The sequence below is a fragment of the Myxine glutinosa genome, chromosome 1, assembly GCF_964187855.1.
Source record: "Myxine glutinosa chromosome 1, kmMyxGlut1.1, whole genome shotgun sequence".
NCBI classification, from domain to species: Eukaryota; Metazoa; Chordata; class Myxini; order Myxiniformes; family Myxinidae; genus Myxine; species Myxine glutinosa.
In genome coordinates this window covers 432,558,725-432,687,731 of record NC_136261.1, presented here as the reverse complement: position 1 = coordinate 432,687,731, position 129,007 = coordinate 432,558,725, and the positions used below count along the sequence as shown (strand labels likewise).

Here is a 129,007-nt window from a genome sequence, read left to right as displayed (position 1 = left end):
CCCCCAATCACCTTCTTATCACAAAACAACAGTCCATAACTAACCACTTTTCTTTATTTCCCGTCTTTTCCATCAACTTTTATAATCTTTTCCCCTCCCTTTCTTAGCAAACCTTGCAAAGTCACTTGTCATTGACAAATGATCCATCTAATTTGACTTCCCTTTAACATCTTCGCACTTTCCATGACCTTCTTCACACTTACTTTAAACCTTTTCTTCAGACACAACCCACATGAGTTATGAATACAATTTCCCCTTCCAGGCACGTGTCTAGTCACTCACAAAGTGTCCATAAGACAACGTCATCATATTCCACAGAACTCCACCACTCTATTAAATCCTAAACATACCCAATGGGCAATCCACGAAAAAATCAAAGCATTTTCAGTCCCCTTTTTCCCATAAACTAGTCAATGTAAGTCAGCCAAACATAAACAAAGAGGTTCCAGCGAGTTGTGACCTCCATAACTCTAAACAACTCCGCTGGCACCTTTTAAAACAAACTTTCCCAGTCACTTACTAAAATAAAGTGCATCTCTTGTCCGTAGATATACGTTAACCAAGGTTACATGAGACTTGACAACAATAGAATTTGGCTACCTACAGAAAAAGTACCTGCACAACACATTTACAAACCAATTCGTCCCCTCGTATTAGGGAACGTCACAAATGTTCCACCACAATTTACAGCAGGTGACCACCCACCTGCCTTCTGTCGAAGTCCAGTTCAATTTCCATTCACAGACAGACAGACAGACGAACCCCCAACGTACTAACAGGATGGTCTCACAGAGGCCATTCCATTCAAATCTGTAGGCTGCCACGATTCTTCCCGCCAGGACACACTATCATAGTCCCCATAGTCACACGACACGTCAGCAGACACAGTGAATGACATTCAACATCATAGCAAACGCCGCAGAAACTGCTCCTCCTTGATCCATATCTGCAGACGCAGTCAGACACACCCAGTTGGACAGACAGACTGGCTCCACATTACAACTGCAAACATCCGAAATGACAACAGCTAACACCAAATATTTATTGTCCCCCTTTCAGGGAAGTCAAATCAACCACCATTAAAGCACAAAACCGAAAACGACCATATACTCAGAGTATATGCCATATACTCAGAGTGAGACCCGAAAATCAAGCAGACAGACCGACAATCGAACCTGTCTTTCGACACTGCCGAACGACAAGTTCGCAGACACTGAGGGAGTGACATTCGACCCCCAGTAGATACCGCGGACACCGCTTTGGTCCGCACCAGCAACTCCCTCAAAATCAGTGTTCAGAGACATGACTCCATAGACAGCCAGAAAGCCAGACAAATACGGACACACACACACAGAGATTAATATATTTTTACAGATTAATATACAGAGATTAATAGATTAATATAAACAATTAATATATTGTCCACATTCATCTTGGTCAACCCAACCCATTCTGGCTCTCCCCAAGAGCTCTGTGTCCGGACAGACAGACAGATAAACGGACCGGTGAAACCATAACCATCCATCCTTCCGATTGGACTCACGTCCGCATCACATGTCATTCTTGCCTTCATTCAACGCATTCTGTCATCCCACGTCGGCCAAATACAAGCCCCGGCCATGCCGTTGAATAAACACCCTGTCGGTTGACAGCCTATTATTTTTGACTTTCACTCCCATTCTCCCTTGCTACATCTGGAGAGCCGTTAATGTGGGGATGTAATTGAACACTTGTTTTAAAGCCCTGTCTACACATGCTCTCCATAACATACTCATTATTCCCTGTCAATTTTACTCATCCGGATTGCCCAACGCCCGTAGGCAATTTGGGGAATCCCTTGTCAGTCAATGACACACATCAATGACACACACACAATAAACACAAATACACGCTGCAATGACAGATCATTCATTCCCTTATACACAAATACCATGTGACTGACCTTTCATTCTCCATACAATACAGTATAAATTCATGCACCCTCATGCACACTTCAATCCTACTTACCTGTGAACTCTAACACATCCAGTGCGTAGCTTAACTTAAAATACTCATTATTCTACCTTTCTTGGGCTAGTCCCTCCTGGTAGTCCTAAGATCGGGTCGCCCCCCGATTCCTAACCTTAAACGCAGTTCTCACGCCGGAGTAACTTAATACCTATTATCTATCACCCACATATGGGTCTACCTGCTTCCCGAACAGGAAGCTTACCTGAGGGATACCCCTCCTTATCCCGGGCGCCCTGTATAATCGATTCATTACCCACTGCTGCTCTGGTTTAAACTAAATTTGGTTCGGAATGCAAGCCAGGTTGTACAGCCGACAGAGGTCCACACGTGTCCAAAGCAAGGCGGGAGGCTTCAATTTTGAGGTGCAAAAATGCGTACCCACCAAATTAGATGCCGGCATGCCTCCTTCCCGACCTGGAACGTGAGGATCCACCTCGTCTGCACACTTGGATGCATCCCACTTCTGACACCAAAATTGTCGAGATCGAAGACCTCAAGGGAAGGAAGAAGAAGAAGAATCAGAGGAAGAAGAACAACAATGTTTAATAAAATCGATTATATACACACGTGTGGAGCGAGGCTCAAGAATGCGCCGCCTACACGCAGCGGACAATTCCTCAAGACACTCGCTGAAAAATAAGTGGAAAGGCATTTCATTTATAGCAAAATATTAGACAAGAATCTGCGCTAAAGACATAGCACTACTGGGCAATAAGGACAACACCTCCCATTGTCCCGTCCTATAGAAGGTCAAATTTAGACAACAAGATGTAAGCATAATGATAGGCTACGCTTTTTTTGGCTATCTATCTAAACATATCAGACCCGAGCGCAGGCCGAAGTAAATATTCTTATACACTAGGCTAAATGGTAGATGAAGATTGGATACGTCCTTGGTTTAGGAGACATACTAAACACTACGAAGATATATAATTAATTATTCCCTTTGTGAAGGAGGCGTTTGGATGACATCTTTTTTCCTGTACGTGGGTCGAGAGCATTTTATCTACTGTTTGGCACATTCATTCAAGGACTAATTTACTAGGCTAAGGATCCACCCTGCACGTTGAGCCTCGAAACCACTTTTTGTCCACTCGCCTCTGCCTGCAGCTGAGTTCAAATCAGTTTCCAGAAGCACGATATATAATCTCAGATGTTATGATCAATTGAGTCATGGGGCTAAAACCCTAATGGCTGACATGTCCACCCTCAGGAGAGCCAGGAAACAATATCTCTCCGTTCTCAAGACCGAACTCTCTTATCTGTCTCCCTCTTCCAAATCCTGGTGGTGTCTGGTCAAATCTGTTTCTGGTGTTTGTTCCCCCTCCATCCCCTCCCTTACCTCAAACGGCTACACAGCTGACCCCGCACGTGAAAAAGCTGAATGCCTCAACTCTGTGTTTGCCTCTAAATCTTGTGTCCCAAACCCATCCCTCTCTGTACCCACCATTCCCAGTCGTACCCCGCTGCTCCTGGACTCCGTGTCCTTTCCTCCTGACAAGGTGGAAAAGTTTCTGTCAACCCTCGACTCTGATTCTGCAACTGGACCCGACGGCATCAGCCCACGGGTCCTAAAATCCTGCTCTGCTGCTCTATCTCACCCTCTCTCTGTTCTCTTCACCCTCTCTTTTGCTCAAGGTCAACTGCCATCTGCTTGGAAATCAGCCAACATCACCGCTTTGCACAAAAAAGGTGCAAAAACAGATCCTAGCAACTACAGACCAATCAGCCTTCTCCCAATTATCAGCAAAGTCATGGAATCCATCATTGCTTCGGATATGAAATCTTTCCTCTTCTCCAATGGCTTGATCTCTGATCATCAATTTGGTTTCAGACCAGGTCACTCTACTCTGGACATGCTGCTTCTGCTGTCTCAACAATGGATGGAGGTCCTCAATGCCAAACAGGAAATTAGAGCTGTCTCCCTCGACATATCACGTGCCTTCGACACGGTCTGGCACCCCGCTCTGCTCACCAAACTCTCCTCCTTTGGTATCCATGGAAATCTCCACGCATGGCTGGCGGACTTCCTCTCTAGTCATCGTCAACGTGTGGCCCTGAATGGGTTTCTCTCATCTCCTCTTCCTGTTCAGGCTGGAGTTCCCCAAGGCAGTGTTCTGGGCCCCGTGCTTTTTCTGGTCTTCATCAATGATCTCTCTGACTCTCTCGAAAATCCTCTCTATCTCTTTGCTGATGACTCCACTCTCTGCCGCTCCATTCCTCTTCCCTCAGATCGGCAGTCTGCTGCCTCCTCACTCTCTGAAGACCTGGACAAAATCACAGACTGGTCAAACAAGTGGAACATGTCTTTCAATCCTGACAAATCTCACACTCTTACTATGTCTCTCCGAAAAGGTCGACTGGACAACCCTCCCATCTACTTTCTCAACAATCCTCTCCAAGAAGTTCTGTCGCTCAAGATTTTGGGTCTCACTATCTGCCATGATCTTTCTTGGGAAAACCACATTTCCAAGCTGGCCTCCAAAGCCAGTCGCCGACTGGGCATCCTCCGTCGTGCGAAGTCCTTCCTCGGCACACCTGAGCTCCTCACCACATACAAGGCTTTCATCCGCAGCTCAATGGAATACTGTTCTCCCCTATGGGCCGGTGCTCCTGCCTCACACCTAGCTCGGCTTCACGCTGTTGAAACCAAAGCTTTCAGAATTATTGGAATCTCCCGCGATGAAGCTATCTCTGAGGGCCTTTCACTCACTCACCGCAGGCAGGTAGGTGGTCTTTCTGTCTTCTACCGACTCCTCTCCGGCCTTGCACCCCCAGCTCTCTCTGTGCTCTGTCCCCCAAATATTCCTACAGGTCGCACAAGATCTGCCAGCAACCCTCTGATGGTTAAACTGCCGAAATCTCGGCTCTCTGCTCACCTTCACTCTTTCATTCCTCTTTTCTCCCGCCTCTGGAACAAACTACCTCACTCCCTTCAATCCCAATCCTCCCTCCAGGTCTTTAAAACAGCTGTTCACCACCATCTCTTATCTTCCCCCATCCAAAACCTTGATCTTTTCTACCCCCGCTAATTCACCCCAGATCCACCTTGTTTGAAATTCCAACTTCTTTCCTGGAAGTCCTGGCAGTGTCCATATGTTTTATACCTCTCCCACCGCCCCCTTCCCATGCCCCCCCCCCCCCAAAGCCCTCGCCCTCTCTCAGATCTCTCGATGTCTCCATGTCTCTCGGTCCCTGCTCTCAAATGTTGTGTTTGTGTCCTTCCCCCTCTCTCCCCATCTTGTCTACCGCTCCCGATGTTATATGTTTTATGTGTCGGTTTGTCTTTCTGTGTGATTAATGTTCGCTCTTTCACGAGCCTCGATCTTGTATACAAAAAAAAAAACAAAAAAAAAAATTGTATAATTCCTAATGTTAATACATATCGATATTGTTTATCAAATCCACACTATAATATATTACACGATCACAAAACACCCCTCATTAGTAAATGGACCAACCCGTGATCATGGCGGAACGTTGCGGTTTTTAAAATCGGAACACCTGTCCCAAGGTGAAACAAAACTACTCCAGCGATGTTGAAAAGCGGAACAGCTCAACTTAGTCAGGCATATTAGCAGCATATTAATCGAAAATGGGGAACGGCTTGACAAAAGCGCCATTTTTATTTTGGTGGTCCATTCGACCATATGCAATAGATTTATGACCGGAGGCAAGAAATATACAGTGTTCGTCACCTTTTTATTGGGACAAAAACCAAGGACAAAAACCAATTATGTATATATTTTCAAGAAGGAGGCTAACTTTTATTTCATTACGTGCAGTGTTATTTGTAAAACTTATGCATGCCTGCATAATAAATCTTACGCTTCCATGTAATAATAATTAGCAATATAATACCGAGTGTTTATACAAATGTGTTATACTTGTGACTCGCGCACCTCTCATATATCTAACATGTACGCAACTACAAGGATGTTATGACAATATAGCTTTAGAACAGACAACATGTTGTTCAAGGTAATTTGTCCAGCAATTTATGTATTTACGATTTTAGTCTAACTCCAATAGCTGATGATTTATTTGCATAAATGTATTGCTCGATATTATGCTGTGCGAGTCGTATTTGCGCAAAAGTCAAACACTGTATATGTCTTGCCTCCGGTCCTAATTCTATTGCATATGGTCCAATGAACCACTAAAATAAAAATGGTACTTTTGTAAAGACGTTCCCCCAAAAATTGCTAAGTTGCCTAACTAATTAGAACGGCATTCGGAGGAGAGCATACCTGCACCAGGTGAACACCTTATGTTTTGTTGGGTCGGACACTGAAAGGTTGGATCTGGAATCGACTTGAACCAAAATCGAATCGCTTGTTGTTGTCGCTTAGCAACTCATATACCAAATTTCGTCTGAATTAGTCCACAACTTTTTGAGATATTCTGTTCAAAAACAAAGACAGACAATCAGGGGTGAAAAACATAACCTGCATCCACTTTCGGTTGCGGAGGTAACAAAAGGTGAAAATGGTTAAACATCAACTGAAATTAACTTTGTTCATTACACAAACGGCAGAATCACAAAAGGGTCTTCGGTCTGTCGAGCTTGTGTGTTCAGTTACCAAGCAGCTTGCTATCGCTTGCCAAGCCAGCCGTTCCTTACCAACGGTTTTGATGAAGTTCTTGCTTGTCTGCTTAAACCACTTGGCGAGCACTCCACAATAAACCTTTTGTTCTTCCATGAGCCTCGTCTATGGAAACAAAAATAAATAAAACAAGAACCAGTCTAACAGTGGTGTAACCGGCCGTGTTTGATGATTTAGTTGAAGAAGGTAGTATGACCTGGGTGGAGATACCAGTTCGTAAATAATGTAAAGTTTTCAATTATTTTGAAGTACTCTAAGTCTCTAAGTTGACTGTTGCCATGGAAACGAAGAGATTGCATTGAGACCCTGGTTTATTCTCTATGTTGATGAGTTAGCCAACACCATCAAAGTGACCTCCGCACCATCCCGACACATACCACTGTGTGTATTACGCAATGAGGTATTTTACAGCAGCCGGAGTGCAAATCCTGCCACCAACCTCCTTGAGAGAGGACCCAGTGAGTTGGTACTCATTTTGCCGACCTCGGAAGGATAACAGGTGAATCAACCCACCTGGTGTTAATTCAACAGCTGATCGGGATTCAAACTCAGGACCCAATGATCCCAAGATCTCCACCATAACCGTTAAACCAACACCAGGTTTAGGGTGGATGGAGACAGTCATAAGAAATGCTTCATTGTTTGAAGAGCCCTCAATCAAAGTTTCAATTAAACTGACGTGGCGCGGGCGTCTCGCCACACGTGGGTTCAGAGGGATCGGTGTAAATGATAACATCGCATAATTATATTTGCTGTTACTGGTTGTTAAATATAACTTCATTATATGATAGATTTTAATTTTTTGGGTACTGCAACTGGTAATGTTAAATTTAATCAACCGGTATCTTGATTTATTTCTGACGCACTTCCGGTCATACAGCGCAGTGTTCTTGGCGAGGACCGCATCACAACTCACAAGAATGTGTACATACGTAATCAGGAAATAGTGCTGCATATTACACCTGATTTGTATTGATATAATTTAGTTTGAACACTTTGTCAGCACTAGATGTGTTTGTCAAGCCCAGAGTTATGCATTGGAATACCTTGTGATGTACGTGTGTGATAATTTAGACCATGTTCGAAAGTATGTCTAACGTCTTTTATTCATCCGCCAAACGTCTTTGAACGGAACGGAAGAGAAGTCGTTTCATCTCAGCACGGCAACTCGTCTTTAGAGCCCAGGATAAAGAGGTAACAATGTATTCCTTCATTATAATTCAGTGTATAAATATGTCGGACATCTATGGAACAAAGTATTTTGTGGTTTCAAGGTTTTTTGTTTTTTTTGAGCTTGAGAAATATTTAGTTTCTGTTCCTTCCTCAGCCTCGTGTTTCTGGGCCCAAACCACGTGGTTTTGAGTTCATGTATCATGCTCTTTGTCTCTGTCAATTGGAAAGTTTAACGATCGAGGTGTTTATCAGGTAATGTGACATTGTTCTAACTATTGGTATTTTGTTTGCATTGTCATAGTTTATAATTATATGGTGACAGTAAGAGTTCGCAATTTCCTTTCAGGTGTGCGATCGTTTTATTGTGAGCAAAATAAAGTTGCACACAAGACACAAGTGTTGAGATCTTTGCTTGTGATTGTGCTGAGACATCGACAGGATCTTTGAGGGTCGACAACTCCACCATCCGCCAAGTGTCACTTAATTTCATCAATTTCCATGGACGGATCCACACCATGGATTACTCAACGGATCTCCCTCATCGACATAGGAATTTGATACGAAACCCGAGCCTCGTTAAAGTGCTACTCTCTCAACTCCTCGTCCCCATCCTCTCAACACCTCATCCCCACCCTCTCAACACCTCGTCTCTACCCTCTCAACACCATGTCCCCACCCTCTCAATACCATGTCCCCACCCTCTCAACACCATTTCCCCACCCTCTAAACACCATGTCCCCACCCTCTCAACACCATTTCCCCACCCTCTCAACACCATTTCCCCACTCTCTCAACACCATTTCCCCACCCTCTCAACACCATTTCCCCACCCTCCCAACACCATTTCCCCACCCTCCCAACACCATTTCCCCACCCTCTCAACACCATGTCCCCACCCTCTCAACACCATGTCCCCACCCTCTCAACACCATGTCCCCACCCTCTCAACACCATGTCCCCACCCTCTCAACACCATGTCCCCACCCTCTCAACACCATGTCCCCACCCTCTCAACACCATGTCCCCACCCTCTCAACACCATGTCCCCACCCTCTCAACACCATGTCCCCACCCTCTCAACACCATGTCCCCACCCTCTCAACACCATGTCCCCACCCTCTCAACACCATGTCCCCACCCTCTCAACACCATGTCCCCACCCTCTCAACACCATGTGCCCACCCTCTCAACACCATGGCTCGACCTTCTCAACACATCGTCCCCACCCTCTCAACACCATGTCCCCACCTTCTCAACACCATGTCCCGACCCTCTCAACACCTCGTCCTCCTGAGCGCCGATTTATATTCAATTCATAAATCGCCAGATCTCAAACTTTTTAGTGCTCGAAACGTAGCCGAATTATTTTTTGATACGTTCCGCCAACTTAATAGGATTATTCGTACCCAACGTTTTGGACCCATCGGAGGACGATACTATCAACAATAATTTCACTTGGGAATCTTCAGGGGAAGGGGGAGCCCTTGTCTCCTGAGGGGGGATCGAGGAATACATACATGTACTAGGAATAGGACGAGTTGATTAGTAATGAACACATCCCAGAAATTTAATTGGTGTGTGCATTGGCAATTTCTTAGTTCTTGCCAAATCGAAGAATTTTCAACTATTTTGGTTGATCTTGTGCGTTGTTGTGAAAGAAATGAAGAAATGATTTGATTTTGGTAAAGATCTGGATCCGGATCTGGATCTGAGCATTTCAAAGAGATTCTTCACCATTGAGAGATCGGACAAAAACCGATATATAGCACGAGATGTGAAAAACCTGTGGACGGATTTTTACAAAACTTGGTTCATGAGTTTGGGAAGAGACAAGAACAAGCGATTCGGTTTTGGTTCAAGTGGAATCCAGATCCGAGATATTCGTGTCCGATCTCACAAAACAGAAACTGTTCACCTGGTGCAGGTGTGCTCTCTACTGAGTGCTCTTCTCGTTGAGCTATGTTTCGCTTTTCATCACTACTTGGGTAGTTTTGTATCATCATCATCCTCGGGTAGTTTGGTTGCATCATCATCCTTGGGTAGTTTAGTATCATCATCATCCTCGGGTAGTTTGGTTGCATCATCATCCTCAGGTAGTTTAGTATTATCATCATCCTCGGGTAGTTTGGTTGCATCATCATCCTCAGGTAATTTGGTTGCATCATCATCCTCGGGACAGAAGTTCTGATTTTTAAAAAACCGCAACGTTGCGCCAAACTCACGGGTTATTCCATTTACAAATGAACCTTCTTTTGTCATTGTACAATATATTATTGTGTGCATTTGATAAACAATATCGATATGTATTAACAATAGCATTTATAGAATATTAATGTGATTATTGTTGCATTTGTTTACACTCAATGAGTTATTCATTGTAACACTAAACCTGCGTTTTTACCAAAACTAACTTCACCCCTTAATTTTATAATAGTCCCGTCTAGTTAAACATCAGGGAAAAACGTTTTTAAAAAATCGATTAAGCACGTGACAATGTTTTTTCTTTATTGGAGATTGAGCATTCCCTTTACGCTGTGTCTGTCACCACTCACAAGGTGATGTGTTTTGTGGGTAAAGTGAGACCCACCCTCGGTCTCTTCTCCAAACATTGTGGACCACGATCGGTCTCGCGATATCTCTCATCTCTCGATATCTCGGGTTGCATTGATTGCATGACGTCATTGCATTTTGGGGGCCCCGGGTACATGACCATTAAGTACGTGCGTTAATCCGCTATTGCGGTCAGAGCAGCACTCGCTCACACACGTGGTGCATTCTTAACCCGGAAGCCATCCCTGCTTCTTCTTTATCTTCAATTTTATTTTTGCACTGTAATGTGGCGGTAATGTACAAATTGCTGACATCACAAACAATCTTCTTACAAAGAATAAGAAGAACTATGTATGCAACAGGAAGTATTTAATAACGATGAATAACTTCCGGGTTACCTTCTTGTAAACCTCGTGCTGCAACTAACTCTGACGAAGGTTCACGTGATCGGATCTGATCTCATTTGAAGAGGTTTGTTCATAGTTTCTCATGTTATTATTCATACTGAAGATATGTAAAACGTTTATTTAAAGATAAAATAATGTTTCTGTTCGTTGATGACGGGAATGAAGAAAAGTTAAACGAGTTTTTATTCAATGTGTGTTGAGGTATTTGATTTTGATTGTTCATTTAATGAGGTGTTTTTCACTCGTTTTATTTCATTCACTGCATTGTTTTATATGACGTCATCACTAAAATTCATGCAACGATGGTCAAACCTCATTCTTCCTTTTAACTACAAACCAGGCAGAAAGTTTTTATAATTAACTTGTATGTCCAATGTGACCTCCAAATGAGGAGGTTTTATAAAGGTTGTAGATGATGAATAGATGAAGGATCAATGTAGCGTTGGTACGAAAAAAAAAACGTCGGTCCCATCTGCTTCATCCAAAACTAAAGTTGGACTATGTTCTCTAAAATGTCGTTTGGACTCGAGATTCTCAACCGGTGGGTCGCGGCCATCAGTGGGCCGGAAGGCGCAACCTCGTGATCCACGGGCATCGTACTCACTTGAGAAGGCAGGTGATGGGTTTACCTCACGAGTATTCGAAAAAATTAGCTAAAAAAAAAAAAGTTATGTTAATGCTCTTGTATTAATTTATGATTGGAATGATGCTGTTTAAAATGAAAATGTGGAGAGATTGAGTTGAAAGGTGAATTAGGAAATGACGTGAGTGTTTCCATCCGTAACATTCGCAGATTCGGTGTTTGCAGTTTCGCCATTAATATTTGGTTATTTTTGGTTGATCGAAGGTGTTTCCGGTATGGAGAACGTCTCGGGCATTTCGTATTCGCACGAAAAGGCAAGCTGCTGTATTTTACTTTTACTGTATTTTATTTTGACAAACATGGACCGTTAACTGAAAAGAAAAACCGCTGATGGTGGCGAAACTTCAGGATTTGCAAAAAGGTGGTGAAACGCATGGTCAGAAAATACGACCCCGAATATATTAAGTTTGCATTTACAGTGGCAGGGGATTCAGTCAGAGCGGGCAATCAAGTGTCTGTTACCTTTCACCACCACATACCTGTGTGATTCAGGGTTTTCACTTGTGATTGGCACAAAATCAAAGAGCAGGAATAAACTGAAAGCAACTTTGAATGATACTCTGCGAGTCGGCCTCTCACCCATCCCACCTCGGCTTGATGATTGGTTCTCAGAAGCAAACCAAGTATCCCACTAATGTAAGCAGCACTCTATATTGAAGGCTTGCATATCTTGACAAAGAAACCAAGCAAATGTACCTATTTCAATTCTTATTATATTTTATTGAATCCATTGCTGCAGACAGCTACATATAACTAAGTTTATGAGATGTCAGGATTATGTGTGTTGAACCTGAAAAGTTTAACTTCCAGCAAAGTGGAGACTCCTTGGTGCAGGTGTGAGACAATTGCAGTGAGGAAAATAAAAACACGTTTTATATGTTTGTGTGTATTAAACAAGAGGATCAACTCTGACCCTGAACAAGACATGATGCTGATGTCGTATGCATAAATTATACCAACACATCACCTTCAAACTAGGATAGCATCCACGTGCTATTCAGGTCTTTGAAGATGGAGATTTTTGGTCACAAATACATGGAATTAAAGTGGCCGATCCAGCTTACGCCCTTATTGTGAGCTCATCAGGATAACGTACTCATAAATAATTTATTTGTGACCATGCTTCATAGCTCAAAGGTGAGTGTGGCTGTCTCTTACGTATACTGTCAGTGTAAATGTGGTGATCAAGCTGGATACGTTTACCGTTTACCAAGATACGTGATCAAATTGGATAAGATAATAACTAGCAAAACATTCCAAACTGAGTAAAGAAAATAACATGTATAACTTTTCTGTGATTACCATAAGCATTGTATCCTTGGCACGTCATCGGTGAAATGGAAATCTTCTTGGAATGTCTCAAGTTCCAAGGCCTGAGAGCAGAAACAGCCCAAGCAGTGATGGTTAAGCTTGGAATTGAGAATCAGAAGGCTATTCGAGCTTGTACTGAGTCGGATCCATTGCGGACCGAGCTCCTCACTCTCTCTCCAAAGATAAATTACAATTTGCAATGCATGCTGACTTCTGTAAATTTATGAATTCTTTTTCGAAACCGCAATATGTCCAGATTGCAGGATCTTCTGTTTTGGGAAGTAATTTCGTCAACTTGGAGAATGTTATTCGGGAACTTTCCAGTTTCTGTGAAAAGATTTTCGGATCCAAAAATGTGCACCAGGACAATGTTTCTGGTTTCAATGGAATCGGGCTACGTAATTTCTGCAATCTCCAATTTCAGGATGATGGATTAACATCCAAGTGTGGTACGTGACGTATTTTTTAAATTCAACGTGGCATGTCAAGAAGTATCCTTTTTGTTCTGTGATATTTGTGGTTTTTTGCCACCAAAGTTTGATGAAGGTTATGTTTACACCCCTGCCTGTTTGCCTTTGAGCAGGATATCTCAAAACATAATGGATGTATTCTGTTGAAACTTGGTGGATAGGTTGTGTGTGTGACGAGGACGGATTGGTTAGATTTCGGTGACTATCCGGATGCGGATCCTATAATTAGCCCTTCCACCGTGCAACTGGTGTGTGTGTGCGTGTGTGTGTTTTGTCAGTTTTTGTCTCCATATACGGGTTTCAGAAGGTGGAATGGAGTCCTTCCAGTCTTGAAGTATTCACCTCTATTTCAGTAATAATGTGAAAAGCAACTTCAAGCAAGTGGCTTATATTGTGATTTTTTAAATGCATCTGTGTACAATTATACCTTCATTTTATTTATTTGACTAGAATGGACCATTGGGGACTAGGAATGCCCGGTTGTCATTATCTGAATGTTTACACAATCGAGTTGTGATCATATTCATATGGCTTGTCATAAATATGTTTACATACAGGCACTAATATTTACTGAAGATATACACCGATGATACCAAATTGTGGAATAATCATGCCCCCAATGCATATAAATCCCATATATTATGATAATCCAGTTTTTCACAGAGCTAGTTGTGAAGTTTTGTTGTTCTCAAAGTTTTGTTTTGAGGCCTCTTTTGAGGATCGTCACTGAGCCCCGAACAGTTTCCAACTGCAGTTTGTTTGTTGTCATATTCCCAGGGATCGTTTTATAGATCTCTGTATGTTTTTTTTTTTGTCATTTCCATTGCTCCAATAATCACTGGTACAATTTCAGCGCTCTTCGTCTTTTCACTTCATTTTTGCGATCTTGGTATTTCATCATTTTCTTGAGTCCTGTGCTGTTGAGGCCAATTTGGCTGGGTCCTGACATATAAATTAGCAGTGCTTTATTTTCTTTTTTTGTACCCAAGTATGATATCCGGTCACAATGCTTTGTTTTCTATGCTTAATGCGATAATTAGGTTGTACCTGAGCCAGGGATTACTTCATTGTTTTCAGTGATTGCTTTTGGATAACTTTTCCATGAGTTTTCTGGAACTGGAATATTTAGACTTTTGCAAATGTGTTGGTGGATGAATCCACATTCCTTGTTGTTTATGTGGGTGTCTCCCAAACAGCGGTTTTGTCCGTTGGTTGTTTTCTCGTATAGTTGTGGTCTTTCCCAAAATGGTGCAATCTCATCTCCACTATTTTCTTTGCCAACTCCTATTCCAGTCTTTGCCCTTCTTCATCATCCTTGTACTCCTTCTCTCTTTCACCTCCCTGTTCCCTTCTGTACTACCATGTGTGTTATTATCCGCCATTCTCCATCCATCTCAATCTACATCCATCTACATGTTTGTGTGTATTGACTGATGACTCCATCTACATCTCGCTGTCTGATAATATGGACCAACTTCTATCTACTCATCCCAACTCTCTTTTCCTCATATGTGGTGATTTCAATTGTCACCATGCCAGTTGGCTGGGTGTGGGTACCTCTCTCACCAGCTATGGCTCCTCAGCAAAGGACTTCTGCGACTCATTGGGACTGACACAATCTGTCAATTTCCCGACCCGGATCTCAGTCAATGGAGCATCTTCTCTTCTGGACTTGGTTATGACTAACTTCCCTGAAAATGTCTGCTGCTCTTCTTCTGCTCCAATCGGCTCATCTGATCATGTGCTTGTTAAAGTGGACATCTCTCTGACCATTCTCAGAGAGCCTCCTCAGCGTCGACGAGTCTGGCATTTCACTCAGGCCAACTGGCACGGTCTTCAAGCAGCCATCAATCATCTGGACTGGTCTCCTATCTCTACCACCTCTGACATCAACTCATCCTGGGAATTCTTCCAAAGTAAATTGCTCTCTCTCATGCACAGATTTATCCCATCTCGTCTTCAGTTGTCATACCCTTCCTCCCGTCCATGGTACATGGAATCTTGTGGTGAGGCTGTTGCCCAGAAACAACTTGCCTTCGTCTCCTGGAAAGCAAATCCAACGGAAGGAAATCTCATTTCCTTTCACAAAGCCCGAAACAATTGTGTGTCCACCCTCAAGAGAGCCAGGAAACAATATCTCTCCATTCTCAAGACCAAACTCTCTTATCTGTCTCCCTCTTCCAAATCCTGGTGGTGTCTGTTCAAATCTGTTTCTGGTGTTTGTTCCCCCTCCATCCCCTCCCTTACTTCAAACGGCTACACAGCTGACTCCGCACGTGAAAAAGCTGAATGTATCAACTCTGTGTTTGCCTCAAAATCTTGTGTCCCAAACCCATCCCTCTCTATACCCACCGTACCCTGTCGTACCCAGCTGCTCCTGGACTTAGTGTCTTTTCCTCCTGACAAGGTGGAAAAGTTTCCGTCAACCCTCGACTCTGGTTCTGCAACTGGACCTGACGGCATCAGCCCACGGGTCCTAAAATCCTGTTCTTCCGCTCTTTCCCTCCCTCTCTCTGTACTCTTCACCCTCTCTTTTGCTCAAGGTCAACTGCCATCTGCTTGGAAATCAGCCAACATCACCGCTTTGCACAAAAAGGTGCAAAAACAGATCCTCGCAACTACAGACCAATCAGCCTTCTCCCAATTATCAGCAAAGTCATGGAATCCATCATTGCTTCGAATATGAAATCTTTCCTCTGCTCCAATGACTTGATCTCTGATCATAAATTTGGTTTCAGACCAGGTCACTCTACTCTGGACATGCTGCTTCTGCTGTCTCAACAATGGATGGAGGTCCTCAATGCCAAACAGGAAATTAGAGCTGTCTCCCTCGACACATCACGTTCCTTCGATATGGTCTGGCACCCCGCTCTGCTCACCAAACTCTCCTACGATGGTATCCATGGAAATCTCCATGCATGGCTGGCGGAATTCCTCTCTCGTCGAAGTCAACGTGTGGCCCTGAATGGGTTTCTCTCATCTCCTCTTCCTGTTCAGGCTGGAGTTCCCCAAGGCAGTGTTCTGGGCCCTGTGCTTTTTCTGGCCTTCATCAATGATCTCTCTGACTCTCTTGAAAATCCTCTCTATCTCTTTGCTGATGACTCCACTCTCTGCCGCTCCATTTCTCATCCCTCAGATCGGCAGTCTGCAGCCTCCTCACTCTCTGCAGACCTGGACAAAATCACAGACTGGGCAAACAAGTGGAACATGTCTTTCAATCCTGACAAATCTCTCACTCTTACGATGTCTCTCCGAAAAGACCGACTGGACAACCCTCCCATCCACTTTCTGAATAATCCTCTCCAAGAAGTTCTGTCACTCAAGCTTTTGGGTCTCACTATCTGCCATGATCTTTCCTGAGAAAACCACATTTCCAAGCTAGCCTCCAAAGCCAGTCGCCGACTGGGCATCCTCCATCGTGCGAAGTCCTTCCTTGGCACACCTGACCTCCTCACCACATACAAGGCTTTCATCCACAGCTCAATGGAGTACTGCTCTCCCCTCTGGGCTGGTGCTCCTGCCTCACACCTAGCTCGTCTTCACGCTGTTGAAACCAAAGCGTTCAGAATCATTGGAATCTCCAGCGATGACGCTATCTCCGAGGGCCTTTCACTTACTCACCGCAGGCAGGTTGGTGGTCTTTCCGTCTTCTCCCGACTCCTCTCCGGCTTTGCTCCCCCAGCTCTCTCTGGGCTCTGTCCCTCAAATATTCCTACAGGTCGCACAAGATCTGCCTGCAACCCTCTTATGGTTAAACTGCCAAAATCAAGACTCTCTGCTCACCTTCACTCCTTCATTCCTCTTTTCTCCCACCTCTGGAACAAACTCCCTCACCCTCTTCAATCCCACTCCTCCCTCCAGGTCTTTAAAACGGCTGTTCACCACCATCTCTTATCTTCCCCAATCCAAAACCTTGATCTTTTCTACCCCTGCTAATTTCACCCCAAATCCACGTTTTTGAGGTGACTTTTGACTTCTTTCCTGGAAGTCCTTGGTGTCCTTGCGTTTTATACCTATCCTGTCTCCCCCCAGGCACTCTCCCTCCCACACATCTCCCGATGTCCCTGCTCTCAAATGTTGTGTTTGTGTGCTTCCTGCCCTTCTCTCCCCATCTTGTCGACCGCTCCCCTTTTTATATACTTTGTTTGCTTGATTGTTTGATTTGTTTGTTTCATAAATGTTAGCTCTTTCACGAGCCTCGACTCTGTGTGTGTGTGTGTGTGTGTGTGTGTGTGTGTGTGTGTGTGTGTGTGTGTGTGTGTGTGTGTGTGTGTGTGTGTGCGTGTGTGTGTGTGTGTGTGTGTGTGTGTGTGTGTGTGTGTGTGTGTGTGTGTGTGTGTGTGTGTATATATATATATATATATATATATATATATATATATATATATATATATATATATATATATATAAGAAAACACAACAACATCATTTTCATCCCATTCAATTTCGTTGGTATTTTCACTCGGTCCACGATTGTAAGGCGGGTCTGTTTTCCCTCTGCAGGCACCACCGGCCCTTGCCCCTGTTACTGTGCAGGAGGTGCGAAGGGCCCTACCCGCCCAGGCACCTGTCCCTGTCCCTGCTCGTGCACGGGAGGTGCAGAGGGCCCACCCGGCCCTGGTACTTGTCCTTGCCACTGCAGGGGCACCACAGGGTACCCTGCTGTGGCCTTAGTCCATGGGGCCGGCATGCCGCCACCAACCTCTGGCCACCCTGGGCGGAAACCCTGGAGTATCCGTCCCCTCGTCTGACCCCTCATCCTGTCCCTGCCAATATGTGGGGCCCCACCCTTCTCCGCCACACCAGCCAATCACTCCTGAACTAACATCTGCAACATCTCTTCCTTAACCTCAACTTTCCGTTCCATTCGGGCTTGGCATTGGTCAGCGGCCACGCATAATTCCCGCACCACCCTCGTCCGCCAGTCAAGCATAACATATTTCAACTGCTTCCTGATAGGGGGCAGGAGCCCATCCACAATCCCCCCAAAAAATTCAATTATATAATTTTCAATTATTTTGAGAAATATATAATTTGTGAATTATTGGTTCACGTGTTATCAAACGGGGTGACCACTATACTCATCATGGGTGTGTGTCTGTGTGTCTGTCTGTCTGCAGCATAACTACCCGATGATATCATCTGATCTTGATGAAACTTGGGTGGGAGGTTGATATCATGATCTAGTTGTGTCCTGCCTAGAGTGGGCATATTGCGCCCATTGTGGGTGGAGCCACACCCGAAAAAGATGTCTTTTTCGGGGGTAATCAATTTAAAGCTACATCTTCTCCGAGGGGTATGGTGGAATCTGATGGGTTTTGATATTTGGTTAGGCCAATGTCATGTGTCTAGCCCCACAGAGCTCGATTTTTCATTTTCGCGTCAAGGTCACAAGGTCACAAGGTCACAAAATTTAGAAAATTCGATTTTTGATGGTTTTATTACATTTTTCGCTTCCTGATAGGGTGAAATGTCGTACATGATCTTATATTATCACATGCATCATGAAATACAAGTTTTCCAACAAATTTCAGAATCTTTTACCTTTGACCTTTGAAGGTCACAAAGGTCAAAGTTTAAAAGTTGTCAGAATCGAACCGAATTTTCGGTATTGTGTACCTTACTAACCTCATAACTGATTATACATTATTTTATATCTCATTTCAAGGTCAGTAACCTTCGTTTTGACATTTCCGGGCCTGGCCTGTCCAGGCCTGTTTCGGTTATAGTCAGTCCTTTGTCATTGAATACCGCTCACTCGTGAACCATCGTCGTCTCCTGACTTGCATATTTTAGTTTTTTATTTTATTGCTAAATTGTTTTTATTTAATTACATTATTTTTTATTTTTTATTAAGCTCAAATTCTGTAAGCTCTATATAGCTGCCTGGCATGCCTCTCCTCTTTCTCCCTGTTTACTTTTTTCTCCCGCATATTCTCGGGCACCTCAAGGTCCTTGTCTACCTTTAATACCCATCCTAACCAGGTCATCTTTATCACCTCTTACAGCCAAAACCCTTTGAATTATTTTTCCTCCTTCTCCTGTTTCACCTTTAACTCCTTGTATTCCTTGTATTCCTTGGTCACCTTGGTCGCCGTGGTCGCCTTGATCACCTTTATCACCTTTAACTCCCGGTACTCCTTGGTCGCCTTTAACTCCCAGTACTTCTTGGTCGCCTTTAACTCCCAGTACTCCTTGGTCTCCTTTAACTCCCGGTACTCCTTGGTCGCCTTTAACTCCCGGTACTCCTTGGTCGTCTTTAACTCCCGGTACTCCTTGGTCGCCTTTAACTCCCGGTACCATGAGTCTTTTCAACCATTCCTCATTCTCCTTTTTCTCCCTTTCCTCCCCCTCCTCCCTCCCACTCCCTTCTTCAACTCCATCCTCGACCCTTGCTGCCCTTAAAGCATCTCACCATAGAATATTATACATATATTCATCTGGATTTTGAGATATTCTTGTATGTATAATTTTTCTCATATTAGGATACCAATAGGATTTGTTGACTATTTCTAAAAGAGTTTTATATTTCATAACTTTGACAAGTTGATTTTTATTCACTCAACTGAACTATGTCCTGCTGAGTTTTTGCTGACACCCAGTGTCCGTCGTCTGTCATCTGGCTGTCTGTCTGTCTGTCTATCTGTCGTCTGTAAACAAGTCGACTTCTATGCTCTAAAAGTCACAAATATTGATTATATTTGATGAAACTTGTTATGCAGCATCTTTAAGACATAAGCTAGTTTCGGATTGCATTTGGGTGTTGCACGCCCAAAAATGGGCGTGGCAGGGCGGTGTTACATATTTATGTGAATGTATGTGAATTACTATTCAGGTCTTTGCTTATCAATGTGTAGTCGATTAAAGGTTGTTGTGATTAAAGGGTCAGGAGCCCTTCTGGAAAAAAGGAGACCGGAAACGGAAGAAGAAAAGACACAGAGTACTACAGGAGTACGGAAGAAGAACTACAGGAGTACGGAGACATTGAGAGAGACATTGACCATGGAGGGAGTCTGGAGTGGGGCTCCCGTGAGGAATGTATAAGATGGCCATCTTAGAGTTACTGTAGATGAGTTTACATCTTTGTAAGATGGATTGCTGATTGTTGATGGTTGTTGATTGCTCAGGGAATATATCCTTGATTGTTCCGGATCCTTGGTGTGGGGTTTCTTATTGATTGGAATTCGTATTGATTGCGTTACGAACGCGCATAAATAATAGATCTTTCTGGCGGAGTTCCTTTCACGGTCCGGGGGTCACCGAGCCCAGGTAGTCACCGGGAGGACCACGTAACATAATTGGGGGCTCGTCCAAATTACGATTTGCGGATTCGCAATTGGGTCTACGTCCGGGATTTAAAATTGTATAACATAATAAAATAATAGTTTTTATTAATTAAAATTTATTAATTAATTATTATTAATTATTAATTGGTCCTGGAGAAGCGACGATTCTTCTTCTTCCTCGCCGAGCTCGGACGCGAGCGGTATCGCTATTGAGCAACGTAAGAGAATCGGCGTTTAAAAGCCCGTCTGGCGAGAGGAGTTACCGGGACGTGTAACTACCCTTTGACACATCAAGTCACTGTGGGTTCGTGCACGGAACCAAGCGTCTGGCACAGTTCACCTCACCGTCTACAAGGCCGCATACGGGTCACACCTTGGGGCCTCGCGTGCTGGGCAAGCCGCGTGTTGCTTTGCCCGCATTGCTTTACCCGCTTTGCTTGGCCAGGAGGTGTGCGCTGCAGCCGTTGTTCCCGGTACGGGACGTGCCCGGTGGAAGCACGTCAGGAAGGGTCCGTTCAACCGCCCACGTGCGGAGATCGAACTACAGGAGTACGGAGACATTGAGAGAGACATTGACCATGGAGGGAGTCGGGAGTGGGGCTCACGTGAGGAATGTATAAGATGGCCATCTTAGAGTTACTGTAGATGAGTTTACATCTTTGTAAGATGGATTGCTGATTGTTGATGGTTGTTGATTGCTCGGGGAATATATCCTTGATTATTCCGGATCCTTGGTGTGGGGTTTCTTATTGATTGGAATTCATATTGATTGCGTTACGAACGCGCATAAATAATAATAGATCTTTCTGGCGGAGTTCCTCTCACGGTCCGGGGGTCACCGAGACCAGGTAGTCACTGGGAGGACCACGTAACAGAATTGGGGGCTCGTCCAAATTACGATTTGCGGATTCGCAATTGGGTCTACGTCCGGGATTTAAAATTGTATAACATAATAAAATAATAGTTTTTATTAATTAAAATTTATTAATTAATTATTAATTGGTAAATTTTTGAGAAATTGTGGTAAAGTCTTGGCTGAAGGTTAACAGGTGTTAACGATAGTCACCATGGCGTTTGTTGCACAGAACTTTGCGGTAACACCTAGTGGGGCACAGTTCCGAGTGTTACTAAAAGCGGACCTCTTGAAATTGGCCAAACATTTTAACTTGGAGGTCCGAACTAATTTGAGGAAGGCAGAGTTGCAGACCACGGTGATACAGTCTATGGTGGGATTAGGAACATGGGACGAGTTAGCCTGGCAGTGGCTACCCGAAGAACCAGAAGACGTTGAGCTCCGGAAACTGGAGTTGCAATTACGGAGCCAGGAACGGATTAAAGAAGAAGAAAGGAAAGCAGAAGAGAGGAGAGAAGAGAAACAAGCAGAGGAAAGGAGAGTGGAACGAGAACTCCAGGAAAGGTTAAAAGAAGAAGAAAGGAAAGCAGAAAAGGAAAGAGCAGAAGAAGAAAGGAAAGCAGAAAAGGAAAGAGCAGAAGAAGAAAGGAAAGCAGAAAAGGAAAGAGCAGAAGAAGAAAGGAAAGCAGAAGAGAGGAGAGAAGAGAAACGAGCAGAGGAAAGGAGAGTGGAACGAGAACTCCAGGAAAGGTTAGCAGAAGAAGAAAGGAAAGCAGAAAAGGAAAGAGCAGAAGAAGAAAGGAAAGCAGAAGAGAGGAGAGAAGAGAAACAAGCAGACGAAAGGAGAGTGGAACAAGAACTCCAGGAAAGGTTAGAAGGGAGAAAAGCAGAGGAAAGCAGAGCTGCAAGGGACCTCGAAGCAGAGGAGAGAAAAGCGGAAAGGGAATTAAAGGAACGTGACATGGAGCTTCAGCAAGAAATTAAATTCAAGGAGCTGGAGTTAATGAGAGAACGGGGAGAGGTACCACCCTTGCTGACGGGGTCGACACCTAGCCAGAACACCTGGGATGTGGGCAGACAGGTGAGGCTGGTTCCACCCTTAGTGGGGTTCCCACCATGAACAAATTGTCATTTTCACTTCAAGTTTTTGAAAAAGTTTAGTTTTTGGTACCAGGTCGAAGCTTAGGGTCTAAGTAACAATTTTGGTCCGAGTGGACAAAGATCACATGGAGTCTTCATACATTCCCGCCATTTTCCAAGATGGCCGCCATCAAAATCTAATACTGACAATATCTCGGAAACTAATCAACCTAGAAACATGCTACTGCTGAAAGAGCACATGCCAACGCTGATATAGTCTGTCCTAGCAACCTTCGTCAGCAGATTTTTACGGTTGCAGCCCTTGACAATCTAGATCACAATCCTACGTCCAGAACAGCCACATCCTCATTTCATGGAACAGGTATCTCCATGTTTCAGTTTCCTTCAGTAGAAAACCCAGGGCTGGACCAAGAACCTATAGAAATCGACTTCCATCGACGAGCATCAAGCACCAAGGGACCAATGCTGCCTCCTCTGTACACGTTTGTTCCACCTATGAGCCGGAATCTTGTCACCCAACCTCCTGTGAAAGACGTGCAGCCACAGTCCATGGCGTCATTTGACAAGGAGGAACACCATGAAAAGGCCTGGATGAAAATGGTGCAGGAAAATATGCAATTGGAATTTGAAAGTGAAACTGTTCCTCCAATTATGTGGTCGGCATATCATGCTTCTCGATCGGATGCTGTGGGATCAACAGAGAAATGTATTGAAGCCATGCTACCACTATTCCGTGATAAAGCAGCTACACCAAAAATGATTCGACATGGAATGGACCTGGTCAAGAAAACAACCGAGTTCCTCAACCCACAGCAAATCCCAATCATGGCAGTGGACCAGCCACTCTTTGATATTGCCAAGAAAATGCAATGGACCTTTCCTGAACTCTTTGGAGAAGATATGTTTCTGGTGATGTTGGGAGGGCTCCACATCGAAATGGCTTTGTGGGCGACTATGGGAGATTTCCTACGAGGGTCTGGATGGCCTGAAGCCTTTGCAGAGGCTGGCATTGCCTTGACAGTAGCTGCAGCGACATCTTACTTGAGAGCAAATGATCCAATGAGAACACGGTATGCTCACCAGATTACTGTTGTGGTGCTCGATAGTCTACTGAAACGAGCCTATGAGGACGGCGGAAGTCAAATGACCTTCGACGACTGGGTCTCTGTAGCTTGCAAAGAGAAACAACAGTGCAGTTCTGGTCACTCATTCACAAGTACGAACAGCTCATCTTCATGTTTATTAGATCACACAGAGAGCGAAAGTTCAAACTTATGGTGGCTACTCTGCAAAACCTTGTGCTTCTGTTCTTTGCACTTGATCACCAGAATTATGCAAGGTGGGTTCCCGTATTCATCAGAGACCTTGAAAGTCTTCCATCTAGCATCCAAGAGGAGTTTGAAGCAGGTCACTGGGCAATAAGTCGAAGCAATCATCGTTACTCTTCCATTCCGATTGATCAAGCACACGAGCAGGCCAACAAACGGGTGAAAGGGGTTGGGGGAGTGATCGGGATCACAGAGAACCCTGAGATGCTAGAACGCTGGATTGCAACTGGTCCAGAAATTAGCCGTGTTCTAGAGCAATTCACTGATGTAGATGACGACGAAGATCAAGAGCTCCCTCATCACGAGGAAGGAAGTACATCCCAGCACCGATTTAGGCATCATGTCACAAATCTCATGGATGTGCTGCAAAGCAGAGGGAATCCCTTTGAAGAGAGTAGTGCAGAACTAGTTACATTAGACAATAAAGTGTGTGTTGACAAGTCTGCCGCCACATCGGTCCGTGTCTTAGATTCTAGAGGACAAGAGCAGTATGACCACTTTCGGAAGAATGTGCTGGACTCAAATGATGTACCTCTGGCAGCTCCGATCAAGAAAAACAACTTGCTGCTGTTCCATGAGGAGAAAACTCGAAAAAAGACAGCACTTCAGAAGAAGGTGCAGCACTTCAAACAACATACAGAGCTGTATGGACAAGCATTCATTATGGTTGATAGCCGGGGTGGAAATTTGGAGGAATTTTTCCGTCACAAATCCTCCTCATCACCAGATGCACTGGCTTCTGATGGGTCCATCAACTCTTGCACCAAGTCAGATTTATTGGCGTGCATTATGGAAGCAAGTGCAAGTACCGGACTATCCGCGGATGAGGAGCTCGTCGCACCAGATGATTATGGGGTCATCGTTATTGATGGTGGTGCACTGATCCACTCTCTTCCTGGCACAACTGTCCAAGGCAAAACATTTGATGAATATTTCACCAAAGTATTCTGCCCAAGAATCCAGCATGAGTTGAAAAGAGCAGCGAGAGTGGATATTGTATGGGATCAGTATCGCACAATGTCAATCAAAGCGACCACAAGAGAAAAGCGAGGAACAGGCACACGACAGCGAGTATCTGGTTCTGCCAAAGTGCCTGGAAACTGGCAAAACTTTTTGGCTAATGCCGAAAATAAAAAAGAGCTCTTCTCATTCCTGTCAACAAGCATTGTGCAAACACCATTCCAAGATGGCAAACAGGTTTATATCACTTCTGGTGACCAAGTCCTCAATGCAGGGAATGGACCGCCCATGGGACGATGTAATCATGAGGAGGCAGAACTTTTTCAAAAACTTGAAGTGACTGATGCCCCAGGCCCCCCCATATCAGTGAAAAGGAAGTCGCTAAATTTTTTCCACACTTTGAGAAAGTGGCTCGACAGTTAAACTGGCCGGAGGAGGCCTGGACCATACTAGTGCAAAGTGTGCTGGTGGGAAAAGCTCGAGAGATTTATTCGTCGCTACCAATGGACCAATGTGCAGATTATGAGGTATTGAAGAAGCACATCCTCAAAGCCTATGAGTTGGTTCCGGAAGCTTACCAGCAAAAATTCAGGAATGCCAGGAAGAGGGAGAGTGAAACCCATGTGGAGTTTGCCAAAGTGAAAGAAAACATGTTTGATCGGTGGTGTGAGTCAAAAGGAGTCGGGAAAGACTTCCAAACATTGCGTGACTTGATCCTGGTGGAGGAATTTCAACAGTGTGTCCACGAGGACATCAAAGTGTACCTGCAGGAAAAGAAAGTACCAAAGTTGTGGGACGCAGCCACCATGGCAGATGATTATGCCTTAACACACCGGATAGGGGTCCACGAACCTAACTCCTCGCCTAGATCTCCGCAGGGGAGGTGGGGAACAGCAGGTGCGGAGAACGACAATACATGGCGGCGGCCTCGAGATGAAAATGGGGACAACGCTGATACCCGAACTGTTCGAAATCAGGGGGCTACGGGCCCAAGACAAACTTATTTCCCGGGGGGCCCGAGGCAGACCACGAATTTTTCCTCCGGGCCTACTTGTGCCTTTTGCAAAAAACCTGGACACTTGATGTCCAGTTGTTACCTCATGAAAAGGGACAACCCAGAGCGGAGTCCGACTAGTACAACTCCGAATGCGATGGCAAACGTAAGAAATCGCCCACAGAAGAGTTACCAACCATTTATTTATGAGGGGTTGGTCTCACTCAAGGGAGACTTGACTAACCCAAGACCGGTTAGGGTTTTGAGGGACACAGGAGCCCATCAATCCTTAATGCTAGAAGGCATTTTGCCATTGTCAAAGAGTACCGCAACTGGTGATAGTGTTCGGTTACAAGGGATCGGTGGCTGTGTTAGTGCCCCACTTCATGTCATCCATTTGGAATCCGATTTGGTGTCAGGACCGGTCACCGTCAGTTTACAAGCCACGCTTCCGGTAGAGGGAGTATCTGTGATTATCGGGAATGATTTGGCCGGGGGGCAAATTTATGGTAACCCGAGGGTTGGTAAAGAGCACAGCAGGGAAAATAACACCACACCAGCTCGGGATGGCGACAAAAGTTCCAAGTTATTTGTAGGGGGACTGAACTTCAACACAGAGGAAGAAGTTCTGACCTCTGTCTTCAACAGATATGGGCCGCTGGTGGAAGTGCGGGTGGTAAAAGACAGGGAAACGCAACGGTCAAGAGGTTCGGCTTTGTCATGTTTGCAAGCACAAGAGAGGCCAGGGAGGCAGAGAAGAATTGGAATGGTAAGGATTTGGAAGGGCGGACCATAACAGTAGGAAAGGCATTTCGTAGGTGTCGAGAGGTCTACAGAAGAGGACAACTTGGCAGTAGTTTTAGGGTTGGCAGCAGCCGATATTACTATGGAGGCTCCCAGAGTTACGGCACCTCCCGAAAGAATGAATGTCAGAGCACTGGCCAAGAAGGAGACCGCCAGTCACGTAACGGCTGGGACAAGGGGTCCCACCGTAACTGGTAGGAGTCTGGCGAAGTTGAAGCACTATATACGGGGGAGCCGTCGAGCCGGGGCTCCTACACGGACTAACCGTGAACGCCACGTTCTTAAAGGCGTCCAGGTAGTGAACTTTCCTGCACGGACTAACCGTGAACTCCACATTCCTTAAGGCGTCCATGTAGGGTATACTCTGCTGGGCCTCCCGAAAAAGTGCTATAGAGAGGTTTAAATTTGGGGGCTTTGGTCACCACCTCTTAACCGTCATTCAAGAGAAACTAGAGGTGGTTGACGCTTGGTCCAGAGGGAATTAATCTAGGGGATTGTGTGAAATTTTGTTGCTTTATTTTTAAGTATGACTGTGCCCGGGGGGAACTGATGAGTTGGGGGGGGGGGGGAGGGGGGTGAGTTATCTGGTTTGTTTATCCAAGTTGGCCGGCAAAGAAAGTTTTCGCTGGGTTCAAACTTTCTTTCTTGAAGGGGGGGAGTGTTACATATTTATGTGAATGTATGTGAATTACTATTCAGGTCTTTGCTTATCAATGTGTAGTCGATTAAAGGTTGTTGTGATGAAACGGTCAGGAGCCCTTCTGGAAAAAAGGAGACCGGAGACGGAAGAAGAAAAGACACGAGGTCCTGGAGAAGCGACGATTCTTCTTCTTCCCCGCCGAGCTCAGACGCGAGCGGTATCGCTATTGAGCAACGTAAGAGAATCGGCGTTTAAAAGCCCGTCTGACGAGAGGAGTTACCGGGACGTGTAACTACCCTTTGACACGTCAAGTCACTGTGGGTTCGTGCACGGAACCAAGCGTCCGGCACAGTTCGCCTCACCATCTACAAGGCCGCGTACGGGTCGCACCTTGGGGCCTCGCGCGCTGGGCAAGCCGCGTGTTGCTTTGCCCGCATTGCTTTACCCGCTTTGCTTGGCCAGGAGGTGTGCGCTGCAGCCGTTGTTCCCGGTACGGACGTGCCCGGTGGAAGCACGTCAGGAAGGGTCCGTTCAACCGCCCACGTGCGGAGATCGAACTACAGGAGTACGTAGACATTGAGAGAGACATTGACCATGGAGGGAGTCGGGAGTGGGGCTCACGTGACGAATGTATAAGATGGCCATCTAAGAGTTACTGTAGATGAGTTTACATCTTTGTAAGATGGATTGCTGATTGTTGATGGTTGTTGATTGCTCGGGGAATATATCCTTGATTATTCCGGATCCTTGGTGTGGGGTTTCTTATTGATTGGAATTCATATTGATTGCGTTACGAACGCGCATAAATAATAGATCTTTCTGGCGGAGTTCCTCTCACGGTCTGGGGGTCACCGAGACCAGGTAGTCACCGGGAGGACCACGTAACAGCGGCCATATTGAAAAATCAATTTTTCAACCTTCAACGTTACTGTACCTCTTTAGCACATATAAACTATCTAGTTTGTGGTTATATTATGCATATTCTAACCATATTGATATAGACCAGTTGAGTTCAGTTTCCCTGTAACCTCTAGATTAATATTTTAATCAAGTCTCTATTTGTGGGTTTAGCAATATCTGTATATCGGAGAGAATTTGGTGTTCAACCATATCAGTTTGAGCCGGAATACACTGATGTAGATCCACAGGCCAATATGGAGGTCGAAGTGGAAAATGACGAAGATGATGCTGAATGGCTCACAGATTTAGATTACTGGTATGTGTTGGGCTAGCCTACTTCAAAGTTCATTAATTATTGTTCATTAATTTGGCCTAGGGTTGGTGTGACCCTGAGTAGGCCCACGCCCAGTCCAAGCCACCGGGCCCCAGAGTGCACAACGGTGACACCCGCAGACGCCACACCAGACCAAACGAGCGCAGCAGCCACCACACCCACACCCGCTGACTCCTGATACGAGCAATCGAGTCTCAAGGTCCACCTCTCATGGAGACGGTCACCCCTTCCACCCCATGTCCCAGACCCAGGCTACTGGCGGCATGTGATCACCACCATTAGTCCCTTCTTCCAGGGCTCTCCAAGCTCGTCCCAGCAACTGTGGTTAACCTCGCTGCCTGCGTCATTGATGTCCAGGGGTACAGGGGAAGAGTGGGAGGGCAAGGTGACTGACGGAGAGGGGGAAGGGAGGAAGAATTTTTAGCTGCTCGTCTGGGCCAACAGCCTAGCCACAAGTCCCTTCGATGACTCTCCCATACGGCCGTGTCCCGGCGGGTGTCTGAAGTCCGCCCCATATGGATTTTTGTTTTAGAGTCGGCTGAGGCTGCCCAGTCCCACCTTTACGCATCTGCAGCATGGCCCCTAGTGGCCTGAAGGATCTTCCTACCCTGAGCCCCATGGTCCCTCGCTGTTGGCATCATCTATCTTACCGGGGAAGAATGGCAGGGGAGGACGATGTTGAACAACCTAAACGAAAACGAGAAGAAACAAAGATAAACGAAGACATGCCATGCCACTCCAGTCCGGTCGGCCTGTAGACGGTTCTACAGGTTCAAAATGTTCACTGCAAAGCCGCGTCGACTTGGTAGGACCTTTCCATCGTGCTCGAGTTCGTCGGACAAACCTCTTCCAAGTGTTATTACTGGCAACATCCTTCGGGAATTCATCCAGTGTTCACACAAAAGGCTCCGAGACTTTGCTGCACCCATACAAAACACAACTATAAACCATTTAGAATCCGATATGCAGGACAATATAACTATAATAGAAACACTCCACACTATTATATTGTATTGTAAACCATTTGTAAAATATTTCCGGCTTCCCCGATCACCTCGTGTGACGTCATGCTGTGCATGGGCACGTGGTCTAAGATTTGCAGAAGCTTTTTCGTCGATGGTCTATTATTGGCGCATTTAAGATCGGATTACAAGGAAACGACTTTAGGGGTTGATTTTTTTTTTAAAGGGGGGCGGGGGGGTTGGAGGGGGTGGTGTTAATCCCCCTTCTATTTGCACTGGCCGTCTCCGATCCTGAAGCTACCCGGCTCCACAAGGCAGGGGGGTAACTCCGCTCGAACCCCGGACAAGATGTTATTTGCCGAGCGGTTTTTAGCAGCCCGCGGTTCGAGCCATTTAACAAGGACTAAACCCGATTCATATGCGTTGGCCAAAATCGCACCACAGGGACTCAATGTGGAAATCTCTAAAGCGACCGAATGTGAAGAAGCGAAAGGGGTAAAGAAAGGACACAGGTATTTATTAATTATTTACACGCAACCAAAGCAAGAGAAGAAAAGAAATGTAATTTACAGGGACAATGGAAAAGCAGATATACAGTGCAGTGGTTAACTTAAACAAGCTTACTTATACCCAGGACAATACAGACAGAACAAACTCACTCACATGAATAGGGAATTGCAGATTGGATTGGCTGGAGGGAGAAGAAGGTGGGACCACAGGGCTGGAAGGTTTGGCAGGGCGGCACAGCAAGCAGGTCCGCTACGGGCTGGAAGCGAGCAAGGCGGCGGCAGGCACACGTATCTCGTTCCACATGGCAGGCACACCTATTTCGTTGCACGCAGGGCTGGTTTTTGCTTCGACACATCTGGCTCCCTCGATCATCTGCCCGGTGGGGGCTTCCCTCGACGGGTTATATAGCCACGCCCTACCAAGCCATAGCCACACCTTACCAAGCCGTGCCCACCGAGTCCTGGTTGGGCGCAAGGGCTTCCTGGCTCCACCTCCTGATGACGATGGGCGGGCCACACCCCTCTTCCTCGAGTTGACTGCGTGCGTAATGGAGTTTGGGGTGAAGAAAACAGCCCAATGCAATGGTGGCGAACGCCACCAAAAACAGCCCAATGCAACGGCGACGAATGCCAACTTAAACAGCCCAACTGTTACAGGCACTTTGAAGAGATGATTGGGGAACTGAAAGGGACCTATCTTATTTCATTTGGTGCAATGCAATGTCAACTAGTGGAAAACGGAGCCTTAACTGATACACATAATAAAGAAATAACGATAGAGAGGTTCCATGATTGGCTACGTGCTTGTACATGGACTAGCTAAGGGGATGACCTTTGACCTTCACACAAATGGAGGTATTTACAAAGAATTACTATTATTTACAGAGGGTGATATTTACAACAATTACACCAAGTGCATGGTTTCCCAAATCCGTTACAATATATATATATATATATATATATATATATATATATATATATATATATATATATATATATATATATATATATATATATATATATATATATATATATATATATATATATATATATATATATATATATATATATATATATATATATATATATGTATATATGTATATATATATATATATATATATATATATATATATATATATATATATATATATAGTTCTAGCCGAAAGCACCCGGTGTTGCCCGGGTTCTTTTTGAATGAATTTACTACCATAATTCAGCTTTTACTCGCGGCCGAAGAAGATTGACTACTATAATTCAGCTCAGCATTTAATTGTGAAATGGGCCCAGCCTGGCTAAAGGGCCCTCGACCGGCCTCGCCACATAGCCTATAACCTTCCCGGGGCCCGTCCTGACATTTTTGGTTCTTTTTTTTTAATGATTTCACTCCCATAATTCAGCTTTTACTCGCGGCTGTAGAAGATTGACTTCTATAGTTCAGCTCAGCTTTTAATTGTGAAATGGGCCCGGTCCTGCCGAAGTGGGCCTCAACCGGCCTCGCCGCCTAGCCTAAAACCTTGCCGGTGCCCGTCCCGATATTTTTTGTATTAGAGGTTTCATCCTATCTTTCACCGTTCATTAGATTAGCTTGCGCAGACAAACAAACAAACAAAAACTTTCTTTTATATATATATAGATAGATAGACATAGAAAAATATATCGAAGAATATATAGAAGAAGATGATGTTTGAGAAAAAAAAAATGAGCCCTATCTTCCAATGGTAAAAAAGATCCTTCAAAAAATTCATGGATCCGGAATAATATCCTGAGCTTCACCAAAAACTAATCAATTCTTCCTTATCCCAAGGGCAATCATCCCACCAACATTCATCCAAATCCGTTCAGAACTTTTCCAGATATCTTGTTCACGAACACACACACGGACGGACACGATCAAATGCATTACTCCCTGGCGGGAGTAATTAATATTATGACAGGTAATGCTGCCCCATCTTCCAACTGCCAAATCGGTTTGTATTCCTAGGCTTTGTGTATTTATCTGATTTTCTTCCTTCTTTGTCACATAAACTATCGCTTTGCTATCATTTTTTATTATTATTCTTGAAATCGTGTATTTGTTGTTTGCAAATTGTGCTTCCACATATCTCATTATACCCACCATGTGGGTAATAGTCTTCTTTATGAGACCAATTAAAATCATATGGGTATTCTAAGTTTATTGAAAAGAACCAATTATACCTGAAATCAAACATATCATACCCCCATTTATCTATTCGCATATTAACTATATGTCCTTCTTTATAAAATTCTATTTTAAGCAGATAGTTAAATTTAATAAGAAAAGGGTGTATGGTTTGTAGAACCAGGTGTTGTGGCTGTAAATTCTACTTGTTTAACAAAACGTGCTGTGGAGTATTTTGCTAAATCACTGAATCTAACCAAGTCATTGTTATCTGTGGGGCTTGGATAATTGATTAATTTATAACGATTCTTCATATTAATTGTTTTTGTTATATTATATTTTTGTCGCTCAGCCTGTACCTTTGTATAATAATTTGAAAAATCAATATCCAACTCTCTAGATAATCCAAAGATAGAACCATCTTTTCCAACATAAGTCATTTTTAAAATAAGATTTAAAATAATATCATAAAAATTGACATGATTGTTGAGTTGATATAATGTGGATAAACATAATTGACCACAACATTTGAAATTAATGTCTTGGACTTGATATGTTTGATAAACACCATTCTGTAAGAAAGTAATTACTTCAAGAGGTGGTGGAAGGCCATACTATTGTCGCACGGATGGCCAACCGGGGTTTAATGGATGCGATGATCAATTGTGGATTTGACTAACATGCACGGGAGCAAGAAGGAAGAAGAAGAAGCAGTGAAAGCTCTTACCTGTAGTGATCTCACCGGCAGCTCCAATCCTGCAGGGAATGAACTCACACAGGAATCCGGGTTAAAATGTACAAAAATAACCGATTTATTATGCGGAACCCGATAAAAGGAAACGCGACGGTTAAAAACCAATTCTAATTTGGGATCCCGCACACCTCACTTCAACAACAGCACTGGGGAATGAATTAAATAAAGAAACCGTTGTGTGCATGTTTGTGGGTGCGAGCTTATCCGACTGGCACTGTAGCGTCATCAGGAATCGTCCAGGCTCCGGTGCTGCGAAGAAAGGCCTCGATGTGCCCCCGCTCACCCGCTGCCACGCCCCGAGCCACCCGCTCACCCCGGTCTCGTCTGCTCAGCGGCATGCCTCGCTCGCCCGCTCGTCCGTTGCACGCAAGGTCCCATCTGCTCGTAGCACCAACAGCACCAAGACAAGACCAAGCCCAAGCACCAAAGGCCCTCTCGAAGAACCCGGGGAAGAGAGTGCGAAGAACCCCAGGGAAGAGAGAGAGCCAAGAGACAAAATGCCGGCGATCGAGCCGTTTTGTCACCCACGGTGTGACGTCAGCCCTTTCTCTCCCAATCAGTCCCTTGTTTCTTGGTGGTCTTTTCGCGCCTTCCAATGCCACCGGCACTTGTCCTCCAACCAGCGCCCTGCTTTTAAGTAGTGTTGTTGCGCCTTCTGCACTGATTAGCCAAATGTTCGCGCCTTACGCAACGATTGGCCGAGGTGTCAACAGTCGGTGGCCAATCAGTGTGCTGCTTCCTTCCACCTTCCTTTCACCAATCAGTGGCCAGCTTCTTGCCCCAACCAATCACACGTTCTCCTGGGCGTGGCTATTGCCAGCCTGGCATGTTTGTCGCCCCTGGTTTCGTACTGCGCAGCTGCTGCCTGCTCGTCTTTCCGGTTTGTTTTATTGTAAGGGAGGGGATTTAATTAACGTGGTGCACTAAGGGCCTATGTAAGTGTCTATGGGAGTGCGTTGCCAAAAAGGGACACTGGGTTCCTCACAGAGGGAACAATAAACAAGGGAATTTTACCCATAATTCCTGTACTAATTAGCATGCCCCGCCATCTAGTGGCAGGGACACATACACACTTATTCAGAGAAACGGCTTAACATAGAACTTATTACATATAGATTCCCTATCATGACAGTCGAGCACCTCGCGATGCAGATCTACCTGGATCGAGATATTCCTCTACCCCAATTTCATAACACTATCGAGATAAAAAATTTCCTGACTATTACGAATACAAATCCAATGAGACCCATTCCCATTAATATCTTCGAAATTCAGAACAATATTCTTTGTATTTTCAGACAGCTTTGTTAATTCATCTCTCATACAAATAATTACATGATCAATTTTTAGTTTTTTACAATATTTTGAAAGTTCTATATTTGATGTTGTATTCTTTCCAAATTGTTTAAACCATTTATCCATTTATTTATAAGAAAGATATAATCCATTACTCCTTTTAGTTAGTTTTACACCTACCTGTGCGATAGAAGAAAGCATATCTCCATCTAACAATTCTGCTTTATCAGGTAGGCATTCAAGCTTTTCAGCGAAATCAACAAGTACACCACTTCCACTCATTTGTTTCTCCAACTCCTTATTATGTCTTTCCAATTCTTTTTGAGCTTTTAGTTGTGCCTTCCTTTTGTTAGCAATTTTTACTGCTGCTGAAATACGACCCGTCAAAGCTCCCGCCACACTTAAACCAGCAAATAAAGGAATTAGAAATGGAAGAAATCCTCCTTGTCTCCTTTATTGAATATTTCTTCAACATAGGTTTTGATATTTTAAATGAAAGTGAACCAACATCATTCAAGGATTTCACCTGCTCTCTTGTGAGCAAAACATCAATATCTCCTTTTCTCTGAATTGTTTTAATGTTAATCATACAAGGATTTGATTTTGAATACAAGATGTTAATTTATCACTTGATTTGATTAACCTATACATCAGTTGATACTTTACTCATTTATTTATTATGAGAAAAAAAATTATATGCGTTTAAATAAACTTAAATAAATTAAAAGTTTAAATAAACCAATTATATCTTCTTTTTGAAGGCTCGCATTAAAACCTTGTGATAGTAGTTCATACTCTGGCTGAAAACTTGACTTTGTGCAAATTATTAAATTTTCATAATCTAAAAAGTTGAGAATAAGGAGCATCTTTAAAAGCAAACAGGTTTTCCCGCATCCACTTGAATGAACTATTAGGCATCTTAATGAATTTGGGAGATTTTTATGGGTGTTAAATTTTATCTTATTTTCCCAAACAGGTAAAAAATCATTCATTTTATATATTTAAAAAAGAATTCTATCAAAGCATTGCTTAAAATAATAATGTGAGCCAAAAAAAAAAAGATTTTCATATAAAGAATCATTTATATGATGTAAATAGAAATGAATACAACTTATTTCGATGTTTGTGAATATAAATATTACAAAAAACACCTCCAAACCAACAAACTCACATTCAAGCTTTTTCAGCTGATGTCCCCACTTGAACGAGAAACAAAACATTGTGATGTTTGTTCTAAGGTTGTCTTGAAGAAGAGCTTTCCTTGACATCTTCAATCAGAAAAATATAAGAAGCTACTTGGATACTCTATTAAAAACTCTGATGGAGCATTTAATGGGAATATTAAGATAAGGATTGTTGAGTTTGGAACTCCGGGACCAAAATCAATAGCTGAGGCGATTGAGAAGTTTAAACCTGCTATTGAAATATTTGTAAAAGATACGTTGAATGAGAAGAATCCTTTAAAGTTTTATGTGGGAGTAAAAATGGGTATGGTAAAAGAGGGTATTGAAATAACTCCCTATATGAGAACACCCCTCACTTTATCGCATCATTTCAAGATTTCTTATCATCAGGTGTTTATGGTGAGCTTGTAAAACAGGAGCAGGATGGAGATAATAGACTTGTAGGTGGTGGATATATTATTACTAAAATAATTTTCCTAGATATACACGTTCTAAAATCAGACCCTCTTAAAGCTTCTTCTTACATTGATTTACCAAGGGATATAAAAGGCGGTTGTTAATATTCAAAACAAAGATTATAAATGTTTCCTATGGTCTGCTCTTGCCCACCTTTGTCCTCAATAAGAATCAAGAAAGAGTATCTCGTTATAAGAAATATGAGAATACGCTAAATGTTAGATTGAAAATTCCCAGTATCATTAAAAGATATTCCTAAATTTGAAAAGATGCATTATCTATCTGTTCATGTATTTGGATTAACAGATAGAAACAAAATTCAGATTTTGAAACATTCTAATAATTATAAAAATGATGAAATTCAAATTGACCTTCTATATTATAATTTTGAAGAAAATTCACATTATGCTTTCATCCAAAATTTATCAAGATTAACCACATCACAAGTGTGTAATATAACTAATAAAACACACCCCTGTAAGTGTTGTCTTAACTTCTTTCATACTAAAGAAAGATTAAACCAGCATTCAAAATACTGTAGCGAACATAAATTCACCGTAATTAATATGCCTAATGTAGGTTCAAACGTATCATTCAAAGATTTCAACAAAACTTTGAAACATCCATTCATGATATATGCTGACTTTGAAAGTATCCTTGAATAGATAGATACTACTTCTCCAGATCCCCAAAAAATCATACACTAGTAATTATCAAAAACATACTCCTTGTGGTTTCTGTTATTATATCAAATCAACCGCAGGTGATAAATACAAGTTAGAACTTTAGAGAGGAGAAGATGCTTCAGAGGAGTTTGGGAGGCGAGTGGAAAGGGATTGTGTTCGATTAACCAAGATAATGGAAAAAACCAATATACCAATGTGCTCAAAAAAAGAAGAGAAAATTATGTTTGGAGATAATAATATATGCCATATTTGTGATGAGAAAATTGATGAAGATGAAGAAGAAAAGGTTCGAGATCATTGTCATATTTCAGGTAAATATGGAGGTTCAGCTCATCAAAGTTGTAATCTTAATTTTAAACTCCCCTGGGCACACCTGAGCTCCTCACCACATACAAGGCTTTCATCCGCAGCTCAATGGAATACTGTTCCCCCCTCTGGGCTGGTGCTCCTGCCTCACACCAAGCTCGGCTTCACGCTGTTGAGGCCAAAGCTTTCAGAATCATTGGAATCTCCTGCGATGAAGTTAACTCCAAGGGCCTTTCACTTACTCACTGCAGGCAGGTTGGTGGTCTTTCTGTCTTCTCCCGACTCCTCTCCAGCCTTGCTCCCCCAGCTCTCTCTGTGCTCTGTCCCCCCCAATATTCCTTCAGGTCGCACAACATCTGCCTGCAACCCTCTTATGGTTAAACTGCCAAAATCTAGGCTCTCTGCTCACCTTCACTCTTTCATTCCCCTTTTCTCCCGCCTCTGGAACAAACTCCCCCCCCCCCTTCAATCCCACTCCTCCCTCCAGGTCTTTAAAACAGCTGTTCACCACCATCTCTTATCTTCCCCCATCCAAGACCTTGATCTTTTCTACCCCTGCTAATTTCACCCCAAATCCACTTTTTTGAGGTGACTTTTGTCTTCTTTCCTGGAAGTCCTTGGTGTCCTTGCGTTTTATACCTATCCTGCCTCCCCCCAGGCCCTCTGCCTCCCACACATCTCCCGATGTCCCTGCCCTCAAAGGTTGTGTTTGTGTGCTTCCTCCCCTTCTCTCCCCATCTTGTCGACCTCTCTCATTTTTATATACTTTGTTTACTTGTTTGTTTGATTTGTTTGTTTGATAAATGTTAGCTCTTTCACGAGCCTAGACTCTGTATACAAAAAAAAGACCCAAATGGCCCTGAAGACCCAAAACACCATGAATCCCAAAAGACACCGAAATGGTCAAAGATGCCTACCCCTCTGAAACGAGGTGTGGTGAGGCACGCGGAGCTCGCCAAGTCACGCTAGTAATTAAAATAAATGTATTTCTCCATTTGTATTTGATGTGCTTGTGATATCCCTGGTCGTGCCACATCGTCTTATCCACATTCCTCCCCTCATTCCCCCAATTAAATTGCATCGTTTTGGCAGATAACATTTGTCTGTTGTTGATGTGGCGCAGCATAATGGGCCGATTTGTCTCCTATAGTTTACTCTGGGTTTATTTTTGTCTCTGTGTATAAAAACTCATTCATTCGATGCTGATTGAGAAGAAAACTTACAAAATCGGGACAGCGGTGAACAAACTGGATGTAAAAGCCCACATTTTTGGATAATTTATAATTGATTGGATTGACAACGGAAATAACTCAAAAAATTCCAAACAGAATGAAGAAAATAACATGTATAATTTTTCTGTGATTAACATAAGCATTGTATCCCTGGCAGATCATCGATGAAATGGAGAACTTCTTGGAATGGCTCAAATTCCAAGGCCTGAGAGCAGAAACAGCCCAAGCAGTGATCGATAAGCTCGGAATTGAGAATCAGAAGGTTTTTCGGGCTTGTACCGAGTCAGATTGATTGTGGACCGAGCTCCTCTCTCTCTCTCCAAAGAGAAATTACAATTTGCGTTGTATGCTGACTTCTCTAAATTTATGAAATCTTTTTCGAAGCCGCAAGATGTCCAGATTGCAGGTTCTTCTCTTTTGGGAAGTATTTTCGTCAACTTGGAGAATGTTATTCTGGAACTTTCCAGTTCCTGTGAAAAGATTTTCAGATCCCAAAATGTGCAGCTGGAAAATATTCCTGGTTTATCTGGAATCGGGTTCAGTGATTTCTGCAATCTCCGCTCTCAGGATGATGGATCAAGAGCCATGTCTGGTGTATGAGTTTTCTTTAATGCAACATCGCATGTTAACAAATATCTTGATCGTCTGCCATTGTTTTTTTTATATTCTTTTAACTTCTGTAATCTGTTTTGGTGCAGTTTTGTATTGTCTAATATTAATGGTTTTTTGATGTAGGGTACAAGGTAAATTTTAGCTCACATGGAACATATTTCCGGGGAGCTTATGGGATGGCACGTCATCAGTCTGTCCATAAACACATGCAACTTCTCTGAAACTGCTGATGCGATTGTGACCAAACTTGGCGAAGATCATATTTTGTGTGTTGGAACTCAAGTTTGTTCAGGGCATTGAAAAAATAATCGAGGTCTCAGGGGGTCTACCAGGGGTCAAAGTGGGTCCAGGTTTGACCCACCCAAACCACGAAATTAGAACTACACAAAGGATTTCGATGAAATTTGACCACAACCTTCATCACCCGTGATGTACCAAAGTTTGTTCAGGCATTTGAAAAATCGGTGTCTATTTCCCCTATTTTTTTTCTTTTTTGGAAATTGCATTAAATTCCAAGGTGTTCCATGTTTAAAGGTGCATTTGAGTTATCTGCATGCAGGAAGTAAATTGTTACCTCTCTTTAGCCATGGAAGGCTTATCCTTGTTATTCCACGCTTTTTGAAAAATATGAAGACGCTTCATCGTAGTTATATTGTAATCAGCTCTGTCCATCCGTATGTCTGTCAGTCATTCTGTCTCCTCCTGAAAGGTTGTGTCAAAATTCACATACTTGGTTGTTATGATCACCACCTGGCAATAAGGTGCAAGAGTATTGAGTATTATTTTGACCCCGCAACCTGGGTACATTACCAAAAATAGGTCAAGCTTGCGAGAGACAGGGCAGCATGTAGAACCATACTGACATAATCATATGACTTCAAACAAACAAACAAAAAAAGACCTATTTTGGGGGGCAACTCTTCCCCCCCCACCCCCCACCCCATATACCTCCTCAGACCCCAATTCTTCTAATGCCTAAAACAAACATTGTAACATCATCGGTGTTCAAGGTTGTGGTGAAGTTTTATTGTAATTGTGCATGTAGTTTCAGAGAAAAGAGCAAATACCTACTTTGGGTGTGGGGCGGCAACATGCCAATTGTACCTTCGACCCCGATTTTTTTTTTTTATGCCAGCAACAAATGTTGGTACATCACAGGTAATCGGAACGTTGTGGTCAAGTTTCATCGGAATTGCATGTGCAGTTTCTTCCAAGAAAGCAAGTACATATTTTTGGGGCAACCCCCCGCACTCCGTAGATCCCCTCATGAGCCGGTATTTTTAACTCACCTGGAACGAAGATCAGTGGAGCTTATACGATGGAGCATTGTAAGTCCGTAAACACTTGAAACTTCTTTTCCGAAACCACTGTGGGATTGCGACCAAATTTGGCACAACTGATATTTGTTGTGTAGTGACTAATGTTTGTTCACGGCATTAAAAAAAATCCGGATCTAAGGGGGTTTACCCGGGGTCAAAGTGGATCCGGGTTTAACCCCCCAAAATAGGAATTTGCTTTTTCCTGTGAAACTACACACACTATCATGGACCCACTTTGACCACACATAGACCCCCTTTGACTTCGATTTTCATCGTGCCGTAAATAAACTTCGGTACATCATGGGTGTGATTAAGGTTGTGGTCAAGCTTCATTGAAATAGTGTCTGTAGCTTCAGAGGAAAAAGCAAATTACTATTTTGGGGGATCAAACCTGGATCCACTTTGACCCCTGGAAGACCTTAGACCTTGATCTATTTTTAATGCGGTGAACAAACTTTAGTCACAATACAACAAATAGCATTTAGGCCAAATTTGCTCGCAATCCCATTAGTGGTTTCGGAGAAGAAGTTTCATGTGTTTAAGGACTGCCTGACGGATGGACGACGCGCCATTGCATAAGCTCCCGTGAACTTGGTTCAGGACATTCAGAACTTCATTGCACTGTATAAGCTCCCCTGAACACACACACACACACACACACACACACACACACACACCATCACCTGGTGTTGGCCAAATGGTTAGGGCGGAAGGCTTGGGATCCTAATGTCCTGAGTTTGAATCCCCTTGAAATAACTCCAGGTGGGGTTGACTCAGCCTGTCATCCTTCCGAGGTCGGCAAAATGAGTACCAGATAACTGGTTATAGAGAGGCATTGCATCAGCGGCAGACGCACCCACAGAAAATGATGCAACCAGCAGCAGGGTGGCTGCACACTGAACCACCACCACCACCATCACTTTAGAATTAAATGATTATCGTATCCGAATCCACATTTAGATCTTCACCAAAATCGAATCAATTAGTCCTTGTTGCACACACCTGTCCACCAAGTTTCGTCCAAATCTGTTCTTATCTTTTTGAGATATCCTGCTATGTATCGTTTTTGGTCGCATCTCCTGATGGTAAAGAATCACTTTTAAAATTCTACTAGCCGGATCCGAATCCGGATCGTCACCAAAATCTTATTATTTCGTCCTTGTCACATAAACTACCTCGGCCAAATATCGTCCAAATCTGTCAATATCTTTTTTAGATTTCTTGTCCACACAGACAAACAGACAGACAAAGGCACAGGGGTGAAAACATAACCTCCATTCACCTTCGGTGGCAGAGGTAAATATTGTTGCACGTGCACACGTAATCCGCCTGTCCAGATCGCAATTTGTGACGGGAGATAAACGGCCAATTAGTTGTACGTGTCGAAACATCTGATTAGCCTGTGACACACCGCACATATCTCAAACATCCAATTTTAATGATGCAATTGCATAGAATCGCAGTGTCACAGAATTGTTAAAGGGGATTCAGCACATTGCTTCTCATCGTAGGTTGATCCACGTGATCTTGCATAAGATTCAACATCGATCAAAATGATTCCTTTGAGAGTCTAACGCTGGACAAATTTAATATTGCCATATTTCTTCAGAGGATTGCATCTATCCTCGAAGATTCACAATGCATGTCGGTGAACTGCCCGATTACTACTCTCTTCTTCCTCCTTTTGAACTTATTCAAGCACTCCTAACGCATCTACAGTCCCGTGAAAAAGTAAGTACACCCCATGTAAAGTTTTGACTTTTCAACATATTTCAACATACAGCTATTTGATCTTCATTTCAACAATATTGACAGATAAAGGTGATATAATCTATCTATAATTCCAGTAATCTCTGTGTGAATGTGTGTTTGTGTGTTTGTTTGTTTGTTTGTTTGTGTGTCTGTGACCGCTGTTTCTCGACAACTACCGGTCCGATATACTTGAAACTTGCCAGGTATATTGCTGGGGACCCGAGGATGTGCCTTTTCAAGGTTTCATATTAATCGGACAAGTAGTTACCGAGCTATGGCGATTTAGCCGTTCGCCGTTCACTTTGGCGCTAGCGAATGGACCAAACCATTTCATGTAAATAGAGGGGGGGGTTCTGTGGTCGTTACTGGCTTTGCGAATGGACCAAACCATTTCATGTAAATAGAGGGGGGGGATATAATTTTAGATATATATATAGTACGGGCATGCCCTAGGAAGTACGGGCATGTACGGGCATATATATATAGAAGTACGGGCATATATATATAGTACGGGCATGCCCTAGTATAACAAATGTCATTAAACATTTGCATTTTGTAGTCCATTGTATAATTTAAATAAACATAAATGCAAATTTCGCATGTGGAAAAAGTAAGTACACCCCTACATTTATCACTACTTCAAATTCGTGAAATTAGAATCAGGTGCACTAGCTCAGGTGCAAATGATTAGAACATCGTTGGAGAAGTTCTTGGAGGAACCTGTCTTATTTAAACCTCAGATATTTAGTTTGGTTTGCTCTTTGTTGTTGAAGTGTGCGGCGTCACCATGCCTAGATCAAAAGAGCTCTCTGAGGCCTTCAGAAAGAAGGTTATAGATGCCTACGAGTCTGGGAAGGGATTTAAAAAGATCTCCAAACAATTTGAAATCAATAATTCGACTGTCTGGAAGATCATCTACAAGTGGAGAAGATTCCAAACAACTGCCAATGTGTTCAGGCCAGGCCGCCCCAGCAAGTTCAGCCCGAGAGCATACCACAAGATGCTGAAAGAAGTCTCGAAGAACCCCAGAATGTCATCACGGGACCTACTGGTAGCTCTTGCCACTGTTGATGTCAAATTGCACGAGTCTACCATGAGAAAGAGGCTGCACAAATTTGATCTACATTGGAGGTGTGCCAGGAGGAACATTTGCTGTCCAGAAAGAGCATCAGGGCAAGACAAAAGTTTGCCAATGAACACCTAGGCAAAGACCAGCACTTCTGGAACAATGTTCTCTGGACAGATGAGTCAAAGGTAGAGCTATTTGGCCACAGTACCAGAAGACATGTTTGGCGAAATCCAAAGACAGCATTTGGCCACAAGAACCTGATACCAACTGTAAAGCATGGTGGTGGAAATATTATGGTTTGGGGCAGCTTTGCAGCAACAGGGCCTGGGCAACTCACCATCATAGAATCCACTATGAATTCTTCATTGTACCAGACGGTGCTTGAGGATAATATGAGGCCATCTGTCAGAAAGTTGAAGCTCAACCGAAGGTGGACCTTGCAACATGACAATCACCCTAAACATACCAGTAAACCCACCAAGGAATGGCTGAAAAGAAAGAAATGGAGGGTTCTGGATCGTCCAAGTCAAAGCCCGGATCTAAATCCCATCGAGATGTGGGGGGATTTAAAACGAGCTGTGCATGCAAGAAACCCCTCAAACATCGCACAGCTGAAAGAATTCTGCATGGAGGAGTGGGCAAAAATTTCTCCCAGTCGATGTCAGATACTGGTAGACAGTTATAAGAAACGCCTACTTGAGGTTGTTTCTGCCAAAGGGAGCAATACCACCTATTAGAGCCAAGGGTGTACTTACTTTTTCCACATGCGAAATTTGCATTTATGTTTATTTAAATTATACAATGGACTACAAATTGTAAATGTTTCATGATATTTGTTATATTATATCACCTTTATCTGTCAATATTGTTGAAATGAAAATCAAATAGCTGTATGTTGAAATATGTTGAAAAAGTCAAAACTTTACATGGGGTGTACTTTCTTTTTCACGTGACTGTACATCCGTAGCATTAGCTCGACATTTGGAAATGTATACGCAACTTTCTTGTCCATCAACAGTTTGCAAAGGAATGTTCTCTCCCTATGTTATCATCTTCGTATTCCAGTAAATGAGTGAAGAAGGCTGAAAACTGCACAAGTTCAACACCAAGTGTTTGATCAAGATCATCCTTGTACTCAGCAACCAATTTTTCTGCAGCTGCTTCGATTTCATCGCAGTCCAGTGATTCCAGTTTTTGCAAGAAAGCGAAAAGAGAACAGGTGTTTTCATAGGCTTCCAATCGTTGCTCCAATGAACTCAGAAACTGATCAATTACTGGAAGAAAATTCTGAACTCAAAATTTTCAGACAGTGAGAGTGCAGCTTGTTCTGATCGTCCATATGTGGAGGCCCCCTGGTTGTGGAGGCCCCCTGGTTGTGGAGGCCCCTGGGCAACTGCCCAGCTTGCCCATTCATAAATCCGGCCCAGTCTCTATCTCTTTGCTGATGACTCCACTCTCTGCCACTCCATATCTCAACCCTGAGATCGGCAGGTGGCATCCTCTTCACTCTCTACGGACTTGGACAAAATCACAAACTGGTCAAACAAGTGGAACATGTCTTTTAATTCTGACAAATCTCTCACTCTCACAAAGTCTCTCCAAAAAGACCATCTGGAAAACGCTCCCATTTACTTTCTCAACAATCCTCTCGAAGAAGATCTGTCACTCAAGCTTTTGGGTCTCACAATCTGCCATGATCTTTCCTGGGAAAACCACTTTTCTAAGATGGTCTCCAAAGACTGTCGCCGATTGGGCATCCTCCATCTTGTGACGTCCTTCCTTGGCACATTTGATCTCCTCACCACATACAAAGCTTTCTTCCACAGCTTGATGGAGTACTGCTCTCCCTTCTGGGTTGGTGCTCCTTTCCTAACACCTCGCTCGGTGTCACGCTTTCGAAACCAGAGCTTTCAGAATCATTGGATTCTCCCGCGATGAAGCTGATTCTGATGGCCTTTCAGTTGCTCACCGCAGACTGGTGGTCTTTCTGTTGATGGTCTTTCTGTCTTCTACCATCTTCTATCTGGCCTAGGTCCCCCAGCACTGTCTGTGCTCTGTCCCCCAAATATTCCTTCAGGACGCACAAGATCTGCCAGCAGCCCTCTTCTGGTGAAACTTCCAAAATCAAGACTCTCTGCTCACCTTCACTCTTTTATTCCTCTTTTTCCCCACTTCTGGAACAAACTCCCACACTCTCTTCAATCCCAATCCTCCCCCCAGGTCTTTAAAACTGCTGTTCACCACCATCTCTTATCTTCCCCCATCCAAAACTTTGATCTTTTCTGCCCCCTTTAATACACCCCAAATCCACCTCTTTCAATCTCCGACTTCATTCCTGAAATGCCTAGTATAGTCAGGTTCACTATGTCAATAAATTATATTTCGTTCAAAATCATGGTAGATTAGCAAACCTATACATTTTTGGAAAGGTTATAGCATAAGGAAACTAAAAATCAATGTTTACATTTGGAGAGATACCTGTATGGCGGCCATTTTGGATTTTCAAAATGGCCACTGTAAAATACATATTTTGTTCTATTTCTGCCTCTAATTACCCTAAAAACTTTTAAATAAATACTAAACCTATATTTTCAGGGACAAGGAATCCAACGAAAGTATCAAATTAGTGCTATGGGGAATGGTAAGACACGAATCAAAGGTTTTGAATTGCAAAATACTGTCTTTATTTTCGCGATAAGTTGCATAATCAAATACATGTTACCATTTTGTACAGGCAGTTAATAACATCAAAATGTGTCACAATAATTCATATCACCAAACATACACAGGCAGTCAACAAAATCATATATACACATGCAGTCAGTATAACTTCACATCTACACATATTAACGGAATTTTTTTTGTATCGATGGCTGCTCCCTGGATGCATATTTCCTGAAAAAAGAAAGAACTGTTACAGTCAGAAGTCTGATTATGTCACCAATGGATTCCTTGTACCTGAAAACATAGGCTTAGTATATTTTAAAAAGTTTTTAGGGTAATTAGAGGCAGAAATAGAGCAAAATATGTATTTTTATGGCGGCCATTTTGAAAATCCCACACAGGTATCACCGCAAATGTAAACATTGATTTTCAGATTTTCGATGTAATAACGTTTCCAAAAATGTATAGGTTTGCTAATCTACCATGATTTTGAACGAAAAAACATAGTGAACCTGACTAGTAGTGTCAATTTGTTTTATACGTTGTATCAACCCTTCCCCCCCCTCCCCTCCCCTCCCTCAGCCCTCTCTCTTCCACAGATCTCTGGATGTCCCTGTTCTCTACTGTTGTTTTGCTTGTTTGATTCGCTCTCTCTCTCTCTCCCCATCTTGTCTCCCGCTCCCTTCAACATGTTTTATTTGATATGTTTTGCGTTTAATGTTCGCTCTTACACAAGCCCCGATCTCATATACAAAAAAAGTCAAGCTTAGGTGAGCAGGTCCTGGTGGCCTTACTTGAGAAGGATATGGAGGAGCACATGGCCCAGGAAGCTATATATGAATGTAACATTGTGGGAGAAGGCCCAGGAGGGGAAGCAGGAGAGGTGCCGATAGCGATTGAGGACCCAAGCCTCCCCCCATCTCAAACCCTCCCTCCCACCTCCCCAAATCCCCCCCCCCAACCCTCCCCCAACCCCACCTACCCACTTCCCCACCAGCCCCTGGAAAAGGCAGCACCAATAACATAGAATAGTGGGACACCGTTGCCTTTGACTAAATGATGTTGTTGATTAGTCAACTAATGGCACAGGTGATAATTAAAATGCAGGAGGGACAAGGTGGCTGGCATTAGGCATGATATGCATGCAGGGCAGGTAGAGGTGAAGGTTGATATGAAGGCTATGGGCAATGAGGTAGCCGCAACACTCGAGGCTGTACTGAGAGAGGTGAGTGAGCATGTGGATGGTGTCCGGAACGAGATGGGAGCAGGTGAGGCTAGAATGATGGAGATAATTGGGATAAAAGAAGAGGTTAATGGACTTAAACAGGGAGTACTGTGTATGAGGATGTGGATGTGGATGAGGAAAAAGAACAGAAGAAGCAAATCAGAAGTAATACAGGATCTAAGGGCAGCTTGAGAAATGCCCTTAGATTCTGTATTTGGACTTGAACAGCAGGAAGGATGTAAAAAGAGATGTTGGCAAGTAAGAAAAGAATTTAAAATGGGACATAATGGCCGGACACAGAAGATAAAATAAATGGGTCGAAGGATTAGAGACGACAGAATGGAACATGAAAGAAATAATGGAAGACACTAAAGTAATCTCAAGCACAAGAAGATAAGCGAGAGGGCAAAGAATGTTGAGGAGGAGATCATGGAATATGTAGAAACACTGTGTAAAGATCGGGATAACACGTCAGGTGCAGGTGGAGAGGATATGAGCGATCAAAGCGGATCACGACGAGGTGAGGCTGTGTGAACTGGAGCAAATTCATGGTGTGAAAGGGTGTGTGACGAGCTTGGGTGGAATAAAGAAGCCGGGGTTCCTTGGAGTGCCGAGCCTGAGAGTAATGGAGTGTATGCCATGAGCGGGCAGAGTGGAGTGCATGAACGAGGGAGGCACGGGTCGTGCATCGATTCAGACAGGGGTAACCGTTAGCTTGACTGAGGGGAGGGGTGAGGTTACTGAGCGGGAAATCTATCTATAATTCCGGTAATCTCTGTGTGTCTGTGTGTCTGTGTGTCTGTGACCGCTGTTTCTCGACAACCACGGGTCCGATATACTTTAAACTTGCCAGGTATATTGCTGGGGACCCGAGGATGTGCCTTTTCAAGGTTTTAAATTAATCGGACAAGTACTTACCGAGCTATGTCCAAAAAACGCTTCAACCAATCAGAGAGCAGCGAGCTATCACGTGTGCCGAACGTGGCGATCAGACTCTACCTCGGACGGCACATTTGAGAGCGTATTCATTTATTTCACGTTGGAAAACTATGTTGCCGTTAAACTATGTTTTAAAACGAATTCAAACTGCGATTAAATTAAAACGATTCATCGTAACTGCGACGATTTGCGAACTTCCGGACAGTGAAGACTTCACTTCCGGCAGCCAATCACAGAACACTTTGTTGCGTAGGCGAGGCCGATGTGAGAACGAGCGGAGCTGAGCGCGTTACGAGCTGACCGCCATTACGTTACGGTTCGTAATTCGATTTCTTCCGGAGAAAATAATAATTTCTCGATTTCATATGCGCATTATTTCTCCCAATTCAGTCAGAGCGAAGGGCGGAAGCGAAGAGCGTTGTTTTTTTTGTTTACGGGCGTACGGGCGGGGTAGAGCGTACGGGTAGCGTTTTTTTTTTTTTGGGCAAGGAACGGGCACCCACGTACGGGCAATGCCCTAGTATTTTAAATGTTAATATGTTCTCATCCTGTGCGCGGGGGATTAAAAAGAACAGGTTTGTCATCCGTACCGGTCCAAGGGAGAGTACATTTCAAGGCACTCCTTGTCGCTGTGTGTTAACGGTCTGTGTCGGGCAAAACGCCCGTATGCAGATGATTGAAAAAAAAATTCCCAAGAAATGGTGTGTGGCTGAGTGTGCGCGGCACAAATGCTGCAGCATCCGGCACAATTGGCAAATTCAGCTGCGGGATCTCCGTGGAAAGGCTCATATCTAAAGTTGTGTGTGAACTGTCATGGAGAGACCCATGTGTGCGAATGGAGTGAGATTGACTGGAGTGGATCGTGTGAATAAATGGTGTGCGTGAGATGGCTGGTGTGTGTAAGTTGTGTACGCTGGGCCATGGGGCGATTTGGGGATGTACCACATTGTGGTGAAGTGGTGTGGTTGTGGTGAAGGTTACGGGGTTGCTCATATGTGTGTGACGTATGTGGGGGTGCCACAGCGCGAGCAGTGGATGTGGAGAACACGTCCGGGTTCCCGTCGGGAATCCGCCGAATGTGAGTGCGAACATTTAAATTCATTGGCAGGTTCCAGATGTGCCGCAGAACTTTCCCACAGAGGGGGAATTACATAGGATAGAATATTTAGAGCGGAAGCGGTTTAAAAGCTGGAACTCTAGAGCAATCGCTGCTGTTTGAACGTGTTGGGCACCCGAGGAGAAGCTGCCGACCTGTTCATGCCATGGAAGGATTACCTGCCGAGATAAATTGTCTTGCCAGGTTTGGCGGTCTCAATCGGCGTCAGTCATTACTTAACATCCCATTAGGCCGCGAAGCTAGTTCAGAGGTCGGGGAGAGTCTGAGAAATTCCAGAAAATGTTTTAAATAATTTTTCAATCTTTATTTCATGGAAATTGAATTAAATACTTAAACACTGCTGAACACAAATCGCCGCCTTGTTATTTCCACGAACCTTCAGGTTAGCATGCTTCAATAGCGCTTAACATCCGGAATTTTTATTTTTAACAATATTTATCTTCATGATTAGTTCACCTGGAACGATTTTCCGGGGAGCTTATGTGATGGTGCGTCATCAGTCCGTCCATCCGTCCATTTTTCCGTAAACACTTGCAACTTTTTCGCCTCAACCGCTGATTGAATTGTGACGAAACTTGGCACAAATTATATTTGTTGCGTTGTCACTAAAGTTTTTCACGGCATTAAAAAATTGGGTCTTCCAGGAGTCAAAGTGGATCCACGTTTAACGCCCCCAAAATAAGAATTAGCTTTTGACTCTGAAATTACACACACTGTTTTGATGAAACTCGACCACAACCGTCATCACCTTTGATGTACCAATGTTTGTTCATGGCACGTAGAAAATCGAAGTCTAAGGGGCTCAATGGGAGGGCACCATTGAGCAAATGGTAGAATAAACCTGGGCAAGTGTGTCCAGGTTTGACCCCTCAAAATAGATGTATGCTTTATGCTCTGAAACTACATACACAATTTTGATGACACTTGACCACAACCTTCACCAACCATGCTGTACCAAAGTTTTTCATGGATTAAAAAAATCTGTCCCTTTGGGGTTGTGCAGGGGGCAGGGTCTGCCCTCCAAAATAGGTATTTGCTTTCCTCTCAGAAACTACACATCCAATTCCAATAAAATTTGACCACAACATTCTGTTCATCACCCATGATGGACCAACGTTTTTTCCCAGCATTTACAAAAATGGGGTCTAAGGTAGTCTATGGGGGTTGGGGGGGGGTGGTGGGGGGGGGGGGGGGGGGTGGTGGGGGGGGGGGGGGGGTGGATGGAGGTTGATTTTTCTTTTGTTTGTTTGAAGTCTTATGATGACGTTTGTATGATTGTACATACTGCCCTGGCCACCAGCATCCATTCAAATTGGTTAAAAATGCCCTGAGATGGTTTAAAATACCTTTATTCAGTGTTGTATACTGCTTTATTCTACCAGATGAGCGCCCGGGGGTATTGCCCCTCTGTTTATATTTTCATGGAAGTATACATTTCATGACATAACATGTTCTATGATCTCTCAAGATGGATCTCAGTCTCATTTCCCTCTAAACTACTGACGCTGATTTGTACACAGGTGATGTCTATCCTGGAAATGTCGAAGGCAGACAACACAACAATGATTCATCTGTCACAGAAGATTCAAAATGTGCTTCGGCAAAGAAAGGTTCAGTTGATATTCACATGACAAACGGAAGTGCTGCCTGTTTTGCAACTGGTGAGTGGAAATGTAAAAAAATCATTTTGCAGAAGAGATCTTTTGTGTTGAGAAAATATTAAATTTTTGGAAAAGTGTTAAATATTTAGCATTTTGATTTTGACAAAAATAAAAGAGAATTGTTGTGTTCTTTCTTTCTGTAGAACAATCCAGAAGTAATAAGGGACAAATAAGGTCCAGGTGCAGCTTGACGGTGAAGAAGAAGCCTTTTTTGAAGAAAAAATCACGAAATCAAGACTCGCTTCCTCTAAAATACAAGTGCATGTCTGGGCCTCACAACACCAAGATGAATATTAAATTGAACAAACACAAAAAGGTTGTAGAAAGGGGAATACGTTATAAGTGTAATGTGTGCAGAATGGATTTTGCTTCAACGAATAACATCAAAATACACATGTGGATTCATACAGGAAAACACCCCCACAAGTGCTCTGTCTGTGATAAAGGTTTCTTGATAAAAAGCAATTTGAAGAAACATATGAGGATCCACACAGGAGAACATCCCCACAAATGCTCGATATGTGATAAAGGTTTTCCTCAAAAAGGCAATTTGAAATCACATATGAAGATCCATACAGGAGAGCATCCTCACAAATGCTCGATATGTGATAAAGGTTTCCCTCAAAAAGGCAATTTGAAATCACATATGAGGATCCATACAGGAGAGCAACCTTACAAATGTTCGATATGTGATAAAGGTTTCCCTCAAAAAGGCCATTTGAAATTACATATGAGGATCCATACAGGAGAGCGACCACACAAATGCTCGATATGTGATAAAGGTTTCTCTCGAAACGGCCATTTGAAATTACATATGAGGATCCATACAGGAGAGCGACCACACAAATGCTCGATATGTGATAAAGGTTTCTCTCGAAACGGCCAATTGAAAATACATATGAGGATCCATACAGGAGAGCGACCTTACAAATGCTCGATATGTGACAAAGGTTTCTCTCACAACGTCAGCTTCAAATCACATATGATGGTCCATACAGGAGAGCAACCTCACAAATGCTCGATATGTGATAAATGTTTCTCTCGAAACGGCGATTTCAAATTACATATGAGGATCCACACAGGAGAGCAACCTTACAAATGCTCAATATGTGATAAAGGTTTCTCTCGAAACAGCCATTTGAAATTACATATGAGGATCCATACAGGAGAGCAACCTTACAAATGCTCGATATGTGATAAAGCTTTCTCTCGAAACAGCCATTTGAAATTACATATGAGGATCCATACAGGAGAGCAACCTTACAAATGCTCGATATGTGATAAAGCTTTCTCTCGAAACAGCAATTTGAAATCACATATGAGGATCCATACAGGAGAGCGACCTTACAAATGTTCGATATGTGACAAAGGTTTCTCTCACAACGTCAGCTTCAAATCACATATGATTGTCCATACAGGAGAGCGACCCCACAAATGCTCGATATGTGATAAAGGTTTCTCTCGAAAAGACAGTTTGAAATTACATATGAGGATCCATACAGGAGAGCAACCTTACAAATGCTCGATATGTGATAAAGGTTTCTCTCATAGCAGCAGTTTGAAATTACATATGAGGATCCATACAGGAGAGCAACCTAACAAATGCTCGATATGTGATAAAGGTTTCTCTCGAAACGGCCATTTAAAATTACATATGAGGATCCATACAGGAGAGCGACCTTACAAATGCTCGATATGTGATAAAGGTTTCTCTCATAGCAGCAGTTTGAAATTACATTTGAGGATCCATACAGGAGAGCTGAAATCTCTAATACCAGGATATGAAAAATGAGATGAAGAGGATTTGGAAATTGAAGAAATCTGAAATTGTACCAGTGATAGTCAGAGCAACAGGGAATCCAGATGATCAAGAAAATCCCAAAGAAGTACTTATAAAGCATTCCGGGGAATATCATGACAAATAATCTACAGGTGGAAGCTGTCAGAGGTTCAGTGAGGATTCTGAAACGAGCCCTTGGACCAAAGCTATGAGAACGAAGTTTCACAAACTGGTTAATGAAAAAGAATCCTTTCCCGAAAAAGGAGGTGGAGATTTTGATTTCTGGGAGAACTTCCTTCCACCTTCTAAATAAAACCGGTCTGTGAAGATAACAACCAATGAGAGCATCCGTACAAATAGACCATGGGCCGAGTCCACTAATTCTGATTGGTTTTCGAAATCCGTGGTCTACGATGAGAAGTATCTGCATATGTGCTTGATATGTTTAATAAGTGTATATGAACCATTAATGAAATGTTCCCATGTTCGAAATTTGCACATTAATGAGCAACGGTCAAAAACAAAGAGGAAGTTAAACTCCGTTGGTGAGGAACTCCTTTTCCCTAGCAACGGTTGCATAGATGCTTCTAAATCGAGATTTTGAGCATTGAAATCCTCTGATCATGCAAATGTATGATTTTGCAAATCATCTGATGTTATCAGATATTATTTTGTGGATTATTTCAGATACATAATTCCTATTCGTGTCCGTTGCTATGGTAAAAATATCCCTAGCAACCAATATTTCACAAACTGCTTATATGCATCAATTGATTCACTAAAAGTATAAATCTGCCATGGAAATTCGACTAGCCAGGCTCGAAACATACTGGTATACTTTGGGGACTCGTGATCCCACCCCACATCCCTATATTTATAAATTGGAAAACAAAAATGAAGCATTAAAGAAACAAATATTTCAAAAAAACCAAAATAATTATCACACATATACTTTAATGGGTATTTATATTTGTGTAGTATCCCCATACTACCTTTCTCTATTTTTGTCCTCTTGAGATATATAGACACACAGACACACAAAAACACACATACTTTTACACACATGACACGTGTACATCCATATCATTCTTTTTATATTACAAATGATCCTCATTCACTCTTCTTTCTTGTAAATATTTCCTGTTTCCTTCCCCTTTCTCTCCATTTAACACACACACACACCCACACACACCCACCCATATGCACACCCATGCAGACACACACACACACACGCACTCATTTTCAAAGTCACATTTTTCATAATCATAATTCATCCTCTCTCTCTTTGACTCTCTCCCTCCCCCCCTCCCCCCCCCCGCCTCTCTCTCTCATTCTCTCTAAAGCTGTGTGCATCCCTATCTGAAACAGCACTAAATAATGGCAAAAGCCACTCAAACAAACCATTTATGTTCAGATTATAAACGCCTCATGTGTTTCACATATTCTCTTTGACATGCATATGATATTGTGTATAACAAGTCTTGATGTAAACAAGTTTGTATGAGGATATCATAGTTTGAATCATTACACAAACATCCAACTCCTCCAGTTCCTCTGACTATCGGCAAGTTCGTGCACATTAAATACTGTACATATAATTTGGTTCAATAATAAATGGAAAAGGATAGATATTGTACTTGGCAGGCATATTGATTGTAATTTTTCATATGAAAATCCGTCCCTACAGGACAAAAGTTCACATTCTTAAACTACATGCGTTTTGTTTTACCCCGCAGTATAAACTGTTCTCGGCGAAAAGAAAACATAGATATAATCTTTTAACTTTGGAATGAAATGCATAATTTCCCAGTCTTACATTCATCTGAAATACAAAATTTTGTATCAATTAATCTTTCATTTTCAAATGGAAATGACCCCATTCTATAGAAAGTGGCAAAACCTTTGTTGTTAAATGAAGAAAAAAGAACCAAAACGCAGATATTTTGGTTGATACAATAACATAATGCATTCCTGTCAATCATATTTGTGCATTCAGTAGCAAAACATGAAAATAAATTAATGACTAATAGACTCAAGTGACAAAAACCCACAGAGTACAAGGAAATAATGAAGCATCTTCATCTGATTCTCGAGTGTCAATTTCTCCCTCAATCTCTGTCAAGTCAGGAACAGACGCCTGATTTGCACAGTCTTTACATGAACACAAATCAGAACAGGGAAGCTTGTTGAGCAAACACGAGCACCACCCTCGAGTACATTGTGTCTTCTTGCAAGAGCAATGGGCAAGTTTCATTACACTTGATGGTGCTGGGGGAAGACCCATCCAGTCTATGGTGAGCAAACCATCATCAATATCCCAACCATTGTTCTTTGGTGATGATATTTCTGGTTTGCTGATAAGGCACATTTTGTGAATGGCGGCTTGGGAGTTTGCTCGCTATATGTGCTTGTGCATGAAATCTCTGTTTGGAGGCAAGCTTTTCTCTCCACAGCCCCAGTCTTGAACATTCTGCATCTTGCTTCATTTACATCATGACAGCCCTTCTGCCCATAGAGTTCACAGGTGTATGCTTCGATGTCTTCATGCAAGGATGGCGGTACTGTAAACGTCATGCCAAGCTTTTCAAACGTGGATCAGTGGTCTTTACTTGATGTCAAGATCTTTGCAGATTTTGGTTTACTATTACCATACAAAGCACTCACTGTGTCGCATCCAGTAAAACAATGAAATCCTATTAACGCAGAACAAACTTCTTTCCCGAAATGGTCAAATATGCAACGGACAACAATTGTGTGTGTATTACTTCCTCGGCCTGTGTGGAAGTAGAACTCTGCATCTATGTCCTTGCAAAATGCCACACATAGTTCAAAGATATCGGTGTCTGGACCGATGATGATGATGATGATGATGATGTGATCACTGTTACTTGCAGCGTACAAAGAGTGAAGCAGAAGTCTCATATCGGCTTCTTCTTGTGTTGAGAACAGACTTGGGATTGGTTAAAAACTTCCACATCATTGCCATGAATTCGAATAGAATGACACTCAATGCCTTGTCCAACAATAATTGTGATGTCATCAATCAGCTTCCCAGTCTTGCACCACTGTTTGAACAGAAACTGGAGCAGATTTTCCTTGTTGTCACCACAAGATCGAAACTTGGACCATTGTTTTGGAGTCCTCTGATCAGGAGGAAATATTTCAGTGATCTGAGTCCCTCCCTCTGCTCGTCTTCCTCTTTCAGCATTCTTTATGCTGCTCGGCATGTATCTGTCCAGAAGAAAGAGCACAACTCTGGACTTATTCATCTTTGCCTGTTTCACAAGGACTTTGAACATTTCATCAGCAAACTGTCCAAATGTTGCCTGTGGTTTGACGACTCTGATGAGTGCCATTGAATCCCATACTCACATTGAGCCAAATTGGATCTCCTCAACTGTGGGTGATGATCAACTGATCCTCCAGGAAGCGCATGAGTTTGGCTTTGTTGGTTTTCACAAGAGAGCCGCCATGGTTTGCCAGTGGTGCAGGCAATGGACCCAATGAATGAACCAGCATCTCTTTGATGTCGACCTTTCTCACTGAACTAACAACAATCAGCCTTGCGGACAGATCCCGGTAAGCTGTCAAGGCGATTTCTTTGCCCTTCACTTTTGTTACGGTGGACTTAGCTGTATACTTGAAAGTCTTCAGCTCCATCTTCTTCATGGTGTCATGAAAACCAATATCATTTGATTGAAGTCTCTTCTGGAAGAATGTTGTGAGGGCAATTTCGCCTTTTTCCTTAGCCTCACGAAGGTCTGCAGCAACAGGTCTGATGAAAGCTGACCTGATTTTATGTGATACAGCTTGTCTCCTAGTGAACGATCAAAAGGGTTGACCATATTTTGAATTGTATCCATGATGTTCTGAATGTCCTTCTCATCATGCTCTATTCGTGTTCTGTCTAAGTCAACACGGGCCCTACATGAAGTGTCCTGACCAGCCATCCCCTGACACTCTCTCGTAATGGCAGCTCTTTCACGTTTTGATAATGTCTGTCTGTGCACTGCACCCTTCTTGAGTGTGAATCCAGTCAGTCCTCCTTTTGTCTTGGAGTCTCGGTTTGCAGTTTGCTCAATTACTTGGTCACAAGCAATGTGAGCAAATCCATGCTTCTGTTGTCTCTGTACAACAAAATTCCCATCTTGAAACTCTGCATCGATGTCAGGGTGACTCTCCCTCAAGCAGCACATCTCAAGCCAATACCATGTCAGATACCTTGCATTCTTGATTCTGTCATACGAAAAGAACCAAGGAAGAATAGCACGGATGCTCGACAGGTGAGGATTCCAACCTTGTAGCCCTGATAAATATGAGCAAGTCTTCAACCATCTGAATATATCTGCTCCTGAAGTTGAACATCTCATTATTCAGGTTGTCCATGATGAAGATCTCATTGCCACTGACAAGCAGCTGGAATTTCTTTGAGTTGACAAGGTCGTTAAAGTCTTCACCCAAATAATCCTGCACAATGCACAAGGTCTACCAGTAAACCTCTTCTGGTGAAATGCCACAATGAAGACTCTCTGCTGACTTTCACTCTTGAATGCCTCTTTTTCCGCCTCTAGAACAAACATCCGCAGTCTCTTCAATCCCACTCCTCCCTCCAGGTCTTTAAAGCAGGTGTTCACCACCATCTCATATTTTCCCCATCCCAAACCTTGATCTTTTCTGCCCACGTTAATCCACCTTAAAGCCACCTTCAAATTCCGATTTCTTTCCTGAATAAAACCACCCTGTCATGTCAATCTTGTTTATCCCGCATACCCCACTCAACCATCTCTCTTCCACAGATCTCCCGATGTCCCTGTTCCCAGGTGTTGTATTGCCCTCTCTCTCCCCATGTTGTCCCCCTGCCTCCATTATTATATGTTCCACGTGTTAGCTCTCATCGGAGCCAAGATTACGCATGCAAAAAAAAAGATTCACTGTCTCCTCTTCTGGCGAGCACTGTTCTTGGTCAGTTTCTCAGTGTGGGTGTTTTGACTGCAATTTGTTATTATATATTTGTTGTTCTTCCAGGAAGAATTTGAGTATGGTGACGGCCTGCATGGAAACTGGTCCCTCCACCCGATTTGCACGGTCTGGTTGACTGTTTGTATTTGTGATCAGCTCAGTTCTGGAAATAAAGAAATGAATGACTCCGGTGGCACCACTATATCGTCAGACTTGGCTTTGTTCTCAACCATCATCTCTGAATTTAGGCTGAGGAAAATTATTGGGTCTGTCACCAGTTCCTTTCAGACCAAAGCAGGGACTAAAATGGATCCTTCTATGCCACCGTTTTTAAGCTTGAACTCTGCTTCAAACCATCCTTCAAATGGAATGAGGCTTCCATTTGCAGCCTTTAATCACAATCCATCCTGTAGGATTTCTTCCACTGGTCTTACAATGGTGTCTGGTAAGTTATCTTGTTGCCAGTCTCTGCTTGAATTGCTTACCTGGGAAGCGGTATCCCAAAGGGCCTGAACCTCAATGCCATTCAGTTTGCAGTGTGTTATGGGTTAACCGTAGAAGTACACGAACGAGCATCGACATTATTTAATCCAAACAATGGACGAGTTGGTTAAATCATGCATCAGTTCAACATTTAAAGTGAATAATCGTCGAAATAAAAACGGGACTGCGGGTCCTGAAGCTTCCTGGATCAGGAGCAACAGTCACTCAAACCACAAAGACCTCAGGCATTGATTTTTTTTCTGTCGTGAACAAACTTTGGTGCATCATGGGTGATGAAGGTTATCCATTTCTCGTCAAGTTTCTTCGAAGTTGTGTGTGTAGTTTCGGAGAAGAAAGTACATAGCAGGCGCCCCTAATGAGCGCAGATTTTGATGCGGTCAATCAATCCACCTTGACAAGGTATCAGGTATGCAGCTTGTGGTCAGGTTGGTCAAAATCGCGTGTTTGGTTCAAGTAATAATGACTGAAGTGTTTGTGGAGTCACTCACTCACTCACTGACTGACTCAATGCCTCACACTCATTCTGACACTGCAATGGCGAATTAACGCACGTGCCCAGGCCACAAAATTTAATGACGTCATGCAACCAATGCAGCCCGACATCAGGAGAGATGGAAGATAATGAGAGATCACGGATGGTGGTTTATCATCTTTCGAGATGAGAACGAAGGTAGTAGGTCTCACCTTGCTGACAAAACAATGACCTTGTGAGTGGCGATAAACACAGCACAAAGGGAGTGCTCCATCTCGAGGAAAGAAAGCACTGTCACGTGATGAATCGATGAAAAAACGTTTTCCTGATGTTTACCTGGACAGGACTATTACAAAATTAGGGGATGAGGTTAGTATAAGTAGAAAAAGCAGGTTAAGTAAAATAAAAACTCAGTTTAATACATGCAAATGCAACAATAATCGCAATAAAAATTGTATAATTCCTAATGTTAATACATATCGATATTGTTTATCAAATCCACACTATAATATATTACACGATCACAAAACACCCCTCATTAGTAAATGGACCAACCCGTGATCATGGCGGAACGTTGCGGTTTTTAAAATCGGAACACCTGTCCCAAGGTGAAACAAAACTACTCCAGCGATGTTGAAAAGCGGAACAGCTCAACTTAGTCAGGCAGCTTAGCAGCATATTAATCGAAAATGCGGAACGGCTTGACAAAAGCGCCATTTTTATTTTGGTGGTCCATTCGACCATATGCAATAGATTTATGACCGGAGGCAAGAAATATACAGTGTTCGTCACCTTTTTATTGGGACAAAAACCAAGGACAAAAACCAATTATGTATATATTTTCAACAAGGAGGCTAACTTTTATTTCATTACGTGCAGTGTTATTTGTAAAACTTATGCATGCCTGCATAATAAATCTTACGCTTCCATGTAATAATAATTAGCAATATAATACCGAGTGTTTATACAAATGTGTTATACTTGTGACTCGCGCACCTCTCATATATCTAACATGTACGCAACTACAAGGATGTAATGACAATATAGCTTTAGAACAGACAACATGTTGTTCAAGGTAATTTGTCCAGCAATTTATGTATTTACGATTTTAGTCTAACTCCAATAGCTGATGATTTATTTGCATTAATGTATTGCTCGATATTATGCTGTGCGAGTCGTATTTGCGCAAAAGTCAAACACTGTATATGTCTTGCCTCCGGTCCTAATTCTATTGCATATGGTCCAATGAACCACTAAAATATAAATGGTACTTTTGTAAAGACGTTCCCCCAAAAATTGCCAAGCTGCCTAACTAACTAGAACGGCATTCGGAGGAGAGCATACCTGCACCGGGTGAACACCTTATGTTTTGTTGGGTCGGACACTGAAAGGTTGGATCTGGAATCGACTTGAACCAAAATCGAATCGCTTGTTGTTGTCGCTTAGCAACTCATACACCAAATTTCGTCTGAATTAGTCCACAACTTTTTGAGATATTCTGTTCAAAAACAAAGACAGACAATCAGGGGTGAAAAACATAACCTGCATCCACTTTCGGTTGCGGAGGTAACAAAAGGTGAAAATGGTTAAACATCAACTGAAATTAACTTTGTTCATTACACAAACGGCAGAATCACAAAAGGGTCTTCGGTCTGTCGAGCTTGTGTGTTCAGTTACCAAGCAGCTTGCTATCGCTTGCCAAGCCAGCCGTTCCTTACCAACGGTTTTGATGAAGTTCTTGCTTGTGTGCTTAAACCACTTGGCGAGCACTCCACAATAAACCTTTTGTTCTTCCATGAGCCTCGTCTATGGAAACAAAAATAAATAAAACAAGAACCAGTCTAACAGTGGTGTAACCGGCCGTGTTTGATGATTTAGTTGAAGAAGGTAGTATGACCTGGGTGGAGATACCAGTTCGTAAATAATGTAAAGTTTTCAATTATTTTGAAGTACTCTCAGTCTCGAAGTTGTCTGTCGCCATGGAAACGAAGAGATTGCATTGAGACCCTGGTTTATTCTCGATGTTGATGACTTAGCCAACACCATCAAAGTGACCTCAGCACCATCCCGACACATACCACTGTGTGTATTACGCAATGAGGTATTTTACAGCAGCCGGAGTGCAAATCCTGCCACCAACCTCCTTGAGAGAGGACCCAGTGAGTTGGTACTCATTTTGCCGACCTCGGAAGTATAACAGGTGAATCAACCCACCTGGTGTTAATTCAACAGCTGATCGGGATTCAAACTCAGGACCCAATGATCCCAAGATCTCCACCATAACCGTTAAACCAACACCAGGTTTAGGGTGGATGGAGACAGTCATAAGAAATGCTTCATTGTTTGAAGATCCCTCAATCAAAGTTTCAATTAAACTGACGTGGCGCGGGCGTCTCACCACACGTGGGTTCAGAGGGATCGGTGTAAATGATAACATCGCATAATTATATTTGCTGTTACTGGTTGTTAAATATAACTTCATTATATGATAGATTTTAATTTTTTGGGTACTGCAACTGGTAATGTTAAATTTAATCAACCGGTATCTTGATTTATTTCTGACGCACTTCCGGTCATACAGCGCAGTGTTCTTGGCGAGGACCGCATCACAACTCACAAGAATGTGTACATACGTAATCAGGAAATAGTGCTGCATATTACACCTGATTTGTATTGATATACTTTAGTTTGAACACTTTGTCAGCACAAGATGTGTTTGTCAAGCCCAGAGTTATGTATTGGAATACCTTGTGATGTACGTGTGTGATAATTTAGACCATGTTCGAAAATAGGTCTAACGTCTTTTATTCATCCGCCAAACGTCTTTGAACGGAAGAGAAGTCGTTTCATCTCAGCACGGCAACTCGTCTTTAGAGCCCAGGATAAAGAGGTAACAATGTATTCCTTCATTATAATTCAGTGTATAAATATGTCGGACATCTATGGAACAAAGTATTTTGTGGTTTCAAGGTTTTTTGTTTTTTTTGAGCTTGAGAAATATTTAGTTTCTGTTCTTTCCTCAGCCTCGTGTTTCTGGGCCCAAACCACGTGGTTTTGAGTTCATGTATCATGCTCTTTGTCTTTGTCAATTGGAAAGTTTAACGATCGAGGTGTTTATCAGGTAATGTGACATTGTTCTAACTATTGGTATTTTGTTTGCATTGTCATAGTTTATAATTATATGGTGACAGTAAGAGTTCGCAATTTCCTTTCAGGTGTGCGATCGTTTTATTGTGAGCAAAATAAAGTTGAACACAAGACACAAGTGTTGAGATCTTTGCTTGTGATTGTGCTGAGACATCGACAGGATCTTTGAGGGTCGACAACTCCTCCATCCGCCAAGTGTCACTTAATTTCATCAATTTCCATGGACGGATCCACACCATGGATTACTCAACGGATCTCCCTCATCGACATAGGAATTTGATACGAAACCCGAGCCTCGTTAAAGTGCTACTCTCTCAACTCCTCGTTCCCATCCTCTCAACACCTTGTCCCCACCCTCTCAACACCTCGTACCCATCCTCTCAACATCTCGTCCCCATCCTCTCAACACCTCATCCCCACGTCCTCAACACCTCGTCCCCACCCTCTCAACACCTCGTCCCCACCCTCTCAACACCTCGTCCCCACCCTCTCAACACCCCGTCTCTACCCTCTCAACACCATGTCCCCACCCTCTCAATACCATGTCCCCACCCTCTCAACACCATTTCCCCACCCTCTAAACACCATGTCCCCACCCTCTCAACACCATTTCCCCACCCTCTCAACACCATTTCCCCACTCTCTCAACACCATTTCCCCACCCTCTCAACACCATTTCCCCACCCTCCCAACACCATTTCCCCACCCTCCCAACACCATTTCCCCACCCTCTCAACACCATGTCCCCACCCTCTCAACACCATGTCCCCACCCTCTCAACACCATGTCCCCACCCTCTCAACACCATGTCCCCACCCTCTCAACACCATGTCCCCACCCTCTCAACACCATGTCCCCACCCTCTCAACACCATGTCCCCACCCACATTATGTGTGTTGAACCTGAAAAGTTTAACTTCCAGCAAAGTGGAGACTCCTTGGTGCAGGTGTGAGACAATTGCAGCGAGGAAAATAAAAACACGTTTTATATGTTTGTGTGTATTAAACAAGAGGATCAACTCTGACCCTGAACAAGACATGATGCTGATGTCGTATGCATAAATTATACCAACACATCACCTTCAAACTAGGATAGCATCCACGTGCTATTCAGGTCTTTGAAGATGGAGATTTTTGGTCACAAATATATTGAATTAAAGTGGCCGATCCAGCTTACGCCCTTATTGTGAGCTCATCAGGATAACGTACTCATAAATAATTTATTTGTGACCATGCTTCATAGCTCAAAGGTGAGTGTGGCTGTCTCTTACGTATACTGTCAGTGTAAATGTGGTGATCAAGCTGGATACGTTTACCGTTTACCAAGATACGTGATCAAATTGGATAAGATAATAACTAGCAAAACATTCCAAACTGAGTAAAGAAAATAACATGTATAGCTTTTCTGTGATTACCATAAGCATTGTATCCTTGGCACGTCATCGGTGAAATGGAAATCTTCTTGGAATGTCTCAAGTTCCAAGGCCTGAGAGCAGAAACAGCCCAAGCAGTGATGGTTAAGCTTGGAATTGAGAATCAGAAGGCTATTCGAGCTTGTACTGAGTCGGATCCATTGCGGACCGAGCTCCTCTCTCTCTCTCCAAAGATAAATTACAATTTGCAATGCATGCTGACTTCTGTAAATTTATGAATTCTTTTTCGAAACCGCAATATGTCCAGATTGCAGGTTCTTCTGTTTTGGGAAGTATTTTCGTCAACTTGGAGAATGTTATTCGGGAACTTTCCAGTTTCTGTGAAAAGATTTTCGGATCCCAAAATGTGCACCAGGACAATGTTTCTGGTTTCAATGGAATCGGGCTACGTAATTTCTGCAATCTCCAATTTCAGGATGATGGATTAACATCCAAGTGTGGTACGTGACGTATTTTTTAAATTCAACGTGGCATGTCAAGAAGTATCCTTTTTGTTCTGTGATATTTGTGGTTTTTTGCCACCAAAGGTTGATGGAGGTTATGTTTACACCCCTGCCTGTTTGCCTTTGAGCAGGATATCTCAAAACATAATGGATGTATTCTGTTGAAACTTGGTGGATAGGTTGTGTGTGTGACGAGGACGGATTGGTTAGATTTCGGTGACTATCCGGATGCGGATCCTATAATTAGCCCTTCCACCGTGCAACTGGTGTGTGTGTGCGTGTGTGTGTTTTGTCAGTTTTTGTCTCCATATGCGGGTTTCAGAAGGTGGAATGGAGTCCTTCCAGTCTTGAAGTATTCACCTCTATTTCAGTAATAATGTGAGAAGCAACTTCAAGCAAGTGGCTTATATTGTGATTTTTTAAATGCATCTGTGTACAATTATACCTTCATTCTATTTATTTGACTAGAATGGACCATTGGGGACTAGGAATGCCCGGTTGTCATTATCTGAATGTTTACACAAACGAGTTGTGATCATATTCATATGGCTTGTCATAAATATGTTTACATACAGGCACTAATATTGACTGAAGATATACACCGATGATACCAAATTGTGGAATAATCATGCCCCCAATGCATATAAATCCCATATATTATGATAATCCAGTTTTTCACAGAGCAAGTTGTGAAGTTTTGTTGTTCTCAAAGTTTTATTTTGAGGCCTCTTTTGAGGATCGTCACTGAGCCCCGAACAGTTTCCAACTGCAGTTTGTTTGTTGTCATATTCCCAGGGATCGTTTTATAGATCTCTGTATGGTTTTTTTTTTGTCATTTCCATTGCTCCAATAATCACTGGTACAATTTCAGCGCTCTTCGTCTTTTCACTTCATTTTTGCGATCTTGGTATTTCATCATTTTCTTGAGTCCTGTGCTGTTGAGGCCAATTTGGCTGGGTCCTGACATATAAATTAGCAGTGCTTTATTTTCTTTTTTTGAACCCAAGTATGATATCCGGTCACAATGCTTTGTTTTCTATGCTTAATGCGATAATTAGGTTGTACCTGAGCCAGGGATTACTTCATTGTTTTCAGTGATTGCTTTTGGATAACTTTTCCATGAGTTTTCTGGAACTGGAATATTTAGACTTTTGCAGATGGGTTGGTGGATGAATCCACATTCCTTGTTGTTTATGTGGGTGTCTCCCAAACAGCGGTTTTGTCCGTTGGTTGTTTTCTCGTATAGTTGTGGTCTTTCCCAAAATGGTGCAATCTCATCTCCACTATTTTCTTTGCCAAATCCTATTCCAGTCTTCGCCCTTCTTCATCATCCTTGTACTCCTTCTCTCTTTCACCTCCCTGTTCCCTTCTGTACTTCCATGTGTGTTATTATCCGCCATTCTCCATCCATCTCAATCTACATCCATCTACATGTTTGTGTGTATTGACTGATGACTCCATCTACATCTCGCTGTCTGATAATATGGACCAACTTCTATCTACTCATCCCAACTCTCTCTTCCTCATATGTGGTGATTTCAATTGTCACCATGCCAGTTGGCTGGGTGCGGGTACCTCTCTCACCAGCTATGGCTCCTCAGCAAAGGACTTCTGCGACTCATTGGGACTGACACAATCTGTCAATTTCCCGACCCGGATCTCAGTCAATGGAGCATCTTCTCTTCTGGACTTGGTTATGACTAACTTCCCTGAAAATGTCTGCTGCTCTTCTTCTGCTCCAATCGGCTCATCTGATCATGTGCTTGTTAAAGTGGACATCTCTCTGACCATTCTCAGAGAGCCTCCTCAGCGTCGACGAGTCTGGCATTTCACTCAGGCCAACTGGCACGGTCTTCAAGCAGCCATCAATCATCTGGACTGGTCTCCTATCTCTACCACCTCTGACATCAACTCATCCTGGGAATTCTTCCAAAGTAAATTGCTCTCTCTCATGCACAGATTTATCCCATCTCGTCTTCAGTTGTCATACCCTTCCTCCCGTCCATGGTACACGGAATCTTGTGGTGAGGCTGTTGCCCAGAAACAACTTGCCTTCGTCTCCTGGAAAGCAAATCCAACGGAAGGAAATCTCATTTCCTTTCACAAAGCCCGAAACAATTGTGTGTCCACCCTCAAGAGAGCCAGGAAACAATATCTCTCCATTCTCAAGACCAAACTCTCTTATCTGTCTCCCTCTTCCAAATCCTGGTGGTGTCTGTTCAAATCTGTTTCTGGTGTTTGTTCCCCCTCCATCCCCTCCCTTACCTCAAACGTCTACACAGCTGACTCCGCACGTGAAAAAGCTGAATGTATCAACTCTGTGTTTGCCTCAAAATCTTGTGTCCCAAACCCATCCCTCTCTATACCCACCGTACCCTGTCGTACCCAGCTGCTCCTGGACTTAGTGTCTTTTCCTCCTGACAAGGTGGAAAAGTTTCCGTCAACCCTCGACTCTGGTTCTGCAACTGGACCTGACGGCATCAGCCCACGGGTCCTAAAATCCTGTTCTTCCGCTCTTTCCCTCCCTCTCTCTGTTCTCTTCACCCTCTCTTTTGCTCAAGGTCAACTGCCATCTGCTTGGAAATCAGCCAACATCACCGCTTTGCACAAAAAGGTGCAAAAACAGATCCTCGCAACTACAGACCAATCAGCCTTCTCCCAATTATCAGCAAAGTCATGGAATCCATCATTGCTTCGAATATGAAATCTTTCCTCTGCTCCAATGGCTTGATCTCTGATCATCAATTTGGTTTCAGACCAGGTCACTCTACTCTGGACATGCTGCTTCTGCTGTCTCAACAATGGATGGAGGTCCTCAATGCCAAACAGGAAATTAGAGCTGTCTCCCTCGACATATCACGTGCCATCGATACGGTCTGGCACCCCGCTCTGCTCACCAAACTCTCCTACGATGGTATCCATGGAAATCTCCATGCATGGCTGGCGGACTTCCTCTCTAGTCGAAGTCAACGTGTGGCCCTGAATGGGTTTCTCTCATCTCCTCTTCCTGTTCAGGCTGGAGTTCCCCAAGGCAGTGTTCTGGGCCCTGTGCTTTTTCTGGTCTTCATCAATGATCTCTCTGACTCTCTTGAAAATCCTCTCCATCTCTTTGCTGATGACTCCACTCTCTGCCGCTCCATTTCTCATCCCTCAGATCGGCAGTCTGCAGCCTCCTCACTCTCTGCAGACCTGGACAAAATCACAGACTGGGCAAACAAGTGGAACATGTCTTTCAATCCTGACAAATCTCTCACTCTTACGATGTCTCTCCGAAAAGACCGACTGGACAACCCTCCCATCTACTTTCTGAATAATCCTCTCCAAGAAGTTCTGTCACTCAAGCTTTTGGGTCTCACTATCTGCTATGATCTTTCCTGGGAAAACCACATTTCCAAGCTAGCCTCCAAAGCCAGTCGCCGACTGGGCATCCTCCGTCGTGCGAAGTCCTTCCTTGGCACACCTGACCTCCTCACCACATACAAGGCTTTCATCCACAGCTCAATGGAGTACTGCTCTCCCCTCTGGGCTGGTGCTCCTGCCTCACACCTAGCTCGTCTTCACGCTGTTGAAACCAAAGCGTTCAGAATCATTGGAATCTCCAGCGATGACGCTATCTCCGAGGGCCTTTCACTTACTCACCGCAGGCAGGTTGGTGGTCTTTCCGTCTTCTCCCGACTCCTCTCCGGCTTTGCTCCCCCAGCTCTCTCTGGGCTCTGTCCCTCAAATATTCCTACAGGTCGCACAAGATCTGCCTGCAACCCTCTTATGGTTAAACTGCCAAAATCAAGACTCTCTGCTCACCTTCACTCCTTCATTCCTCTTTTCTCCCACCTCTGGAACAAACTCCCTCACTCTCTTCAATCCCACTCCTCCCTCCAGGTCTTTAAAACGGCTGTTCACCACCATCTCTTATCTTCCCCAATCCAAAACCTTGATCTTTTCTACCCCTGCTAATTTCACCCCAAATCCACGTTTTTGAGGTGACTTTTGACTTCTTTCCTGGAAGTCCTTGGTGTCCTTGCGTTTTATACCTATCCTGTCTCCCGCCAGGCACTCTCCCTCCCACACATCTCCCGATGTCCCTGCTCTCAAATGTTGTGTTTGTGTGCTTCCTGCCGTTCTCTCCCCATCTTGTCGACCGCTCCCCTTTTTATATACTTTGTTTGCTTGTTTGTTTGATTTGTTTGTTTCATAAATGTTAGCTCTTTCACGAGCCTCGACTCTGTGTGTGTGTGTGTGTGTGTGTGTGTGTGTGTGTGTGTGTGTGTGTGTGTGTGTGTGTGTGTGTGTGTGTGTGTGTGTGTATATATATATATATTATATTTATATATATATATATATATATATATATATATATAAACACAACAACATCATTTTCATCCCATTCAATTTCGTTGGTATTTTCACTCGGTCCACGATTGTAAGGCGGGTCTATTTTCCCTCTGCAGGCACCACCGGCCCTTGCCCCTGTTACTGTGCAGGAGGTGCGAAGGGCCCTACCCGCCCAGGCACCTGTCCCTGTCCCTGCTCGTGCACGGGAGGTGCAGAGGGCCCACCCGGCCCTGGTACTTGTCCCTGCCACTGCAGGGGCACCACAGGGTACCCTGCTGTGGCCTTAGTCCATGGGGCCGGCATGCCGCCACCAACCTCTGGCCACCCTGGGCCAAAATTCCGGGGTGGAAACCCTGGAGTATCCGTCCCCTCGTCTGACCCCTCATCCTGTCCCTGCCAATATGTGGGGCCCCACCCTTCCCCGCCACACCAGCCAATCACCTCTGCACTAACATCTGCAACATCTCTTCCTTAACCTCAACTTTCCGTTCCATTCGGGCTTGGCATTGGTCAGCGGCCACGCATAATTCCCGCACCACCCTCGTCCGCCAGTCAAGCATAACATATTTCAACTGCTTCCTGATAGGGGGCAGGAGCCCATCCACAATCCCCCCAAAAAATTCAATTATATAATTTTCAATTATTTTGAGAAATATATAATTTGTGAATTATTGGTTCACGTGTTATCAAACGGGGTGACCACTATACTCATCATGGGTGTGTGTCTGTGTGTCTGTCTGTCTGCAGCATAACTACCCGATGATATCATCCGATCTTGATGAAACTTGGGTGGGAGGTTGATATCATCATCTAGTTGTGTCCTGCCTAGAGTGGGCATATTGCGCCCATTGTGGGTGGAGCCACACCCGAAAAAGATGTCTTTTTCGGGGGTAATCAATTTAAAGCTACATCTTCTCCGAGGGGTATGGTGGAATCTGATGGGTTTTGATATTTGGTTAGGCCAATGTCATGTGTCTAGCCCCACGGAGCTCGATTTTTCATTTTCGCGTCAAGGTCACAAGGTCACAAGGTCACAAAATTTAGAAAATTCGATTTTTGATGGTTTTATTACATTTTTCGCTTCCTGATAGGGTGAAATGTCGTACATGATCTTATATTATCACATGCATCATGAAATACAAGTTTTCCAACAAATTTCAGAATCTTTTACCTTTGACCTTTGAAGGTCACAAAGGTCAAAGTTAAAAAGTTGTCAGAATCGAACCGAATTTTCGGTATTGTGTAGCTTACTAACCTCATAACTGATTATACATTATTTTATATCTCATTTCAAGGTCAGTAACCTTCGTTTTGACATTTCCGGGCCTGGCCTGTCCAGGCCTGTTTCGGTTATAGTCAGTCCTTTGTCATTGAATACCGCTCACTCGTGAACCATCGTCGTCTCCTGACTTGCATATTTTAGTTTTTTATTTTATTGCTAAATTGTTTTTATTTAATTACATTATTTTTTATTTTTTATTAAGCTCAAATTCTGTAAGCTCTATATAGCTGCCTGGCATGCCTCTCCTCTTTCTCCCTGTTTACTTTTTTCTCCCGCATATCCTCGGGCACCTCAAGGTCCTTGTCTACCTTTAATACCCATCCTACCCAGGTCATCTTTATCACCTCTTACAGCCAAAACCCTTTGAATTATTTTTCCTCCTTCTCCTGTTTCACCTTTAACTCCTTGTATTCCTTGGTCACCTTGGTCGCCGTGGTCGCCTTGATCACCTTTATCACCTTTAACTCCCGGTACTCCTTGGTCGCGTTTAACTCCCAGTACTTCTTGGTCGCCTTTAACTCCCAGTACTCCTTGATCTCCTTTAACTCCCGGTACTCCTTGGTCGCCTTTAACTCCCGGTACTCCTTGGTCGTCTTTAACTCCCGGTACTCCTTGGTCGCCTTTAACTCCCGGTACCATGAGTCTTTTCAACCATTCCTCATTCTCCTTTTTCTCCCTTTCCTCCCCCTCCTCCCTCCCACTCCCTTCTTCAACTCCATCCTCGACCCTTGCTGCCCTTAAAGCATCTCACCATAGAATATTATACATGTATTCATCTGGATTTTGAGATATTCTTGTATGTATAATTTTTCTCATATTAGGATACCAATAGGATTTGTTGACTATTTCTAAAAGAGTTTTATATTTCATAACTTTGACAAGTTGATTTTTATTCACTCAACTGAACTATGTCCCGCTGAGTTTTTGCTGACACCCAGTGTCCGTCGTCTGTCATCTGTCTGTCTATCTGTCGTCTGTAAACAAGTCGACTTCTATGCTCTAAAAGTCACAAATATTGATTGTATTTGATGAAACTTGTTATGCAGCATCTTTGAGACATAAACTAGTTTCGGATTGCATTTGGGTGTTGCACGCCCAAAAATGGGCATGGCAGGGCAGTGTTACATATTTATGTGAATGTATGTGAATTACTATTCAGGTCTTTGCTTATCAATGTGTAGTCGATTAAAGGTTGTTGTGATTAAAGGGTCAGGAGCCCTTCTGGAAAAAAGGAGACCGGAAACGGAAGAAGAAAAGACACAGAGTACTACAGGAGTACGGAAGAAGAACTACAGGAGTACGGAGACATTGAGAGAGACATTGACCATGGAGGGAGTCGGGAGTGGGGCTCCCGTGAGGAATGTATAAGATGGCCATCTTAGAGTTACTGTAGATGAGTTTACATCTTTGTAAGATGGATTGCTTATTGTTGATGGTTGTTGATTGCTCGGGGAATATATCCTTGATTGTTCCGGATCCTTGGTGTGGGGTTTCTTATTGATTGGAATTCATATTGATTGCGTTACGAACGCGCATAAATAATAGATCTTTCTGGCGGAGTTCCTTTCACGGTCCGGGGGTCACCGAGACCAGGTAGTCACCGGGAGGACCACGTAACAGAATTGGGGGCTCGTCCAAATTACGATTTGCGGATTCGCAATTGGGTCTACGTCCGGGATTTAAAATTGTATAACATAATAAAATAATAGTTTTTATTAATTAAAATTTATTAATTAATTATTATTAATTATTAATTGGTCCTGGAGAAGCGACGATTCTTCTTCTTCCTCGCCGAGCTCGGACGCGAGCGGTATCGCTATTGAGCAATGTAAGAGAATCGGCGTTTAAAAGCCCGTCTGGTGAGAGGAGTTACCGGGACGTGTAACTACCCTTTTGACACGTCAAGTCACTGTGGGTTCGTGCACGGAACCAAGCGTCCGGCACAGTTCGCCTCACCCTCTACAAGGCCGCATACGGGTCACACCTTGGGGCCTCGCGCGCTGGGCAAGCCGCGTGTTGCTTTGCCCGCATTGCTTTACCCGCTTTGCTTGGCCAGGAGGTGTGCGCTGCAGCCGTTGTTCCCGGTACGGGACGTGCCCGGTGGAAGCACGTCAGGAAGGGTCCGTTCAACCGCCCATGTGCGGAGATCGAACTACAGGAGTACGGAGACATTGAGAGAGACATTGACCCTGGAGGCAGTCGGGAGTGGGGCTCACGTGAGGAATGTATAAGATGGCCATCTTAGAGTTACTGTAGATGAGTTTACATCTTTGTAAGATAGATTGCTGATTGTTGATGGTTGTTGATTGCTCGGGGAATATATCCTTGATTATTCCGGATCCTTGGTGTGGGGTTTCTTATTGATTGGAATTCATATTGATTGAGTTACGAACGCGCATAAATAATAGATCTTTCTGGCGGAGTTCCTCTCACGATCCGGGTGTCACTGAGACCAGGTAGTCACCGGGAGGACCACGTAACAGAATTGGGGGCTCGTCCAAATTACGATTTGCGGATTCGCAATTGGGTCTACGTCCGGGATTTAAAATTGTATAACATAATAAAATAATAGTTTTTATTAATTAAAATTAATTAATTAATTATTAATTGGTAAATTTTTGAGAAATTGTGGTAAAGTCTTGGGTGAAGGTTAACAGGTGTTAACGATAGTCACCATGGCGTTTGTTGCACAGAACTTTGCGGTAACACCTAGTGAGGCACAGTTCCGAGTGTTACTAAAAGCGGACCTCTTGAAATTGGCTAAACATTTTTTCTTGGAGGTCCGAACTAATTTGAGGAAGGCAGAGTTGCAGACCACGGTGATACAGTCTATGGTGGGATTAGGAACATGGGACGAGTTAGCCTGGCAGTGGCTACCCAAAGAACCAGAAGACGTTGAGCTCCGGAAACTGGAGTTGCAATTACGGAGCCAGGAACGGATTAAAGAAGAAAAAGGAAAGCAGAAGAGAGGAGAGAAGAGAAACAAGCAGAGGAAAGGAGAGTGGAACGAGAACTCCAGGAAAGGTTAAAAGAAGAAGAAAGGAAAGCAGAAAAGGAAAGAGCAGAAGAAGAAAGGAAAGCAGAAAAGGAAAGAGCAGAAGAAGAAAGGAAAGCAGAAAAGGAAAGAGCAGAAGAAGAAAGGAAAGCAGAAGAGAGGAGAGAAGAGAAACAAGCAGAGGAAAGGAGAGTGGAACGAGAACTCCAGGAAAGGTTAGCAGAAGAAGAAAGGAAAGCAGAAAAGGAAAGAGCAGAAGAAGAAAGGAAAGCAGAAGAGAGGAGAGAAGAGAAACAAGCAGAGGAAAGGAGAGTGGAACGAGAACTCCAGGAAAGGTTAGAAGGGAGAAAAGCAGAGGAGAGGAGAGCTGCAAGGGACCTCGAAGCAGAGGAGAGAAAAGCGGAAAGGGAATTAAAGGAACGTGACATGGAGCTTCAGCAAGAAATTAAATTCAAGGAGCTGGAGTTAATGAGAGAACGGGGAGAGGTACCACCCTTGCTGACGGGGTCGACACCTAGCCAGAACACCTGGGATGTGGGCAGACAGGTGAGGCTGGTTCCACCCTTCAGTGAAAAGGAAGTCGCTAAATTTTTTCCACACTTTCAGAAAGTGGCTTGACAGTTAAACTGGCCGGAGGAGGCCTGGACCATACCAGTGCAAAGTGTGCTGGTGGGAAAAGCTCAAGAGATTTATTCGGCGCTACCAATGGACCAATGTGCAGATTATGAGGTATTGAAGAAGCACATCCTCAAAGCCTATGAGTTGGTTCCGGAAGCTTACCGGCAAAAATTCAGGAATGCCAGGAAGAGGGAGAGTGAAACCCATGTGGAGTTTGCCAAAATGAAAGAAAACATGTTTGATCGGTGGTGTGAGTCAAAAGGAGTCGGGAAAGACTTCCAAACATTGCGTGACTTGATCCTGGTGGAGGAATTTCAACAGTGTGTCCACGAGGACATCAAAGTGTACCTGCAGGAAAAGAAAGTACCAAAGTTGTGGGATGCAGCCACCATGGCAGATGATTATGCCTTAACACACCGGATAGGGGTCCACGAACCTAACTCCTCGCCTAGATCTCCGCAAGGGAGGTGGGGAACAGCAGGTGCGGAGAACGACAATACATGGCGGCGGCCTCGAGATGAAAATGGGGACAATGCTGATACCCGAACTGTTCAAAATCAGGGCGCTACAGGCCCAAGACAAACCTATTTCCCGGGGGGCCCGAGGCAGACCACGAGTTTTTCCTCTGGGCCTACTTGTGCCTTTTGCAAAAAACCTGGACACTTGATGTCCAGTTGTTACCTCATGAAAAGGGACAACCCAGAGCGGAGTCCGACTAGTACAACTCCGAATGCGATGGCAAACGTAAGAAATCGCCCACAGAAGAGTTACCAACCATTTATTTATGAGGGGTTGGTCTCACTCAAGGGAGACTTGACTAACCCAAGACCGGTTAGGGTTTTGAGGGACACAGGAGCCCATCAATCCTTAATGCTAGAAGGCATTTTGCCATTGTCAAAGAGTACCGCAACTGGTGATAGTGTTCGGTTACAAGGGATCGGTGGCTGTGTTAGTGCCCCACTTCATGTCATCCATTTGGAATCCGATTTGGTGTCAGGACCGGTCACCGTCGGTTTACAAGCCACGCTTCCGGTAGAGGGAGTATCTGTGATTATCGGGAATGATTTGGCCGGGGGGCAAATTTATGGTAACCCGAGGGTTGGTAAAGAGCACAGCAGGGAAAATAACACCACACCAGCTCGGGATGGCGACAAAAGTTCCAAGTTATTTGTAGGGGGACTGAACTTCAACACAGAGGAAGAAGTTCTGACCTCTGTCTTCAACAGATATGGGCCGCTGGTGGAAGTGCGGGTGGTAAAAGACAGGGAAACGCAACGGTCAAGAGGGTTTGGCTTTGTCACGTTTGCAAGCACAAGAGAGGCCAGGGAGGCAGAGAAGAATTGGAATGGTAAGGATTTGGAAGGGCGGACCATAACAGTAGGGAAGGCATTTCGTAGGTGGCGAGAGGTCTACAGAAGAGGACAACTTGGCAGTAGTTTTAGGGTTGGCAGCAGCCGATATTACTATGGAGGCTCCCAGAGTTACGGCACCACCCGAAAGAATGAATGTCAGAGCACTGGCCAAGAAGGAGACCGCCAGTCACGTAACGGCTGGGACAAGGGGTCCCACCGTAACTGGTAGGAGTCTGGCAAAGTTGAAGCACTATATACGGGGGAGCCGCCGAGCCGGGGCTCCTACACGGACTAACCGTGAACGCCACGTTCTTAAAGGCGTCCAGGTTGTGAACTTTCCTGCATGGACTAACCGTGAACTCCACGTTCTTAAAGGCGTCCATGTAATTAACTTTCCTCCCCGGACTAACCGTGAACTCCACATTCCTTAAGGCGTCCATGTAGGGAATACTCTGCTGGGCCTCCCAAAAAAGTGCTATAGAGAGGTTTAAATTTGGGGGCTTTGGTCACCACCTCTTAACCGTCATTCAAGAGAAACGAGAAGTGGTTGACGCTTGGTCCAGAGGGAATTAATCTAGGGGATTGTGTGAAATTTTGTTGCTTTATTTTTAAGTATGACTGTGCCCGGGGGGAACTGATGAGTTGGGGGGTGGGGGGGGGGTGAGTTATCTGGTTTGTTTATCCAAGTTGGCCGGCAAAGAAAGTTTTCGCTGGGTTCAAACTTTCTTTCTTGAAGGGGGGGAGTGTTACATATTTATGTGAATGTATGTGAATTACTATTCAGGTCTTTGCTTATCAATGTGTAGTCGATTAAAGGTTGTTGTGATTAAACGGTCAGGAGCCCTTCTGGAAAAAAGGAGACCGGAGACGGAAGAAGAAAAGACACGAGGTCCTGGAGAAGCGACGATTCTTCTTCTTCCCTGCCGAGCTCGGACGCGAGCGGTATCGCTATTGAGCAACGTAAGAGAATCGGCGTTTAAAAGCCCGTCTGGCGAGAGGAGTTACCGGGACGTGTAACTACCCTTTGACACGTCAAGTCACTGTGGGTTCGTGCACGGAACCAAGCGTCCGGCACAGTTCGCCTCACCATCTACAAGGCCGCGTACGGGTCGCACCTTGGGGCCTCGCGCGCTGGGCAAGCCGCGTTTTGCTTTGCCCGCATTGCTTTACCCGCTTTGCTTGGCCAGGAGGTGTGCGCTGCAGCCGTTGTTCCCGGTACGGGACGTGCCCGGTGGAAGCACGTCAGGAAGGGTCCGTTCAACCGCCCACGTGCGGAGATCGAACTACAGGAGTACAGAGACATTGAGAGAGACATTGACCATGGAGGGAGTCGGGAGTGGGGCTCACGTGAGGAATGTATAAGATGGCCATCTTAGAGTTACTGTAGATGAGTTTACATCTTTGTAAGATGGATTGCTGATTGTTGATGGTTGTTGATTGCTCGGGGAATATATCCTTGATTATTCCGGATCCTTGGTGTGGGGTTTCTTATTGATTGGAATTCATATTGATTGCGTTACGAACGCGCATAAATAATAGATCTTTCTGGCGGAGTTCCTCTCACGGTCTGGGGGTCACCGAGACCAGGTAGTCACCGGGAGGACCACGTAACAGCGGCCATATTGAAAAATCAATTTTTCAACCTTCAACGTTACTGTACCTCTTTAGCACATATAAACTATCTAGTTTGTGGTTATATTATGCATATTCTAACCATATTGATATAGACCAGTTGAGTTCAGTTTCCCTGTAACCTCTAGATTAATATTTTAATCAAGTCTCTATTTGTGGGTTTAGCAATATCTGTATATCGGAGAGAATTTGGTGTTCAACCATATCAGTTTGAGCCGGAATACGCTGACGAAGATCCAGAGGCCAATATGGAGGTCGAAGTGGAAAACGACGAAGATGATGCTGAATGGCTCACAGATTTAGATTACTGGTATGTGTTGGGCTAGCCTACTTCAAAGTTCATTAATTATTGTTCATTAATTTGGCCTAGGGTTGGTGTGACCCTGAGTAGGCCCACGCCCAGTCCAAGCCACCGGGCCCCAGAGTGCACAACGATGACACCCGCAGACGCCACACCAGACCGACCGAGCGCAGCAGCCACCACACCCACACCCGCTGACTCCTGATACGAGCAATCGAGTCTCAAGGTCCACCTCTCACGGAGACGGTCACCCCTTCCACCCCATGTCCCAGACCCAGGCTACTGGCGGCGTGCGATCACCACCATTAGTCCCTTCTTCCAGGGCTCTCCAAGCTCGTCCCAGCAACTGTGGTTAACCTCGCTGCCTGCGTCATTGATGTCCAGGGGTACAGGGGAAGAGTGGGAGGGCAAGGTGACTGACGGAGAGGGGGAAGGGAGGAAGAATTTTTAGCTGCTCGTCTGGGCCAACAGCCTAGCCACAAGTCCCTCCGATGACTCTCCCATACGGCCGTGTCCCGGCGGGTGTCTGAAGTCCGCCCCATATGGATTTTTGTTTTAGAGTCGGCTGAGGCTGCCCAGTCCCACCTTTACGCATCTGCAGCATGGCCCCTAGTGGCCTGAAGGATCTTCCTACCCTGAGCCCCATGGTCCCTCGCTGTTGGCATCATCTATCTTACCGGGGAAGAATGGCAGGGGAGACGATGTTGAACAACCTAAACGAAAATGAGAAGAAAACGATAAACGAAGACGTGCCATGCCACTCCAGTCCGGTCGGCCTGTAGACGGTTCTACAGGTTCAAAATGTTCACTGCAAAGCCGCGTCGACTTGGTAGGACCTTTCCATCGTGCTCGAGTTCGTCAGACAAACCTCTTCCAAGTGTTATTACTGGCAACATCCTTCGGGAATTCATCCAGTGTTCACACAAAAGGCTCCGAGACTTTGCTGCACCCATAAAAAACACAACTATAAACCATTTAGAATCCGATATGCAGGACAATATAACTATAATAGAAACACTCCACACTATTATATTGTATTGTAAACCATTTGTAAAATATTTCCGGCTTCCCCGATCACCTCGTGTGACGTCATGCTGTGCATGGGCACGTGGTCGAAGATTTGTAGAAGCTTTTTCGTCGATGGTCTATTATTGGCGCATTTAAGGTCGGATTACAAGGAAACGACTTTAGGGGTTGATTTTTTTTTTAAAGGGGGGGGGAGGGTTGGAGGGGGTGGTGTTAATCCCCCTTCTATTTGCACTGTCCGTCTCCGATCCTGAAGCTACCCGGCTCCACAAGGCAGGGGGGTAACTCCGCTCGAACCCCGGACAAGATGTTATTTGCCGAGCGGTTTTTAGCAGCCCGCGGTTCGAGCCATTTAACAAGGACTAAACCCGATTCATATGCGTTGGCCAAAATCGCACCACAGGGACTCAATGTGGAAATCTCTAAAGCGACCGAATGTGAAGAAGCGAAAGGGGTAAAGAAAGAACACAGGTATTTATTAATTATTTACACGCAACCAAAGCAAGAGAAGAAAAGAAATGTAATTTACAGGGACAATGGAAAAGCAGATATACAGTGCAGTGTTTAACTTAAACAAGCTAACTTATACCCAGGACAATACAGACAGAACAAACTCACTCACATGAATAGGGAATTGCAGATTGGATTGGCTGGAGGGAGAAGAAGGTGGGACCACAGGGCTGGAAGGTTTGGCAGGGCGGCACAGCAAGCAGGTCCGCTCCGGGCTGGAAGCGAGCAATGCGGCGGCAGGCACACGTATCTCGTTCCACATGGCAGGCACACCTATTTCGTTGCACGCGGCAGGGCTGGTTTTTGCTTCGACACATCTGGCTCCCTCGATCATCTGCCCGGTGGGGGCTTCCCTCGACGGGTTATATAGCCATGCCCTACCAAGCCATAGCCACACCTTACCCAGCCGTGCCCACCGAGTCCTGGTTGGGCGCAAGGGCTTCCTGGCTCCACCTCCTGATGACGATGGGCGGGCCACACCCCTCTTCCTCGAGTTGACCGCGTGCGTAATGGAGTTTGGGGTGAAGAAAACAGCCCAATGCAACGGTGGCGAACGCCGCCGAAAACAGCCCAATGCAATGGCGACGAACGCCAACTTAAACAGCCCAACTGTTACTGGCACTTTGAAGAGATGATTGGGGAACTGCAAGGGACCTATCTAATTTCATTTGGTGCAATGCAATGTCAACTAGTGGAAAACGGAGCCTTAACTGATACACATAATAAAGAAATAACTATAGAGAGGTTCTATGATTGGCTACGTGCTTGTACATGGACTAGCTAAGGGGACGACCTTTGACCTTTACACAAATGGAGGTATTTACAAAGAATTACTATTATTTACAGAGGGTGATATTTACAACAATTACACCAAGTGCAGGGTTTCCCAAATCCGTTACACTGCACCCTCATCCTCCAGGCACATCCCGGGCCTATAAAACTTTAACTTAATGTGGCACGTAGGTGTAATTCCCTCTACAACTAACCTGACCCTGAGTGTGACAGTTTTAAAACACAAATAAGTATGTCCTGCTGCTGCATTGCACCCTACCTAACAGAATCACACCCACAGAATAACCGAATTGCGGAATTAATTCTCAAACTAAACATGAACGGTGGGGAGCATTATTTACAAGTTACGTTACTTGGACTATTTACAAAACGCAACCCAGGACCTGTCATTTTCTTTTTCGGGAGAAACAAAAAGAAAATCCTGTGGGAGGGAGGAGACAGCATGCACTGCATCGATGCACCAGCACCAATAAATACCAATAAAGAGCACCAAAAAGCACCAATTAGCACCAGAAAAACACCAAAGCACCATCCAGTGCTCATTGCACATATTTCATCACAATAAAAACAACACACTGATGATCTTGTTCTTCTCTGCTCCCTCTGCTGGCCGTTGTTCTTCCTGATGTTGTCTTTCTTGTTCTTCTTGCTTGCGGCCTATTTGCAATAATAAAAAGGCACACAACGCGTCCATTTTTTATTTATGGCCAACAGGGGCCGACTATGGGTGGTTCACCTGTATGGCTTGGTGCCACCTCACCGAGGTCCGCAAGCAAGATCTTCCTCTGGCCAACCTGGCCGGTCCCAGCAGAGGGGCCAGGCCCCAAAACGTGGGGTCCATCAGTGGTGCTCGGCCACAGTACCGTGGTCCATATGGTGGTGCTCGGCCACAACAACGTGGTCCATAAAGTGGTGCATCGATGCAAGCAGCTGGTTGCGGGAATTTCGGGCACACAGAAGTGGCCCTCCTGCACACTCCCCTCAGTGCCCAGAGAGCACGATCCATGGGTCGGGAGAAGGAAGACAGAGAAGACAGGTGAGTCATGGGTCAGGGTGCAAGGGTACACATCAAACAAGGCAATGCAGAATGAGGGGCGCATCGGAGCGAGCTGAGAAAGGTTCGTCCCTATGTACGCCCCCCGCATGTGACCTACACTGCCCCCCTTGCCCCTCCCCGTATTTACAAAATCTACACACACACCATTTCATCACTACTGTCTCGTCCTCCCCATATTTCCCCTAATACCAAATTCGTCACCACAATCCCTCTAACCAAATTTGCCATAAATTCAAATTTCTCATCAATTCCTCTTAAGGAGGAAGATATGGAACATTAAGCACAATGTCACACCCACGTCATGATGCATCTCACAATCCAAACATTTGCACAAAAATAACCAAAACATGGCATGGTGTGGAGTTACGTCACCTCAGGTGAGTGGATGTAGATGGTGCGAGGAAATTCTTAATCCTAACTATCCTCTAAATGACTTTAATATACTTTACCCTACCCGGGGTCTTTCCCTGCCAATCCATTGGCCATCTTACACTCTATGCGGTTTTAAAAACCATATTCCCATTGACCAAACTGTGGTGCTTCATCAATTTGGGGTCTCACTCCCCCGGTTCAACTCCCTGTGCCTTTGCACAATTTCAGGACTGGGTCGTGTGGCTCTCCCAGCAGGTCTACTCACCTGCACACCTCCGCCACTGCAGTTGCCTCCGAGCTTACCTGCTCCTTACCCTAACCTATCTACCTGGGGAAGGCCCTCTGGCGCTCTCCCCACTCGGTGCCCCCTCTGGCACTGGGCTACCCGTATCCGTCCTCTGGATCCTCGGGCCCCACTGAACAACTCTACTGGCACCCAGAGCCCACCTGCGGCCTCACCTGGCCGACATCCTCACAGTGGCGGAGTGCCCATTCAACTACACACACTAACAGGCCACACGCCCAGCCATTTCCACGTCACTAAAGCACCCATCCAAACACCATTCTTCCACATGCACCACAGATGCCAATATCCAACCACAATTTACCTATACCCTCTACCTAACTCTTAAACTACCCTCCCCAGGTATTCGTGATGGGGGTCCATCCTCCCCATACACTCCCTTCGCACCAACTACTCCAAACAACAGTTTCCACCATACTCACTCCACACCATCCATTCTATACTCCATTTATTCCATACCATTCATTCCGAAAACCATTCTCCATACACCTGTGCTTCGCTTGCACACCTGTGCAATCACACCTGGTGCCATCACTCCGAAACCTGGTGCTTCCTGCACCCTCCTTCCTCCAGGACCATTTGCTCAACACAACACACAATCACCATTACTCAGTCATACACTGCTCCATACACCTCTTCACTTGCACACCTGTGCAATCACACCTGGCGCCTCCTGCACCCTCCTTCCTCCCAGGCTTCTTCATTCAATACAATACAACGCACAATCACAATTATTCCTTATACGCTGCTCCATACACTTCCACGCTCAATACAACTCACAATCACCTCACACTTTTCACAATACACTTCTAACTCTCCAAACTTTGCCTCAGCCACCCAAATTCTCCCACGCTCATACACACATCTCTCCCGAGCATTGCCCCTCAATTCCTCATTTGCACAATATCAAGATTCTCACACACACGGCATCATCTGATCTACCTGGTGCCCTTTTAACTTGGTGCTCCCCGTCTTCCCTTTAAACTAAGCACATACTACGTCATTAACAACCAGCTAATCTACCTACATCCCCGACTACCTGTACAATGTCGCTACTTACTCCTTATGTCACCTATGGTCATTTCTCTAGATCCCTATACATTATCCAAACCCTCCCTCGACGAGCTTACACTGCCATAAACCCCATAGCTAATGCTCATGTGCCCCGTATTGTGAGGGATGGCAGAGTTGCCATCCCACCACATCGGGCATGTACCACTATTAATTTTGCCATCAAATTCCTGCAAATCAAAATTTGCCAATCACTGCCAATCAGTTTACCAATCATCAATTTGCCAATCATTACTGCCAATCCTATTCGCTATTCCCATTTCGGATCAAAAACACTATCATCATCACAGTCCGCTATATCTGAGCCTCTCGGTACGTCATTACCTCATTAAAACTCGGCTTCGCAAAGCCGAGCAATGAATTCGGGTGGTTTGTCTACTGTAGGTTGGGTCCGTCCGGCATTTACGATTCTGGGGAGGCGGCATGCTCGGTCCAAGATTCCACGCACCATCTCGGCGCGGAACCTTTCAGTCTCCGGCCCGATGGCTCGATCCCGCCCGGCCGGAAAACCGCAACCACAAGGGGGCGCCGCTCCGGTCCCTCCTACCTGCCCTTGAACCGGACCGGTCGCTCCGCTTAGTGGAGCAAGGATGCGACCGTTCAGAGCGAGGCCTGGCGCGGATCGCGCACGGCGGTTCCTTTGAAACCGCCGTGATTACGATCCCCGCTGGTTCCCACCGCACCCAAAGCCCGGCACGAACCGAGGGCTTGTGTCGGCTAACCGTCGATCTAACCACTGCTCCCTTTAACGTCGATGCTTCACTTGCATGCTCACACGCATACGCGACCCGTTTTACACTCACCAAGCCTGGCGTTCCAACGCCGCCCGTACATTCCACACACTCCGTCCATTCCACCACCGCACTCCATGTTACACACCACACCTCTCGCACACCCTCTTGTGCACACTCATCGTTCGCACACTTCATTCTACACCTCTCCTCCATTACGTCCTCCATAATACTCACCATGGGCGTGCACTCTCGCATCCACCCACTCACACGCTTTAATGGGCTCTCCCACACCCGCGCCACAACCAACTCAGGTGTGCTTTCTCGCACACTCGCCGTCCATCCCAAGCGTGCATCCTCGCACTGCCGCGTGGAACGAGATACGTGTGCCTGCTCCTTGCAAATGGGGGTGGGGGGGGTTAATCCCCCTTCTATTTGCACTGGCCGTCTCCGCTCCTGAAGCTATCCCGCTCCACAAGGCAGGGGGGGTAGCTCTGCTCGAACCTCGGACAAGATGTTATTTGCCGAGCGGTTTTTAGCAGCCCGCGGTTCGAGCCATTTAACAAGGACTAAACCCGATTCATATGCGTTGGCTGAAATCGCACCACAGGGACTCAATGTGGAAATCTCTAAAGCGACCGAATGTGAAGAAGCGAAAGGGGTAAAGAAAGAACACAGGTATTTATTAATTATTTACACACAACCAAAGCAAGAGAAGAAAAGAAATGTAATTTACAGGGACAATGGAAAAGCAGATACACAGTGCAGTGTTAAACTTAAACAAGCTTACTTATACCCAGGACAATACAGACAGAACGAACTCACTCACACGAATAGGGAATTGCAGATTGGATTGGCTGGAGGGAGAAGAACGTGGGACCACAGGGCTGGAAGGTTTGGCAGGGTGGCACAGCAGGCAGGTTCGCTCCGGGCTGGAAGCGAGCAAGGCGGCGGCAGGCACACGTATCTCGTTCCACGCGGCAGGCACACATATTTCGTTGCACGACACGCCTCTGGCTCCCTCGATCATCTGCCCGGTGGTGGCTTCCCTCGACGGGTTATATAGCCATGCCCTACCAAGCCATTGCCACACCTTAGCAAGCCGTGCCCACCGAGTCCTGGTTGGGCGCAAGGGCTTCCTGGCTCCACCTCCTGATGACGATGGGTGGGCCACGCCCTTCTTCCCCGAGTTGACTGCGTGCGTAATGGAGTTTGGGGCGAAGAAAACAGCCCAATGCAACGGTGGCGAACGCCACCAAAAACAGCCCAATGCAACGGCGACGAACGCCAACTTAAACAGCCCAACTGTTACAGGCACTTTGAAGAGATGATTGGGGAACTGAAAGGGACCTATCTTATTTCATTTGGTGCAATGCAATTTTAACTAGTGGAAAACGGAGCCTTAACTGATACACATAATAAAGAAATAACGATAGAGAGGTTCCATGATTGGCTACGTGCTTGTACATGGACTAGCTAAGGGGATGACCTTTGACCTTCACACAAATGGAGGTATTTACAAAGAACTACTGTTATTTACAGAGGGTGATATTTACAACAATTACACCAAGTGCATGGTTTCCCAAATCCGTTACAATATATATATATATATATATATATATATATATATATATATATATATATATATATATATATATATATATATATATATATATATATATATATATATATTGTCGCGATCCCGTCTGTGGAATGTATCCCAGCACGGAATACGGACGTGAATGTCCGGGCTTCAAGCAGTCCACGAAGTGAACAAAGAGAACTCAATAAACACAATTGTGTTTTAATCGGCCTTCTAGGGGTAAGGCACGATTATTTATTGGCTCGATCACAAAAACCATGAAAGGTAACAAAATGGAATACACTGCACAAGCCTGCAGGGACTGTCGGCAACAGACGCTCCAACAGGACGCAGGTAAGATCACTCGCGGCTCCAATCGACGATCTCCGGGACTCGGAGGATAACAGAATGGAATTCACCGCACAAGGCCGGCAGGAACGGTCGGCCAGTAGCTCCAACTCGAAACAGGCAATCACTCGCGGTTCCAATCGACGACCTCCGGGACTCGGAGGGTAACAGGAGGGAATACCGCACAAGGCCGGCAGGAACGGTCGGCCAGTAGCTCCAACACGAAGCCGGGAATCACTCGTTCTCTTCCGGAGTTACTCGCTCGTAAAATACAGAACGGTAATCGACCAGCCCAACTCGGCTGGTGTCAGGATTCAAGGCAAGCCCTTTTGATCTTTCCCACTCGGAGCCTTCGAGCCGCGCGCGTTCCACAAGATGGCGACCGCGCTCTCTGACCCTCCACCAATCACGCCCTGAATCGCCTCCCAATCGCGTGAGGCTCCAGGGAGGTCACGTCACGTGGTGGGCGGGGCACCAAACTGGGTGAGAACAGGTGGTTTCACCGGGGGTTTCTCACAGTCCTCCCCCCCTAAGTAAAAACCCCGTCGAATAGACGGCGTTTTTAAAACCAGTATTTGTAGTAGGTGCAAATCACATGGCAAGATGATGGCGGTAATTGCTAACAGGCAATTAACGCAATTAACAATTATTAACACTTATTAACGACAATAACGCAACAACGCAACAATACAACGCAATGCAATAGCGCAACACAACGCACTTATTAACGCAACAGGCAATTAACAGGCAACAGGTTAACAGGCGTTAACAGGGTAAACAGGCGTTAACAGGCAGGTTAACAATGAACAAGTTTTTTTTTTTCCACACACAATATTAAACACCATACACCCCATTAACATCTACCCCACAAGAGTTACACTTCACACAAAGCACAATAGAGAAACAAGGGGGCCAAACTCAAGGTGGGGAAGCATTTACAGGAGGGAAACGGACCGAGACCTAGAGCGGCGTGTACTCCTCCGGTGTCGAGAACGACAGTCATATGCGTAATGACCCCTTTCACCGCACTGGTAACATCGATCGTTCGGGTCGAACGGCCTGCGGACCAAAGGGCGTCTGAAACGAGGCCGCCGCGACATGCCATTCGACATCTCGACGCACACACGCGATCCGCAAATTAACCTTCCATCAAGGGCTCTGACCGAATCTTCAGCATCTCGTGGATCTTCAAACTCAACAACTGCGAATCCAGGTGGGTTCCGAGCAACCCATACGTTGCGGAGTGGTCCGTAATGCTCGAAGACCCTCCCTAGCTCGGCTCTCGCTGCTCCATTGCCCAGGTTTCCCACATATACCTTAGCATTAGCGTTCCTGCTGAATCGCGACATGGCGGGAGCGGTCCCTGAGGAGCACGGCACCTGAGGTTGGCTTGACGGGAGGCTCGGGTGGACTTCAGCTGACGCAACGTCACCGTCGGAAACTGGAGTCGAGGCGCTAGGCTCCTCGGGCCAGAGTGAAGATATGTCTGACTCCGCCACTCTCTCCGCCTGTTTACTCTGGGATCTAGTGACCCCCCCACAGGTCAGAGTCAATGACTCCTCCCTGGCCATGGCATCATTGCCAATCAGCAAGGAGACCCCGGGTATCGGGTAGTAGGGTACTACCACACAGGTCACTGGACCCTTAAAAATGTCACTCCGGACCTCGAGGAGGGCAAGGGGATACCGGCCAAGAACCCGGTCAATGCCCCGAAGGAGGGTATACTCGCCGGTATAACGCATCTGAGAGGCCGGAACTACCCCCGCCCGGAGAACACACCGTGTCGCCCCAGTATCCCGAAGGTATTTGGCCTCAAACTTCAGCATCGAATCAGGGCCACCCACTAAGGCTGTCCCTGAATAATCCTGATGCAGTGGATGAATGGAATTAGCCTCGGTGGCAGTGACCTCGGTCACCGATGCCACCGTCGTGTGCGAGGGCCCGGCGGATGAGTTCCACTGATCTCCCTCCGACTTAACAGGAGGGTTGCCTCGGTAGGCCGGACTGGCGGGATTAGAGAAGCAGCGGTTTTCACCGTGCCCCACGCGTTTGCAGAAATCGCACCAGGGCCCTGCCCTGGTCTGCGGCTCGCGACCGCCGCTAGTGGAGGGCATCGGAGAACCCTTCCCCTCGATCCAGCCGCCGGGCAGACGGGGGGCGGTCTTGATCGCAGAATCCTCCGTCTTACGACGCGACTGCGTGACTTGCAACATTTTGCACGCCAAAACATGTTTATCAATAAGGTTGACGCAGTCTGACAAGGAAACAGTGTCCTTGTCGACAAGAAACAAGGCTAAGTCAGGCGGAAGCTGTTGATCGATACGGTAACGCACCAGGAGTTCCACCACCGCTTGAGGTAACTCAACCTTGCTCCCCTTGAACCATCTCTGCAGCTGTTCCAACAAGGCCCGCGAATGTTCCTCATAGGTTTGACTGGACTCACGAGTCCAGCTGAAAAAATTTCTCCTATAAATACATGCGGACACCGCATAGGCGTTCAAAATCTCGGCCTTCAATGCCCTGTATTTGTTTGCGTCCTCGGTTGCCATCCTCGCATATACCTCCCTCGCCTTCTCAGATAGATGGCTCACAAGATGGCCGACCCACAAGCTCTCATCAATGCCACCGGCAGCCAACAACTTCTCCGCCATCTCCAGATACGCTTCTGGCTTCGTGTCTCCCGTCCAGTCTGGCAAACGAACATGAACAGTTTCCGGGACTCTTGCAGCAGACACCTCTGCCCGCGGTCGTTCAGTCAACATTCGCAACTCATGCTCTCTGACGCGTTCAGCTTCTGCGGCTGCCGCACGCTCTCTCTCTGCTGCCGCACGCTCTCTCTCTGCTGCCGCACGCTCTCTCTCTGCTGCCGCACGCTCTCTCTCTCTCTGGTCGACATAGCTTGGCTACGAGTTATCATACGACAAGGCACAAAACACAACGCTCAAACACAACGCTCTGTTGGGGAAATACGACACGAACTACCCAATATCACCCGCACATCAAATTGCCAATGAGAAAAATACCACGTACAAATACTCACGTTTTTTTTTTGTCGGTTGTTTGGAGGGATCCGAGGCTATTCACTTATTCTTTGTCGGTTGTTTGGAGGGATCCGAGGCTATTCACTTATTCTGCAGTGAAGCCCACCCAAGACAGCGTCAACGGCGAGAAAGTTCCTCCAAGACGGCGTCCGCTGGTGAGAAGGCGATGAACAGATGCCAGAAGATGTCGTCCACTGCAGAATTCCCGTCTCAATCGAATGTCTCTTACTTGAATGATCCTAGGACGAGCAACCCATTTGTCGCGATCCCGTCTGTGGAATGTATCCCAGCACGGAATACGGACGTGAATGTCCGGGCTTCAAGCAGTCCACGAAGTGAACAAAGAGAACTCAATAAACACAATTGTGTTTTAATCGGCCTTCTAGGGGTAAGGCACGATTATTTATTGGCTCGATCACAAAAACCATGAAAGGTAACAAAATGGAATACACTGCACAAGCCTGCAGGGACTGTCGGCAACAGACGCTCCAACAGGACGCAGGTAAGATCACTCGCGGCTCCAATCGACGATCTCCGGGACTCGGAGGATAACAGAATGGAATTCACCGCACAAGGCCGGCAGGAACGGTCGGCCAGTAGCTCCAACTCGAAACAGGCAATCACTCGCGGTTCCAATCGACGACCTCCGGGACTCGGAGGGTAACAGGAGGGAATACCGCACAAGGCCGGCAGGAACGGTCGGCCAGTAGCTCCAACACGAAGCCGGGAATCACTCGTTCTCTTCCGGAGTTACTCGCTCGTAAAATACAGAACGGTAATCGACCAGCCCAACTCGGCTGGTGTCAGGATTCAAGGCAAGCCCTTTTGATCTTTCCCACTCGGAGCCTTCGAGCCGCGCGCGTTCCACAAGATGGCGACCGCGCTCTCTGACCCTCCACCAATCACGCCCTGAATCGCCTCCCAATCGCGTGAGGCTCCAGGGAGGTCACGTCACGTGGTGGGCGGGGCACCAAACTGGGTGAGAACAGGTGGTTTCACCGGGGGTTTCTCACAGTCCTCCCCCCCTAAGTAAAAACCCCGTCGAATAGACGGCGTTTTTAAAACCAGTATTTGTAGTAGGTGCAAATCACATGGCAAGATGATGGCGGTAATTGCTAACAGGCAATTAACGCAATTAACAATTATTAACACTTATTAACGACAATAACGCAACAACGCAACAATACAACGCAATGCAATAGCGCAACACAACGCACTTATTAACGCAACAGGCAATTAACAGGCAACAGGTTAACAGGCGTTAACAGGGTAAACAGGCGTTAACAGGCAGGTTAACAATGAACAAGTTTTTTTTTTTTCCACACACAATATTAAACACCATACACCCCATTAACATCTACCCCACAAGAGTTACACTTCACACAAAGCACAATAGAGAAACAAGGGGGCCAAACTCAAGGTGGGGAAACATTTACAGGAGGGAAACGGACCGAGACCTAGAGCGGCGTGTACTCCTCCGGTGTCGAGAACGACAGTCATATGCGTAATGACCCCTTTCACCGCACTGGTAACATCGATCGTTCGGGTCGAACGGCCTGCGGACCAAAGGGCGTCTGAAACGAGGCCGCCGCGACATGCCATTCGACATCTCGACGCACACACGCGATCCGCAAATTAACCTTCCATCAAGGGCTCTGACCGAATCTTCAGCATCTCGTGGATCTTCAAACTCAACAACTGCGAATCCAGGTGGGTTCCGAGCAACCCATACGTTGCGGAGTGGTCCGTAATGCTCGAAGACCCTCCCTAGCTCGGCTCTCGCTGCTCCATTGCCCAGGTTTCCCACATATACCTTAGCATTAGCGTTCCTGCTGAATCGCGACATGGCGGGAGCGGTCCCTGAGGAGCACGGCACCTGAGGTTGGCTTGACGGGAGGCTCGGGTGGACTTCAGCTGACGCAACGTCACCGTCGGAAACTGGAGTCGAGGCGCTAGGCTCCTCGGGCCAGAGTGAAGATATGTCTGACTCCGCCACTCTCTCCGCCTGTTTACTCTGGGATCTAGTGACCCCCCCACAGGTCAGAGTCAATGACTCCTCCCTGGCCATGGCATCATTGCCAATCAGCAAGGAGACCCCGGGTATCGGGTAGTAGGGTACTACCACACAGGTCACTGGACCCTTAAAAATGTCACTCCGGACCTCGAGGAGGGCAAGGGGATACCGGCCAAGAACCCGGTCAATGCCCCGAAGGAGGGTATACTCGCCGGTATAACGCATCTGAGAGGCCGGAACTACCCCCGCCCGGAGAACACACCGTGTCGCCCCAGTATCCCGAAGGTATTTGGCCTCAAACTTCAGCATCGAATCAGGGCCACCCACTAAGGCTGTCCCTGAATAATCCTGATGCAGTGGATGAATGGAATTAGCCTCGGTGGCAGTGACCTCGGTCACCGATGCCACCGTCGTGTGCGAGGGCCCGGCGGATGAGTTCCACTGATCTCCCTCCGACTTAACAGGAGGGTTGCCTCGGTAGGCCGGACTGGCGGGATTAGAGAAGCAGCGGTTTTCACCGTGCCCCACGCGTTTGCAGAAATCGCACCAGGGCCCTGCCCTGGTCTGCGGCTCGCGACCGCCGCTAGTGGAGGGCATCGGAGAACCCTTCCCCTCGATCCAGCCGCCGGGCAGACGGGGGGCGGTCTTGATCGCAGAATCCTCCATCTTACGACGCGACTGCGTGACTTGCAACATTTTGCACGCCAAAACATGTTTATCAATAAGGTTGACGCAGTCTGACAAGGAAACAGTGTCCTTGTCGACAAGAAACAAGGCTAAGTCAGGCGGAAGCTGTTGATCGATACGGTAACGCACCAGGAGTTCCACCACCGCTTGAGGTAACTCAACCTTGCTCCCCTTGAACCATCTCTGCAGCTGTTCCAACAAGGCCCGCGAATGTTCCTCATAGGTTTGACTGGACTCACGAGTCCAGCTGAAAAAATTTCTCCTATAAATACATGCGGACACCGCATAGGCGTTCAAAATCTCGGCCTTCAATGCCCTGTATTTGTTTGCGTCCTCGGTTGCCATCCTCGCATATACCTCCCTCGCCTTCTCAGATAGATGGCTCACAAGATGGCCGACCCACAAGCTCTCATCAATGCCACCGGCAGCCAACAACTTCTCCGCCATCTCCAGATACGCTTCTGGCTTCGTGTCTCCCGTCCAGTCTGGCAAACGAACATGAACAGTTTCCGGGACTCTTGCAGCAGACACCTCTGCCCGCGGTCGTTCAGTCAACATTCGCAACTCATGCTCTCTGACGCGTTCAGCTTCTGCGGCTGCCGCACGCTCTCTCTCTGCTGCCGCACGCTCTCTCTCTGCTGCCGCACGCTCTCTCTCTGCTGCCGCACGCTCTCTCTCTCTCTGGTCGACATAGCTTGGCTACGAGTTATCATACGACAAGGCACAAAACACAACGCTCAAACACAACGCTCTGTTGGGGAAATACGACACGAACTACCCAATATCACCCGCACATCAAATTGCCAATGAGAAAAATACCACGTACAAATACTCACGTTTTTTTTTTGTCGGTTGTTTGGAGGGATCCGAGGCTATTCACTTATTCTTTGTCGGTTGTTTGGAGGGATCCGAGGCTATTCACTTATTCTGCAGTGAAGCCCACCCAAGACAGCATCAACGGCGAGAAAGTTCCTCCAAGACGGCGTCCGCTGGTGAGAAGGCGATGAACAGATGCCAGAAGATGTCGTCCACTGCAGAATTCCCGTCTCAATCGAATGTCTCTTACTTGAATGATCCTAGGACGAGCAACCCATTTGTCGCGATCCCGTCTGTGGAATGTATCCCAGCACGGAATACGGACGTGAATGTCCAGGCTTCAAGCAGTCCACGAAGTGAACAAAGAGAACTCAATAAACACAATTGTGTTTTAATCGGCCTTCTAGGGGTAAGGCACGATTATTTATTGGCTCGATCACAAAAACCATGAAAGGTAACAAAATGGAATACACTGCACAAGCCTGCAGGGACTGTCGGCAACAGACGCTCCAACAGGACGCAGGTAAGATCACTCGCGGCTCCAATCGACGATCTCCGGGACTCGGAGGATAACAGAATGGAATTCACCGCACAAGGCCGGCAGGAACGGTCGGCCAGTAGCTCCAACTCGAAACAGGCAATCACTCGCGGTTCCAATCGACGACCTCCGGGACTCGGAGGGTAACAGGAGGGAATACCGCACAAGGCCGGCAGGAACGGTCGGCCAGTAGCTCCAACACGAAGCCGGGAATCACTCGTTCTCTTCCGGAGTTACTCGCTCGTAAAATACAGAACGGTAATCGACCAGCCCAACTCGGCTGGTGTCAGGATTCAAGGCAAGCCCTTTTGATCTTTCCCACTCGGAGCCTTCGAGCCGCGCGCGTTCCACAAGATGGCGACCGCGCTCTCTGACCCTCCACCAATCACGCCCTGAATCGCCTCCCAATCGCGTGAGGCTCCAGGGAGGTCACGTCACGTGGTGGGCGGGGCACCAAACTGGGTGAGAACAGGTGGTTTCACCGGGGGTTTCTCACAATATATATATATATATATATATATATATATATATATATATATATATATATATATATATATATATATATATATATTGTTACGTGGTCCTCCCGGTGACTACCTGGTCTCGGTGACCCCCGGACCGTGAGAGGAACTTTGCCAGAAAGATTTATTAGGTATGCGCTTTCGTAACGCAATCAATATGAATTCCAACCAAGAGAAAATGATTTTCAATGATATATTTTCAATGGTAATGATACCATACAATACCATACAGTTTCAATGATACAATCAAGGATATCTTCCCCGAGCGATCAACCATCAACAATTCACAATCAACAATCAATCCCCTAGATGATTAAGATGGCCATCTTACATAGGTGTGTCCCCTTTTCCCCCTCCCGACCCCTTGGGTACTCACGACCCCTTTGGTACTCACGACCCCTTTGGTCTCTGTCCCTCACAGTCTCTGGGCCCCTCCTGACCAAGATGATGGTCGGCTTCGCCGCACACGGGCGGTGGAACGAACCCCGGGCGGACGTGCTTCCACCGGACACGTACTGTACCGGGAACCGCGGCTGTAGTTCACCCCTCCTGGCCAAGCGAGACGGGTAATGTAAAGCAGGCAAAGCAACACGCCGCTTGCAAGGCGTTTTAGGCCCCAAAGTGCGACACGTACGCGTCCTTGTAGACGGTGCGGCGAAATGTGCCAGATGCTGAGTCTGTGCACGCGCACGGCCCCACGGCAGCTGGATGTGTCAAAAGGGTAGTTACACGTCCCGGTAACTCCTCTCGCCAGACGGGCTTGGGAACGCAGCTTTTCCACGCGGCTCACGATCGATCCCCCCTCGTCGTCGGAGCTGGGCGAGGAAGAAGAAGCCTCGTCGCTTCTCCGGACCTCGTGTCTTTTCTTCTTCCGTTTCCGGTCTCTTTTTCCCCAGAAGGGCTCCTGACCCTCCCATCACAACAACCCTTAATCGACTACACATTGATAAGCAAAGACCTGAATTGTAATTCACATACATTCACATAAATATGTAACAATATATATATATATATATATATATATATATATATATATAATATATATATATATATATATATATATAGTTCTAGCCGAAAGCACCCGGTGTTGCCCGGGTTCTTTTTGAATGAATTTACTACCATAATTCAGCTTTTACTCGCGGCCGAAGAAGATTGACTACTATAATTCAGCTCAGCATTTAATTGTGAAATGGGCCCAGCCTGGCTAAAGGGCCCTCGACCGGCCTCGCCACATAGCCTATAACCTTCCCGGGGCCCGTCCTGACATTTGTGGTTCTTTTTTTAATGATTTCACTCCCATAATTCAGCTTTTACTCGCGGCTGTAGAAGATTGACTTCTATAGTTCAGCTCAGCTTTTAATTGTGAAATGGGCCCGGTCCTGCCGAAGTGGGCCTCAACCGGCCTCGCCGCCTAGCCTAAAACCTTGCCGGTGCCCGTCCCGATATTTTTTGTATTAGAGGTTTCATCCTATCTTTCACCGTTCAGGAGATTAGCTTGCGCAGACAAACAAACAAACAAAAACTTTCTTTTATATATATATAGATAGATAGACATAGAAAAATATATAGAAGAATATATAGAAGAAGATGATGTTTGAGAAAAAAAAAATGAGCCCTATCTTCCAATGGTAAAAAAAATCCTTCAAAAAATTCATGGATCCGGAATAATATCCTGAGCTTCACCAAAAACTAATCAATTCTTCCTTATCCCAAGGGCAATCATCCCACCAACATTCATCCAAATCCGTTCAGAACTTTTCCAGATATCTTGTTCACGAACACACACACGGACGGACACGATCGAATGCATTACTCCCTGGCGGGAGTAATTAATATTATGACAGGTAATGCTGCCCCATCTTCCAACTGCCAAATCGGTTTGTATTCCTAGGCTTTGTGTATTTATCTGATTTTCTTCCTTCTTTGTCACATAAACTATCGCTTTGCTATCATTTTTTATTATTATTCTTGAAATCGTGTATTTGTTGTTTGCAAATTGTGCTTCCACATATCTCATTATACCCACCATGTGGGTAATAGTCTTCTTTATGAGACCAATTAAAATCATATGGGTATTCTAAGTTTATTGAAAAGAACCAATTATACCTGAAATCAAACATATCATACCCCCATTTATCTATTCGCATATTAACTATATGTCCTTCTTTATAAAATTCTATTTTAAGCAGATAGTTAAATTTAATAAGAAAAGGGTGTATGGTTTGTAGAACCAGGTGTTGTGGCTGTAAATTCTACTTGTTTAACAAAACGTGCTGTGGAGTATTTTGCTAAATCACTGAATCTAACTAAGTCATTGTTATCTGTGGGGCTTGGATAATTGATTAATTTATAACGATTCTTCATATTAATATTTTTTGTTATATTATATTTTTGTCGCTCAGCCTGTACCTTTGTATAATAATTTGAAAAATCAATATCCAACTCTCCAGATAATCCAAAGATAGAACCATCTTTTCCAACATGTCATTTTTAAAATAAGATTTAAAATAATATCATAAAAATTTACATGATTGTTGAGTTGATATAATGTGGATAAACATAATTGACCACAACATTTGAAATTAATGTCTTGGACTTGATATGTTTGATAAACACCATTCTGTAAGAAAGTAATTACTTCAAGAGGTGGTGGAAGGCCATAACTATTGTCGCACGGATGGCCAACCGGGGTTTAATGGATGCGATGATCAATTGTGGATTTGACTAACATGCACGGGAGCAAGAAGGAAGAAGAAGAAGCAGCGAAAGCTCTTACCTGTAGTGATCTCACCGGCAGCTCCAATCCTGCAGGGAATGAACTCACACAGGAATCCGGGTTAAAATGTACAAAAATAACCGATTTATTATGCGGAACCCGATAAAAGGAAACGCGACGGTTAAAAACCAATTCTAATTTGGGATCCCGCACACCTCACTTCAACAACAGCACAGGGGAATGAATTAAATAAAGAAACCGTTGTGTGCATGTTTGTGGGTGTGAGCTTATCCGACTGGCAGTGTAGCGTCATCAGGAATCGTCCAGGCTCCGGTGCTGCGAAGAAAGGCCTCGATGTGCCCCTGCTCACCCGCTGCCACACCCCGAGCCACCCTCTCACCCCGGTCTCGTCTGCTCAGCGGCATGCCTCGCTCGCCCGCTCGTCCGTTGCACGCAAGGTCCCATCTGCTCGTAGCACCAACAGCACCAAGACAAGACCAAGCCCAAGCACCAAAGGCCCTCTCGAAGAACCCAGGGAAGAGAGCGCGAAGAACCCCAGGGAAGAGAGAGAGCCAAGAGACAAAATGCCGGCGAACGAGCCGTTTTGTCACCCACGGTGTGACGTCAGCCCTTTCTCTCCCAATCAGTCCCTTGTTTCTTGGTGGTCTTTTCGCGCCTTCCAATGCCACCGGCACTTGTCCTCCAACCAGCGCCCCGCTTTTAAGTGGTGTTGTTGCGCCTTCTGCACTGATTAGCCAAATGTTCGCGCCTTACGCAACGATTGGCCGAGGTGTCAACAGTCGGTGGCCAATCAGTGTGCTGCTTCCTTCCACCTTCCTTTCACCAATCAGTGGCCAGCTTCTTGCCCCAACCAATCGCACGTTCTCCTGGGCGTGGCTATTGCCAGCCTGGCATGTTTGTCGCCCCTGGTTTCGTACTGCGCAGCTGCTGCCTGCTCGTCTTTCCGGTTTGTTTTATTGTAAGGGAGGGGATTTAATTAACGTGGTGCACTAAGGGCCTATGCAAGTGTCTATGGGAGTGCGTTGCCAAAAAGGGACACTGGGTTGCTCACAGAGGGAACAACAAACAAGGGAATTTTACCCATAATTCCTGTACTAATTAGCATGCCCCGCCATCTAGTGGCGGGGACACATACGCACTTATTCAGACAAACGGCTTAACATAGAACTTATTACATATAGATTCCCTATCATGACAGTCGAGGACCTCGCTATGCAGATCTACCTGGATCGAGATATTCCTCTACCCCAATTTCATAACACTATCGAGATAAAAATTTTCCCGACTATTACGAATACAAATCCAATGAGACCCATTCCCATTAATAATTTCGAAATTCAGAACAATATTCTTTGTATTGTTACGGACACGACTTAAGATGTTATGCTGGGCCGAGCGGAATGGCCGCCGTATCCGTACAAGTTACCCCGATTATACCCGAACGTTGACTCCGTCGCGCTACGCTAAATCAATTAAGGAAAAGGACACAACGGCTGGGATAAATGACTACGACACCAAGGGTACAGTTCTCAGAGGTTATTATTACAATAATGCGGAAGGTTCAGACTACAGGGACAAGAGGGACAGCACAGAAAGGTGGGCACTTATTCGCGGTCTTATCTATTCCCAGACAGACGACAGACAAACGGGACAAACTTGACTCACACGGGGATCGATGGCAAGGAAAGCGGCAGTCGATGGCTCAGGTGCACCTGGCTCAGGGACAGAATCGACCCGGTCCGGTCCAGAGATGCGGGAGGTTTCAGAGATGCTCGAGGTGGCGTCTTGTCGTCTCAAGCTGGGGGCGCATCTGACGTCACATCCGGAAGTGGCTGCATATATCCGGCGGGGAGTCACACCCTCGCTCGTTAGCTCCGCCCCATATGGCATCGGCCCATGGCTTCTCATTGGGTGCGGGAGGGGGGTTACCGGGCTCCGCCCACTGACGAGGGACTGACGGCCAGCCCCTTCGTGGTAACCCCGTAACCTGGAGCACATGGGCCATGGCGGCTAACCGAGCCGGAGGGAGGACGCCCACTCCCCCGCGCCGCCCCCCTCTGCGGTTGTAGTTGTTGTTGTTGTTGGAGCTTGAGATGATGGGAAGAGATGCGGGGAGGTATGGGAAGGTCCTAAACTCCTACTGGTGCCATATCATCACATTCTGGTGCAACGAAGAGTCAAGATTAATGGAAACAAGTCCTTAACTGACATAGATTAAGAATAACTAGCAAGATGTCCTATAATTGTCTACGTGAGATGCGGTGAACCTGGGTGCGACATTTAATGGGGGGATGAAGGGGAAGATCGGCTCTAATGGGTGTTGTTTACAGACAATGGGACTAAGGAATGGGGTAAGGGAGAGTTGGGGAGTATTGGGGAAATAGGGGCATATTTACAAGCGGATACGGAGGCCAAATTCCATATCCGCAACATTGCACCCTTCTCTACCCTCGGGGCGTCCCGACCCGATAAATTTTTACCTATTTTAGTGTGGCACTCACATGTAGTTCCCTCTACTATTAACTCTACCCTGAGTGCGACAGTTTTACAGATATTCACAAATGAGTAAATATGTCCCCCTGCGACGTTGCACCCTTCTCCTCACAGAAACACACCCACAGGATAACCGAATCCGGAAAGAATCCGCAAACTAAACATACAGCCGGTAGGGAGCATTATTTACAAGACTACGCTGCTATTTACACTACGATCCAGGACCTGTTTTTGGAGGAACACATGCAGATGTTATGCATAGAGAGAGCACGCATGCTAGCATCGATACACCAACCCACGAGTGCTCTGTGGCCTACGGCCTTTAATAATGTGCAGAGCACCCCTTCCAAGCACCAAAAGCACCACCCCATCATGTACTGTCACCACCATCCGGTGCACCACCATTGTTTGTTAAAATAAAAACGACAACCCCTAACCCTGCAGGTGTCTCTTGCTCTTCTGTGGTGCACTTGGCCTTCTTGCTTCTGTCAAAAACAATAAAGAAAGGCGCCAACCACGTCCATTTCTAAATTGTGGCCGTCAGGGGGCCAACTGTTAGTGGTTCACCTGTTTCCATAGGTGCCACGTTGACCCATAGGTCCATCCACAGGTGGTGCTTGGCCGCATAAGAACTGCGGTCCATTGTGGGTGGCCACAAACATTGCGGTCCATATGGTGTATCGATCCCAGCAGCAAGCAGCGAAAGTGCAGGCCCACAACTGCGTCGCCAGCACCTCTCTCTCCTCTCTCTCTACCCCAAAGCCAGATCCTCGGAGGTGGGAGACAAAAACAAGACAAGTGAGCAAGGTGGTAAGGGCGCAAAAGTGCACGCAATGTAAGATGATGCACACTGGGGGCACATGGGAACCAGGTGAGACAGGTACGTTCCTACCGTACGCCCCCCCCCCCACCAGGTAACCTACATGGCCCCTCCCTTACCCCTTACTGTATCAACAAAACACAACACTACCCATAAACATCTACTTTACAAATCAATCAACAACCGTCCCTACTGTCTTCCCCGTTCCTCCCATAAACCAAATTCGTCTTCTCTCCCTCCTAACCAATCAAATTTGCCATTTTCAACTTTCATCAAAATTTGCCATCTCCAACTCAACATCAAAATATGCCATCACCAATTCATCATCAGTCCCTCCTAAGGAGGGAGAGATGGAATCACCCCAATGTCTCATCCACGTCGTGATGCGTCTCACAAATCCTCACAGCAATTTCATTTCTTGCAACAAAACAAAGAAAACACAGGTGTGGAGTCATCATCACCACAGGTAAGTGGCTGCGTATGGTGCGACAGGTTCATCAATCCTAACTATTTCCTAAATGACTTTAACAACTTTACATTACCCGGGGTCTTCCCTGCCAATCCATTGGCCCTCTTACACTATGGGTTCTAAAAACCAATTCCCATTGACCAAACTGTGGTGCTTTTCAATTTGGGGTCTCACTCCCCCGATTCATCTCCCGGTGCCCTCGCACAATTTCCGGGCCGCGACGTGTAGCTCTCCCAGCAGGTCTACCCACCTGCACACCTCCACCACTGCAGTTGCCTCCGAGCTTACCTGCTCCTTACCCTACCCTAACTACCTGGGGAAGGCCCTCTGGCGCTCTCCCCACTCGGTGCCCTCTCTGGCACTGGGCTACCCGGGTCCGTCCTCCGGATCCTCGGGCCCCATCCACAACTCTACCGGCTCCCAGAGCCCACCTGCGGCCTCACCTGGCCGACATCCTCACAGTGGTGGAGTGCCCAACCAACTACACACACTAACAGGCTACACGCCCAGCCATTTCCACAACACTAATGCACCCATCCAAACATCATTCTTCCAACCGCACCACAGATGCCAATATCCAACCACAATTTACCTGTACCCTCTACCTAACACTTACACTACCCGCCCCGGGTACTCGTGAAAGGGGGTCCACTCTTCCCCTATCCACACCTTCGCACCATGCACACCACTCCGTACCACTTACTCCATTTATTCCACACACCTGTCCTTGCACACCTGTGCTCTCACACCTGGTGCCGCCGGCACCCTTCTCTCCCCAAAGCGCATTCGCGCTGATCCACAACACTCACTGCTCCACACACCTGTCCAGTTCTCACACCTGTGCAATCACACCTGTTCAATTCTCACACAGCATCATCTCATCTAACTACTCCCCTCTGAAACTTGCGCTTCCCAGTCGTCCCTTTAAACTATTGCGCTCCCACGTCATTATAATCCACACTAATCTACCTGCGTCCCCACTACAGGTATCAGTCACTAACTAACCTTAACGTTACCTAATGTCATCTTCTAGGTCCCTATCAATATAACCTAACCCACCCGGGCTAGTTTTCACTGCCATACACCCCATAAACTATAGCGCATTTGCCCCACATGGGAAGGGTGGCAGGGATGCCACCCTTACCCACCGGGCCCATCGCTCACTACTAATTTTGCACATCAAATTTCAACAAATCAAAAATTTGCCACTCACTACCCATCATCTGCCAATCTTTACTGCCAATCCTTTGCCAATCATCAAATTTTGTTTTTCTCTAATTTTGGGTCCAAAACACGAACCTCATCACCCAGTCTACTCACTAATGCCTCTCGGTGCGCCAATTCCTGTCCAAAGCCCGGCTTCGTAAAGCCGAGCAATGAACGCGGGTCGTTTTGTGCCAGTGGCTGGACGCGTCCGGCACTCGGTGCAGGGACGGGGGCGTACCCGGGCCGAGATCCCACGCACCACCCCGGCGTGGTGCCATCCAATGTCCCGATCTCGACCTGCCGGCACGCCTCAACAAAAAGTGGTCGCCATGACGACCCTTCCTATCGGCCTGCCCGCTCCGCCTAGTGGAGCTCGGACGCGGCCGTTCAAAGCGAGGCCCGGCACGCACCGAGGGCCCGATTCGCCTAAAAGTCGACCTAACCTTTAACCCGGTTACCGTCGATGCCTCCTCACCTGCATGCTTACACGCATACGCTACCCCTTTCGTGCTCATACCTCCAGCTGTCTCCATGCTCCTCGTACCTTTCCTTACACACCCAGGTACTCTCATTCCACTCACAGCCTTGGTCACACACCTGACCACCGAACACCTTGGCACACATTCGTTGGTCGCACACCTCACCAACACACCTCTTCGCGCCCCTTCCTCGGTCACCTCCTCTGTGACAATCACAGGTGTGCCCTCACTCGCACACCCAACCACGTGCCTCACTACCAATTCCAGCGTGCCTTCCCACTCACGCTCTACCATTCCAGGTGTGCTTCCTTTCTCACCTGTCACCACCAACTCACGCTCCGTGTCACTCGTACTACTCTCACCTCCATTCTTGACAGCGCACTCTTTCCCCATGCACCTGTCCATCACACACCTTTCGCGCGCACACTCTTGCGCACACTCTCCCGTCACACCCTCTGTAACACTTACCACACCGCGCTTCCATGTGCTCCCTCGCACACGCGCTACGACCGACTCACTCTCAGCACACTCACTGGTCGGCGCGCACTTTTTCCTCACACACCCCAGAGTCGGACTTTCTCGCACACCTCTTTTTTCGCACACCATACCTGTCGCACACTTCACCAACGGCCTCTCACGAACACCCGGGTCTATCTCGACCCCCAAGCTTATCAAATCACCTGGCGCATCATACGCACGACCATATTGGTCACCACTTACACCGGGTCCTCTTCCTCTTCGCTTCTCCTCCATCACCTGCGAATCCCTCATCCGGTCAATGAGCACATCATCACGATCCAAACACAGACTTTGGACCAATTCTTTTATCTCCGCTTTTATCTCTTTCTTATCCCCTCTCCGTCGCTTCTTAATTTCGCTCACCCCTTCTTCCACTTCTTCTAATTTCTGCTTCACCTCTTTCATATCCCGGTACGTCTCCTCAAGCTCGTCCTCTAAGGCTACCTTGACCGTTTCCATGTGCGTCCTCACCTGCCGGTCCTTCGTCTCCATTACCTCTATCACCTCGTCCAACCTCGTTGTCAGTCCCTCACGTACCATCTGACATTCCCTCTTCGTCGCTACCAAGTCATCTTTTAGTTCTTTCTGTGTCGCTTTTAACCCTCCTATTACCGCTGTGTTCTTCTTTACCTGGTCCCCCATCTCCTTTTGTCCCACTGTCAGTTGTTCTACTCCCAGCGTCAACTCCTCTATACCACCTTGCAATTTTACAATCCCCTTTCTCACCTCCTTCTCCATGCGCTCCTTACAGTGCCTCACCTCCTCGCGCACTCCTCCGACCTCCTCACCCACTCCTCTTCTGATCTCCTCTCCCATCACTTGCATCTCCTGCCCAGATGCCACCCTCATCTGCTCCATTTCCTCCCTGTGAGCATCCAGTTTGGTTTCTACCCCCATTCTGACCCCCTCTATCTGCTGCCCCATTTGTTTAACTTCCCTTTCCGCTTGGTCCCTCATGTCCCTCAATTTGCCTTCCATGGTGTTTTCTAACCCCTCTAACCCTTTTTGCATCCCTTCCATTTGATTCTCTTGAGCGGCCATTCTGTTTTCTACCCCCATTAACCCCTCCTGTATTTCCCCTAATCTATTGTCTAATCCCTCTATTCTACTCCCTAACCCTCCGATCTGGGCCCCCATGTCCTCCCTCAATTTCTCGCTATTGGACCCCATTTGGTTTCCCATTACCCCCAATTGCTCACTCTGAGCATCCATCCGGTTCCCCATTACCCCCATTTGGTTTCCCAACCGCTCACTATCAGCCCTCGCCTCGTCCCTCATTGCCCCCATACTGTTTTTCAAACCTCCAATTTGGTCTCCCATTTGTCCCATAAGGGCACTCATTTGCAGGAAAAAAAGGTTTGAATCCACCAGGGGCGCTACTACGGTCGCGGGCGTGGTCGCCGTGGCCATGTGCGAGGCGCCATTTTGCGCGCCCCCATCGTCGTGCGTGACGGCGCTATTTTGCGAACCTGCTACCCTCACTGCTTCGCTCTCATGTCCCTCAATTTGGTCCTGGATCGACCTTGCCTCACTCTCCTCTAACGGCACCCAGCCGTCTTGGTTTTCCATAGCGCGACTTTCAAAATTCGGGTTTTTATATTTTTAAAACAAAATCTAATTTCGCCGTTATAATTTCACGCGGGAAACGCGCTCCGAATCGATTCTACTTCCCAAATTTGGGCCTAATAAATTTAGTCCCGGGTCCGAATTCCACTCCTCGACACCAATTGTTACGGACACGACTTAAGATGTTATGCTGGGCCGAGCGGAATGGCCGCCGTATCCGTACAAGTTACCCCGATTATACCCGAACGTTGACTCCGTCGCGCTACGCTAAATCAATTAAGGAAAAGGACACAACGGCTGGGATAAATGACTACGACACCAAGGGTACAGTTCTCAGAGGTTATTATTACAATAATGCGGAAGGTTCAGACTACAGGGACAAGAGGGACAGCACAGAAAGGTGGGCACTTATTCGCGGTCTTATCTATTCCCAGACAGACGACACACAAACGGGACAAACTTGACTCACACGGGGATCGATGGCAAGGAAAGCGGCAGTCGATGGCTCAGGTGCACCTGGCTCAGGGACAGAATCGACCCGGTCCGGTCCAGAGATGCGGGAGGTCTCAGAGATGCGGGAGGTTTCAGAGATGCACGAGGTGGCGTCTTGTCGTCTCAAGCTGGGGGCGCATCTGACGTCACATCCGGAAGTGGCTGCATATATCCGGCGGGGAGTCACACCCTCGCTCGTTAGCTCCGCCCCATATGGCATCGGCCCATGGCTTCTCATTGGGTGCGGGAGGGGGGTTACCGGGCTCCGCCCACTGACGAGGGACTGACGGCCAGCCCCTTCGTGGTAACCCCGTAACCTGGAGCACATGGGCCATGGCGGCTAACCGAGCCGGAGGGAGGACGCCCACTCCCCCGCGCCGCCCCCCTCTGCGGTTGTAGTTGTTGTTGTTGTTGGAGCTTGAGATGATGGGAAGAGATGCGGGGAGGTATGGGAAGGTCCTAAACTCCTACTGGTGCCATATCATCACATTCTGGTGCAACGAAGAGTCAAGATTAATGGAAACAAGTCCTTAACTGACATAGATTAAGAATAACCAGCAAAATGTCCTATAATTGTCTACGTGAGATGCGGTGAACCTGGGTGCGACATTTAATGGGGGGATGAAGGGGAAGATCGGCTCTAATGGGTGTTGTTTACAGACAATGGGACTAAGGAATGGGGTAAGGGAGAGTTGGGGAGTATTGGGGAAATAGGGGCATATTTACAAGCGGATACGGAGGCCAAATTCCATATCCGCAACAGTATTTTCAGACAGCTTTGTTAATTCATCTCATACAAATAATTACATTATCAATTTTTAGTTTTTTACAATATTTTGAAAGTTCTATATTTGATGTTGTATTCTTTCCAAATTGTTTAAACCATTTATCCATTTATTTATAAGAAAGATATAATCCATTACTCCTTTTAGTTAGTTTTACACCTACCTGTGCGATAGAAGAAAGCATATCTCCATCTAACAATTCTGCTTTATCAGGTCGGCATTCAAGCTTTTCAGCGAAATCAACAAGTACACCACTTCCACTCATTTGTTTCTCCAACTCCTTATTATGTCTTTCCAATTCTTTTTGAGCTTTTAGTTGTGCCTTCCTTTTGTTAGCAATTTTTACTGCTGCTGAAATACGACCCGTCAAAGCTCCCGCCGCACTTAAACCAGCAAATAAAGGAATTAGAAATGGAAGAAATCCTCCTTGTCTCCTTTATTGAATATTTCTTCAACATAGGTTTTGATATTTTAAATGAAAGTGAACCAACATCATTCAAGGATTTCACCTGCTCTCTTGTGAGCAAAACATCAATATCTCCTTTTCTCTGAATTGTTTTAACTAGGGCATGCCCGTACTATATATATATCTAAAATTATATCCCCCCCCCTATTTACATGAAATGGTTTGGTCCAAAGCGAACGGCTTGCGAGTGGTGACAATCCCCCCCCTCTATTTACATGCAATGGTTCGGTCCAAAGCGAACGGCTTCCGGAGTTTGGTAAAGAAATCGCCATCGCGTACACAAACGCGCAGGAAAGCGAATGAATCGCAAATTCGTTTTTATTAGTTGTAAAACATAATGCCCAATTATTCAATTAGCGCCAACGTATTTTGGCTGTTTGCAATTTAATCGCAAGGCAAAGTAGAAAGAGAAGAGGGAAAAAAAGAAAAGCCTTGCCTTGCTGCAAACAGCTGCTGCAAACAACAACAACATGGAAGGCTGCACTGTCCGGAAGTTGGCATATCGCAGTTACGATTATTTTAGTGTTAATGGCCAATTATTCAATTAGCGCCAACGTATTTTGGCTGTTTGCAATTTAATCGCAAGGAAAAGTAGAAAGAGAAGAGGGAAAAAAAGAAAAGCCTTGCATTAACGCATTAACGCTTGCATCGCATTAACGGTTCGGCACACGTGATAGCTCGCTGCTCTCTGATTGGTTGAAGCGTTTTTTGGACATAGCTCGGTAGGTACTTGTCCGATTAATTACAAACCTTGAAAAGGCACATCCTCGGGTCCCCAGCAATATACCTGGCAAGTTTCAAGTATATCGGACCCGTGGTTGTCGAGAAACAGCGGTCACAGACAAACACACAGACACACAGACACACAGACACACAGACACACAGACAGACACACAGAGATTACTGGAATTATAGATAGATGTTAATCATACAAGGATTTGATTTTGAATACAAGATGTTAATTTATCACTTGATTTGATTAACCTATACATCAGTTGATACTTTACTCATTTATTTATTATGAGAAAAAAAATTATATGTGTTTAAATAAACTTAAATAAATTAAAAGTTTAAATAAACCAATTATATCTTCTTTTTGAAGGCTCGCATTAAAACCTCGTGATAGTAGTTCATACTCTGGCTGAAAACTTGACTTTGTGCAAATTATTAAATTTTCATAATCTAAAAAGTTGAGAATAAGGAGCATCTTTAAAAGCAAACAGGTTTTCCTGCATCCACTTGAATGAACTATTAGGCATCTTAATGAATTTGGGAGATTTTTATGGGTGTTAAATTTTATCTTATTTTCCCAAACAGGTAAAAAATCATTCATTTTATATATTTAAAAAAGAATTCTATCAAAGCATTGCTTAAAATAATAATGTGAGCCAAAAAAAAAAAAGATTTTCATATAAAGAATCATTTATATGATGTAAATAGAAATGAATACAACATATTTCGATGTTTGTGAATATAAATATTACAAAAAACACCTCCAAACCAACAAACACACATTCAAGCTTTTTCAGCTGATGTCCCCACTTGAACGAGAAACAAAACATTGTGATGTTTGTTCTAAGGTTGTCTTGAAGAAGAGCTTTCCTTGACATCTTCAATCACAAAAATATAAGAAGCTACTTGGATACTCTATTAAAAACTCTGATGGAGCATTTAATGGGAATATTAAGATAAGGATTGTTGAGTTTGGAACTCCGGGACCAAAATCAATAGCTGAGGCGATTGAGAAGTTTAAACCTGCCATTGAAATATTTGTAAAAGATACGTTGAATGAGAAGAATCCTTTAAAGTTTTATGTGGGAGTAAAAATGGGTATGGTAAAAGAGGGTATTGAAATAACTCCCTATATGAGAACACCCCTCACTTTATCGCATCATTTCAAGATTTCTTATCATCAGGTGTTTATGGTGAGCTTGTAAAACAGGAGCAGGATGGAGATAATAGACTTGTAGGTGGTGGATATATTATTACTAAAATAATTTTCCTAGATATACACGTTCTAAAATCAGACCCTCTTAAAGCTTCTTCTTACATTGATTTACCAAGGGATATAAAAGGCGGTTGTTAATATTCAAAACAAAGATTATAAATGTTTCCTATGGTCTGCTCTTGCCCACCTTTGTCCTCAATAAGAATCAAGAAAGAGTATCTCGTTATAAGAAATATGAGAATACGCTAAATGTTAGATTGAAAATTCCCAGTATCATTAAAAGATATTCCTAAATTTGAAAAGATGCATTATCTATCTGTTCATGTATTTGGATTAACAGATAGAAACAAAATTCAGATTTTGAAACATTCTAATAATTATAAAAATGATGAAATTCAAATTGACCTTCTATATTATAATTTGGAAGAAAATTCACATTATGCTTTCATCCAAAATTTATCAAGATTAACCACATCACAAGTGTGTAATAGAACTAATAAAACACACCCCTGTAAGTGTTGTCTTAACTTCTTTCATACTAAAGAAAGATTAAACCAGCATTCAAAATACTGGAGCGAACATAAATTCACCGTAATTAATATGCCTAATGTAGGTTCAAACGTATCATTCAAAGATTTCAACAAAACTTTGAAACACCCATTCATGATATATGCTGACTTTGAAAGTATCCTTGAATAGATAGATACTACTTCTCCAGATCCCCAAAAAATCATACACTAGTAATTATCAAAAACATACTCCTTGTGGTTTCTGTTATTATATCAAATCAACCGCAGGTGATAAATACAAGTTAGAACTTTAGAGAGGAGAAGATGCTTCAGAGGAGTTTGTGAGGCGAGTGGAAAGGGATTGTGTTCGATTAACCAAGATAATGGAAAAAACCAATATACCAATGTGCTCAAAAAAAGAAGAGAAAATTATGTTTGGAGATAATAATATATGCCATATTTGTGATGAGAAAATTGATGAAGATGAAGAAGAAAAGGTTCGAGATCATTGTCATCTTACAGGTAAATATGGAGGTTCAGCTCATCAAAGTTGTAATCTTAATTTTAAACTCCCCTGGGCACACCTGAGCTCCTCACCACATACAAGGCTTTCATCCTCAGCTCAATGGAATACTGTTCCCCCCTCTGGGCTGGTGCTCCTGCCTCACACCTAGCTCGGCTTCACGCTGTTGAGGCCAAATTCTTCAGAATCATTGGAATCTCCTGCGATGAAGTTAACTCCAAGGGCCTTTCACTTACTCACTGCAGGCAGGTTGGTGGTCTTTCTGTCTTCTCCCGACTCCTCTCCAGCCTTGCTCCCCCAGCTCTCTCTGTGCTCTGTCCCCCCCCAATATTCCTTCAGGTCGCACAACATCTGCCTGCAACCCTCTTATGGTTAAACTGCCAAAATCTAGGCTCTCTGCTCACCTTCACTCTTTCATTCCCCTTTTCTCCCGCCTCTGGAACAAACTCCCCCACTCCCTTCAATCCCACTCCTCCCTCCAGGTCTTTAAAACAGCTGTTCACCACCATCTCTTATCTTCCCCCATCCAAGACCTTGATCTTTTCTACCCCTGCTAATTTCACCCCAAAGCCACTTTTTTGAGGTGACTTTTGTCTTCTTTCCTGGAAGTCCTTGGTGTCCTTGCGTTTTATACCTATCCTGCCTCCCCCCAGGCCCTCTGCCTCCCACACATCTCCCGATGTCCCTGCCCTCAAATGTTGTGTTTGTGTGCTTCCTCCCCTTCTCTCCCCATCTTGTCGACCTCTGTCATTTTTATATACTTTGTTTACTTGTTTGTTTGATTTGTTTGTTTGATAAATGTTAGCTCTTTCACGAGCCTAGACTCTGTATACAAAAAAAAGACCCAAATGGCCCTGAAGACCCAAAACACCATGAATCCCAAAAGACACCGAAATGGTCAAAGATGCCTACCCCTCTGAAACGAGGTGTGGTGAGGCACGCGGAGCTCGCCAAGTCACACTAGTAATTAAAATAAATGTATTTCTCCATTTGTATTTGATGCGCTTGTGATATCCCTGGTCGTGCCACATCGTCTTATCCATATTCCTCCCCTCATTCCCCCAATTAAATTGCATCGTTTTGGCAGATAACATTTGTCTGTTGTTGATGTGGCGCAGCATAATGGGCCGATTTGTCTCCTATAGTTTACTCTGGGTTTATTTTTGTCTCTGTGTATAAAAACTCATTCATTCGATGCTGATTGAGAAGAAAACTTACAAAATCGGGACAGCGGTGAACAAACTGGATGTAAAAGCCCACATTTTTGGATAATAATTGATTGGATTGACAACGGAAATAACTCAAAAAATTCCAAACAGAATGAAGAAAATAACATGTATAATTTTTCTGTGATTAACATAAGCATTGTATCCCTGGCAGGTCATCGATGAAATGGAGAACTTCTTGGAATGGCTCAAATTCCAAGGCCTGAGAGCAGAAACAGCCCAAGCAGTGATCGATAAGCTCGGAATTGAGAATCAGAAGGTTTTTCGGGCTTGTACCGAGTCAGATGGATTGTGGACCGAGCTCCTCTCTCTCTCCAAAGAGAAATTACAATTTGCGTTGTATGCTGACTTCTCTAAATTTATGAAATCTTTTTCGAAGCCGCAAAATGTCCAGATTGCAGGTTCTTCTCTTTTGGGAAGTATTTTCGTCAACTTGGAGAATGTTATTCTGGAACTTTCCAGTTCCTGTGAAAAGATTTTCAGATCCCAAAATGTGCAGCTGGAAAATGTTCCTGGTTTATCTGGAATCGGGTTCAGTGATTTCTGCAATCTCCGCTCTCAGGATGATGGATCAAGAGCCATGTCTGGTGTGTGAGTTTTCTTTAATGCAACATCGCATGTTAACAAATATCTTGATCGTCTGCCATTGTTTTTTTTATATTCTTTTAACTTCTGTAATCTGTTTTGGTGCAGTTTTGTATTGTCTAATATTAATGGTTTTTTGATGTAGGGTACAAGGTAAATTTTAGCTCACATGGAACATATTTCCGGGGAGCTTATGGGATGGCACGTCATCAGTCTGTCCATAAACACATGCAACTTCTCTGAAACTGCTGATGCGATTGTGACCAAACTTGGCAAAGATCATATTTTGTGTGTTGGAACTCAAGTTTGTTCAGGGCATTGAAAAAATAATCGAGGTCTCAGGGGGTCTACCAGGGGTCAAAGTGGGTCCAGGTTTGACCCACCCAAACCACGAAATTAGAATTACACAAAGGATTTCGATGAAATTTGACCACAACCTTCATCACCCTTGATGTACCAAAGTTTGTTCAGGCATTTGAAAAATCGGTGTCTATTTCCCCTATTTTTTTTCTTTTTTGGAAATTGCATTAAATTCCAAGGTGTTCCATGTTTAAAGGTGCATTTGAGTTATCTGCATGCAGGAAGTAAATTGTTACCTCTCTTTAGCCATGGAAGGCTTATCCTTGTTATTCCACGCTTTTTGAAAAATATGAAGACGCTTCATCGTAGTTATATTGTAATCAGCTCTGTCCATCCGTATGTCTGTCAGTCATTCTGTCTCCTCCTGAAAGGTTGTGTCAAAATTCACATACTTGGTTGTTATGATCACCACCTGGCAATAAGGTGCAAGAGTATTGAGTATTATTTTGACCCCGCAACCTGGGTACATTACCAAAAATAGGTCAATACCCCAGGCGCTCACCTTGTGGAATATACAGTATATTACACTGACAAAAGGTATTTTAAACCAGTTTCAAAGCTTGTGAGAGACAGGGCAGCATGTAGAACCATACTGACATAATCATATGACTTCAAACAAACAAACAAAAAAAGACCTATTTTGGGGGGCAACTCTTCCCCCCCCCCCCCCCCCCCACCCCATATACCTCCTCAGACCCCAATTCTTCTAATGCCTAAAACAAACATTGGAACATCATCGGTGTTCAAGGTTGTGGTGAAGTTTTATTGTAATTGTGCATGTCGTTTCAGAGAAAAGAGCAAATACCTACTTTGGGTGTGGGGCGGCAACATGCCAATTGTACCTTCGACCCCGATTTTTTTTTTATGCCAGCAACAAATGTTGGTACATCACAGGTGATCGGAACGTTGTGGTCAAGTTTCATCGGAATTGCATGTGCAGTTTCTTCCAAGAAAGCAAGTACATATTTTTGGGGCAACCCCCCGCACTCCGTAGATCCCCTCATGGGCCGGTATTTTTAACTCACCTGGAACGAAGATCAGTGGAGCTTATACGATGGAGCATTGTAAGTCCGTAAACACTTGAAACTTCTTTTCCGAAACCACTGTGGGATTGCGACCAAATTTGGCACAACTGATATTTGTTGTGTAGTGACTAATGTTTGTTCACGGCATTAAAAAAAATCCGGATCTAAGGGGGTTTACCCGGGGTCAAAGTGGATCCGGGTTCAACCCCCCAAAATAGGAATTTGCTTTTTCCTGTGAAACTACACACACTATCCTGGACCCAATTTGACCACACATAGACCCCCTTTGACTTCGATTTTCATCGTGCCGTAAATAAACTTCGGTACATCATGGGTGTGATTAAGGTTGTGGTCAAGCTTCATTGAAATAGTGTCTGTAGCTTCAGAGGAAAAAGCAAATTACTATTTTGGGGGATCAAACCTGGATCCACTTTGACCCCTGGAAGACCTTAGACCTTGATCTATTTTTAATGCGGTGAACAAACTTTAGTCACAATACAACAAATAGCATTTAGGCCAAATTTGCTCGCAATCCCATTAGTGGTTTCGGAGAAGAAGTTTCATGTGTTTAAGGACTGCCTGATGGATGGACGACGCGCCATTGCATAAGCTCCCGTGAACTTGGTTCAGGACATTCAGAACTTCATTGCACTGTATAAGCTCCCCTGAACACACACACACACACACACACACACACACACACACCATCACCTGGTGTTGGCCAAATGGTTAGGGCGGAAGGCTTGGGATCCTAATGTCCTGAGTTTGAATCCCCTTGAAATAACGCCAGGTGGGGTTGACTCAGCCTGTCATCCTTCCGAGGTCGGCAAAATGAGTACCAGATAACTGGTTATAGAGAGGCATTGCATCAGCGGCAGACGCACCCACAGAAAATGATGCAACCAGCAGCAGGGTGGCTGCACACTTAACCACCACCACCACCATCACTTTAGAATTAAATGATTATCGTATCCGAATCCACATTTAGATCTTCACCAAAATCGAATCAATTAGTCCTTGTTGCACACACCTGTCCACCAAGTTTCGTCCAAATCTGTTCTTATCTTTTTGAGATATCCTGCTATGTATCGTTTTTGGTCGCATCTCCTGATGGTAAAGAATCACTTTTAAAATTCTACTAGCCGGATCCGAATCCGGATCTTCACCAAAATCTTATTGTTTCGTCCTTGTCACATAAACTACCTCGGCCAAATATCGTCCAAATCCGTCAATAACTTTTTTAGATATCTTGTTCACACAGACAAACAGACAGACAAAGGCACAGGGGTGAAAACATAACCTCCATTCACCTTCGGTGGCAGAGGTAAATATTGTTGCACGTGCACACATAATCCGCCCGTCCAGATCGCAATTTGTGAAGGGAGATAAACGGCCAATTAGTTGTACGTGTCGAAACATCTGATTAGCCTGTGACACACCGCACATATCTCAAACATCCAATTTTAATGATGCAATTGCATAGAATCGCAGTGTCACAGAATTGTTAAAGGGGATTCAGCACATTGCTTCTCATCGTAGGTTGATCCACGTGATCTTGCATAAGATTCAACATCGATCAAAATGATTCCTTTGAGAGTCTAACGCTGGACAAATTTAATATTGCCATATTTCTTCAGAGGATTGCATCTATCCTCGAAGATTCACAATGCATGTCGGTGAACTGCCCGATTACTACTCTCTTCTTCCTCCTTTTGAACTTATTCAAGCACTCCTAACGCATCTACAGTCCCGTGAAAAAGTAAGTACACCCCATGTAAAGTTTTGACTTTTCAACATATTTCAACATACAGCTATTTGATCTTCATTTCAACAATATTGACAGATAAAGGTGATATAATATAACAAATGTCATTAAACATTTGCATTTTGTAGTCCATTGTATAATTTAAATAAACATAAATGCAAATTTCGCATGTTGAAAAAGTAAGTACACCCCTACATTTAACACTACTTCAAATTCGTGAAATTAGAATCAGGTGCACTAGCTCAGGTGCAAATGATTAGAACATCGTTGGAGAAGTTCTTGGAGGAACCTGTCTTATTTAAACCTCAGATATTTAGTTTGGTTTGCTCTTTGTTGTTGAAGTGTGCGGCGTCACCATGCCTAGATCAAAAGAGCTCTCTGAGGCCTTCAGAAAGAAGGTTATAGATGCCTACGAGTCTGGGAAGGGATTTAAAAAGATCTCCAAACAATTTGAAATCAATAATTCGACTGTCTGGAAGATCATCTACAAGTGGAGAAGATTCCAAACAACTGCCAACGTGTTCAGGCCAGGCCGCCCCAGCAAGTTCAGCCTGAGAGCAGACCACAAGATGCTGAAAGAAGTCTCGAAGAACCCCAGAATGTCATCACGGGACCTACTGGTAGCTCTTGCCACTGTTGATGTCAAAGTGCATGAGTCTACCATGAGAAAGAGGCTGCACAAATTTGATCTACATTGGAGGTGTGCCAGGAGGAACATTTGCTGTCCAGAAAGAACATCAGGGCAAGACAAAAGTTTGCCAATGAACACCTAGGCAAAGACCAGCACCTCTGGAACAATGTTCTCTGGACCGATGAGTCAAAGGTAGAGCTATTTGGCCACAGTACCAGAAGACATGTTTGGTGAAATCCAAAGACAGCATTTGACCACAAGAACCTGATACCAACTGTAAAGCATGGTGGTGGAAATATTATGGTTTGGGGCAGCTTTGCAGCAACAGGGCCTGGGCAACTCACCATCATAGAATCCACTATGAATTCTTCATTGTACCAGACGGTGCTTGAGGATAATATGAGGCCATCTGTCAGAAAGTTGAAGCTCAACCGAAGTTGGACCTTGCAACATGACAATGACCCTAAACATACCAGTAAACCCACCAAGGAATGGCTGAAAAGAAAGAAATGGAGGGTTCTGGAATGGCCAAGTCAAAGCCCGGATCTAAATCCCATCGAGATGTTGTGGGGGGATTTAAAACGAGCTGTGCATGCAAGAAACCCCTCAAACATCGCACAGCTGAAAGAATTCTGCATGGAGGAGTGGGCAAAAATTTCTCCCAGTCGATGTCAGATACTGGTAGACAGTTATAAGAAACGCCTACTTGAGGTTGTTTCTGCCAAAGGGAGCAATACCACCTATTAGAGCCAAGGGTGTACTTACTTTTTCCACATGCGAAATTTGCATTTATGTTTATTTAAATTATACAATGGACTACAAATTGTAAATGTTTCATGATATTTGTTATATTATATCACCTTTATCTATCAATATTGTTGAAATGAAAATCAAATAGCTGTATGTTGAAATATGTTGAAAAAGGCAAAACTTTACATGGGGTGTACTTTCTTGTTCACGTGACTGTACATCCGTAGCATTAGCTCGACATTTGGAAATGTATACGCAACTTTCTTGTCCATCAACAGTTTGCAAAGGAATGTTCTCTCCCTATGTTATCATCTTCGTATTCCAGTAAATGAGTGAAGAAGGCTGAAAACTGCACAAGTTCAACACCAAGTGTTTGATCAAGATCATCCTTGTACTCAGCAACCAATTTTGCTGCAGCTGCTTCGATTTCATCGCAGTCCAGTGATTCCAGTTTTTGCAAGAAAGCGAAAAGAGAACAGGTGTTTTCATAGGCTTCCAATCGTTGCTCCAATGAACTCAGAAACTGATCAATTACTGGAAGAAAATTCTGAACTCAAAATTTTCAGACAGTGAGAGTGCAGCTTGTTCTGATCGTCCATATGTGGAGGCCCCCTGGTTGTGGAGGCCCCCTAGTTGTGGAGGCACCTGGGCAACTGCCCAGCTTGCCCATTCATAAATCCGGCCCAGTCTCTATCTCTTTGCTGATGACTCCACTCTCTGTCACTCCATATCTCAACCCTGAGATCGGCAGGTGGCATCCTCTTCACTCTCTACGGACTTGGACAAAATCACAAACTGGTCAAACAAGTGGAACATGTCTTTTAATTCTGACAAATCTCTCACTCTCACAAAGTCACTCCAAAAAGACCATCTGGAAAACGCTCCCATTTACTTTCTCAACAATCCTCTCGAAGAAGATCTGTCGATCAAGCTTTTGGGTCTCACAATCTGCCATGACCTTTCCTGGGAAAACCACTTTTCTAAGATGGTCTCCAAAGACTGTCGCCGATTGGGCATCCTCCATCTTGTTTCATCCTTCCTTGGCACATTTGATCTCCTCACCACATACAAAGCTTTCTTCCACAGCTTGATGGAGTACTGCTCTCCCTTCTGGGTTGGTTATCCTTTCCTAACACCTCGCTCGGTGTCACGCTGTCGAAAGCAGAGCTTTCAGAATCATTGGATTCTCCCGCGATGAAGCTGATTCTGATGGCCTTTCAGTTGCTCACCGCAGACTGGTGGTCTTTCTGTTGATGGTCTTTCTGTCTTCTACCATCTTCTATCTGGCCTAGGTCCCCCAGCACTGTCTGTGCTCTGTCCCCCAAATATTCCTTCAGGACGCACAAGATCTGCCAGCAGCCCTCTTCTGGTGAAACTTCCAAAATCAAGACTCTCTGCTCACCTTCACTCTTTTATTCCTCTTTTTCCCCACTTCTGGAACAAACTCCCACACTCTCTTCAATCCCAATCCTCCCTCCAGGTCTTTAAAACTGCTGTTCACCACCATCTCTTATCTTCCCCCATCCAAAACTTTGATCTTTTCTGCCCCCGTTAATACACCCCAAATCCACCTCTTTCAATCTCTGACTTCATTCCTGAAATGCCTAGTATAGTCAGGTTCACTATGTCAATAAATTATATTTCGTTCAAAATCATGGTAGATTAGCAAACCTATACATTTTTGGAAAGTTTATAGCATAAGGAAACTAAAAATCAATGTTTTCATTTGGAGAGATACCTGTATGGCGGCCATTTTGGATTTTAGTCAGGTTCACTCTGTCAATAAATTATATTTCGTTCAAAATCATGGTAGATTAGCAAACCTATACATTTTTGGAAAGGTTGTAGCATAAGGAAACTAAAAATCAATGTTTACATTTGGAGAGATACCTGTATGGCGGCCATTTTGGATTTTCAAAATGGCCACTGTAAAATACATATTTTGTTCTATTTCTGCCTCTAATTACCCTAAAAACTTTTAAATAAATACTAAACCTATATTTTCAGGGACAAGGAATCCAATGAAAGTATCAAATTAGTGCTATGGGGAATGGTAAGACACGAATCAAAGGTTTTGAATTGCAAAATACTGTCTTTATTTTCACGATAAGTTGCATAATCAAATACATGTTACCATTTTGTACAGGCAGTTAATAACATCAAAATGTGTCACAATAATTCATATCACCAAACATACACAGGCAGTCAGCAAAATCATATATACACATGCAGTCAGTATAACTTCACATCTACACATATTAATGGAATTTTTTTTGTATCAATGGCTGCTCCCTGGATGCATATTTCCTGAAAAAAGAAAGAACTGTTACAGTCAGAAGTCTGATTATGTCACCAATGGATTCCTTGTACCTGAAAACATAGGCTTAGTATATTTTAAAAAGTTTTTATGGTAATTAGAGGCAGAAATAGAGCAAAATATGTATTTTTATGGCGGCCATTTTGAAAATCCCACACAGGTATCACCGCAAATGTAAACATTGATTTTCAGATTTTCGATGTAATAACGTTTCCAAAAATGTATAGGTTTGCTAATCTACCATGATTTTGAACGAAAAAACATAGTGAACCTGACTAGTAGTGTCAATTTGTTTTATACGTTGTATCATCCCTTCCCTCCCCTCCCCTCCCTCAGCCCTCTCTCTTCCACAGATCTCTGGATGTCCCTGTTCCCAACTGTTGTTTTGCTTGTTTGATTCGCTCTCTCTCTCTCCCCATCTTGTCTCCCGCTCCCTTCAACATGTTTTATTTGATATGTTTTGCGTTTAATGTTCGCTCTTACACAAGCCCCGATCTCATATACAAAAAAAGTCAAGCTTAGGTGAGCAGGTCCTGGTGGCCTTACTTGAGAAGGATATGGAGGAGCACATCGCCCAGGAAGCTGTATATGAATGTAACATTGTGGGAGAAGGCCCAGGAGGGGAAGCAGGAGAGGTGCCGATAGCGATTGAGGACCCAAGCCTCCCCCCATCTCAAACCCTCCCTCCAACCTCCCCAAACCCCCCCCCCCCCGACCCAAGCCTCCCCCCATCTCAAACCCTCCCTCCAACCTCCCCAAACCCCCCCCCCCAACCCTCCCCCAACCCCACCTACCCACTTCCCCACCAGCCCCTGGAAAAGGCAGCACCAATAACATAGAATAGTGGGACACCATTGCCTTTGACTAAATGATGTTGTTGATTAGTCAACTAATGGCACAGGTGATAATTAAAATGCAGGAGGGACAAGGTGGCTGGCATTAGGCATGACATGCATGCAGGGCAGGTAGAGGTGAAGGTTGATATGAAGGCTATGGGCAATGAGGTAGCCACAACACTCGAGGCTGTACTGAGAGAGGTGAGTGAGCATGTGGATGGTGTCCGGAATGAGATGGGAGCAGGTGAGACTAGAATGATGGAGATAATTGGGATAAAAGAAGAGGCTAATGGACTTAAACAGGGAGTACTGTGTATGAGGATGTGGATGTGGATGAGGAAAAAGAACAGAAGAAGCAAATCAGAAGTAATACAGGATCTAAGGGCAGCTCGAGAAATGCCCTTAGATTCTGTATTTGGACTTGAACAGCAGGAAGGATGTAAAAAGAGATGTTGGCAAGTAAGAAAAGAATTTAAAATGGGACATAATGGCCGGACACAGAAGATAAAATAAATGGGTCGAAGGATTAGAGACGAAAGAACGGAACATGAAAGAAATAATGGAAGACACTAAAGTAATCTCAAGCACAAGAAGATAAGCGAGAGGGCAAAGAATGTTGAGGAGGAGATCATGGAATATGTAGAAACAATGTGTAAAGATCGGGATAACACGTCAGGTGCAGGTGGAGAGGATATGAGCGATCAAAGCGGATCACGACGAGGTGAGGCTGTGTGAACTGGAGCAAATTCATGGTGTGAAAGGGTGTGTGACGAGCTTGGGTGGAATAAAGAAGCCGGGGTTCCTTGGAGTGCCGAGCCTGAGAGTAATGGAGTGTGTGCCGTGAGCGGGCAGAGTGGAGTGCATGAACGAGGGAGGTACGGGTCGTGCATCGATTCAGACGGGGGCAACCGTTAGCTTGACTGAGGGGAGGGGTGAGGTTACTGAGCGGGAAATATTTTAAATGTTAATATGTTCTCATGCTGTGCGCGGGGGATTAAAAAGAACAGGTTTGTCATCCGTACCGGTCCAAGGGAGGGTACATTTCAAGGCACTCCTTGTCGCTGTGTGTTAACGGTCTGTGTCGGGCAAAACGCCCGTATGCAGATGATTGAAAAAAAAATTCCCAAGAAATGGTGGGTGGCTGAGTGTGCGTGGCACAAATGCTGCATCCGGCACAATTGGCAAATTCAGCTGCGGGATCTCCATGGAAAGGCTCATATCTAAAGTTGTGTGTGAACTGTTATGGAGAGACCCATGTGTGCGAATGGAGTGAGATTGACTGGAGTGGATCATGTGAATAAATGGTGTGCGTGAGATGGCTGGTGTGTGTAAGTTGTGTACGCTGGGCCATGAGGCGATTTGGGGATGTACCACATTGTGGTGAAGTGGTGTGGTTGTGGTGAAGGTTACGGGGTTGCTCATATGTGTGTGACGTATGTGGGGGTGCCGCAGCGCGAGCAGTGGATGTGGAGAACACGTCCGGGTTCCCGTCGGGAATCCGCCGAATGTGAGTGCGAACATTTAAATTCATTGGCAGGTTCCAGATGTGCCGCAGAACTTTCCCACAGAGGGGGAATTACATAGGATAGAATATTTAGAGCGGAAGCGGTTTAAAAGCTGGAACTCTAGAGCAATCGCTGCTGTTTGAATGTGTTGGGCACCCGAGAAGAAGCTGCCGACCTGTTCATGCCATGGAAGGATCACCTGCCGAGATAAATTGTCTTGCCAGGTTTGGCGATCTCAATCGGTGTCAGTCGTTACTTAACATCCCGTTAGGCTGCGAAGCTAGTTCAGAGGTCGGGGAGAGTTTGAGAAATTCCAGAAAATGTTTTAAATAATTTTTCAATCTTTATTTCATGGAAATTGAATTAAATACTTAAACACTGCTGAACACAAATCGCCGCCTTGTTATTTCCACTAACCTTTAGGTTAGCATGCTTCAATAGCGCTTAACATCCGGAATTTTTATTTTTAACAATATTTATCTTCATGATTAGTTCACCTGGAACGATTTTCCGGGGAGCTTATGTGATGGTTCGTCATCAGTCTGTCCATCCGTCCATTTTTCCGTAAACACTTGCAACTTTTTCGCCTCAACCGCTGATTGAATTGTGACGAAACTTGGCACAAATTATATTTGTTGCGTTGTCACTAAAGTTTTTCACGGCATTAAAAAATTGGGTCTTCCGGGAGTCAAAGTGGATCCACGTTTAACGCCCCCAAAATAAGAATTAGCTTTTGACTCTGAAATTACACACACTGTTTTGATGAAACTCGACCACAACCGTCATCACCTTTGATGTACCAATGTTTGTTCATGGCACGTAGAAAATCGAAGTCTAAGGGGCTCAATGGGAGGGCACCATTGAGCAAATGGTAGAATAAACCTGGGCAAGTGTGTCCAGGTTTGACCCCTCAAAATAGATGTATGCTTTATGCTCTGAAACTACATACACAATTTTGATGACACTTGACCACAACCTTCACCAACCATGCTGTACCAAAGTTTTTCATGGATTAAAAAAATCTGTCCCTTTGGGGTTGGGCAGGGGGCAGGGTCTGCCCTCCAAAATAGGTATTTGCTTTCCTCTCAGAAACTACACATCCAATTCCAATAAAATTTGACCACAACATTCTGTTCATCGCCCATGATGTACCAACGTTTTTTCCCAGCATTTACAAAAATGGGGTCTAAGGTAGTCTATGGGGGTTGGGGGGGGGGGGGGGGTGGATGGAGGTTGATTTTTCTTTTGTTTGTTTAAAGTCTTATGATGACGTTTGTATGATTGTACATACTGCCCTGGCCACCAGCATCCATTCAAATTGGTTAAAAATGCCCTGAGATGGTTTCAAATACCTTTATTCAGTGTTGTATACTGCTTTATTCTACCAGATGAGCGCCCGGGGGTATTGCCCCTCTGTTTATATTTTCATGGAAGTATACATTTCATGACATAACATGTTCTATGATCTCTCAAGATGGATCTCAGTCTCATTTCCCTCTAAACTACTGACGCTGATTTGTACACAGGTGATGTCTATCCTGTAAATGTCGAAGGCAGACAACACAACAATGATTCATCTGTCACAGAAGATTCAAAATGTGCTTCGGCAAAGAAAGGTTCAGTTGATATTGACATGACAAACGGAAGTGCTGCCTGTTTTGCAACTGGTGAGTGGAAACGTAAAAAATTCATTTTGCAGAAGAGATCTTTTGTGTTGAGAAAATATTAAATTTTTGGAAAAGTGTTAAATATTTAGCATTTTGATTTTGACAAAAATAAAAGAGAATTGTTGTGTTCTTTCTTTCTGTAGAACAATCCGGAAGTAATAAGGGACAAATAAGGTCCAGGCGCAGCTTGGCGGTGAAGAAGAAGCCTTTTTTGAAGAAAAAATCACGAAATCAAGACTCGCTTCCTCTAAAATACAAGTGCATGTCTGGGCCTCACAACACCAAGATGAATATTAAATTGAACAAACACAAAAAGGTTGTAGAAAGGGGAATACGTTATAAGTGTAATGTGTGCAGAATGGATTTTGCTTCAACGAATAACATCAAAATACACATGTGGATTCATACAGGAAAACACCCCCACAAGTGCTCTGTCTGTGATAAAGGTTTCTCTAGTAACAGCCATTTGAAAAGACATATGAAGATCCATACAGGAGAGCGACCTCACAAATACTCGATATGTGATAAAGGTTTTCCTCAAAAAGGCAATTTGAAATCACATATGAAGATCCATACAGGAGAGCATCCTCACAAATGCTCGATATGTGATAAAGGTTTCCCTCAAAAAGGCAATTTGAAATCACATATGAGGATCCATACAGGAGAGCAACCTTACAAATGTTCGATATGTGATAAAGGTTTCCCTCACAACGTCAGCTTCAAATCACATATGATGGTCCATACAGGAGAGCGACCTTACAAATGTTCGATATGTGATAAAGGTTTCCCTAAAAAAGGCCATTTGAAATTACATATGAGGATCCATACAGGAGAGCGACCACACAAATGCTCGATATGTGATAAAGGTTTCCCTCAAAAAGGCAATTTGAAATCACATATGAGGATCCATACAGGAGAGCGACCTTACAAATGTTCGATATGTGACAAAGGTTTCTCTCACAACGTCAGCTTCAAATCACATATGATTGTCCATACAGGAGAGCGACCCCACAAATGCTCGATATGTGATAAAGGTTTCTCTCGAAAAGACAGTTTGAAATTACATATGAGGATCCATACAGGAGAGCAACCTTACAAATGCTCGATATGTGATAAAGGTTTCTCTCATAGCAGCAGTTTGAAATTACATATGAAGATCCATACAGGAGAGCAACCTAACAAATGCTTGATATGTGACAAAGGTTTCTCTCAAAACAGCAGTTTGAAATTACATATGAGGATCCATACAGGAGAGCAACCTAACAAATGCTCGATATGTGATAAAGGTTTCTCTCGAAACGGCCATTTAAAATTACATATGAGGATCCATACAGGAGAGCGACCTTACAAATGCTCGATATGTGATAAAGGTTTCTCTCGAAAAGACAGTTTGAAATTACATATGAGGATCCATACAGGAGAGCAACCTTACAAATGCTCGATATGTGATAAAGGTTTCTCTCATAGCAGCAGTTTTAAATTACATATGAGGATCCATACAGGAGAGCAACCTTACAAATGCTCGATATGTGATAAAGGTTTCTCTCATAGCAGCAGTTTTAAATTACATTTGAGGATCCATACAGGAGAGCTGAAATCTCTAATACCAGGATATGAAAAATGAGATGAAGAGGATTTGGAAATTGAAGAAATCTGAAATTGTACCAGTGATAGTCAGAGCAACAGGGAATCCAGATGATCAAGAAAATCCCAAAGAAGTACTTATAAAGCATTCCGGGGAATATCATGACAAATAATCTACAGGTGGAAGCTGTCAGAGGTTCAGTGAGGATTCTGAAATGAGCCCTTGGACCAAAGCTATGAGAACGAAGTTTCACAAACTGGTTAATGAAAAAGAATCCTTTCCCGAAAAAGGAGGTGGAGATTTTGATTTCTGGGAGAACTTCCTTCCACCTTCTAAATAAAACCGGTCTGTGAAGATAACAACCAATGAGAGCATCCGTACAAATAGACCATGGGCCGAGTCCACTAATTCTGATTGGTTTTCGAATTCCGTGGTCTACGATGAGAAGTATCTGCATATGTTCTTGATATGTTTAATAAGTGTATATGAACCATTAATGAAATGTTCCCATGTTCGAAATTTGCACATTAATGAGCAACGGCCAAAAACAAAGAGGAAGTTAAACTCCGTTGGTGAGGACCTCCTTTTCCCTAGCAACGGTTGCATAGATGCTTCTAAATCGAGATTTTGAGCATTGCAATCCTCTGATCATGCAAATGTATGATTTTGCAAATCATCTGATGTTATCAGATATTATTTTGTGGATTATTTCAGATACATAATTCCTATTGGTGTCCGTTGCTATGGTAAAAATATCCCTAGCAACCAATATTTCACAAACTGCTTATATGCATCAATTGATTCACTAAAAGTATAAATCTGCCATGGAAATTCGACTAGCCAGGCTCGAGACATACTGGTATACTTTGGGGACTCGTGATCCCACCCCACATCCCTATATTTATAACTTGGAACACAAAAATGAAGCATTAAAGAAACACATATTTCAAAAAAACCAAAATAATTATCACACATATACTTTAATGGGTATTTATATTTGTGTAGTATCCCCATACTACCTTTCTCTATTTTTGTCATCTTGAGATATATAGACACACAGACACACAAAAACACACATACTTTTACACACATGACACGTGCACATCCATATCATTCTTTTTATATTCCAAAGGATCCTCATTCACTCTTCTTTTTTGTAAATATTTCCTGTTTCCTTCCCCTTTCTCTCCATTTAACACACACGCACACACACACACCCACACACACACACACACACCCTCACATATGCACACCCATGCAGACACACACACACACACACACTCATTTTCAAAGTCACATTTTTCAAAATCATAATTCATCCTCTCTCTCTTTGACTCTCTCCCTCCCCCCCCCGCCCCCCCCTCCGCCTCTCTCTCTCACTCTCTCTAAAGCTGTGTGCATCCCTATCTGAAACAGCACTAAATAATGGCAAAAGCCACTCAAACAAACCATTTATGTTCAGATTATAAACGGCTCATGTGTTTCACATCTTCTCTTTGACATGCATATGATGTTGCGTATAACTAGTCTTGATGTAAACAAGTTTGTATGAGGATATCATAGTTTGAATCATTACACAAACATCCAAATCCTCCAGTTCCTCTGACTATCGGCAAGTTCGTGCACATTAAGTACTGCACATATAATTTGGTTCAATAATAAATGGAAAAGGATAGATATTGTACTTGGCATGCATATTGATTGTAATTTTTCATATGAAAATCTGTCCTTACAGGACAAAAGTTCACATTCTTAAACTACATTCGTTTTGTTTTACCCCGCAGTATAAACTGTTCTCGGTGAAAAGAAAACATAGATATAATCTTTTAACTTTGGAATGAAATGCATAATTTCCCAGTCTTACATTCATCTGAAATACAAGATTTTGTATCAATTAATCTTTCATTTTCAAATGGAAATGACCCCATTCTATAGAAAGTGGCAAAACCTTTGTTGTTAAATGAAGAAAAAAGAACCAAAACGCAGAGATTTTTGTTGATACAATAACATAATGCATTCCTGTCAATCACATTTGTGCATTCAGTAGCAAAACATGAAAATAAATTAATGACTAATAGACTCAAGTGACAAAAACCCAGAGTACAAGGAAATAATGAAGCATCTTCATCTGATTCTAGAGTGTCAATTTCTCCCTCAATCTCTGTCAAGTCAGGAACAGACGCCTGATTTGCACAGTCTTTAAATGAACACAAATCAGAACAGGGAAGCTTGTTGAGCAAACACGAGCACCACCCTCGAGTACATTGTGTCTTCTTGCAAGAGCAATGGGCAAGTTCCATTACACTTGAGGGTGCTGGGGGAAGACCCATCCAGTCTATGGTGAGCAAACCATCATCAATATCCCAACCATTGTTCTTTGGTGATGATATTTCTGGTTTGCTGATAAGGCACATTTTGTGAATGGCTGCTTGGGAGTTTGCTCGCTATATGTGCTTGTGCATGAAATCTCTGTTTGGAGGCAAGCTTTTCTCTCCACAGCCCCAGTCTTGAACATTCTGCATCTTGCTTCATTTACATCATGACAGCCCTTCTGCCCATAGAGTTCACAGGTGTATGCTTCGATGTCTTCATGCAAGGATGGCGGTACTGTAAACGTCATGCCAAGCTTTTCAAACGTGGATCAGTGGTCTTTACTTGATGTCAAGATCTTTGCAGATTTTGGTTTACTATTACAATACAAAGCACTCACTGTGTCGCATCCAGTAAAACAATGAAATCCTATTTACGCAGAACAAACTTCTTTCCCGAAATGGTCAAATATGCAACGGACAACAATTGTGTGTGTATTACTTCCTCTGCCTGTGTGGAAGTAGAACTCTGCATCCATGTCCTTGCAAAATGCCACACATAGTTCAAAGATATCGGTGTCTGGACTGATGATGATGATGATGATGATGATGATGATGATGTGATCACTGTTACTTGCAGCGTACAAAGAGTGAAGTAGAAGTCTCATATCAGCTTCTTCTTGTGTTGAGAACAGACTTGGGATTGGTTAAAAACTTCCACATCATTGCCACGCATTCGAATAGAATGATACGCAATGCCTTGTCCAACAATAATTGTGATGTCATCAATCAGCTTCCCAGTCTTGCACCACTGTTTGAACAGAAACTGGAGCAGATTTTCCTTGTTGTCACCACAAGATCAAAACTTGGACCATTGTTTTGGAGTCCTCTGATCAGGAGGAAATATTTCAGTGATCTGAGTCCCTCCCTCTGCTCGTCTTCCTCTTTCAGCATTCTTTATGCTGCTCGGCATGTATCTGTCCAGAAGAAAGAGCACAACTCTGGACTTGTTCATCTTTGCCTGTTTCACAAGGACTTTGAACATTTCATCAGCAAACTGTCCAAATGTTGCCTGTGGTTTGACGACTCTGATGAGTGCCATCGAATCCCATACCCACATTGAGCCAAATTGGATCTCTTCAACTGTGGGTGATGATCAACTGATCCTCCAGGAAGCGCATGAGTTTGGCTTTGTTGGTTTTCACAAGAGAGCCGCCATGGTTTGCCAGTGGTGCAGGCAATGGACCCAATGAATGAACCAGCATCTCTTTGATGTCGACCTTTCTCACTGAACTAACAACAATCAGCCTTGCGGACAGATCCCGGTAAGCTGTCAAGGCGATTTCTTTGCCCTTCACTTTTGTTATGGTGGACTTAGCTGTATACTTGAAAGTCTTCAGCTCCATCTTCTTCATGGTGTCATGAAAACCAATATCATTTGATTGAAGTCTCTTCTGGCAGAATGTTGTGAGGGCAATTTCGCCTTTTTCCTTAGCATCACGAAGGTCTGCAGCGACAGGTCTGATGAAAGCTGACCTGATTTTATGTGATACAGCTTGTCTCGTTCTAGTGAAGGATCAAAAGGGTTGACCATATTTTGAATTGTATCCATGATGTTCTGAATGTCCTTCTCATCATGCTCTATTCGTGTTCTGTCTAAGTCAACACGGGCCCTACATGGTGTCCCGACCAGCCATCCCCTGACACTCTCTCGTAATGGCAGCTCTTTCACGTTTTGATAATGTCTATCTGTGCACTGCACCCTTCTTGAGTGTGAATCCAGTCAGTCCTCCTTTTGTCTTGGAGTCTCGGTTTGCAGTTTGCTCAATTACTTTGTCACAAGCAATGTGAGAAAATCCATGCTTCTGTTGTCTCTGTACAACAAAATTCCCATCTTGAAACTCTGCATCGATGTCAGGGTGACTCTCCCTCAAGCAGCACATCTCAAGCCAATACCATATCAGATACCTTGCATTCTTGATTCTGTCATACGAAGAGAACCAAGGTAGAATAGCACGGATGCTCGACAGGTGAGGATTCCAACCTTGTAGCCCTGATAAATATGAGCAAGTCTTCAACCATCCGAATATATCTGCTCCTGAAGTTGAACATCTCATTATTCAGGTTGTCCATGATGAAGATCTCATTGCCACTGACAAGCAGCTGGAATTTCTTTGAGTTGACAAGGTCGTCAAAGTCTTCACCCAAATAATCCTGCACAATGCACAAGGTCTACCAGTAAACCTCTTCTGGTGAAATGCCACAATGAAAACTCTCTGCTGACTTTCACTCTTGAATTCCTCTTTTTCCGCCTCTAGAACAAACATCCGCAGTCTCTTCAATCCCACTCCTCCCTCCAGGTCTTTAAAGCAGATGTTCACCACCATATCATATTTTCCCCATCCAAAACATTGATCTTTTCTGCCCATGTTAATCCACCTTAAAGCTACCTCCTTCAAATTCCGATTTCTTTCCTGAATAAAACTACCCTGTCATGTCCATCTTGTTTATCCCGCATACCCCACTCAACCATCTCTCTTCCACAGATCTCCCGACGTCCCTGTTCCCAGCTGTTGTACTGCCCTCTCTCTCCCCATGTTGTCCCCCTGCCTCCATTATTATATGTTCCACGTGTTAGCTCTCATCGGAGCCAAGACTACGCATGCAAAAAAAAAGTTTCACTGTCTCCTCTTCTGGCCAGTACTGTTCTTGGTCAGTTTCTCAGTGTGGGTGTTTTGACTGCAATTTGTTATTATATATTTGTTGTTCTTCCAGGAAGAATTTGAGTATGGTGACGGCCTGCATGGAAACTGGTCCCTCCACCCGATTTGCACGGTCTGGTTGACTGTTTGTATTTGTGATCAGCTCAGTTCTGGAAATAAAGAAATGAATGACTCCGGTGGCACCACTATATCGTCAGACTTGGCTTTGTTCTCAACCATCATCTCTGAAATTAGGCTGAGGAAAATTATTGGGTCTGTCACCAGTTCCTTTCAGACCAAAGAGGGACTAAAATGGATCCTTCTATGCCACCGTTTTTAAGCTTGAACTCTGCTTCAAACCATCCTTCAAATGTCACATCCTTATCGTCTGTTTGCCGTGTCGCGAGCAAGGCCTTTGCCGCGTCGTGAATGATTTGAAATCGAAGTTAAGTGATTGTTCCCATTTGTATTTTCATTAAAACTGTATTTATTTATGGTGTTGTACGTATATTGTGTCCCGACGAAGATTTTTCGGTGCAAATCTTTCCTACCTGTATTGAAAATCGTGTTAATTCGTGTCGTGTCTTGAGGCCTTGTACAGTGTGCACTGTACAACCTTGAGGCTTTGTTTTTCTCTCAGCGGTCCGTCGTTTGTGATCCAATAACTTTCGTTCTCTGTATTCCCAGTCTTTTCACCCATAGCCTACTTCCTTGTGCAAATCTCAACTCAAAAAAAAAATTAAAAAAAATTCCCTTCTCTGTTCTCATTCGTTTATTCATTCTTATTCGTTCGTTCGTTCTTCGACCACGTGTTTCTCCCCCATTTCCCCAGATAGTTTTTCACTCATTATTCATTAACCTTCAATGTTTACACTTTCCCCTCAAGTTATGTATTCCGTCATATTTTATAACACCTTTTTCTTCTTCTTCTTTAAAAGGCTGCTTTCGACTTGCTCACCAAATCAATTCATCCCAAAAAAAATATCCATCTCCTATAGTGCCTTTTTTCTACATTCCCTAAACTCTCCTGCACTCCATCCTCCATCCAGCGTCCTTAAACGTATTTTTAACTCGAAGGTCACAAGAAACTCATTTTGCAATAAATGTTCGTTTCCCATAAATCGTACACTTTCAAAAATCCAATCTCACCCCTCCCCTCCAAATCTTCCCCATAACCCCTCCCCTCCAAATCTTCCCCATCAGCCCTCCCCTCCAAATCTTCCCCATCACCCATCCCTTTCAAATCTCCCCCCTTGCCCCCTCCCTCCTAAACTACCCCCTCACCCCTCCCCGCCAAGACGCCCCCTCGCCCCTCCCCTCCTAGACTCCTGCCTCACCCCTCCCCTCCAAATCTCCCCCATATCCCATCCCTTTCAAATCCCTCCCCTTGTCCCTTCCCTCCCAAACTCCCCCCTCACCCCTCCCCTTCAAATCTCCCCACCCTCATTGCTTCTCAATTTCCCCCCTCTCACTCCCCCTCCTCAAAACGTCCTCCCCGCTTCTTCCCCCTTCAAACTCTCACCTCCATCTCCCCCAACCTTCTGCCTCGCTCTTCCCCCTCCTCAAATAACACCTCATTGTGGCTCACCCAATCACCATCAAAGCTTTTGTCCGCCCCATCCTTCCCTTTCTCCGAGCTATTCTGAAATCTCTGACACACCTTCAACAGCTCTCCCTACCTCTTCCACCTCTTCCACATCTTACCCTACCCCTCCTCCCCCCTGTTCTGTATCTGATGCTCCCCCTTCCTCTTCATTAACGGTATGAACCTCAAACATCCGGGGCCTTCGTTCAAACTTAACTGATCTCTCCATACAGGTTGCTTCTGTCAAACCAGACGTGATCTGCTTAACAGAAACTTTCCTCCCTTATGATGTCTCTGATTCCATAGTATCTCTCCCGGGCTACTCTCTCCTCCGGTATGATAGACCTGAGCCTCGTCCTGGAGGCGGCGTTGCTATCTTAATCAAAAACTCTCTTCCTCACTCGCCCTGCACTGCACTCTCTCCACCTCACCCCCAGGAATACCTCTGGCTACGGCTTCCCCTTCGCTCCCACCTCTTGTTCATATGTGTGTTGTACCGTCCACCAAACAGTGATGACTCCATCTACATCTCGCTGTCTGATGATATGGACCAACTTCTATCTACTCATCCCAACTCTCTCTTCCTCATATGTGGTGATTTCAACTGTCATCATGCCAGTTGGCTGGGTGTGGGTACCTCTCTCACCAGCCATGGCTCCTCAGCAAAGGACTTCTGCGACTCACTGGGACTGACACAATCTGTCAATTTCCCGACCCGGATCTCAGTCAACGGAACATCTTCTCTTCTGGACTTGGTTATGACTAACTTCCCTGAAAATGTCTGCTGCTCTTCTTCTGCTCCGATCGGATCATCTGATCATGTCCTTGTTAAAGTGGACATCTCTGACCATCCTCAGGGAGCCTGCTCAGCGTCGACGAGTCTGGCATTTCACTCAGGCCAACTGGCACGGTCTTCAAGCAGCCATCAATCATCTGGACTGGTCTCCCATCTCTACCACCTCTGACATCAACTCATCCTGGGAATTCTTCCAAAGTAAATTGCTCTCTCTCATGCACAGATTTATCCCATCTCGTCTTCAGTTGTCATACCCTTCCTCCCATCCATGGTACACGGAATCTTGTGGTGAGGCTGTTGCCCAGAAACAACTTGCCTTCGTCTCCTGGAAAGCAAATCCAACGGAAGGAAATCTCATTTCCTTTCACAAAGCCCGAAACAAGTGTGTGTCCACCCTCAGGAGAGCCAGGAAACAATATCTCTCCGTTCTCAAGACCGAACTCTCTTATCTGTCTCCCTCTTCCAAACCCTGGTGGCGTCTGCTCAAATCCGTTTCTGGTGTTTGTTCCCCCTCCATCCCCTCCCTTACCTCAAACGGCTACACAGCTGACTCCGCACGTGCAAAAGCTGAATGCCTCAACTCTGTGTTTGCCTCTAAATCTTGTGTCCCAAACCCATCCCTCTCTGTACCCACCATACCCAGTCGTACCCTGCTGCTCCTGGACTCCGTGTCCTTTCCTCCTGACAAGGTGGAAAAGTTTCTGTCAACCCTCGACTCTGATTCTGCAACTGGACCCGACGGCATCAGCCCACGGGTCCTAAAATCCTGCTCTGCTGCTCTATCTCACCCTCTCTCTGTTCTCTTCACCCTCTCTTTTGCTCAAGGTCAACTGCCATCTGCTTGGAAATCAGCCAACATCACCGCTTTGCACAAAAAAGGTGCAAAAACAGATCCTAGCAACTACAGACCAATCGGCCTTCTCCCAATTATCAGCAAAGTCATGGAATCCATCATTGCTTCGGATATGAAATCTTTCCTCTTCTCCAATGGCTTGATCTCTGATCATCAATTTGGTTTCAGACCAGGTCACTCTACTCTGGACATGCTGCTTCTGCTGTCTCAACAATGGATGGAGGTCCTCAATGCCAAACAGGAAATTAGAGCTGTCTCCCTCGACATATCACGTGCCTTCGACACGGTCTGGCACACCGCTCTGCTCACCAAACTCTCCTCCTTTGGTATCCATGGAAATCTCCACGCATGGCTGGCGGACTTCCTCTCTAGTCGTCGTCAACGTGTGGCCCTGAATGGGTTTCTCTCATCTCCTCTTCCTGTTCAGGCTGGAGTTCCCCAAGGCAGTGTTCTGGGCCCCGTGCTTTTTCTGGTCTTCATCAATGATCTCTCTGACTTTCTCGAAAATCCTCTCTATCTCTTTGCTGATGACTCCACTCTCTGCCGCTCCATTCCTCTTCCCTCAGATCGGCAGTCTGCTGCCTC

General features: G+C 44.8%; 1 protein-coding gene across 1 annotated transcript; it reads left to right on the top strand.

Annotated features, from left to right (window-relative positions):
* The first annotated feature begins 46,450 nt into the window (after positions 1–46,450).
* Positions 46,451–123,609, top strand: LOC144888359 (uncharacterized). Its single transcript, XM_078766056.1, has 7 exons — positions 46,451–46,580; positions 50,665–50,831; positions 51,066–51,176; positions 51,417–51,725; positions 119,482–119,604; positions 119,905–120,098; positions 123,438–123,609. Exons 1-7 carry the CDS (start codon positions 46,451–46,453, stop codon positions 123,607–123,609), a joined length of 1,206 nt encoding a protein of 401 aa, XP_078622182.1.
* Positions 123,610–129,007: the final 5,398 nt, after the last annotated feature.

What these genes read in the sequence shown, in the direction of transcription:
- LOC144888359 (XM_078766056.1), top strand. Translation starts at nt 46,451, where the DNA reads ATGCATGCAGGGCAGGTAGAGGTGAAGGTTGATATGAAGGCTATGGGC. An exon ending in CCGGAACGAGATGGGAGCAG is followed by an intron (nt 46,581 to 50,664) that starts GTGAGGCTAGAA and finishes GGATTCATACAG; the next exon opens with GAAAACACCCCCACAAGTGC. An exon ending in CACATATGAAGATCCATACA is followed by an intron (nt 50,832 to 51,065) that starts GGAGAGCATCCT and finishes CATTTGAAATTA; the next exon opens with CATATGAGGATCCATACAGG.